General features: G+C 37.2%; 4 protein-coding genes across 9 annotated transcripts in view; 2 read left to right on the forward strand and 2 right to left on the reverse strand.

Moving 5' to 3' along the window:
* Positions 1–6,673: 6,673 nt before the first annotated feature.
* Positions 6,674–34,490, forward strand: LOC135220727 (prolyl 4-hydroxylase subunit alpha-1-like). Its single transcript, XM_064258164.1, has 10 exons — positions 6,674–7,074; positions 19,335–19,465; positions 22,079–22,249; positions 23,690–23,862; positions 24,358–24,534; positions 25,275–25,519; positions 26,518–26,680; positions 29,055–29,111; positions 30,317–30,482; positions 34,123–34,490. Exons 1-10 carry the CDS (start codon positions 6,869–6,871, stop codon positions 34,191–34,193), a joined length of 1,560 nt encoding a protein of 519 aa, XP_064114234.1. The 5' UTR covers positions 6,674–6,868; the 3' UTR covers positions 34,194–34,490.
* Positions 34,491–52,366: 17,876 nt separating this feature from the next.
* Positions 52,367–121,094, reverse strand: LOC135221809 (transcriptional adapter 2-beta-like). Of its 4 annotated transcripts, none has more exons than XM_064259713.1 (13): positions 120,949–121,094; positions 120,649–120,746; positions 118,828–118,887; positions 100,470–100,626; positions 100,138–100,358; positions 99,184–99,276; positions 97,151–97,290; positions 96,414–96,536; positions 91,561–91,657; positions 80,209–80,261; positions 71,937–72,183; positions 63,476–63,538; positions 52,367–53,589 (listed from the first exon to the last, which is right to left on the reverse strand). In XM_064259713.1, exons 3-13 carry the CDS (start codon positions 118,828–118,830, stop codon positions 53,452–53,454), a joined length of 1,335 nt encoding a protein of 444 aa, XP_064115783.1. In that variant the 5' UTR covers positions 118,831–118,887; positions 120,649–120,746; positions 120,949–121,094; the 3' UTR covers positions 52,367–53,451. The 4 variants fall into 4 exon arrangements, 3 of the variants coding, with proteins under 3 accessions (XP_064115783.1, XP_064115774.1, XP_064115766.1); XM_064259704.1 differs by lacking the exon at positions 120,949–121,094 and adding an exon at positions 120,852–120,905 and having other exon boundaries at positions 100,470–100,611; XM_064259696.1 differs by lacking the exon at positions 120,949–121,094 and adding an exon at positions 120,852–120,904.
* A 5,189-nt stretch (positions 121,095–126,283) lies between these two features.
* The window catches only part of LOC135221838 (uncharacterized), a 36,183-nt gene continuing 18,868 nt past the window's right edge, over positions 126,284–143,598 (reverse strand). The window contains exons 1-3 of one of the 2 annotated variants that reach the window (XM_064259748.1): positions 132,549–132,708; positions 129,991–130,184; positions 126,284–127,393 (exon numbers count right to left, since the gene is read on the reverse strand). In XM_064259748.1, the coding sequence (XP_064115818.1) occupies positions 126,485–127,393; positions 129,991–130,167 (1,086 nt within the window). In that variant the 5' untranslated portion in view covers positions 130,168–130,184; positions 132,549–132,708 and the 3' untranslated portion in view covers positions 126,284–126,484. Of the gene's footprint in view, positions 127,394–129,990; positions 130,185–132,548; positions 132,709–143,598 lie in introns of those variants that run through there. The other variant, XM_064259757.1, reaches the window with a different exon arrangement.
* The window catches only part of LOC135221826 (uncharacterized), a 30,205-nt gene continuing 24,360 nt past the window's right edge, over positions 137,754–143,598 (forward strand). Inside the window, exon 1 of one of the 2 annotated variants that reach the window (XM_064259734.1) lies at positions 137,754–138,057. The gene's annotated coding sequence lies outside the window, so the exon portion shown is untranslated. The remainder of the gene's footprint in view (positions 138,058–143,598) is intronic. The other variant, XM_064259729.1, reaches the window with a different exon arrangement.

Below are 143,598 nucleotides of genomic sequence, written 5' to 3' on the forward strand. Positions count from 1 at the left end.
TTGCATGCACATTTGCACTTCTTGGATATCAAGGCCAAAACATCATGTCACCTCCTCCCTTGGATAATATTTCTTAATCTTGTTGCCTTTCGACTACCTCTATACCATCAAAAGTTCACCTTTACATTCCTCTTCCTCCATATTCACTGACGATTAGTTTGCTACCAACTTACACTAGACTGACCTTATTAGCAAGTAGCAATGACACAACACCTCCAAACAGCTGAGACTAGATATCATTAGCATCAGTAATGTTGATGTTGTTGTCGTCGCTTTCTTCTTATTTCTAAAAACAATTTCAATGTTGGAATAATTTTTAGTCTATCACTATAATTTCTATCACCTTGATATTTTGAAACCGAGGAAAGATTGAATGTCTATTTATTGGTTTGTGCGCGGGATACTTATCTCAGTATTTTGGTACAGAATACCTAGGTACTGCAAGACCATGCAATCTATGGCATGAAGCATATAAGGCTTCTACTAAAGACATGAGGACCCATTCACGGCGTTTGTACGAGTGAGCGAGCTGATGTTGATAATTCCTCTGATTTCGAACTTTGCACTTAGTAGCCCAATAAAGAAAACCATCGAGTCCCCTTTATCAAACGTAAACGATATGCACTACCATTCAAGGGAAAAAATACAATTATGGACACGCCCAGCTAGACTTGTTGAGGAAATCATAAGGGACGACTATTAAGCTCTATGTCAGTTTGCCTTCTTCGAAATCAGAGGAAAAATCAAACCAGAACTTTCGAATGCAAAAATAAGGAACCAAAACTGGAGTTTATTCGTTGTTATCTGACATTAGCTCCAAATTTCCAGCCTGTGGTAGGAGTGAGAACACTACCGCCGTAGACCCTACGTGTCGTAAAATGCGAATAAAAGGACAGCTGCTACCTTGCAGACGTACTTTTTTTAGTAAAAGGCTAGGCCTACCGCCAATAGCTATGGAAACTGCCGCCTTGCAATCTTACTTTTTAGTCAAAGGCGAGGCCCACCGCCAATAACTGTGGCTAATGACAGCAAGAGCCAAATATTAAACCATGCCTGATGTAAGGAAAGGCGCAGCAGGCAACCGACCCCTTGGTGTAGGGATAACGGCGGGATGGAAGAAGATTAGCTCAAAATTTCAAAAGTGAGAATAATTTCTATCAAGGTGACTCATCGCGACCGTTTACTCAGGTGTATGTATCACTTGGGAAAACTTAAAATGAAAAGTGGACTCGCACAAGGCTTGAAAACAAACACTTATCAAATAACTCGACTTCATATGAAACCAATTTTGAGAGTATGAATGAATGGTTAAATTCTCACGAAATAAAGAAATCATGCATGAATTACATTTGAAAAATATACAATCATTGTGTGCATATATTCATTACATACAAATTATATATATTATTATATATATATATATATATATATATATATATATATATATATATATATATATATATATATATATATATATATATATATAATTCCAGTCCCACTCTGGTAGGTAGGGTTTCCTTATCTGTTATCCAGCAAGACTCAAGGCTTCTAGAGACGAGCATATTTAGTCGAAAAGTAAAAAAAAAATCGTTTGGCCATTACACCGGTATAGGCTACATGTCTAGTGAAAGTAACTACTAGTAGATTGCATATCTACAGATATATCTATCTCATATATATATACACACACACACATATATATATATATATATATATATATATATATATATATATATATATATATATATATATATATAGGGATATCGGGATACAATCCACAATGAAGTAAAATCCTCTTGTAGTTTAAAATATATATATATCTTGTACAGGATTAAAGCTTTCGACCATCAACTGTGGTCTTGTTCACTAGTGAACAAGACCACAGTTGATGGTCGAAAGCTTTAATCCTGTACAAGATATATATATTTTAAACTACAAGAGGATTTTACTTCATTGTGGATTGTATCCCGATTTACTTAGAGGTACGACATAGTACCTGGCTTCTGCATATATGCATATATATATATATATTATATATATATATATATATATATATATATATATATATATATATATATTATATATGTATATATATATATATATAATATATATATATATATATATATATATGAGATAGATATATCTGTAGATATGCAATCTACTATAGTCGATTCATTTAAGGTAGATTCTTGCGCCTACGAGACGTTTGTTTGGCGGCCTCTGATTGGCTGGTAGCGGGAGGCAGACTGCTCGCTCAGTGGGTCATATTTTCGTTTGTAGCTTAGAAAACTAGCAATATGTTTACATTTCTTCATTTATCTCACGTTTTACAAAAGATAGGAAAGTTTTGGTCATACCTAAGGATTCGGTATTAAATGTACAATTAATGAATCTTTTCCTGAAATCAATAAGTTAAAATACAAAGGAATTACAACGAGTAGAAGTGAAGGGAGAAACATTTCATTCTTTATACCTGTTTTTATTCATCATCGGATTTTGCATAATTCATGAGATCAAGATAAAATAAAATCTTGTGTTATTAAACAATAAAATCACCCTGAATACGCTGGTGCTTTCAGATTTTAGATGCGTGTAATATATAAAGAGAAAATGAAGAATATGTCTTATTATGTTGCATTCGTGCTTGACTCGGTTTGACAATAGTGCCGAGACACATCGTTGGGTCTGGTCCTCTCAGCTAGAGCCGTTGGCGTGTTGGCAGTTGCCAATTGGCGATATGAGAAGTTTGCAGTTTCGAGACTATGTATTCACCGAATTATTATGTCCTTATATTTTCTATAAATAAATGCATAGAATTCCCATTATAACTTTCGAACATTTTTACTCAAATATCATATATGTCCGTATTTCTGGACATATCTGATAAAAAAAGTAAATAATCAGATGGATGCATCTGGTATCGTTGGAGGTGTAGGCTGGCCGCGGGCGGGAAATTCAGTCCAGGAATGAATTTGAAATCTACGGACCTACTTCGCACTCTTCAGCTCATCCTTAGTTTTAATGAGGTTGGTTTCAACATATTGTTTCTAATTTTCTTACATGAATATATTTTCAAACTTAAGAGATATCAGAGACTTAATTGAGTGATATGAAATAATAATCTCAGTGGAGCAATAAACAGCAACGAACTAAGCAAGATTTTTTTTTCTTTTCAAGCAGATGTCTCAAGATGACAGCATCATTCGTCGCACCGTTTCCAGATTTGCAAGTCAAGCTCGCAACATTATAATGAATGTTCATCGTTACTTCAGCTCACAGTGGGGAGCAGACTCAAGAAATGAAGTATTTGAGAAGACCGCCAAAGCTACAGGAGTGCCAACCAACACAGTGAAAAAAATCAAGCGACAGTCATCTGAATGTGGTAACGTCCCCTTCGCTTCACCTGTATATCCCAGGAAGAGGATCCAGATGAAGGACAAGGTGGATAGTTTTGAAAATGAGTGTATTCGGAAGGAGATTTTGTCTTTTTACGAGAGAGGAGAGCTCCCAACGTTAGATGCCCTACTGGAAAAAGTGAAGGAAGATCCGGTGAAGTTTAATGGTGGAAGAACAACGTTATGGAAAATTGTGAGAGGGCTTGGATTCCGGTACAAAAAAGTGACGAGTGGAAGAGCAATTTTAATGGAACGTGATGATATAGTGGCAGCGAGAACTGAATACCTACGGTTAATTGAAAAGAATAGGAATTGTAGTCCAACTGAACGTAAACCTGAAGTATTCCTTGATGAAACTTGGATAAACCAAAATGAATGTGTACGTCAGTGTTGGACAACGGGTGAAGGCGAAATAGGACCCAAACTTAGACTGGAAAGGGGTCAAGATTTATTGTGGTGCACTCGGGGAGTGAGAAGGGGTTTGTCAAAGATGCGCTATTGTTGTTTAGGTCAAAAAATGGTGCCAAAGGGGACTACCATGATTCCATGGACCATGAAAGGTTTTTAAAGTGGTTTAAGGAACAACTATTGCCTAATATAGAAGATAGATCTCTAATCATAATGGACAATGCTCCCTACCATAGCAAAATAGAAAATAAAGTGCCAACAACCAGCAACAGAAAAAATGAAGTCGTACAGTGGCTTTCTTCTAATAACGTCACCCACGACCCATCAGCAACAAAGCCAAAATTGTTGCAGATTGCCAAGTGTCACAAAGAAAAACAGAGGTATGTGATAGATGAGATAGCCTGTGCAAATGGTCATGATGTGCTCAGACACTGCCACCATATTATTGTCAGTTTAACCCCATAGAACTTATATGGGCTCAAATAAAGGGGGATATCAGAAAAAATAACTCTAATGCAAATCAATCTTTGAAAACTGTTGAGCAGCTTACGAGACTGGCGATAGACAAAGTTACAACAGAAGACTGGAAGAAATGTTTTCACCACGTTAAGAAATTAGAAGATGATTATAGGAGGAAAGATGTTGCTAGAGAGCATATGTTTGAAAGTTTTTTTATTGACATTGGGGATGACGAAACTGACAGTGATGATATTGATATTAGGGAGGATGACACTGACAGTGATGATATATATCAATGATTTTCCATTATTTTTTTTTTAAGTTGAAGACCTAACAGTGTTTCTATAGTTTTCCAATTTTTAGATAGGCAATTTCATAACTACAGTATATCCATATGAGTTTCCTTTTTTTTTAATATTTAATGGCATAACAATGTACATATCTGTTTATAAATTCTTTTTACTTGGTTTTAATAGAAAAGGGGATATCAATGTATCTTTATAATTTCCCATTCTTTTTGTTCCAATAGGTAATGACATGATTATGTATATATGCATGATTTTCCTTTATTTATTTTTTAAATAATTGATGACGTAAGAAAAATTTGTAAAATTTTAATTTCTTTTTGTTCATATCGATAGCCTAATGACATACCAATGTAAGCCTACTGTGTATGAGTTTCTTTTGTGTTTATGACATAATATATCTGCATGAATTTCCATTCTTTTTGTATAAAAAGATGATGATATAACAGTCTTCTGATTAGTCTCATTATCCTACATGTACTATATACGTATATATACAATTATGCAGGGCTGTGGGAACGGTTACGGGAGCTATTCTAACTCAGGTATGAATTAAGTGATTCAAGAATAATCAACTACCTCAGGAGAAAACTAAGCAAATTTTTCCTAAACATTGTTGTAGACATGTTGTCAAGTGTAACATGTATATAAAGGAGATAAACATTCTGGCGTAAGAGTAACTCAAGCAATTCTGAAAAAGACAGTATATTATATTCGTTACATCGTCAACAAATTTTATGGTAAGAAATAAACATTTGTACTTTTGTTTATTGAGTGAACATATATGAAAACCATAAGCTTTTGATGTTATTGGCCAGAGAAACAAGTTCTGTTATTTATCAGTGAGCCTCATAAAGCATGTACATTTCTCACTTAGACTAAATTGAAGCCAACACCCAGATGCATCCATCTGATTATTTACTTTTCTTTTATCAGATATGTCCAGAAATACGGACATATATAATATTTTAGTAAAAATGTTCGAAAGTCATAATGGGAATTCTATGCATTTATTTATAGAAAATGTAATTACATAATAATTCGGTAAATACATAGTCTCGAAACTGCAAACTTCTCATATCGCCAATTGGCAACTGCCAACAGCTCTAGCTGAGAGGACTAGCCCCACGATATCTTGCGTCTCTCGGCACTATTTACAAACCGAGTCAAGCACGGATGCAACATAATAAGACATATTCTTCATTTTCTCTTTACATATTACACGTATTTAAAATCTGAAAGCACCAGCGTATTCAGGGTGATTTCATTGTTTTAAAACACAAGATTTCATTTTATCTTGATCTCGTGAATTATGCAAAATCCGATGATGAATAAAAACAGGTATAAAGAATGAAATGTTTCTCCCTTCACTTCTACTCGTTGTAATTCCTTTGTATTTTAACTTATTGATTTCAGGAAAAGATACATTAATTGTACATTTAATACTGAATCCTTTGGTATGACCAAAACTTTCCTATCTTTTGTAAAACGTGAGATAAATGAAGAAATGTAAACATATTGCTAGTTTTCTAAGCTACAAACGAAAATATGACCCGCTGAGCGAGCAGTCTGCCTCCCGCTACCAGCCAATCAGAGGCCGCCAAACAAACGTCTCGTAGGCGCAAGAATCTACCTTAAATGAATCGACTATAGTAGTCACTTTCACTAGACATGTAGCCTATACCGGTGTAATGGCCAAAACGATTTTTTTTTTTACTTTTCGACTAAATATGCTCGTCTCTAGAAGCCTTGAGTCTTGCTGGATAACAGATAAAGAAACCCTACCTACCAGAGTGGGACTGGAATCAACGGATGGAGGGTTAGGTGAGGCTCAATTCACCAAACATGCGTAAATAGAGAAGATAAGCGATGTTTGTCCCAATTATATATATATATATATATATATATATATATATATATATATATATATATATATATATACACTCATTGTAGTATGAATGTTACGTCAGTGAAGAAGCACAACTAATGACACGGCTGCGAATTGGCGGTTCTTCCCATCCCTCTCTCTCTCTCTTCCCTCTCTCTCCGCTTTCCCGTTCTCATCCCGTGAATCGTCTTTTGCCAGTCAGTTCTCGTCCAGCCATCTCTCAGAGCGCCGAGACTCCTGTGAAGTAATTCGTTTGAGCTAAATTCAAAAGTCTGGATAGTTTCCTTCTTCTTTTTTCATAGTTTTATCGTAGCTTCGGTTTTAATAATTTTGCCCTAAACGGGGCTTTTAGTTTTCTGTATCCGGTAGTTATGCAGTCTTGAAGCTGGAGACAAAAATTTTTCCCAGCAACTATGATTTCGGGAATGAGCTGCTATAAAAATCTCTTCTCCTGTGCCTTGCTTTTGCTGCTTCCTGGCGGTTTATCGTGCAGCACTCTCGGTGACGTACATACTTCGGCAGCAACGGTGGCACAACTAGTGGAGAATGAGGCCGCAGTGATCCTCACTCTCAAGAACTACATCAAGAAAGAAGAAGAACGACTCCAGACGATCAAGCAGTAAGTCATTTTCATTTAACAGTATTGTGCGGGTTTGCTGTTTCTTCTTTGCATTCCTTCTCCGACTGCTAATGCTGCAAAGACCTCACTTCGTTATAGTGTAGGCTTCCGCTGAATGGTATTTTAAGAGTATATGTATATATACATATATATACATATATGTGTGAGTCTGCTTGTATTGCCTCAAACGTTTTCTCGTTCATAGATATATGAGTACATTAAATAATGTATGACAATCATTTATATTTTGTTTTTTATAAACAGCCGTTTATGCACACACACAGAAACCAAAAGCAATCATTTCCTTGAAGTGGCCACATTTTTTAATTTTCTGCAGAATCCTTAGGATAAGTACATTTGTATTCACGGCTATGAGCTGCTAATTACACCAGTTCATTATTTACCGAGCAAATCCGCTGACATTCGTAACCTAGAGTCAGGTAATGACATCATATTTTCTATTATTCTGTTCTATTCTACGATGGCACTGGTTCAGGAGGCCTATCAGTTGAACCCAGGCCGTAAGGAAAGATTTCCAGCACTTCGGGGAAGATCGTAGCCGGTCTCTAGTCTTTGAATAATAAATTCAAAAAAGTATTTTTTTTTCATAGTATATAAGTATGAATGCAAATGTATGTATGTAAACATTTGCTCTCTCTCTCTTCTCTCTCTCGTCTCTCTCTCTCTCTCTCTCTCTATATATATATATATATATATATATATATATATATATATATATATATATATATATATATATATATAGTATATATATACTATATATATATATATATATATATATATATATATATATATATATACACATAGATAAATATATAGACTTGTGTAAATATAACTAACTAACTAACTATATATATATATATATATATATATATATATATATATATATAGAGTTGTGTAAATAAACTAACTAGCATATATATATATATATATTATATAATATAATTATATTATATATTATATTATATATTACATATATAACATACATATATTGTACTAATGTAGTATTAGTCACGTTTACCCTAATAGTGATGGCTTCAGAAAGAAAAACAAAAGAGTGTGCACTGCCGCTTCAATTTTTCAACTGCTGAGTCGTGCCTGAACCCCGTAGACAGATTCCTACAACATAAGCCAATCCGTAAACCTTATCAGCAGTAAGTTGAACCTCTCTTCACATACTGCCTTAATCTATAAATTATATATTATATATATATATTATATTCGTATATATATATATGTGTGTGTGTGTGTGAAATATAAACGTACTATGTCGTACTTATAAACGTTAGGTAAAGTCCACAATGAAATTCCTGTTAGAAAACATATATTAAAAATATATATGTATGGACTTATAGCCTTCGTCCAATTGCTGTGGACATGATCACCAAAATCAGCAGTTGGACGAAAGCTATAAGCTCTGTATATATATATATATATATATATATATATATATATATATATATATATATATATATATATACGTAAATATATATATATGTATATATATATATATATATATTTAATATACTATGATTTGTAAAAAGAATTTCATTGTGGACTTTGCTACACTCACACACACACACACACACACACACACACACACACACACACACACACACACATATATATATATATATATATATATATATATATATATATATATATATATATATATATATATGGCACAAGGTACACTTTTGTGTCTGTATGGAAATCTGCTCAGGACAGGCACAGTCTCACAAGGGTTTCATGTCGGATAAGAACATTGAGACCCGTGAGAAACAAATAATAAATAAATAAATAAATGAGCGAAATGATTTAGGAACCAAAAAAGGCAAAACAAACATTTTGGACGAAACTAATTTCTTGATATATATAAATCAGAAGATCACGAACAAACCTACTTTTAAATTGCTTCTAATTTCACCTGAATTAACCTTGAGTGACCAGTCAGTGTTATACCTTTCTCAAAAGATGGTTGGGTGCTGGAGAGATATCGTTTTGATGTGTATTTACAACCAGTCTGACCTTGTTTCGTATCAAGGAATCAATACTATTGAGATAACAGTTGTGTTGTCACTAACCAAAGTGGTTTTTTTTTCTTTTTTGATAAGTGGAGTCTCTTTTTCTGTATTTACGTTTACCTTATCTTACTTCTTCCTAATGAACACTATTCTTTGGAAGCTAGAATTTCCAGTCAATGGCTCCTGTGGGCTTGTTCCATATGAATAGGTTTCATCTTCTGATTAATAATAATAATAATAATAATAATAATAATAATAATAATAATAATAATAATATTATTATTATTATTTAGAATAGTTGATATATGAGCCTCTCAGCATGAAGGTTGATAATTCAATTACATTCTCCCATCATCATGAAAATTTTGGCAAACGTCTCGAGAAGAATAAAAGACCAAATTCTATAGCACCATGACCTTGAATTCGGTCTCTCCCTTGACTGAAGAAGATCAAATAAATGGGTTGCATGAGTTGCCCCGGACTAATCTTAAGAGCGTCCTCATTTTTCATTTGATCATTTTCTTTTCTATCTGTTTCACTACTATTTCGGAATCTTCATGATAAGTGTTTGAGGTATAATTTTGACACGGTTATTATGTAACTCCTACTGAATATTTTCTTATTATCGATTGCCTTTCTTTTATGTATGTCCGATGTTTAAACTTTGTGTCACAGCCTTCTGCTTTTAGGTTGATTTTCTGTTTTGCATCTTTTTTTTTCCTCTTGTATATTATTCATAAGAGTTTTCATCAGCGTCAACTACTCGTCATTGATAAAATACTAGTATACGATAAGTTTTTGGAGACAGAAGAATGACAAATTACTTCCAACACTAACGGGAAGAGAGAGAGAGAGAGAGAGAGAGAGAGAGAGAGAGAGAGAGGTGGGTTGGGAGGGGGGGAAACAATAGCTATTAAAATCTCATTAAATAGTGATAAAGGGGATTGTCACCTGATACGCGCTTGGACTGAAAACGGCTAGGGACATCTCTGGTGGGAAATTTGCCACAATCTTCAACCTATTCCTTTAGTTTTCGCCTATGAATATCTGTAGGACGCAATGTCAACATTCCCATTCTGTGAGTGGAACTGGATTTAAATTTAGCGTGAAGGGGAATCGGTGGCACAGTTGCTTGCTTGAGCGTGAACAAGCTGTAGATCCGTATAACGGTGTGACGTGATTGCTCGTGTTTTGAAGTGTGTCGCCAATTTGATCCTTCCGTTAGTTTTCACGGGTGGCGAATTAAAAAAATTTTTTCCATCATACATACCTTTACTCAATATTTGAATCTATGGCAGTAGCATTTTGACCAAATAAAGGGGTTACCAGTGGGTCAGGAGAATCTTTAGGACAATAGTGCCCTTTCAGATGAGCAAAAACAAAAGAAAAAGTGAATATTTTACCTCGGCTGAACTTTGTACCCAGCAGATAGCAATAAAACGTCAGCCAAGCGAGAACATCGCAAATCTGGATTTGTCTTACAAACGCACAAATGCGTTGCTTCAAGAGTAAATCTTTTGAAGGTGACTGAAATTTCCTATTGTTACTAAGAGAAATCTCACTGAGTCTAGTCCACTGCCACTGCTAATTCTCTTGCAACAGCTTTTGTTGGGCCGTTCCGTAATATGCGGTTACAGCCTCCAACGCGTGGAATATAATTGCGCGCCTTGTTGACAGACCAAGGCGTTTAATTGTGCGAGGGAGGTACATTCACAGTTACAGCAGTTGAGCTGATATTTCGTACGTATACTATATATATATATATATATATATATATATATATTATATATATATATATATATATATATATAGTTCCTCGTTGGACGAGTGGTTTTCGTGCTCGGCTACCAATACGGTGGTGCTAAGTTCGATTCCCGGCCCAGCCAACGCGGACTCAGAAGAATCTATTTCTGGTGATTAGAAATTCATTTCTCGATATAATGTGGTTCGGATCCCACAATAAGCAGTAGGTCCCGTGGCTAGGTGAACAAGTGGTTCCTAGCCACTTAAGAATATCTAATCCTTCGGGTTAGCCCTAGGAGAGCTGTTCATCAGCTCAGTGGTCTGGTAAAAGTAAGACATACTTAACTTACGATATATAATGAATTTTCAAGCCTCTTTAGAGTTCATGATTCATAGTATTTCTATGACTGATCGGAAGTTAGTCATCTCCATCCACCTCTATACGTTAGAGAGTAACTTGAACTGTCAGCATTTTACTCCTTTATTGTAGGTTAAAAGGACACAATAGGTAATTTATGAAGCTTACCCAATTAATATACAACAGACGTGACATAATACGGCATTGTTTATTTTTCACCACAGTACAATGTATGACGAATATTAAACATACCACCATAAATACTAGCGCTTATATATATATATATATATATATATATATATATATAATATATATATATATGTGTGTGTGTGTGTGGTGTGTGTGTGTGTGTGTGTGTTTGTGGTGTGTGTGTGTGTGTGTAGTAGTGTGTGTGTGTGTGTGTCGTGTGTGTGTGTGTGTGCAGTTCATTTATTCCATTCTCAGCATGGAGACATTCCCGAAAGCTTTCCCCTGCACTGAAGATCCCTCCCTTCTAGTTGAGCAGCATTCCACAACCACAATTAACTGCTGCTACATCGTAACCTGCTAACTTGCTCTCAGCACACGAAAAGTTCGCTTGCATTCTGCACTCCTGAAAGCGACCAACAATCCTAGCGGACGGCGAAAGCCGCAAAACCTGAACAGCAGCCTTATAGCCATGAAAAGACGACCTACTCTTCCAAAGAGTAGTGACCGTCGTCACTGGAGTTCCTTCTACCATAATGAGTTCATTGGTAGGTTAGTGAGTCCAATTAGTCTGCCTATATTTTGAATGGAATTTCTTGACTAGGGTTTCAGAAGAATAATCGAATACGAAAGAACGAAATAATTTTCCGTTTGTATACATTTGCATCTGAAAGATATCTGAAACCCCACATCCCAAAGTATAGAAATAGAAATAATTACATTCTGAAACTCAAAATTACAGTCCCTAACTCTTTCCTCTCGTATAGTCACTGAATATCATTAAAATGTTATATTATGTAGTCGATATGTGGATAAAGAGAAAGAATGCAGAGTCAGCATTATGCAGTCCCCATATTCATCCCAGGCTATTCAGCAAATCGCACGACTGACTATCCGTCAATTGCGGAAGCATGCAAATGAGTAATGACAGCTCCTGAGGCCATAAGATGAACGAAGATACTCCGCTGTTAACGGGCCGCCGACATGGCGGCAATCATGGAAATGCAAAAGCAGATGGAGCATCAGGAATGCCGAAAAGACGACCTGGCAACCTGACAGTGGATGGCCAGTCGAAAAGAAGTCGCTTTGAGCGTTTGTCTAGGGTCGTCGGGCCCTTGAATTCTTAATGCAAACAAACACATCTGCTTAATTCCCGAATCTGATATATTGCCGGTATATACAACTGTACTTGCACACGTATTTACTGGATTCTCTGGCGCAGAAAATATTTGTATTATATATTACCAGTGTTGTGGTTAATATCTTGTATTGTCGAGTCCTTTGGAGATGCTGTTTAATACTGTCGAGACAGAAGTAAGTTTTTACTTCCGCATTATTGTTTGCAATTACCCACCAGTGGTTGTGTTGTCGATTAGAGACATTTTTCCTGTTGGTGAGTCATTGAAGGAAGCAACAAAACAGAATCATGTCATCTTCATCTTAACACCGAAAAGCAGCAGTACACGTCCCATTAAAAGAAGATTCTTTAACATTTGATTTAATGTGTTTGACATCTAAAATAAATGAAACGGTTTTATTCTCTCTGCTCTAGCTCCCAGTGCCATGCAGTGCCTTCTTTACACTGCAAATTTGAAAAATGAGCTATGCGTAATATTATTCCAAGAATCCTTTCCCTACAGCCGGCGCTGAGGTATCTTCATCTCAAAGGAAAGAATCCGTAAGAGGCTGTGTCGCGCTTAGAGGCGCAAGACTGGGATCGCATGGAGAACAATGTTGGGAACCAATACTTAAGACGTCTGTCGACTCCCTCCATCTTAGAATGGCGAACCGCCTATTGTCAATCATAGTCTTCATAGACCGTGAAGAGGAAATCGCGTTCGGTCATGCGACGGTTACCGAAGAGACGAACGGAGTCGATAGCGTGTCCTGTAGACGGTGGGAAAACATGCCAAGGATCAGTTCCCCCACTGCAAGCATCATTACCATGTTGCGTTATCTGAGTCACGTCACAGAGCATTTGTTCGGCTTGCTTTCATGCGCGGGGAACGTCTCAGGCACAACGTCTGAATTAGACCGTTTGAACGCAACAGTACGGCTGCGTTTACGTATTTTGTCATTGCCCTTTCTGTGGTTCTAATTGTGTGTATGTTTTTTTTTTCCAGCCACATATTTTTTTTATTAATATATAAAGTACGTAGGGTTCCTCCATATTCATTTTGCACACAGAAAAACAAGAAACGTGTGAAGGAGAGACAGGCAGACAGAAAGAGGGAAAACAGCCAGTTCATACAGACAGGAAACCTCGAAAAAACCGCAACTGAGCAGAGTAATTGGAGCATTAATATGTCGACACACACACATTTAAAGATTATGCGTGTATACCATGTACCTTTTACATGCGAGAAACTCATAGAGAGTTAGATGTTAGAAGAGTGTGATTTTTGCCCATTCATAAGATTTCAATAGCATTTTCAAGTCAAAAAAAAAAAAAAAAAACTATTCATGATCCCAATTTGAGAGAAACATGTTCAGACCAAGTTTTCATATTAAAACAGGCCTATAGATAGAGAAATGAATCTGAAGACGGAGAAAGAAGCTTTCCTGCGAAGCTATTCCATACAATAAGCTCTTCCTGTTTTCAATGCGACTTTCTGGTTTCCTTTTCTCTTATCTGGTAGATATCTCACCCAAGGCGTCGGTATTGTTGAGATCTTAGGCGTGTACTGAGGAAGTAGGATTACGATATTATCTTTTTCTCCAGATATCTACAGAAACTAGGGTCTTGTGGCTATAACGTGTATCTAGATTTACGATATGGATTTCCAGTTGATTGGTTATAGTATATGACTCAATGTGTGGGAGCCAGTCTGAGAAATATAGTTCGTCTTATTATTAACCCAGGAGGATGTATTCATAAAGGTTAAACGCGTCCTTTAGAAGCAATTGTAAGCACTGTGGAAATGCTGTACACATGACAGATATACACCTCAGGCATTTAAGTTTGAGTTGAATTGAATATAGAATTCAGGCCAAAGGCCAAGCACTGGGACCTATAAGGTCATTCTACGCTGCAACGGAAATGGACAGTAAAAGGTCTGAAAGGTGTAACAGAAGGAAAACCTCGCAGTTGCACTATGAATCAAGTGTTAGGAGAGGGTTGAGAGTAAGATAAAGAAAGAGAATATGAAAGGAGGTACAGTAAAAGGAACGAAAGGGGTTGCAGTTAAGGGCCGAAGGCACGCTGCTAAGAACCTTAAGTAATGCCAACAGTACATCGCATGAGGTCCACTGACGGCACTACCCAACTACGGGGCTCAGCCATTTAACTTTCCAGTACCCGCACCGCTTTTGTTGTCAAAACGTTACTGAGTTTGAGACGTGAAAAACTACTGTCTCATTCACATTTTGAACGCTAATGTCAACCTGAGTGAAAAGTTTACGATGGGTTTAGAAAAGCAAAATGCAATGCTATCGCCACGCTTCTTGGCTCTGTTTATTGCACGGACATCTAGGGATTTTGTTCAAAAAAGATACTAGTCAGTCTGTTCGAGCCACTATAGCGTCTTGAGTAAAGAAATATGGAAACGGAGTGATCACCCCATTTTCATGTTTTCTGCTGATTTATGGTTGAAGACCTCCAAGTCTGAGAACCCCTGTAGTTTTCACTTCCGTGTTCCATCTGGCCTGATCACCTTGGCACAGACTTCAGTGAATCAAGAAGATTATTTTAGGTCTTCTTTTACATGGGAGGCATAATTGCGTTTCGACTGGCAATTATGTGTTACGTCTGTAAAAAGCGAATGTACTATCTTTGATCTTAGTATTCTGTCATGTGTTTATATTTACTGGTCAAGAGGCCACTGGTGTTCAACAATTAAAAAAACACGCAGGACTCTAATGTGCCGAACTGATGGTCGACTCTTAAGAAATGTAGCGCAAATGTTACAATTCTATAATGAATATGCAAAAGGTCAAGAAATATCCCAAATTTCCCATTTTGCCGACCCCTGAGACTGCTTTTCTAATTTCAACATATATTTCCTTTAAAATCGTAAGATAAGTACATTATGATGTGCAGCAAAAAGTTAGAATTATTAACGTTTTATATTTCTTACTGTATTATCTTCCATCATTTTATGAATTTTCTGTTCTTGAGGTGATATCAAAGATAAGACTTATAAAAACAACATACAAACACTTCGATCCATTCATCAATTTAATCATTATTATTAATTTATAAATATATATATATATATATATATATATATATATATATATATATATTGGAAAGGATCAATGACAATTACTGCCAAATTATTCTTATCATTATTATTATAATAACAAATAAGGAAAACACACGTTTTCTGCCGCTTGAGCAACACTAATAAGTTGCAATCCGACCTCCAGCTTACTCAAGGCGTCTACGGGTAAATAGAGCCGTGTTTTACCAACAAAAATTGAAATAAATATCCTATACTTTATTAAAAATAATTAATCTGTACTGTTTAACATGCACATTATTTAGTTTTTACACTTTCATTCTAACAAATAAATCGTAAATATCCTATCCTAAAATTCCTGTATCTTCAACTCAACGTAAAACACCTTTTTACACCGTTTTAGGTTTCCCTAGCCCACCGCTCGCCCGCACCCCAACCCCCCCCCCCCCCTTCCCCCAAGAGAACAACAACAACAAAATAGGTTGTACGCTTACTCCCCAAGTAAGCGAAAATAAAATGAGAGCAACGTTCAGTGGCTCTATGCGGATCAAGACTTACTCTTTAAAACATAAGAATTAGGAGTCATAAAAAGTAATAAGGTTTGTGGAAATCCTTGTAATGCCGTCCCCAAAGAACTGGTACGAAAAAAGTATATCGTATTCTGGTAATGCGAAAGAGAACGGTTCTGTCTTCTCGATAATTAGATACTGGGAATAAAGGCACGCCATTCAGTTAATAACTGGTTTTTACAGTCAAATTTTCTTTTTCATCACTTCCACTTGGCATTTACAGCAGTCGCAAAGAACTTGTTTGCCTGCAGGATGCTAAGTTAGACAGATCAAAGCTGTCCAGTGTTAATATAAAGACCGTCTACTCTTTGGAAAAAGACAAATCCTTTGAGAAGAGAAAAATCACACAAGAGGTAAACCATACGAACGAGATTAAAAGGAAGTTAAATTGTAACGTAACAGATTGGCATGTAAACACCCAAAAGTATTACAAAAGTAAAAATAAAAAATAAAAATCATCGAACGACAGCCAAAAATGACAAAAAAACAAACTGTCTGGCAACTTTCTACTAAGCATATGAAGCCAATTCAAAGCTATTGCTGTTGATTTATTTTGCGAATTCCCCGCGTTATTTTATTAAGATGGATTTTCCTTTTTATTATGGTAATATTGCCGTAATATGTTGCTCAATTACAGGATGTTACTGTTATCCTTCCAAGGCTACCAGGATTTGTAACTATTACTATTGTCGTCTGACACTAATAAACATAGGTGTATGGAAGTATACCATTAGTCTGTATTTTTTTTGTATTGCAGTTAAATTCCTTATAGTACTGTTATTTATATTTAGTAGAATCAAGCCATGCTAATTTCATTGTAAAGAACTATTGTAAATATTGTATGTATATTATAAAATAATAAAAATATTTTTTTAAAATTAGCCTTTGTAACATTACAATTGTGATTTGCGTTAAACATAATTTGTATAAGGTATGAATGAAACATTTCGTGAATGGAATTATAGTGAATCTAAATTTATTCTTAACATATACTGTAATGTATTTAACCTTGCGCATCAGGGATATTACGTCAAGCTTCCAGATCAAACCACAGATGATCAATAACAGCGACCTTGACCACCCGGACCGATCGTTGTTTCTATCAGGCAACGATTCGAATCCTGCCGGGGACGGAGCACTTTTCAGTTATCATTCCCCTTGGGTGTGTAAGTTATAGACCTTGATAAGCTACTCCCAAGTTGTAGTGAATTTGATATTAAACGATATTTGTGGCTTGATATTTGTGATCATAAAAACATTCACGTTCGTATAAGAATCTTGAGTGCAGTAGGTAGGTGCCTGAGATGGCTATTTTTTTTTATGATATTTACACAGCGGGTTTATCTACGATGCGGCTTTTATTTAAAGTATAAATGTGGCAGTTATCATCGCCTTTTCTTTTGTGCTGTGATACACCTGTCTGGTTAAAAGACTTTACATTCATAGAAATATATGCATATATTTTAACACATACGTAGGTATGTATGTATGTATGTATGTATGTGTACCTACTGATATTCTCTGCAACACGTCAGTGAGGTTGAATAAACTACCGTGGTATGTGTTGTTGTCCGGTACTATAAAATTAAGCATTTGGAAAGATGACAAAAACTCGGGAGGCAGCTTGCGGAGACTGTCCCGCAAAAGGTAGGTTGTTGCCCCTAAGCCTTTAAGCTGTGCATTATTTTACCTTCGAAGGCTTCTGCTTTCTACTTTGAACAAGACGAAGCGATGACCAAGCTCAGACTCGTGAGATTCCTCGTTAGTATTTTCTAACCTAGAAAAACAAATACAAAAATTTCCTGCTAGAATGTACATTATCTTAACATCCGTATTTCCATTATCTTTACCACTGCCCTCTGACAAGTCAGTGTGTATATGTAAGTGCACGTGTGTAGGTTTGTTCGTGTGTATCCTCCAGATTCCTCAGCCGTATCAAACATTTAGAATTACTGTTTTCATGGACTCGTCGACTATTTTTTTCCCCTTTCCCTAGTTCAATCACTTAGTAAATAATCCAATCGATCGATTATTATTGGCTTTCTTTCACTCTCAGTCTACTGTGAAAGAATACGCCGTCTTTTGCCCGGGATTGGATCCTGGGTTATGCTAATAAAGCAAATTTGTTACTTGGTGGTAGCGCCACGAATTCCGAGTCTCGATATGACGCATGAAACTCTCAAGGTTTGCGGGAGACTAAATGATGGGAAGAGAAGGCATAAGGTTCTTCCATCATTTGCAAAGGTAAATGTAACGAACAATTTCTTTTGCAAAAGAGGAGATTGCAAAATTATATTTTCTCCGCGACACAGAGTCCGGTGATTTTTTAAAAGACAGTTGTGTCTGAGTGTGCGTAACAAACCTGTACTCGGCCTGTGTCAAGCGTCCTTACTATATTTTCTATACACCTATTAGGATAATGCAACTTTCATGGCCAGTATTATCCTAATACAAGCTTTGCATATCAAGGGAAGCTGACATCTGCTTCAAGCGGTCAAAAATTGTTAAAATACCATGAGTAAGCTCCCTTTGAAAGAATAGGTGGTGACTGTGTTTCTTATCAAAATGTTTGGTTTTCTCTCTCTCTCTCTCTCTCTCTCTTGAGATTCGGGTCATGAATCCAAACATTTTCAATACAGACTATATATATATATTATATATATATATATATATATCATATATATATATATATAATGATGTCAATGTAGTATGTATGTAGTAGTAGTATGTATACATGCTTGTATGTCGCTTAATAGTGTGACAATAGCTAAGTCTACAGAGAAATAAACAAAAGTACCAATCGCTTTCGCTGTTATCACCACACACACATATATTATATATTATATACATATATAATGTGTGTATGTATGTAAGTATGTATGTATATGGTATATATATATATATATATATATATATATATATATATATATATATACATTGGAAATCTGATTTAAAGTGTAATATAAGGAAACGCAATGATATAAGGTTATTCATACAATGAATCCACAACACCAAATTACGTTTTCAAGTCCAGCTGCAGCACCATAACTTCCATTTACAGTTTATTCCGATTGCCGGACATCTTAACCGAAGCTAATTTCTTGAACTGAGTTTGGATGACGCCAGGAGGAATCATCATGTGTCACGTCACTGTTTGTTTCATGATTATTCTTTCTTGCAGGTACGTTGAAAGCTGGGGAGGAGAAGACGCCGACTATGTCAACAATCCGATAAACAGTTACCACTTCCTGCGTCGTCTCACCCACGACTACAGCCCAGTTCAAAATGCTCTTCATGACACGACCACCAAAGGTGAGCTTTTCGTCGAGTCTGAACATCTCAATCTGGAAATTATACTGTATATGCTAGAGTGACTTAACTCTCACTCTCTCTCTCTCTTATGCGGGTTCGCTGGTAGCGTCGGGGCATGCCGCTCAGATTTCGCGAGTTCGCACTCCCTCGGGCGACGAAAAATCCCTAGCTATATATCATAAACAATTAAAGCTGCAGTGTGGGGTCAGCGGTGGGAGGGTGAAACCAGCATTCTTTGGAAGCTTGAATTTCAAGTCAATGGCCACGTGGGCTTGTTCCATGAGAATAGGTCTCATATAATAATGATAGTAATAATAATAATAATAATAATAATACACGCCATAAAATCATGAGTGTCCCCCGTGTAGTGTAAAATATTTCAACTGTCGCCGACTTGGAGAGTTAGCCATGACGCTGGAATAACGCTATTGTCCTTACATGTCTTTGTTATGTATAACTCAACGCTCATTATTATTTATCTATTCTTTTTGTAGCTCATTGATTCTGACGGGAAATACTCCAGGTTCTGATTGAGAGATGATTACGCATCCCGTGAGATGACTCGGGTTTTATCATGTTTATTTACCTATCCCTCGTCTTGTCAAAATATGAATGGGTTTCTTCTCTGGGGACAACCTGTGCAGACAGCGGGAGTTTCAATCGTAATTCAGCATCGGTATACCTCCATGTTTGTCAGCCAGTTTAGCTTCTAGCCAGTATACGTATTAAACATATCAAACGATCTTTTTACTGCTCTCTGGTGTGAATTCAAATTGGAAATCGCCGTGATTTTCTAAGATGCGTGACAAGAACACTTTCCTTCACTGATCTATCCCACGCATTTTAAACTAGCAGAATCAACCGTCATGGTTTGTCTACGAATGTGAAAAGCCTTGAAAGGAACGAATTACCCAACTAGATAGAACATTAACGTTTCTTAAAATTAGTTTATTCAAAAAGAAATTTATTTTCGAATCGAACGTCTCAAAAGTCACTGATAGCTGGCACAGATATAAAATGGAAAATGGAATAACAGATTCGGTTGCTTCATCTTATAGGACAAATTGACTAATTTTTAATCACTTCATCTCCTCCATGTTATTATACCTTGTATTTTATGTGTTGCAGAGCCTAATCATCTTTTTGTTTGTGTTTGATTTGTCTAGCCTAAAACCTATCGCGATGAGTCTTGGCTATTTTCTAACGGAGATGGGCAGAGTTGCTCTTCCAGTTAATGTAACTTGCTTATTTTCCTACTAATAAATGGCTTTTGTAATTTTCTTATTAAATGCCCTTTTTACTGGGTAGTATGTATTTGCACATGTTAGCAAAAATACCGGCATATTATCTTACAATACCATCAGTATACGATGAAATTATGCTCCTGTTTTTAAACCATTATTCAAGTTGAACGTAATCTGTGTTTTACTGCATTGGTGGGTTTAACATAATAAGTTTATTAAAAAGGGTCTAGTACTAACTTTTAAAAACCTACAATCCAGATTATGTTTATGGCCATTTATAGTTTTCCCATAATGCTGTGCACAAGCGACAGAAGCCCGTCTTCTACATCCCTTGTCCCAGTCAGTCCTGAATGCGAAGGGCCAAGACGAATTACACGAGGGTGCCTCTCACACAGACTTCAATTGCATCGATCAACACAACCAAATTAATAGAATGTTAGTCTGTCATTTCGGCCAGTGTCTTGTCAAAGCACATGGAGGGAAAAGATCTGAATAGGATAGTTAACGGTGTGTGAAGATTCCGGCATAAAAAACAGACAGTGACTCACAACCTGAAATATCTCCAAATTTCTTAGTCTTAAAAAACCTGCCTTAAATGATAATTGGACACAAAATACAAAATGCTGTTCATGTAGATTCTTATTAAAACCAATCAACTGCTGACGGGTGTAAATGTCATGATAGTGCTGACATTGTTATGCGCTAAGGATGCAAACTCACACTTTGTCGTCATCACCATAGAAGTCATTGTAGAGGACACAACTTTTGAAATAAAAATGTTCTTGTTAAACTAGCTTTCTTCATATCTTCTTGTTGTATTTTACTCCATGGAAAAATGTTTCCTTGTCCTAATAACTAATCGTTTCACATATCTTGTAAAGTTCTGGCCTTTTGGAAATAAATATCTCTGCAAATGCAGACCGAACTTTTGGCAATCATCTACCCCGAAGGATGAAGAGATAATTTTCTTCAGCGACTTATTCCCTATGTGATTCCAGGGTTCTCGGTCTTCCTTCTGTGTTCCTCTCTGTTCCTATGCTATCCCCTATATTATGGTCAAACTCTTGAGGTTCCTGGAAGTTTGATGACCGGCCCCTCATCGTATTTTCCAAGTTTTGAGAGCAGAGGAACTTGCAGGTAAATTGGCTTCTGAGCTACTTAAACTCGTTATAATGCACGTTCCATAGGAGCTTATTTTATCTATATATAAAAAAACTTCCTCCTAGTATCCTTAATACAGATGCATTCTTAAATTCTTTTCATTCTCATTCTCTATATAGAAAATATTACACCAGTTATCAGTTACTTTCTTTTATGAAATTGAGTTGAAACATTGTTGAATGCTACATTGACTGTCAAATTTCAACAGCGGTCCGAGCAAACATCACTCTTCTTCGAGAGAGCGTCGATGTTCCAGTGGAAGCTGATGTTAACGGGGCAGCTTACGCCTTGGTCCGTCTCCAGGATACCTACGGCTTAGCGCTGGACGATATCGTGGAAGGAGACATAAAGGGTACGAAGGCCGTTCAGGAATTAACTGGTGAGTGACTTTTTAACCTAGATTCGATTCCTTAACTCAGCTCCAATCGCCCCCCCACCGCCCCGCGCGCCTATATTAAGGCTAAACGTATGGGATTCCAAACATTTCGCTAATATCTATCTACACAGCGCTCTTACTCGGAGACAGTTTAAGGTAAAGTCAGTTTGGGACAAATGATTACTTTCTAACAGCTCGTTGGAATCACTGATAATAATTTTCTTTATATTATAAATCCACACTCAAGTGAATTTAAACACACACACATAGCATATTCATATGTATATTATATATATATATATATATATATATATATATATATATGAATAATTATCACATCATCGTGATTCATATAAATAATTCGAGCTACAAATGTCCTTTAAAATCTAATTCGCTCTCCCTCGGAATTGATATATTTTCAAATATGTAAACCGAAGGGGAATTTTTTAGTTGATAATAATTTCGTCCCCTCATGGGATCGAAACACCGTCCAGCGGACTCCAATAACAACGAACACCTGAGAGCGACAGGTATCTGTAGTCGAGAGGCGGCATAAACTTATGGCCTATTGCGGTGGCGGTGTGGGTTAAAGCTTCACTGTCGTCTTGGTTTCGATGGTTCTCGCCCGGGAGCCGACAAATCTCTTATCGACTAAAAAATTCCCCTTCGGTTAAACATATATGAAAATGTAATAATTATGAAGTAGAGCGAATTAGATATCAAAGGACATTTGTAGCTCAATGTATATAAATGTATGTATGTATGTATATGTATTTATACATATATATATATATATATATATATATATATATGTATGTATTTGTGTATATATATATATATATATATATATATATATATATATATATATATATATATATATATAATATATATATATATATATATATATATATATATATATATATATATATATATATATATATATATATATATAGTATATATATATATATATATATATATATATATATATATATATATATATATATATATATATATATTCATTCGAACGGGCAAAGGAGTAAAAGCCGTCATAGACCTTAATATCATAATATTTGAAAATTAGCTAATCCTTTTTTTTATCATAGAATATGTATTTAGTCATGTAAATAGCTTGAAATTACAGTAATAAGTGAATATTACCTAACAAAAAAATCCGGTGATTACCGAATTTTCCACTATGTATTGTAAAATACATGCAACAGAAAAATCCGCAAATAACCAAAGTAGCTAATGCTGGACCGCTATAAGTGACTTTCATATAGTTTTAGAAATATGTGTATATGTATATATACGTCATGTATATAATATATATACTGGAATTATGTATGCAGCCAATGTATTAAGCCTATTTGGAATAGATCTTGCTTGTGGGAGAAGGCTTGTATGCGTGTACGCAAATGTTTTGTATTGAATGCTTACTTCCAGCCGACGATTGTTTCCGGCTGGGACAACAGAGCTTCAAGAACCTGGAATTTGATCTCAGTAGCCAGTGGTACGACAAAGGACTGGAGTTGCTGAGGGCTTCCCAGCCCTTGACATACGCCGTGCAGAAGAGGATAGAGAAAATCACCAAGCAGCAAGAACACAGAGTCATGATGGTAGGTTCATGTTTCTCTCAAGAACAACGCGGTCATGCCCTTCTATAGTTGGTAAAGGTTTTTGCTAAATCAGAAAATATAAAAATCTTATTAATTCTAAAGAAAAAAAATTACAAGAATTGATTGGATATCTACTGCTTTGGAAGAGCATAATACCTCTCCAAACGATCGAAGCTCCTAAGATAAAAGTATTTTTACGTTTTATTAAGTTTAATTTGTGGAAAACATTTCCTTTTTATGAGAACTTGTTTCGCAGTGCTATTAACAACATTAATAACATACATTCTACTATGAAACGATTCAGTAGAACCTTTAGGCATTTTCAGACAACAACATCCGAGGTGATCATTTGTAATGGGAACACTTTAGTCATGATGCATGAGCGTTTAATGCACACAAGATAGTTGGTAACTGTTTAAGAAGGATTATATTGATCGGTTTCAAAAAGAAATTGTCACCTCCATATATTTATTATGTATTTCATTCTATTTTCAGCGACAGTTCGTTACTCAAATGGCCCAGAAATCAGACGACCATGTTCTTGACCAGTTTTCTGGCCTAGGAATCCCCACATCCTTCCAAAAACAAATCTATGCAAAACACGACGATTTCGATCAAGTGGATAAATTGGATGACTTGTATCGTCGTCTCTGCAGAGGAGAACAATTGCAGGTCAGCTCAAGGGGGTTATGTGCTTTTTTTTTTTTTTTTGCACGGCAGACATTCTTTATCACATCAATGAATTTACAGTTAGGCATGGCCATAAAACCTTGAGAAGGAATTAGTTATCCATTGTTCATAGGTCTGTCACTGTTTTTTTGATACCTATATTCGCTGGTTCGATCGCTGAAATATATATATATATATATATATCATATATATATATATATAGTTATTATATATATCTATATATATATATATACTTATATATATTGGTTATATAATAGCATATATATATATAATATATAATATATATATATATCTAGCTATAATTACTCAGTATTACTTTATTTCAACTAATGAATGTCTTGTACACCATGGGCAGATAAGTGGAAATAATGCACGCCAACTAAATTCCGGTACCATCTGAGGAAGGAAGCACTTGTTTAATTATTCGTTGTGTTCATGGCAGAGCATTTCAGCCTGGCAAACTCTATGTAGGTACCGTAATCAGATATTGTGACATTTTTATATTTTTCTACTGACGAACTTGGGAGACATTCAAAACTGGCCAGTGACGACGAGTAAACTTTCAGGAAAAGGTGATTAAACCAGACTGTCATCTGAATACACTTAATTTTTCAAAACACCGACCAAGAATTTCCATCTTGGACGGAGCCAAAATGCGACAAACCAGAGCAGGGCCCAATGACTCACTCCTTTACTCATACTCTATCTCTATTCTTTCCCAGCCTCCTGAAGCTTACATCGGCCTGAAATGTGGATACATATTTGGTAATTCCGGACGCTACAAACTCATGCCTTTCAAAGTCGAACTGATGTGGCCAGACCCAGTCATCATCGTGTACCACGATGTCCTTTCGGAACACGAGACACGACTGCTGAAAGAGATCTCCATGCCTCGGCTGGCTACCACCATGGTTCACTCCTTCACCACGCACGAGGCTCGGAAATCCCTCGCACGGATCGGAAAAACGTAATTTCTGTTAAAGTAAAGAGAGAGAGAGAAAGAACTCATGTATAAAGACATTTATACAGAGGTGTATGTATAGGCTATATATACATATTTTATCTATTTATTGATTTATATACAATATATATATATATATATAATATATATATATATATATATATGTGTGTGTGTGTGTGTGTGTGTGTGTATAATCGTAATAGCCACGATGCACTCTTAACTTCTCAAATTTTTCGTCCATTTGTGGATACGCTTGTCACTACCAACCCTAGAGATCCAAGTACAAGAGATATAAAGAAATTATGATGTCTGGTAGCGGGAAACGAACTCACGTCCCATAATCACAACGAGATCACGTTGCCGACCCAGAGTTCAGGTCGGCAACGTGGTGCCGTTGTGATTATGGGGAGTGAGTTCGTTTCCCGCTACCAGACATCATAATTTCTTCATATTTCTTGAACTTAGATCTTAAGGCATTGTGGTGATAAGCGTATCCATAAAAGCACGAAGAATTCCAGAAGTTCAGAGTGCATCGTGGTTATTGCGATTACATATGTATCTGGTAAAACGTGACCAGCAGATTTTATTTATATATATATATATATATATATATATATATATATATATATATATATATATATATAATACATACATATATATATATACACACACACACATATATATATATATATATATATATATATATATATATATGTGTGTGTGTGTGTGTGTGTGAGTGTGTGTGTGCATGTGCTGGTGCATAGAGGCAAACATATATTAGGTAATGTATGCCTATACTTGTTTTCATGACAGAAACAATGTCTATCGCTTATTACATGCGGATCACTGATTCCACAGGTTACTATAGAGAAGTCAAATTACATTACTGGCAATCTTAGCCTTCTCTTCAATGTATTTTATACTGTGTGTCATTTCATTTACTTTTATGCTCTTCAACGAGCAGCAGCCTCTCATCTGAATGAATTCCTCTTTTCGCTCCTCAGAGCTTGGGTGAGACCTGAGGATGACGCAAAAGTTGCAAAGATCTTCGACCGCATAGAGGATATGACTGGACTCTCGACGCAGACTGCCGAACCCTTGCACGTCCTCAACTACGGCATTGGAGGTCACTATGATGCTCACGTAGACTTCTTTGACTTGCGCAATGTAAGTTTGCGCAACAATTTTGGTTGTGCTGATGAAATGAGCACGTCTACTTCTACTTTCTCTTCTTCTTCTTAGTGGCAAATTTCCAAGATCAAATTTTTCCATGAAAATGAATGCATTTAAATAAATTCCAGATGTCTGACCACCAATTCCGGCACAACTCTACTCACTAAATACAAAGTAATGAGCGAAAGCCGCTTCGTTTTTGCATAATTACAATTATACTCGTGATTCCTGATATCTAGCAACTAAGCTAAATCCAAAGGGACACATGATACATTACGGCAGATCCCAAATAAACCCAAAGCAGTCTTTGACCGCAACACCATTGCCCAACTAACTTACACCTTGAATTCCTTGGCTCATTAACAGTGCGTGTAAGTGCAGTACTGAGGTTGTTTGCAATAAGCCCGCATAAGAGACGTGGAATGCATGATAACGGAAGGTCAAAAGCCCTAAATACTAGACAACGTCAAAGGAAAGGGGGCGATAGACTCATGTCCACTTTTTAACAACGGCCCTGCAATATAACTGCATAAGAATTTCTGTTACCTTCTACACTCCTCAGCATACTGAAGGCAATCTTACTGTCTTCATCAAATGTTTGCTATTTTGGAAGGACGCTATCAGTTACTTAAAATGCTTTATTCGTTAACAGTTTCACAAATGAGTTGCAGGTAACGAAAATAGGGAGGGTAGACCAAGATAGAATATTTTGTATATTATTAGGATCCTAGAAATATTAGTTCTTTATTGTTCATAACGTGTTGTATTTTTCCTTCTGGCGTACCTCTACTCATGTCTAATTTGAACATAAAACTATCAGTATTTATTCTTTGGCAACATTACCTCATAGTTAATGAAGACGAATGACTGCTTCTCTTTTGCCTTTTCCTTAATCTTAGACAACGTTAAGCAACATTTGACATCTTCAATTTTTCTAGTAAGAAATGTGTGGTACAAATTCTCGTGCTTCCTGTGTGGCGTGAAGCATTTAAATCATGCAACAAATGTAAAGATGATCTGTTTAATATACTATGTCCGAAAACACTACTTTAAGTGCTGTCTCTGTAATATGAGCTTAGCATTGATATCCCCTTTAAGGGAAAGTAAAACAAGTGATGGCGCTTGAGAAGTATCACCTTCAGAACCTGAACGATAATTTATTCTCATGTCTTTACATCTTCAACGAAGATGACCTCCAGTGTTAAAACTCTTTCACAAAACTATCCCTAAAAAAAACTTCAGCTCAACTGTGCGGTAAGTTTAGGTAACAACGATGAGTCATATTATCAGTACCTCTTAAAAAACAGGGCATATACTAAACAAATTTTTCTCAACAACGTGTAAATTTTAACAACGGAAAGTTCTTATCTTAAACTGGCATGGAAAATATTTAGAACTTTCCATCTGTGATGGCAATCATTGGTCATCTAAGCACGTAGTTGAACATTCAACTAACTACTGAAAAAAAAATAAATAAAAAAAAACTCTTCAAGAGGCATTTATGACGACTAAAATTGTTGAAGCACAGGGTGAAAGATGATCTCCTCTAATGAGAAGACTCAGGAATGCAATTTAGTGGGCACTATTATAGAATGTCTCACCAACTTATGTCATTATGTTCGGTGTTGACAGTGACTCACAATAGATCTAAGACGACGTAACAGATCTATAGAGACCCGGAGTCTCATGCAAACTTAAGTAATAGGGGAATCTTCAGACTTACCATTTTTTCAGAATTACCGAACCCCTAGAAATTACAGACGTTCTAAGGCTTGGGAAGATAACACCGTAGATACATTAATGTTTTACCCAACGAAATGAATACAGGAAGGATCTTAAAGCGACTTCAGGTTTTCAGGACACCAGCAATGCTATCGAAAAGCTTGGCATTAGTCAATGCCAGTCTTTCTACTGTGATCATCTATAATAATAAAATCCGAGTTTATATGAGCTTGTTTGTCGTCCCCCAGGTAACAGTGGGGGAGACATGATATAACCACCCACCTCTTGCAAACTGCTTTGTCCGGTCAGGGTGGGGCGTGGTAGATAGGGGAACAGGAGGGTAGGGGAGACATACACCCTCCTCCCGCAAACCTGTTAGTCTGCCCCAGATGGGGGCGGGGTAGGTAAGTAGGTAGGAGGGGATCGTTAGGGTAGGGAAGACAGCAGCACCGAATTCAAACCCACTTGGCAAACGCCAACAATCTCGTTTGTAATATTATGAATAAACATCTCTAAAAGGTTGGCTCAGAACAGACATTTCATTAGTTACTTGCGATGAAATTTAACTGACTTCCTTATTAGGTGTTCCAGTCGTACACATTGGCTAATGTTGCAACTAGTAACGTTCATTTATGTTATTTTTCAGAAATCTTTGGATGATTCGCCTCACCAAGGTGACCGGATGTCTACGATGTTATTCTACGTAAGTATACCAGCCGAGAACGGTTGGAATGTATATATATATAGATATATATATATATATATATATATATATATATATATATATATATATATATATATATATATATATGAGTCATATCACATTACCGTGATTCATTATATATATACATCGAGCTACAAATGTCCTTTAATATCTAATGCGCTCTACCTCGGAATTAATATATTTTCATATATGTTTAACCGAAGGAGAATTTTTTAGTCAATAAGAGATTTGTCGGCTCACGGGCGCGAGCCATCGACAACTACAAATCCAGGACGCACAGTGAAGCCTAACACACCTCTTGCGGTGGCGGTGTGGTCTAAGGCTTCACTGTGCGTCCTGGGTTTGTAGGTGTCGATGGTTCGCGCCCATGAGCTGACAAATCTCTTATCGACTAAAAAATTCCCCTTCGGTTAAACATATATGAAAATATATTAATTCCGAGGTAGAGCGAATTAGATATTAAAGCTCGATATATATATATATATATAATATATATATATATATATATATATATATATATATATATATATACACCATATGTGTATGAAAATGTTTTTTCTGTGTAGAACAACGATACCCTCTTGATAATTAATTACATGTTTCCGATTGCTATTGTCCGGCCACGGTCCAACTTTTCTCACCGGTGCCTGAACCCCTCTCTGTATAAGTATAGTAGAGCGGAGTTCCTTGGTCCTGGCTTCTGAAAGGTACATAACGTCCCTAGGGGCAAAACTTACCGTCTCGAACTTCCCCTCTATTGCTGTCACTTGAGAAAATGAGTACACTCTGAAATATATATCATTTTTTTACATTTTTATCATTTTCACGGCACGTAAGCGTGAGCGCTGGTCGTGACTCAATAGAAATTCTGTAGTAAACGAACTCTTAACGTTAATATCTAGTTATATTTTGTAAGTATAAGTGAAGAGCAATAGGAATAAAACACATCGAGTGCATTTGGACCTGGATAAGGATCCCCATCAAAACCTACCGCATGATATCCCGAAGAGTCATCGCGAAATTATTTGTCCAAAGTTTTACTTAATCTTACTGCAAGTATTTTAGATGAATAGGTAACCATTCTCAATGAACTTGCACAACAAAATATTTCATTAAAGTGTTCATCATCGATAAGAAAAATCTAAACTGCTCTTGGTTGCTTTAAGTCCTTCTTTTTGTTTCAGCTGAATGATGTGAAAGCAGGTGGATCGACCGTGTTCCCAACCCTTGGCGTTGCGGTTCCGGCAAGAAGAGGCTCTGCTCTGTTTTGGTTCAATCTGAAGAGGAGCGGCGAGGGTGACTACAGAACTGTCCATGCTTCGTGCCCTGTGCTTCTTGGAGAAAAATGGAGTAAGCATTTTGTCCTTGTTGTTTTTTCTTTTTTTTTGTTTTTTTCATAACATCTCACATTCGATGATCGTCATCATTTTTTTAACACCAAACTAAAATGGAATCTTAGGGAACAAGTAGGCTACAACAAAGGTTTGTTATTGCATCCAGGGGACAATTGCAGGATTTTTTATCCAGAATTTAGAGATGCTTAGATCAACATTGTAACCTATCAAGCATGTTATTTTTTTTATGATGGTGTGTGTCTTAAAGTTGTTCAAAAGTTTCCTAACATAATCTGGAACAAATCATTTGTAATAATGACCGTAAAACTATTTTATGTATATTTGTTGGCGTGCTAATTTCTGATGTAAATTTCTGTCAATAATAATAATAATAATAATAATAATATAATAATAATAATAATAATGATAATAATAATAATAATAATAATAATAATAATCATAACAGAGAGGACGGAATGGGTAGAAAAGATTAGACAATGGACCATAACAGAGAGGACGGAATGGGTAGAAAAGATTAGACACCAAGAAATTAAAGGAGAAAACAAGTGAGGTCAATGAAATAATGGGCCTAATACACACCACCAGTATCACAGAAACAAATAACTTGACATATGCAGGAGCAAGATTAGTAGCAGAACTGATGGGGATTCGAACACCAACACCACCGTCACAACCAACCCAACAGAAACCAAAACAGCAACCTCCTTGGAAAAGGCGCCTGGAAAAGCAAATCATGGTGATGAGATCTGACTTGAGTAAACTGAAAGAGATGGCAGAAAAAAGGCTAAGAAGCAAGAAAACAAGGGAGGAACTCAACGAGAAATACAAAGTACAAGAGAGGGGACTAAACAACACAATAGAAGATGTAAAACAGAGGCTTAAGGCCAAAGCACACGAGATCCAACGGTACATGAACAGGAATAAGGGATACCAACAGAACAAACTATTCGGAACCAACCAGAAAAGACTATACAGCCAACTAAGAGGGGAAGACAACCACCCGAGAAATCCCTGAAGCCGAACCAAGTAAGAGACTATGGGAAAACATATGGAGCAATCCGGTATCACACAACAAACATGCAACATGGCTCCAGGAAGTCAAGGAAGAAGAAACAGGGAGAATAAAACAAAGATTCACAGACATCACGACAGACACAGTCAGACACCAACTAAAGAAAATGCCAAACTGGAAAGCCCCAGGTCCCGATGAAGTCCATGGATACTGGCTCAAAAACTTCAAGGCCCTACACCCACGAATAGCAGAACAACTCCAGCATTGTATCTCAAATCACCAAGCACCCAAATGGATGACCACAGGAAGAACATCCTTAGTACAAAAAGACAAGAGTAAGGGAAATATAGCCAGTAACTACAGGCCTATCACCTGCCTACCAATAATGTGGAAGTTACTAACAGGTATCATCAGTGAAAGGCTATACAACTACTAGAGGAGACAAACACCATCCCCACCAACAGAAAGGCTGCAGAAGGAAGTGTAGGGGCACAAAAGACCAGCTCCTGATAGACAAAATGGTAATGAAGAACAGTAGGAGAAGGAAAACCAACCTAAGCATGGCATGGATAGACTATAAGAAAGCCTTCGACATGATACCACACACATGGCTAATAGAATGCCTGAAAATATATGGGGCAGAGGAAAATACCATCAGCTTCCTCAAAAATACAATGCACAACTGGAATACAATACTTACAAGCTCTGGAATAAGACTAGCAGAGGTTAATATCAGGAGAGGGATCTTCCAGGGCGACTCACTGTCCCCACTACTCTTCGTAGTAGCCATGATTCCCATGACAAAAGTACTACAGAAGATGGATGCCGGGTACCAACTCAAGAAAAGAGGCAACAGAATCAACCATCTGATGTTTATGGGCGACATCAAGCTGTATGGTAAGAGCATCAAGGAAATAGATACCCTAATCCAGACTGTAAGGATTGTATCTGGGGACATCAGGATGGAGTTTGGAATAGAAAAATGCGCCTAGTCAACAAACAAAAAGGCAAAGTAACGAGAACTGAAGGGATAAAGCTACCAGATGGGAGCAACATCAAACACATAGATGAGACAGGATACAAATACCTGGGAATAATGGAAGGAGGAGATATAAAACACCAAGAGATGAAGGACACGATCAGGAAAGAATATATGCAGAGACTCAAGGCGATACTCAAGTCAAAACTCAACGCCGAAATATGATAAAAGCCATAAACACATGGGCAGTGCCAGTAATCAGATACAGGCGCAGGAATAGTGGAATGGACGAAGGCAGAACTCCGCAGCATTGATCAGAAAACCAGGAAACAAATGACAATACACAAAGCACTACACCCAAGAGCAAATACGGACAGACTATACATAACACGAAAGGAAGGAGGGAGAGGACTACTAAGTATAGAGGACTGCGTCAACATCGAGAACAGAGCACTGGGGCAATATCTGAAAACCAGTGAAGACGAGTGGTCTAAAGAGTGCATGGAAGAAGGACTAATAAAAGTAGACGAAGACCCAGAAATATACAGAGACAGGAGAAAGACAGAAAGAACAGAGGACTGGCACAACAAACCAATGCACGGACAATACATGAGACAGACTAAAGAACTAGCCAGCGATGACAATTGGCAATGGCTACAGAGGGGAGAGCTCAAGAAGGAAACTGAAGGAATGATAACAGCGGCACAAGATCAGGCCCTAAGAACCAGATATGTTCAAAGTACGATAGACGGAAATAACATCTCTCCCATATGTAGGAAGTGCAATACGAAAAATGAAACCATAAACCACATAGCAAGTGAATGCCCGGCACTTGCACAGAACCAGTACAAAAAGAGGCATGATTCAGTGGCAAAAGCCCTCCACTGGAGCCTGTGCAAGAAACATCAGCTACCTTGCAGTAATAAGTGGTACGAGCACCAACCTGAAGGAGTGATAGAAAACGATCAGGCAAAGATCCTCTGGGACTATGGTATCAGAACGGATAGGGTGATACGTGCAAACAGACCAGACGTGACGTTGATTGACAAAGTCAAGAAGAAAGTATCACTCATTGATGTCGCAATACCATGGGACACCAGAGTTGAAGAGAAAGAGAGGGAAAAAATGGATAAGTATCAAGATCTGAAAATAGAAATAAGAAGGATATGGGATATGCCAGTGGAAATCGTACCATAATCATAGGAGCACTAGGCACGATCCCAAGATCCCTGAAAAGGAATCTAGAAAACTAGAGGCTGAAGTAGCTCCAGGACTCATGCAGAAGAGTGTGATCCTAGAGACGGCACACATAGTAAGAAAAGTGATGGACTCCTAAGGAGGCAGGATGCAACCGGAACCCCACACTATAAATACCACCCAGTCGAATTGGAGGACTGTGATAGAGCAAAAAAAAAAAAAAAAAAAAAAAAAAAAAAAAAAAAAAAAAAAAAAAAAAAAAAAAAATAAAAAAAAAAAAAAAAAAAAAAAAAAAAAAAATAAAAAAAACATAATAATAATAATAATAATAATAATAATAATAATAATAATAATAATAATAATAATAATAATAATAATAATAATAGGTTTTACAGACATTGACATTGAAATATTTTCATTGCCTAAAGAATTTTTTTTCACTTCTAGTTGCCAATTTGTGGATCCACGAATGGGGACAAGAGTTCAGATGGAAATGCACGAATAATCCCCAAGACTGATCATTCATTTCTGAAGAGGACCCTCCAAACTCGCCTAAAAGAGAACAACTGAATTATCTCTACTCTTATCTTGAGATTTTAAGATAAATCATCTTAATGGCCAGTATATTCCCTGTTATGAAGCAGAAAACGTCTTATAGCTGTTGGTAAAACCGATGAACATGTTATTCTACACGTATATAAAGCGAATATAATTATATTCAGTAAAATCAGTTTAGTTTACTCTAAATATGGAAGGTATCAATTTGATTCAAGATTCTGTACCGTCATATTGACCTAAACCACTATTTTACCTACATAGGATTCTTTATATATATATATATATATATATATATATATATATATATAATGTATGTATATGAATATATAATAGTATACTATATATAATATATATATATATATATATATATATATATATATATATATCTGCAGTTTGTATCGTTCTTACCTTCCAAATCTTTAAAAAGACAAAGTAATCATTGAGATTGTCTTGTATATAAATACGCTTGCCTCAGTTACTATACAATAACATGAGAGATTACAAAAAGGTTTTCTGGGCATTATCAAAAGAATTGTTGCTATTATGTATCATGTTAACATTATTTCCTTCGTGAAGTTTTGCTGCCATAGGGGACTGGGGATGAGTTGCTTTCAATGCTGCAGGTATTGTATTCATTAGCTCCTGGCAGAAATGTAAGAAATATCGAGATTTTGAATACTTCATGAAATAAAACAAAAAAACATATAATTATGCAATGAGAATACGTGAATATCTTGGTTTACATTCTGAATGTTTGTCATATTCGTGAGATTTATCACTGTCGCTCTTCATAGGACTATAACTTCAATTTGTAAGAAATTTGAAACGTAGAAACAATGCATAACTCTACTGAAGTCATTCTGTCATGGCAGCCAAAGCACCAATCCTGCTGCTGCAGTGAATTTCATTTGATAGGAAATAGTGGCCAACTAACAGCCTTACAGCATTGCATTTAGCTTTATACTTCATGGTTACATGGTTTTTTGTATATGGGGATCCACTCGCATATTACTTGCATGCGAGACAATATATCATTCAGTGAAAGATTTTTTTCAAGAAGTCTATTGTCGATAAAGTTATTTTTATTTTTCCTTGAAGATATATGTACTTCTGGACACATTAGCCCTTAGAACGGCAAAACTATAGAAAAATTTCGCATTGTACCAATGTTTTCAATGTTCTTGGTCACTAAAATGGTTTTCAATTGATATCTCCAACTATAGGTAGTGCAGACTTCTTTAGATGTTTTTATCGAGATACTTATTGTTACTACAATTGTTATTGCTGATTTTTTTGTCAGCTATCATTATCATTAACAAAAATGAGCTTGTTAGCCCTACTCTCCTGTCTCTTACCTACCCCGCCCCAACCCGGGTCATACTAACCGGTTTGCGGGGGGTGGGTGGCTGTGTCGCGTCTCCTTTACTGTCACCCATGAGGGACAAACAAGATCCATTCGGATTTTATTATTAGAGATTATATTATCAAAAAACTTTCTTATAAAAAACTCTTTGAAACAAAACCATCCAATTGCTACGCTGCTATGCCAAAGAATTGTAACGTTGTTCTTAATAATAATGCATTTGATGTAACACAATAAACGACCAAAACTTAACGAATATATCATTCATCCTCATGGAAGCTGAAAACACGACTTCTCCAAACCAGCGCATATCACTAGAATTCCAATAGGGCCTGAAATCCATTTTTAACTATATGGCTAAGCACACGGAACACTTACTATGGAAGCCAACAAGTTGACTATATTATTATTCCATTCAATGTGTTATCTCTCTTTTCCAGCGCAAACAATACGAAAATCATTCCTATTATAACAGCAGGGTTGTTCCTAGACATTTTGGGGCTGGGGGCGGGGGCAAGGAGCACAGTCCTATTTGGGGCCCCTCTCATGGGGTGGAAGGCGAGCAAATTTCAGACTTAGCTATATATTATTCATAATCCTCTCCCTCTCCCTCTCCCACACATGACACTGACACCTCTTGCCCAAATCCCGTTACCCAGGGCTGGCCCAAGCACCCTTCAATGGGACCACTGGCCCCCTGGGTTAAGCAGAAGGCCAGATTCATTGAATCATTTGAATGTGAATTATCTGGACAAATGGGGCCATTAAGCGGTCCTCAGTGGATGATTAGGACCCCTATAAGCAATAATTAATTGCCTTAGATCGGCCCTGCCCTTCTGCCCTTGCCCCTGTCAACGTTACCCACCCTCCTCCGATCCGTATGAGAAGGTCTATAATGGGCTCTACGATTGGGAGGGCCCCCCTGGAGAGCCCTGTTTCTTTTACATAACATTTTTGTTACATTTTCGTTCACAAAATTGGAAATTGGGGCCCTTTAATGGGTCTCAAACTTTCGGGTCCAAATATAAACGGGGTCCTTGACCATTTTGGGGCCACTGGATTTAGCCTGTCCTGCCATAGCAGCAATGGCCAAATTTCGAATTTTGGGGTCCCCCATCACTTTGTGGCCTAAGGGGCAATTTTAAATAGGCCCCCTTCCTGAGGAACGCCACTGTATAACAGTATATTTTTTTCCATTTACTCGATGTTGCTCTACTTTGGATGATAAGACTCGCATGCTAATGTAAAGTCATTTACTCATAGTTCTTGCTGTAATAACTGGTGAACACAATAATAATCGTACTTTTGCTTAAGTACCACACCATGAATATAAAAGTGAGGAAGATCAGTAGTATTGTGGAGTCTGGGTTAAAGGATGAAAACAGCAGGGCCGAGCATATCTTAGTTTAATAACTAGAAGGTCTTGGCAACCGATTTTCGAGAAATTATCGATTTTTAGTTATTGATGAATTTGAACTCTTTAATGTCTAAATAAACTTGTTATGAAGTATTATTGCAAAAAAGGTTTTTAGATGGGTTATTTTACAAATTTGTTCACTGCATCTACCAGCCTGTGAGTAGCACTGAGCGTATAATTGTCGCAAAATATCCATATGACTTGTTTAGGTGGAAGTGAGAAATATACTTTTCTCTCCTATTAGAATACACATTACCTACGATAAAAATTGGTTCTTTCTCTCAAAAAGTATCATAGCAGAGCAAATATGTATCTATGTATCTCGATATCGCCTCGTGATATCACCCTCTGAGCGACATTGAGCAACAAATTATCACTCAATGTCTTTATGACTGCCAAATTCAGATAGAAGAAAGTTGAGAAATATATTTTAGTGTCCTACTAAAAGTACCCATTTTCTACAATAAGGACTAGTACGTTCTCAACAAAAAATATGAAATCATTGATATGTATGTATCTCGATATTTTGAACTCGTCATCGTCGTATCACATGTGTACGATATTAGCAAGTATATATGTAATAATTTGTATTTTTTACTGTGTATTTTTAGAAATACACAATTATATAAGTTATAGTAACAATACATTACAGCGTCATCTTTACCCATAAACCATCGCGATTTGTGAAATTGTGAGTGTGTTTTGGTCAGGCCAAAATTTTCCGCTGTGTAACGTATTTGCGGTATTTCCCTATCCGGTTTTCATCTATTCTAGTCCATTATTACGTACTATTTACAACATGTCAAGAATCGAGAGAAGTGTCATCCGTCTGAGGGAGAAATGTGAACGATTGGTGCCGGAAGAGAAGGAACCAAACAAAGCACCTCGTCTGGGATAGTAGCTTATCGACAATAAGTGATCCAGTAGGTTTCTTTAGTGATTACAATTCTTCTTAATAATGGTAATACCTAATTATATAAACAGCAAAATAATACCTAATTATATAAGAACAGCAAACTTGATTTTACTGCTGCGAGTTGTCGTCCGACTTAAGATTTGTGTAGGGTAGTAATAGCTACTCTAGAAAAATGGAGTTGGAACTACTGCAAAAATTTTCCGAATTTTCTTCTAACAAAGGTCGTAGGGTTCCGTTTAAATCCGCTGTTTTTGTTTCAGCTTTATGAAAATTAATGACTGAGATGTTAAAGCTTAATATGGGCGTTTAATTTCTACCACCAATAACGCTACTTAGGTACGCCATTGGCTAAAAGGCATACTAGGTAATTCTGGCATATTAGATAATTCTGAAGTCATAACATAATTCGAGTAAATTATGTTATGACGTCAATAAGATGTACTTTGCTTAGATAGGATTCCCACACTACCGACGCTGGGGGACACAAATATAACAAAAAAAAGTCATAAAAAATAATGCAATGATCTTGAATTGTATTAAATATATATATCACTCACATATTGAGAACGGAGACAGTAAAATTTAACAGTAAGCTTCGAGGACTTTTGTTGTCTATTTGCAGAGCAAACTGAAACAAAATATTGCTGAAATCTGACGATAAAAGATAAAAAAGATTAATGTCCGTAAATTATCAGTTATTCAATTAAAGTAACATTAAAATAAAAAGCTACATTTTTGCAGTTTGATACCCAATCTCTTTATGGGGAGTCTCATAAGATTTCCGTATTTAATTTTAGGCTTGTTATCCTCTTCTATGCGTTATAATAATATCTGGCAACTTTTATGTTTACGCTAAGATGCAACCATCAATTCTGCGCAAGATGTACAAAATTATATTAATGCTATGGGTCTCGTGTATTATAGAATAAATGATTATTAGTTTTTTGTAAAAAAAAAAATTATCAGTTTTCTCATCAAATTTATTTAAATAAACCAAATTTAAAAACATCACCTAGCAACTATGTAATTTTTAGGTTTACACAAAAAATAACTATTGTTTATTCTTAAAAAAAATAGTATATATAAATAATTTTATTCGTTTAAAATAGTAAAAATATTATATTTTTTTTAATTTATATAATCATTTAAAATTAATATATATTATCAAGTATATATTTTGCTTAAAAATACGAAATCCTAAAAGTGTTCTGCACAAAATGTTTGGTAAAACAAGCAGACATGCGATTGTCCACAATTGACACGCATGATATAAAGTACAGCACAATAACATTTTCAAAAACTATTCAAACGATCACGCATTAGTGGAAAATGCATTTAAATTTGTCACCAAAAGTAATAAACTCTAAAAAGTTAAAGTCTAACTCAAATTTTAAACATTTCAAAGGCACTTGTTTAAGTCCTGGTGTAAAACAAGATACAGATAAATTTCCAAATGGGAAACGGGTTATAATAAAAGAACAATTACATTAAAATCATAACTTAACATGTCACATCCTACTGAAAGAAAAGTCGTGTTTCTGAATAGATGTTTCGTTATTTCTACGAGCACATAAGTGAGACAGAGTTTGATTATATAAAACCTTTACGAAAACAGTAATTGGTAGCTCATTCCAAAGACTTAACGTTTTGTCTTCGACGTTTTAAGACTGTTGAGTAAAATCTTTTGCCTAGTTAATATTCAAAAGCGATCACGAAAAAATACTGATTTGTTAGCTATAAGGCTATTACTTAAAAGCTACAGAACTTGTTTAGAAAATTATTGCATGAAATGATAACCAGTAATTTTTCAAAATCAAGAATGCGCAGGCTTTCGATATACAATTTTATACGTTCAAAATCCTTAAAACCAAGAAAAATATAAAATCCTTGATTTTATACTAGAAAATATATATTAACGTCATTTAACTATTTCACTTCGTATCGTATTCTTTTTTTTTAGGTTTGTTTCCCTGCAAAAAATTCGTCTACATTTTCGTGTCGGGTACTAGAGCTATTGTTTAACTCAAAATAATCCTATCTATAATTTATAATTTTATTATTTGAGGCTAAAAATATTAGTTATACAAAATTTCTAATAATTTATTATTATTTATATCATATTTTACTGTAAAACAAGTAACCTAAGAGGATTTTAACTAAAAAGGTTTCGGTAACATTAGAAGAGCAGACGATTTCTGAGAGGGAATTTTAAAATTTACACTGTAAAAGACAATGCGTAAGTTTTACTGAATGAAATAGTGAAATGAGCCAAAGCTGAGGTTTGGTTCATATATATACACGTCCATACATAACAAAATTGTATTTTGATAGAGATATATCGAGAAATATGACAGCATCTGTGGTTGTAGGGCGAAGCTTATGACTTCACCCAAAACAGATTAAACCGAAAAATGGAAGGTGTCGTAATAAGGTTTCAAACCATAAGAATTACTGCCCAAGAGCCAATGGTTTGGGGGTATAGATATGAAGTACTGTCCGACATGTTTTTAGTCCCTTGTTTAAGTATTAACCAGACTTAATAATAAAAGGAGCCTAAACCCGATCAGCTGCTTGGGAGGGCAATAATAATAGCAATCATAATCCAGATAAAGTTAACTAAAACATTGCCGAATGGATTTCATAGCTTCTAGCCCCCATACAATGAACGTTATGGTATTTAGCATTAGCTGGTTTATATGTATTACGTATTGAAGGATATTGCTTTCATGTTTTGCACTCTCTCTCTCCTTTACAAGCAAGATGACCTACAATGATAAGTTACTTCATTCTAGGGGTACCCGGCCACAGTAGAGTTCACACGATCATGCCTCTGTCATATTCAAGACACTCAGAGTATGTACTATTCAGTAATCTACGAAGGAAAACGTTTTGTCATAATATAGAAAATTCAAGAAACTCGCTGAGCATACCTATTGAGCATGCAAAATTAGTTGTCATTGTTTTACAAATTCTTCTGTACTGTCATTTTAGTTTCTTTATAATCTGGTTAATGATTTAGAGAACAATTGCTAAAATATTATTGCAGGATGGCTGAAGCTGTGTAATGTATGTTGCCGAGAGGGCGGCGCGATTGGCGCCAAAGTAGCCTGCGTGTCTGCAACTCAATTGCAGTCACGCCTCTGTGTAGACTGGACGTGTGATAAAGCACTCTAGTGACACAGGTTTCCTTCTGTTTCCTACATGGCGCAGTGAGTAGGGTACATAAAGAATAATCATGTCAACACCAGGGAGACTATCTTTCACGGCAAGGAGGGCACGACAATCCTCCAGGGGTGCCCACAGTACTCCCGTCGGAGTGACTTCAAGATCACCAGCTCTGCAACATGTGGTTGCCGAGGGTCGAGATGCATTGCAAGCCCTTAACGACCGTTTGGCTACAATGGCGATTGGTTTGCATCTACAGAGCGGCCCCAGGGCCCCGGCCCTACCGCTACCAGAGAAGTGTGCTTTGGAAATGTCATCAGCCTCCTACAGGACTTGGAAACGGTCCATGACAAATTGGCTTAGGCTACATAAGCTTCAACCAGCGGATGCAGTTCAACACATCAAGCTTCATTGCACCCCAGAGTTGTAACTACGGTGGATGCCAGGTATAGTGATTTACAGTGGGCTAACTTGTCTCCAGAAGGGGCTTTGGATGCTATAGGGGCCATGGTTCTGCATGCATCGAACCAGGCTATGCATTGGGCTGAGTTTTGTGTGTGCATGCAAGGGCGTGAGGAGTCCATTAGTAAATATTTTGCAAAGTGCTCTCAAAAGGCCATGGACTGTGGCTTCCAGTGCTCTAGGCGTCATTGTGATTTGTCTGAATATATGCTCATTGGAAAGCTTATGGTAGGTCTAAGGGATGAGATATTGAAAAGAGACCTTTACAGGTCATGTGATTCTGTTAGTAGTGTAGATGCCCTAAGGGCAGTGTGTGCAACATACGAAGCAGTCCGCAAAGATGCATCCATGCCCCAGCACGACACATGGCATCAAGAGCCACATACAGCCGATGTGGAGACAGACCCCCCCCCGAGTGTGCAGCAATGAAGAGTAATGAGAGGGCCTCGGTTCCCATCAGTGCTTGTGTGTGTGGAACGGCGGAGTGCAGCACGAGCCCAGAAAGGCGTTGTGCCCAGCGAGAAATAGTGTTTGTCATGGCTGCAAAAAAATTGGCCACCTGAAACGGTTTTTAAGAAGCAAGAAGATAGTGAATGATGCCCCTGCTTCATCAGTAACACTGGGGACAGTCACTGCTGGGGTACAATCCAGTATGCAGCCTACTATAAAAGTGGTAGTGTCTTCATCAGTGCATAGCCCTAGGCCTAAGGGTCACACCCCTGTACAGGCTGTGGTAGACACGGGCCCAAGTGTGTGTTGCAGGCCTGTGACAGACTCTGAGATCTCAGAGACAATGTTATGGTGTCGAAATATCTTGGAAGGGGTCGACACAATGTTACGGCCTCTGAGAGAGGTCCGCTTCAGGTTCGATATGAAATAATAAAAAAAAAAAATATTTCAACACCAACAGTTGAAACTGGGGATACGAATATAGAAAGAAACACTAACACAACAAAGGTTCATTTACAAGCTTACTAACAAAGGTAAATGCAGAATGGTATCTCCTATTTACATAAAAAGATAGAATCTTACACTGCATGAACTGGGGGAACAGTGAGGCAATTCAAATACTTGCTAGTCAATTGGGCAATTCGACACGCTGGCTTCATAAATGTAGAGTGGCAATTGCAGTCGTCCTCTTGACTCCGTATTGCAGAAACTAGTCTACTTGAAAGGCAGGAACTCCCCAAAACCTGTAGCAGGACCTTTTCTTCTCTGAAGTCTGCTCGACGTCGAGAAAACACGGCCGTCCACTCCTGAAGACGACTAGACCAATATCCAACCTACTCTCGAACAACTCTTCTTTTGATTGATACTTCGTCGGTTCCTTCGTCTCTAGTCTCTCTCTGACGATCACTGCTGCTGATCTCTCACTGATAATCTGATCTGTGGCTCTTACTAACTGGTGATCTCTCTCTTTTACGATCTCTTCCTCTTACATCACTGCTCTCCAAAGTTCGTTCGTCGTATTTATACGGCACTCTGGGGGCGGAGCCTACGGCGAGCGTCACAGACTCCTGAGTTTACTAGGACTCCCTAGATGAATCTAGACGAGGTATTGCATCAGAAAACGCGGCATTTCTCCCGCCACTTAGGCGTGTGTTTGCGCTCCACAACACGCCCGATGATTCCAGAACAGCCTCGAGAAACAGCGCATCCAACACGGGCGCGAAAGCCTCCTTACTGCCGAACTTCTCGAAAATGCGTTCTCCTTTCCTTTATCTTCCTTTGCTATGAAGCAATTACCATCACTAGGCCCCACCCTGCTGTCAACCCTCGTTGAAAGGCCTACCCTTTCACAACGCTGCAGGGCCCTACGTGACGTTGCCAACATTAGATTGGAGTGTATGGGAACTGCCCCCCTTTGCGTTCAATATGGAAACAGGACAACCGTCCAAGAAGTGTACTTCATCAAGTCTGCGAGGTCATTCTTTCTTTCACTGGCTGCTTGTAAAGACCTTGGCCTCGTGCCCCAGTCCTTTCCCCACACTTACCGGTGTCAGCAAGCCTCGCGCTGGAGCATGAGGTACTCACCCCCATTGAGCAGTCCTTGCCTAAGCCCTCATCCATAACCTTCCCACCAGGTGGAGGAGAACATCTCGAAGTTGGAGCAGTGGCTCTTGTGCCATTTTTCGTCATCAACATTTAATACAGAAAGGGAGCCCCTCCCTGTCATGGAGGGTAAGCCGCACCATATTCATCTACTGCCAGGGGCAACCCCCTATGCATGCCATACCCCAGCATCTGTGCCAAAGCATTGGGAATCAGAAGTGAAGATGCAGTTGGACCAGGATATCAAGAAAGGCATCATCGAGGAAGTACCGACTGGTGAAACAACAGAATGGTGTGTGAGGATGGTCATTGTTGCCAAGAAGTCAGATCAGTCCTGCCGCACCGTGGACTTTCAACGCCTCAATGCCTCCTGTAGTAGAGAGACGCATCACACCCCTGCTCCTTTCAACATGACCTCAGGGGTACCCTTACATTCCTTCAAGACGGTGGCAGATGCGCATTGGGGTTTCCACCAGGTAGAGTTAGATGAAGAGAGCCGCAAACTCACAACCTTTATCACTCCCTGGGGGCGTTATCTGTACAGAAGAACACCCATGGGACATTGTTCAGCTTCAGATGCCTACACCAAGAGGTTTGATGACGCCATCAAGGACATTCCCCGAAAACTCAAGTGTGTGGATGATACTCTTCTATATGACAACAGCGTCGAAGAGGCCTTCTGGCACACATAATTTCTTGGACACATGTGCCAAAACGGGAATAACCCTCAAGCCAGAGAAATTCAGCTTCTGCCGAAGAGAAGTGAGCTTCGTCGGATTCCAGCTGGGATGGGATTCCTATAGGCCCACAGAGGAGAGTCTAGCTTCCATACAGAGATTCCCTATGCCTGACAACCCCTCGGTCACTGACATCAGGTCATGGTTTGGCTTTGTCAACCAGTTGGCACCCTTCCTTGCCACTGCCCCGCTGATGGAACCCTTCAGAGACCACCTGAAGAAGTCTGCAAGCAAGAATGTCTACTGGGATAACAACCTACAAGAGAGATTCCACCAAGCACAGGAGGCCATATGCAAGCTGGCCAAGGATGGGCTGGTATACTATGACAAGACCTGACCTACGGCAGCCCTAACAGATTGGAGCAGAGATGAGATCGGGTTTGTTATTCTGCAGCAGTACTGTGCTTGTACCTCAGCTGATGTCCCATTCTGCTGCAAGGGTGGTTGGCGTATTGCCCTATGTGGGAGCTGTCACTTGTCACAAGCTGAAGCTGGGTATGCTGCTGTTGAGAGAGAGGCCTTAGCTGTCACATGGTGTCTCAAGATTCCAGGCTACTCCTGTTGGGCTGCCCCAACTTATTGATCGTGACTGACCACCGCCCGATGGTCAAGCTCCTGGGTGATAGAGAGCTGAAGGATATACTGAACCCAAGACTCTTCCGTCTCAAGGAGAAAACCCTGCAATACAGGTTCCAGGTAAGATACCTACCAGGGAAGAGGAACTGCGCTGCTGACTTCTTATTGCGTTTCCGTGCTCTCTGTTGTAAACCAGACGACAAGGATTCTGAACTTGAAGAGGATATGACTGCTTCCCTTGACGCTGCTTCAGCCACTGCCCTTGAGCAAGAATGCCTCATACTTGACGAGGAGAGGGTCAAAGTAGCAGCCTCTAAAGACCCTGTATACCAGTTGTTGGTAGCTAAAGTGGCAGCAAATGACTAGCGCCCACAGAAGGCACAGGAGTTGGCCTGCCTACGTCAGTTCTACGCAGTTAGGGACAGGTTATCTATGGTAGAAGACCTGATAGTCTACACTTATGAGCAAGGATGCCCACGTCTGCTCATCCCAGAGGAACTTTGCCTTCAAGTCATCACAGGCCTTCATGCAGGACATCAGGGGGTGGACTCCATGCTCCACAGGGCTAGGCAATCAGTTTACTGGCCAGGCATGGAAGTTGACCTGCAGAGCCACAGGGATGGCTGTGCCTCTTGTGATATACATGTTCCATCACAACCTGCTGAACCATTAGTACTCACAGCACCCCCAGAATACTCATTCCAGTCAATGGTGGTGGACATGCTACAGTTGGAGGGCCATATGTACATGGCCAATGCAGACAGGCTCACTGGGTGGCTGGAAGTTGCACACTTTCCACATGGTACAACGTCATCAAGAATCATATCAGTGTTGAGGACGTACTTCACAAGATGGGGAGCACCAGAGCTAATCTCGACAGATGGGGGAACAAACCTCATTAGCAAAGAGACCACATCATTCTTCAGAAAATGGGGGGTTACTGTACGCCTTTCGTCAGCCCATTACCCCCAGTCCAATGGAAGGGCTGAAGCAGCAGTCAAGACCGCCAAGAGGATCATCAAGGCAAATATAGGCAAAGGAGGCAGCCTCGATTGCAGCAAGGCATCTCTGGCAATTCTTCAGTACCTCTACACCCCTCCTAAGGGGTTCGACAAGTCACCAGCACAGCTTGCTCAGAGATGGAGTGCCAACGCCCAGACAGCATTACAAGGTGGAGAGACACTAGGACGAGATCATCCAGAAGAGGAAACTACAAATGGCAGAGTCCCACAAGGAGACCCAACCATTTGCTGGGACCAGGGAGCTTCTACCCCTTGTTGTAGGCTGCAGGGTAAGAGTGCAGGATCCTGTAACCAAAACCTGGGACCGATCAGGGTTGGTAGTGGAGTCCAAGGGCCACAGACAGTATCTCATTAGGCTGGATGGAAGAGGTCGAGTCACTCAGAAACAGGAAGCACCTGAAAGTGATAAAACGTCAGCCCCCAACGTCGTCAGCCACTTTCCCATGCCCGGACCCTGCTCCACCTCGTCCAAAAAGGCGGGCAGTACAACCCATGATGGAAAAACATAAGGTGAGATCGTCGGTCGCTTGGTTCCCCCACTGTGACGTCACAGGTGCGCGTCGTCTGGGCAGTGCACTTAATGATTATGTTTTGATAGTAATTTGATGCTATGCTGGTGTTCACAATTTCCATACAGGAAAATACACACACACACACACACACACACACACACTCTCTCTCTCACTCTCTCTATCACTTAAAACACAGTTATATCAAGATATCTAAGACTTTACCTTACAGAATATAATCTTGTTGGAATACAAATAACGAAAGTAACGAGGGTGAATGAATATACAAAAAAAAAAAAAAAAACTTGCCAGACTTTTATTGAATTAGCGTATTGTTCTTTTATTTACCAAAATTTACTGAAGAATTTTTTTTCATTTTGTTTACACCTTTTTTTAAGAAAACTGACTTCCTTTCAGCATTTAATATCTTCACCCTAAAATGTATTTTGCACCTAATAAAGAACTTCATTACTTCCTCTGGAGCATCAATGTTTAATTTCCTGAAAATATTAAGTAATTTCGTAATCCCATCAACGCCTGGTTTCAACTGTTCCCCGTGAAAAGATTTAAAGTTATATTCCATCTCCTTTCAATTACTGAAAATTGAGGACTGGGCCTAAACAACACTTTCCTCCTCACTTTGGAGATCCAGTCGTTGTTTAGGCCTTCAATTTCTGGGAATCCTAAGGAAGGATATTTATTTTTGTACTTATGAGCTATATACCCTCCCAGATAATTCAAGGCTTCAATTTCTATACCATTTTCACTCTACTCCAAGATCTACAAAATCCTCTTCCTCCAGCTCATTACGTAGACCTACCTGAGGAATTCTCATCAAGAGATGAGCAAAGATACATATAATTCAGTCTAAGTCAACATGACCGGAGTTACTTTCTTCAGGGGTTTTGGAAACCCAAGACTCTCCTGGTTCCATAACACTAGTATTACTCATACATGGCATGTTATCATCATTGGAAGCGACATTATGACCGTGATTGGTTAAAATGTTGTTCTTACCTAACAAGAAATTCCTCAGTCTACACTCGAAGTCAGTCTATACTCAGACCCCACGATATCCCTTAGTGGGGTTCTTAAGAAATAAAAGATGTAGGCCTAATTCTTGTCTGCACAGGAAGACGTACTCAGAAGTACGTCAATACACATAGGCCTAATCACCTGTTGGAGCAACTTTACATTCATAAAATGAAAGTATAAAAGAAAACAAATTGGATAGCCTTAATCCGATAATTTCTTCATTCATTAGATATGCTAGGCCTATTCTAATTTTGCACTTCATTTCAAGAATTTAGTCCAGGCTACTTATCAACCGAGGATATGTCACTAATTATTGCACTAATAAGATTGTTAACAAATTGTTAAACCATACCTAACTTGACGTCCTTAACAGGTAAATTTAATGAGGGAACTGCGGTTTTCTTTAATCTGTGATAACTTCTCTGGTAAAGTTGAAGCAGCAGTTCATGTTGAAGATTTCTTTCGTAATCTTCTGTCCGGAAATGGACAGAACAAATCCTGGCACCCTTAACATTAATGTTATCACTTCTTTTACATGCATTATTCCATACTTTGGATACCTTGGGGTCTTTAGGGAACCTGTGAAAGCAAATCCCTTTCTGTCTGGAACTATTAGTGCACCCAAATATGGAATACACACCCATAATCGTGAACTGCAACAATGCAACTGATGGAGTGACAAGTTGACAACTGACAACCTGACAAGTGCATCGCCCACTCGATGTGCTCCAGTGACGTCACTGAGAGAGGGAAATTAGCGATCGGAATCGGATCCCTCGGTGAACACACCTTATGTTATTCCATCTTGGTACAACCCTCATGGATGGGCAGTATGTCATGGGTGATGTTGAGTGTTAACCCATGTTCATGCTCATGCCACTGTAAAATTGTCTTATATTGTCCCCCGTGCTTTTCTTGTCTTCTATTTTTGATAAGTCGAACTGGCTGCAATTAATTTTTGCAGACATATTTTTATGCATATTCATGTTGCTGCCATGCATGTCAATTTATGCTGTGATACCTGTACATTAACCATTGCATTTTTCCTATTAGATTTTTTTTCTTGCATATTTTCTTTGTGTGTATAGTATATATGTATTTAATACATATTTGCTTATTGCCATCACTGATTATTTACATTTAATATTATGCCATTATCTTCGGGGGGTGGGGGGGGGATGTAGGATGGTTGAACTTGTATAATGTCTGTTGCCGAGACGGCGGCGCGATTGGCACCAATGTAGCCCGCATGTCTGCAACTCACTTGCATTCACGTCCGAGTGAGATGTATTCACTCGACGTGGTTCGTTAGTCACGTAAAGCCGTTGGTCCCGTTGCTGAATAACCACTTGTTCCATGCAACGTAGAAACACCATACAAACAAACATAAAGCATCTGTACTCACCATTACCGCATAACGTCAAGTTGAAGGGACGTAGGCTGCATCTATTTTGTTTGTTCGACTGAAAACCTGAAGGACTTCGACATCAGCCACTTTTTTTTTTTAAATGATCTGACAACAAGGTGTAGTACTAACTAACCAACTGAATGAAAGTGGGTATCCGAGGAGGACCTGGTGGACGGACAATTCGGAAACCTACCACAAACAGGAACAGCTTATCACTGACTACTACACTAAAGTGACTAAACTAACAGCGGAAGCTGCGGAACCTTTTACTTAGCGTTGTAAGAATGGGGATCCATTTGCTTTAGGTATAGGCTAGAATACTTAATAAAGAAAACCAAAGTCTTAGTTTCATGGGTAACCTTATAATTATAATTATGTTTCTTTGGTACATATTGCCATTCTATAGGCTATTATTTATCAATGGGGAATGCTAAAAATATTATGATTATTTTAATAAATAAACAGAATCTCTCTCTCTCAACGTACCAAATTATTTAACTTATTTGGATCTAGAGAACCAACAACCCACCAACAAAAGTATGAGAAAAAAAAAAAAAAAAAAGACTATAGGTAACGCAAATTCTGATGAAAAGAAGACGATTCTTTGCGAAACTAAGAGAGAAATCGAGTCATGAATGATAAACATGAAATGAGGTATTATTATCTGAGGCCAATAAAAGTTTACTCTCCTCTAACACTGCACTCAATATAATTGTTATATATATATATATATATATATATATATATATATATATATATATATATATATATATACAATTATATTGAGTGCAGTGTTAGAGGAGAGTAAACTTTTATTGGCCTCAGATAATAATACCTCATTTCATGTTTATCATTCATGACTCGAAATAGAAAGTTCTAAAATTCGACTAATTGATTATGGTAGCTGAAGTATGAAATACATAGGGAAGCGGATTCTTATATATATATATATATATATATATATATATATATATATATATATATATATATATATATATATATAAAAGAATCCGCTTCCCTATGTATTTCATACTTCAGCTACCATAATCAATTAGTCGAATTTTAGAACTTTCTATTTCTGCGTCTTTACATGTCTACCTTTGTCTAAGAGATGACCACTACACAAGTCACTCTACAGCCAAACTAAACTTAAATTGGCATGAAGGGAGGGAGTCTTCATCGGCTGGAGGGAGATTATCACACCTTTAATTTCCCCCGCCAGCACTGAAGGTAACGCCTAAGCACCCTGAACTTTTTCGATAGTATGAGGTTGTATACATTGTCAATGTAGACATATGTAGTTACTTTACATTTTTGTAAAAAAAAAAAAAAAAAGTAGTTTCATTTAAGCAGATTTTTCTTAGGTGTAAATTGGACAGATGAAAGTAGGGTGAAAGAAGCTATTCACGTAAGCAAGCAATTTTCTGCAAAAATTGGGAATGGAAATTAAGTATGAAAGCAGAATACAAATGCATGGAAGAAAGTAGGCACTTGAATTAGTAAAAGAAGTAAAGCCTTTAAAGCAGGAGGATGAGAATATCCTTTGAAGCAGGAGGATGAGAATATTCTTTGAAGCAGGTAGGATGAGAATATCCTTGGAAGCAGGAGGATGAGAATATCCTTTGAAGCAGGAGGATGAGAATATCCTTTTGAAGCAGGAGGATGGGAATATCCTTTGAAGCAGGAGGATGAGAATATCCTTTGAACAGCCAGAGGCTGGGAATAATCCTTTGAAGATCAGGAGGATGAAAAATTGCCTTTGAAGCAGGAGGATGAGAATATCCTTTTGAAGCAGGAGGATGGGAATATCCTTTGAAGCAGGAGGATGAGAATATCCTTTGAAGCAGGAGGATGAGAATATCCTTTTTGAAAGCAGGGGAGGATGGGAATATCCTTTGAAGTCAGTGGGAGGAAAATGAAATCCTTCCCTTTGAACATGGTAGGATGGAGAGAATATCCTTTGAAGCAGGTAGGATGAGATTCCTTTTGAAGCCAGAGGTTTTGAAGAATCCTTTGAAGCAGGATGGATGAAATATCCTTTTGAAGCATGGAGGATGGGATATCCTTTTGAAGCAAGGAGATGAAAATATCCTTTTGAAGCGGAGGATGGGAATATCCGCCTTTGAAGCCTGAAGGGGATGAAAATATCCTTTAGCGGAAGGCGAGGAATATCCTTTGGAAACAAAAGCAGGTTAGGATGAAATATCCGCAGTAAAAAGATACCATGAAAAACCTGAATAGGAAAAAAGATAGGCCAAGAGTTTTTGGGGTATTATTCCACAAGGACACCAAGGAAGATGGTATGTTATTGAAGTATATAGCTACTACTTGAATAATCTGGAAGGCAGGAGACAAGGAAGACAGAATTACTGTTTGTTGAATAACGTGGAAGAAAGGTTTGAAATCAACTGACATTATATTAAGGAATTGCAAGGTTACCTGGAAAATAATAGCATAGTGTTTTGTGAGGTCTGTATGCTGCTGGTAAGGTTGTTACAGTCTATGAAGTATAAGTTTTATGCACATGGTGTTCAGCTTTGATTCTGTAGTTGACAGGTAGATATGTCAGGCAACTTTCTATTGGGAATGTTGACAGACTCACAAATTTAGCTGAAAGGCCAAGCACTGAAGCACTTTCATCTATTCAGTGCTTACAATGAGAAGAGGGAGTAAGAGTAGTTGGAAAAAGATAGAAGAAAGGAAGTGGAAATAGAAGTAAGGTAAAAGGTTTAAGTATGGGTAAAGCTAAGGGCCCAAGGGATGCTGCAAACAATCTTTAGCAATGCCTACAGTGAACCATGAAGTGCTGTGACAGCACTAACCCCTTACAAGGTCTACAGGAACAGAATGTAGAATTTAGGTCAAAGGACAACCGCTGAGACCTATGAGGTCATCCACTGCTGAAATGAATAATAACAGCAAAAAGATTTGAAAGGTGGAACAGATCTTAGGACAAGAGCCAGCATAAAACAGAAGACTGGATGAAATTTACGTCTAACCCAGTTAACACTAAATTATGAGATAAGACCCAATGATGTTCAGGAATAGAATACAGTTTCGGGCAAAGGCCAAGCACTGGGACCTACAAGATTATTCAACGTTGAAAAAGAAAATGGATAGGAAGGTTTGAAAGGTGTTACAGCAGGAAAACCTTAGTTGCACCACGAAATAATTTAGAAGGGGGATAGAGATGGAAGGTACCATAAAAGGAATAAAAGAGGTTGCAGATAGGGGCCAACCACTGTTGCAGCCATTGTGGGGCCAACTGTCTTTGCATGAGCAGTAATCTATAAATGCAACACCATTAAATTTAAAACTACACCTCTTTTGGTAGTGAGGCCTGAGCAGTCAAGGTCATTCTTATCACCCTTTTGCATGCCCATAAAGTTTTGGTTTTCAAGAACAATCAAAATGTTAATTTGAAATTTGGTTATTACAAATATAGGTGAATTTTGTAAATGAAAATACCGGTAGCCAAGGATTTTTAATTAAAAAAATGATAAATATCCAGGTACATAAATTTGTATAAAAAATTCTCCTTATTACTAAAATAATAATTTTCTTATAGATGTGCACCTTCAAAAAAACAATGAAAGTAGACAAAATATGAAAATTTCCACATAAAAAAATTATATATCTTAAATACTGATATCTAATGATAAGTAGTACAAACACCTGTCAGCCACTCAACTAGTGAAATTGACTATTAATACAAGTACAGTATTTGGTGTTCATGTAGACTACAGTCTTGTGGATGGTTCTGTATCTTTCTAGGCCTGTAGAACTTATCAGCATTTTGGTTCTCATGTATTTGGCTATATTTACCACAGAGGCTCCAAAAAAAGAGATTCATTAAGATTAAAATAATCTCCACTTTTGGAACCTAGTCAAAGTGACGCTATTAAAATGGGCTTGTCTAACCAAGATTTGAATATTACTGTCATAATAGCTTATATAATAACTACAGCATTACAATTTTTGGTGCAAATAGACAGTTAGTCAAAATGAAAGGTGTTAATACAACTTACCAACAGAATATCAAGAGTATATAAACTGCTTTTCATGATCAACCAATAAAAACGAAATTTAATTTTGAGCAGAGTATACATAAAGTAATCTGACTAGAATCGAGTCATATGTATTTGGAGCTCTTTGACTTTGTTATACCTCTCAGAGACTCAAAAATCATTTGTAAAATAATCAAATACAATGCAACCTTAAAAAATACAACCATCACCACAGTACACAGACTTGATAAACTAAAAGAATGCAAGTATGTCTTCAGGTCTTGGCTAAGAAGTAATCTAAGCAGACTTACCCAGCAACTCATAAATGCCCAATAAAAATTTGAAGAGATGGTTTCTTTTAAGAATTTAAGTATCTAATTTTATCACTAACAGAAAAAATGCCCAATCATCATGGCTTACTCTTATAATATTCATCACAATAAAAGCTACTACTAATGTAATAAAAAATTACCAAATAAGAATTTACAGTTTTCATAAAAATCCAGTAAAAATGTTTGGCTGGGGTTAAACCCATAAACTTAAAGATGGTCAAGTAAAAGAAATCCATCCTGCTTGGGTCATGAAAGTAGTGATCAGCCTCTGTGTATGGGAGTCTAGTCCTTGGGGACAGCATACACCACCTCGCGTTGCTGGGCTCACTCCTGCCTGCTGTTTGTCACCTTCATCCTAAGACAGATATAACAAAAATTCTAATTAATATACGTATAAGCATTTTGTTAAATGATGAAGTTGTAGAATTCAGCTAATATAATGCAACCTTCAGACATCATATCTCTTCTATGCTTTTATTAATTTCAGAAAATGGACTTTAACCCTTTAACGCCGATTGGACGTATTAAACATCGATATAAATTGTCTGTTGGGGTGCCGGTTGGACATATGATACGTCGATATAAAAAAAGTTTTTTTAAAAATTCGCGGAAAAATAGTTATAGGCCTACTAGGCGAAAACTTTTGAATCACGCGCCTTGGGGGATGCTGGGAGCTCACGGATCAAGGCGTTGTTTTGTATACAATCGTTACCCAGGCGCGCAAGCGCGAATTTCTTTCTTATCGCACTAAAAAGCATCAGCGACACATCTCAGAAATTATTTTGTCACATTGACATAATTTTTGCACCATTTTATATTAGCCATTACATGGAGTATTATATATGAAAATTAGCGCAATTTTATGTAGAATACAACTAAAAACAACTCATGGTTGTAGCTTTTATCAGTTTTGAAATAATTTCATATAAATAACGATAAGTGCCAAAATTGCAACCTTCGGTCAACTTTGACTCTACCAAAATGGTCAAAAAACGCAATTGTAAGCTAAAACTCTTGTATTCTAGTAATATTCAATCATTTACCTTCATTTTGCAACAAATTGGAAGTCTCTAGCACAATATTTCGATTTATGGTGAATTTATGAAAAAAAAAAAAATTTCCTTACATCCGCGCGATAACTCCCGAAAAAATCATCAATTTTTTCGTCCAATTGTCGTAATGTTTCCACCATTTTAAATTAGCCATTACATAAAGTTTTATATATGGAAATGTGCACAATTTCATGTAGAATACAACTAAAAACACCCCATGGTTGTAGCTTTATCAGTTTTAAAATATTTTCATATAAATAACGATGTGCTAAAATTTCAACCTTCGGTCAACTTTGACTCGACCGAAATGGTAAAAATAATGCAATTGTAAGCTAAAACTCTTACATTCTAGTAATATTCAATCATTTACCTTCATTTTGCATCAAATTGGAAGTCTTTAGCACAATATTTTGATTTATGGTGAATTTATGGAGAGAGAGAGAGAGAGAGAGAGAGAGAGAGAGAGAGAGAGAGAGAGAGAGAGAGAGAGAAAAAAAAAAAGTTTCCTCACGTCCGCGTGGTAACTCTTCCGAAAAAAATCATAAATTTTTTCGTCCGATATTCGTAATGTTTTCACCATTTTAAATTAGCTGTTACATAGAATTTTATATATGGAAAAGTGTGCAATTTCATGTAGAATACAACTAAAAACAACCCATGGTTGTAGCTTTTATCAGTTTTGAAATATTTTCATATAAATAACGATAAATAGAAAAAAATTTGTGCATCGGTCAACTTTAACGCAACCGAAATGGTCGAAAACTGCAATTGTAAGCTACAACACTTACAGTCTAGTAATATTCAATCAATTACCTTCACTTTGCCACAAACGGGAAGTCTCTAGCACAATATTTTGATTTATGGTGAATTTATGGAAAAAAAAAAAAAAAAAAAAAAAATTTCCTTACGTCCGCGCGGTAACTTCCGAAAAAAATCATAAATTTTTTCGTCCGATTGTCATAATGTTTGCACAATTTTAAATTAGCCGTTACATAAAGTTTTGTATATGGAAATGTGCACAATTTCATGTAGAATACAACAAACAACAACCTATGGTTGTAACTTTAATCAGTTTTGAAATATTTTCATATAAATAACAATAAATAGAAAAAATTCGTCCCTCAGTCAACTTTAACTCGACCGAAATGGTCGAAAACTGCAATTGTAAGCTACAACACTTACAGTCTAGTAATATTCAATCAATTACCTTCATTTTGCAACAAACGGGAAGTCTCTAGCACAATATTTCGATTTATGGTGAATTTTTGAAAACAGCTTTTTCTTACGTCCACGAGTTACGAATTCATGCATCATTTTGTGATAATATTTTCTCTGTGTTGCCTTGATCGTTTTACAATGTATTATATACCAAAATGATTGCACTTTAGTGTACAATACAACGAAAAAAATTAACTCGATATCTTTAACCATTTTGCTCACAGCGCGATTTGTATACAATTATATATGACAAATTTTTTTCGTGCTGTCATATATCCCAATAGTTATATATGATAATGATTTTTTTTTTTTCATTTCTGATGGTTGCCTACTAAATTTCAGGCAATGACAAAAAAAGGAGCCAAAAATGAACTCTTAATCTTGAAAACTAAGCGTGCTGTGATTTTTTGAAAAAAACATTTTTTCCACTTCGGCGTTTAACGGTTAATTTAGTTATATCTGCTATATAACCTTATGGTCCTTTAGTCTTGTGTGCAGATTACAAATATTTAGTTAAATTGTCACATAAGAATATGCATGCACATAATTCAAATTAAATAACTAATTTGTATTTTTCATAACTTACAAACCTGAGGTCTTAACATTAGGATAAATACTCAGTGCCAGCTGGAAACCAGTAGTTTAAAATAATTGTGTACGCAAGGGACTATTGGCATCTGTGCTTGGTCATGAGACATGTGGGGCCACCCACATACCCCTATTAACTCGTGACCCCGTTAGTTATTTTCTTACCTCCAATAAGTAAGGACGTGCTTAAAATCTTACAGTACTACATGAAAATTTTATGCAGTACAGTACAAGCTGTCTTGACTTTATACCATCTGAAATATTTTTTCCCCATCAGCATAAGCAATGTGGACTACACATTAGTTCTCATTTTTACTGTTTTTAGTAAAAGAAAATAACACTTATTAATGATGGGAAAGAATTTTTTTTTTTTACTGTTTTTAATAAAAGAAATTAACACTTATTAATGATGGGAAAGAATTTTTTTTTTACTGTTTTTAATAAAAGAAATTAACACTTATTAATGATGGGAAAGAAATTTTTATTTACTGTTTTTAGTAAAAGGAAATAACACTTATTAATGATGGGAAAGAAATTTTTATTTACTGTTTTTAGTAAAAGAAAATAACACTTATTAATGATGGGAAAGAACATTTTTTTCTCGACTAACCTAGCCCAGAATTGTACCCGTCACTTCACCCTACCTCTCTCTTGAAGAATGGGAAACTCCCCACTTTCCCCTTCCAGATATGATGAGGTACTAATGCCTTGCTCTAGCCAACTGATACTCGAACCCTCTATGTTAGGTTCATGACTTCAATATAGAAACTAGACCAGTATGGAAGAGACCCATTTGCAGATTCCAGGTTAACTTAGCCAACAACAACTTGGACTAGTCTAATAGTCAATTAACCCTTTAACGCCGATTGGATGTATTAAACGTCAATATAAATTGTCTGTTCGGTGCCGATTGGACATATGGTATGTCGAAATAAAAATTTTTAAAAATTCGCGGAAAAATACTTATAGGCCTACCAGGCAAAAACTTTTGAATCACGCGCCTTGGGGGATGCTAGGAGCTCACGGATCAAGGCGTTGTTTTGTTTACAATCGTTACCCAGGCGCACAAGCGCGAATTTCTTTCTTCTTGCACTAAAAAACATCAGTGACTCATCTCAGAAATTATTTCGTCACTTTGACATAATTTTTGCACCATTTTATATTAGCCGTTACATGGAGTATTATCTATGAAAATGTGTGCAATTTCATGTAGAATACAACTAAAAACAACTCATGGTTGTAGCTTTTATCAGTTTTAAAATATTTTCATATAAATAACGATAAGTGCTAAAATTTCAACCTTCGGTCAACTTTGACTCGACCGAAATGGTCGAAAAACGCAATTGTAAGCTAAAACTCTTATATCCTAGTAATATTCAATCATTTACCTTTATTTTGCAACAAATTGGAAGTCTCTAGCACAATATTTCTATTTATGGTGAATTTATGAAAAAAAAACCTTTCCTTACGTCCGCGCGGTAACTCTTCTGAAAAAATCATAACTTTTTTCGTCCGATTGTCGTAATGTTTGCACCATTTTAAATTAGCCGTTATATAAAGTTTTATATATGGAAATGTGTGCAATTTCATGTAGATTACAACAAAAAACAATCCATGGTTGTAGCTTTTATCAGTTTTTAAATATTTTCATATACATAAAGATAAGTGCCAAAATATCAATCTTCGGTCAACTTTGACTCGACCGAAATGATCGAAAAATGGAATTGTAAGCTAAAACTCTTATATTCTAGTAATATTCAAACATTTACCTTTATTTTGCAACAAATTGGAAGTCTCTAACACAATATACTATCTATTTATGGTGAATTTATGAAAAAAAAAAATTTTCCTTACGTCCACACGGTAACTTCCGAAAAAAATAATAAATTTTTTCGTCTGATTGTCGTAATGTTTGCACCATTTTAAATTAGCCGTTACATAAAGTTTTATATATGAAAATGTGTGCAATTTCATGTAGAATACTACAGCAAAAAACAACCCATGGTTGTAGCTTTTATAAGTTTTGAAATATTTTCATATATAAATAACCTAAGTGGCAAAATTTCAACATTTGGTCAACTTTGACTCGACCAAAATGGTAAAAAAACGCAATTGTAAGCTAAAACTATTACATTATAGTAATATTCAATTATTTACCTTTATTTTGCAACAAAGTGGAAGTCTCTAGCACAATATTTCGATTTATGGTGAATTTATGAAATAAACTTTTTCCTTACGTCCGCGCGGTAACTCTTCCGAAAAAATCATAAATTTTTTCATCCAATTGTCGTAATGTTTGCACCATATTAAATTAGCCGTTACATAAAGTTTTATATATGAAAATATGCGCAATTTCATGTATAATACAACAAAAAAAGAACCCATGGTTGTAGCTTTTATCAGTTTTGAAATATTTTCATATAAATAACGATAAATAGATAAACTTCTTCCTTCAGTCAACTTTACCTCGACCGAAATGGTTGAAAACTGCAATTGTAAGCTACAACACTTACAGTCTAGTAATATTCAATCAATTACCTTCATTTTGCACAAACGGGAAGTTTAGCACAATATTTCGATTTATGGTGAATTTTTGAAAAGCTTTTTTTTACGTCTGCACGTTACGAATTCATGCATCATTTTGTGATAATATTTTCTCTATGTTGCCTTGATCGTTTTACAATGTGTTATATACCAAAATGATCGCAATTTAGTGTACAATACAACAAAAAAAATTAACTTTTTATCTTTAACCGTTTTGCTCACAGCGTGATTTATATACAATTACAGGCAGTCCCCAGGTTACGACGGTGTCGGCTTACGACGTTCCGAGGTTACGACGCTTGTCTATAGATGTTATTTCAAGGGTTACGACGCCTACAACGCTCATCTGGGAGATGAAATATGACACCAAAAATGCAAAATAATCAATATTTGAAGGTTTTTTGGATGATAAATGCCATAAGAATGCAGTTTACATAGTTATCAATGCACCCAAAACATTAAAAGTAAGGTTTTCTAAGGATTTTTGACGATGTTCCGGCTTACGGCGATTTTCGGCTTACGACGCGTCTCAAGAACGGAACCCCAGTCGTAACCCGGGGACCGCCTGAATATATGAAATTGTTTTTTCGCGCTGTCATATATCCCAATATTTATAAATGATAATGATTCTTTTTTTCATTGCTGATGGTTGCATGCTAAACTTCAGGCAATGACAAAAAAAGGAGCCAAAAATGAACTCCTAATCTTGAAAACTAAGCGTGCTGTGATATTTTGAAAAAAAAAAACATTTTTCTGCTTCGGCGCTCACTAGCGAACGCCGCCGTCATACGGGAGACGATTCTTAAAATACCGCTTTGGCGTTTAAGGGTTAAGAATTGACTAACTTATTTTAAGTTGGCAAGACCAGGTTGACCCTGGCTTGGTTAGGTTAGGCTATGTTAACCCTTCCAATTAGGCTAGGACCCTGGTTTGGTTAGGTTAGGCTATGTTAACTCTTCCAATTAGGCTAGGACCCTGGTTTGGTTAGGTTAGGCTATGTTAACACTTCCAATTAGGCTAGGCTAACTCCTCCATCACTTAGGGTAGGTTAAGTCCATCCAAGATGTACACTTAACTAGGCTATGCTAGTATAGACTAGCTTAATCTAGAAACTAAATGACTTAGGTTAGGGTAAAGCCGTTCAAGAAAGTTTGGGCTATCCATGCTAGGCTACAACCACAACCTTCTAGGCTGAGGTGGTAAAAGTGTTTCGAATGGGTAGCTAAGCACTACTCTATGCTTGGCTATACTTATAACCTTTCTAATTCGCCCAACCTAAGATAGTAAGGGCATGTTCAAGCAACCAGATCATGTTAAGTCATCAACCCACTGTTAGGCTAAGTTGACATGTATGTTTGAAACCACCTAACCTATGAGTTAGGCTAAGCGGACCTGGCTAAGCTAAGAATTGTACCACTCAGATAATCTAAGATAGTAAATGCAGGTTCGAAAGCCAAACCGCAACCATTAGTTGGTCCAATCCAGCACATGCATACCCAAACCAGTTAGTTCGGACAGGTTAAGCTAAGAACTACTACTCAGATTGACTAAGATAGTAGCAGTAGACTCGGATTGGCTGAAATAGGCTATGAATATAACCACTTGTTAGGCTAAAAGGTATGACCCAATTATCCTGGCTATAGCATCTTAGGTTACAAGTGCCCTACTTAGGCTTGGCTACCTTAGGTGGCGAAAGAAAGACATTCACCTCTTCCTTTCGACTTAGGTTCCCATTCGATTTCATTAAGAAGAATGGTTCTACAATACTTTCGAAGAAACAAAGCTTTCGATTAACTTTAACTATTTGTGTAAGAGTCAAAGCGTTTGGTCAACATTCTTATAGGAAGAAACCAGCTTATACTAACAAGTATATAAAACAGGAATTCTTCTTACCTGTAAAGGTCTGAAGTCTTCTGGAGTCAATCCAAAGTATGCTAATTCCCACCATTCAGGCTGCATACGATTACTAAGAGGTATCCATATCCTTTCATCAATCCGTGCATTTTACGTGTTGTAAAATGGACTCTACATGACTAGAACAAGGTAATTCATACACTTTCGTATCCTTTTTCAAACCAAACACCATGTCAATCCCCAGGGGAAGCATGCTGGTAGATGTCTCCGTGCTCCCCAAGAGGTTATTGAATTGACTAATCAAATCAATCACCTCCTCATACAAAACCAGAAACTCTTGGTTTCCCCTTCCCTCTGGTTCTAACGCACTATGTTCAGCCACAGGAGACATTAACTCACTCCTACCCTCTGACAAACGTCCGGGTGCGTCATGGCCACCCGACCATACGGCCGCGGCATCTTTGATCTTTAATAGCCACTGATGGCTCGATCTTGAATAGTCAGTAGGATCTGAGAAGGTAGCTATTTGCATACGTCATGGCCTTCCGACCATAAGGCCTCGGCACCTTTGATCTTTAATGGCCGCTGATGGCTCGATCTTGAAAATATTATAGTCAGTAGGATTTGAGAAGGTATCTGTTTGCAATCCTATATACACAAATATGAGAGCAATTTTATCATATTTCATTACTCTGACATCTAGAGTCCGTGGATAACGTTTGTAAAAGCATCGGCGTATGTATAAAGTTCAGCAACGGCATTGTAGTCTCTCTTAGACTCTTTGTAGTCACCACTGACAACTCCACGTCGGCCGCTAGCCCAGCGACTGCCGACGCTTTCGCTCGTTCGGACTCTTGTAAACGGCTTCGTCCTATTGCTTTGAGCTTACCAGCCACTGACTTCTTGATTTTCTTGCTGATTGGGCTGTGACAGTCCTGGTTCGAAGAAGAAGAAGAATTTACTCTTCTCCTCTTGTCCAGAGGATCAGTCATGAAATCCCGTATCCTCCAACGCTTGACTGGTACACTCAGTGATGCCATCAAACTTAGCTATGACACCATCTAGAGAAGAAGAAGACGACGAATCACGCCTTTTCTTTTTGTCTTACTTAGCCAATTTCACCTCTAGATCCTGTTTATTCTTCATTACTGTGTGTACCAACGAGTCAGAAAGTGTATTAGGTTCTGGAGGCAGCGAAGTATATTGAAAATCAGTAGGCTGTGACGTCATGACTACCGCCATTTGCAAGCAGCTTTGCCTATGACGTCAACACGCTTGATGGAAGCGTGAGGCTGTTTATGTTAATCTTGCAGCCAAGATCAAGAGACCCAACCTTTTGTGGCATTTCTACTTTACAAGGATGTGACAGTCCTGGCTCGAAGATGAAGAAGAAATTATTCTTCTCCTCTTGGCACGAGAATCAGACACGAAGTTCTTGATTCTAGCCTTTTTCAACTCTTCACAGCAGCCACACTAGACTAACTTTCCAACATTCACTTGTTCGACAATTACAACTACTTCTTGTGCTTTCATATAATAGGGATGTAACAATCCTGGCTTGAAGATGGAGAAGAAACTTCTCCACTTGGCTCTAAGTCACCTAAGCTTCATGACGCCTAAGCGGAAGGATACAGAGGAAAGACTTGTGTCTTTTCCATTATGTGACTTATATCTCCTAACGCTTGTAATTCTCAAAAACAATGTGCATTAAAAACCTCCTATCCAAAAGCATAGTTGTAAAGTACTCTTGTACCTCGAAATGAAAATGGAAGCATGGCTTCGTGTAGGCCGCAGCTGTGAAGTGACATCATGGCGGTCGCCATGTTTATGACGTCACTGAGTATCTCGAATGCGAAGCCAGCACCCTACCAGAAGTGCAAGGCTGTTGATGTTATTCTTGTAGGCATAGCAACCTGACATTAAAGGCTGCCATGTTGCACTATCTGCTTCTTTACAGATGGCGACGCATCCGACCGCCATTCAGTGCATTTCAGGATAAAAGGGACATCCATCACGTGGGATCCTGGGTGGCAACACGACATTATACATCAAACCAACTGTCCTTCTTGGGTTGGTTCTCCTGATAAGCCTAACGCCGACCGCACACCTGCATCCTCTCTACCCACGTAACTGGAACGAAAACAAGATGGCGATGCACCCCTCTCCCAGCAGGGAAAGGAGCACAATTAGTCATAATTACTTCCCATGCACATCTAGATACATCAAAGCTTTGGATTAAAGGCAATCCATATTAATATGCGATATTCCAAAGCACAGGTAACGAATTAACCGTACCTTAAGAGTTTCTTCACCTACGACTTACTACACAATGAATACTTCGACGTCGAAACTGTCGAAGAAAATAACAGGGCGTTTATCTGCTTCTCGTGATATCCAGGAAGTCTCACAGCATGAGGCTTCATGTTCACATACCCGGGAATTCCAAACAACAACTAGAAAACAACAGGGGGCAAACTAAACCGGCTTTAAAAGGACGGAGCAAAGCACATCCTCACTTAAAGGCGGTAAGGAAATAACTAATGGGGTCACGAGTTAATGAGGGGTATGTGGGTGGCTCCACATGTCTCGTGACCAAGCACAGATGCCAATAGTCCCTTGTGTACACAATTATTTTAAACTTTACCAGTTTCCAGCTGGCGCCGAGTATTTATCCTAATGTTAAGACCGAAGGTTTGTTTCGTATATGAAAAAAATTTTTTTTTACTGTTTTTAGTAAAAGAAAATAACACTTATTAATGATGGGAAAGAAAAAATAAGTTGTTTCTGTGTTTAACTGCACACTCAATAAGCTGAAGTATTTTAAAAGCTGACAAATATAAAATACTAGAGCTTGGCATAAATGGCTACATCTCTAGCCAAGAAATGCATATTTCATAAATATATAAACTGAAACTACTGCAAAAGAAACCAATCCTTGTAATTTTTCATAAAAATGAACTTTCAGACAGCAAGGCATATACTTACCTTTAGCAAAACGGCCTTGTAAGCAATGTACTGGGATGGTTTGATATTTGATGAGGCACACAACTGTTGGGAAAAATTCTTCTATAGCAACACATAAAAATTAAAAATAAGTAACAATAAACCTAGAAAATGTTATTTTCATGATAAAATAAATTTTTGAACATACTCACCTGGTTGTTATATATACTATAGCTATACGTCCCTGACGTCACGGCAGAATTTCAAAACTCGTGGCAATCGCCAATTGGGTAGTCAGGTGTAACACCTGTGCGCCCTCTACCCAGGTACGTGGAACCCTTCCAACTATTCCTCAGATCTTCCATGCCCATAGTCTCTAGAGGGGAGGAGGGTGGGAATTAAATTATATATAACTACCAGGTGAGTATGTTCAAAAATTTATTTTATCATGAAAATAACATTTTCAAACATCTAACGCACCTGGTAGTTATATATATAGCTGATTGACACCTTTGGTGGCGGGTCAGAGACAGCTATCGTTGGAATTGACATAAGTGTTAATAAAAACCAACTTACGGTTCGTACCGGTTAAGGAAGCTGACTTCAATGATATCCTGCCTCATTATGTCTGCTTTCCTTATGAGATCCAGCGATCCACCCAGGGGGCTGAAGACCTCTCAGACTGTCAACCTGTGTCAAACCTCTGTGACTAGACTCCCTACAATACCTTGTTCCGGGCGCTACCAAGGAACAAACTGACCACCTGACTAAGGATCAATGATTGCGGAAGACTGCGTCCAGTCTCCACAAACAACCATAAAAATTCAAGTTCCAAGGTAAGATAAAGGATATTGGGTTATGGGATTTCAGGGGTAGTCCCTTCTCCCACTACTGAATGAGCTGCTACGAACGGCCCCAGCGTGTAGCAGTCTTCATACATAGTTTGCACTTGCTTCAGGTAATGCGAGGCAAACACTGATTTGCTTCTCCAGAAGGTTGCATCCAGAATATTTTGAAGGGATCTATTCTGTTTAAAGGCTACAGAGGTTGCTACGGCCCTAACCTCATGTGTTTTGACTTTCAGTAGCCTGAGATCCGCCTCATTACATTCCGAATGTGCTTCCCTTATTAAATGCCTTATAAAAAAAAGGATAGCGCATTCTTTGACATTTGCAGAGAGGGCTTTTTGACTGAACACCAAAGCGCCTCTGAATTGCCACGTAAATGTTTCGTTCTTTCCAGGTAATGCCTCAGAGCTCTTACCGGACACAGAACTCTCTCTACTTCCTCACCTGTGATATCCGACATGTTCGGAATCTCGAACGCTTTGGGTCAGGGCTGAGAAGGGCGTTCGTTCTTGGCTAGAAATCCCAGCTGTAGAGAGCAGATAGCCTTGCCCTGTCTGAAACCTACAGCTTTGCTGAAGGCATGAATTTCACTGACTCTTTTCGCTGTAGCTAGACTAACTAGGAAAAGAGTTTTCATGGTGAGGTCCTTAAATGATGTCTCCTGTAAAGGCTCGAACCTATCACTCAAGAGAAACTTCAAGACTATGTCCAGATTCCAAGTTGGCGAGGACTGTAGTCTCTCCTTAGTAGTCTCGAAGGATTTGAGGTCTTGGAGATCCTTATTATCAGACAGGTCTAAGTTCCTGTGTCTGAAGACAGCTGCCAACATGCTTCTGTATCCCTTAATGGTCGAGGTCGAAAAGTTACGACTCCTTTAAAGGTACAGAAGAAAGTCAGCTATCTGAGTCACAGAGGTACTGGAAGAGGAAATGGAGTTGTCCCTGCACCATCCTCTAAATGTCTCCCACTTGGATTGGTATACTTTAATGGTGGAAGACCTCCTTGCTCTTGCGATGGCTCTAGCTGCCTCCTTCGAAAACCCTCTAGCTCTTGTGAGCTTTTCGATAGTCTGAAGGCAGTTAGTTGAAGAGCTTGGAGGTTTTGGTGATACCTTTCCAAGTGGGGCTGTTTGAGTAGATCTACTCTTAAAGGAAGGCTTCTGGGGGTGTCCACCATCCATTCCAGTACCTCTGTGAACCATTCTCTTGTCGGCCAGAACGGTACCACTAGAGTCATTCTGGTGCCTTCGTGAGACACGAACTTTTGTAGCACTTTGTGTACTATTTTGAATGGAGGGAAAGCGTACACGTCTAGATGCGACCAGTTCATGAGGAACGCATCTATGTAAGTCACTTCGGGATCTGGAACGGGAGAACAGTAAGTCTCCAGCCTTTTTGTTTCAGCTATGGCGAAGAGGTCTATGCATGGACGACCCCAAGTCCGCCACAGGTTCTTGCAGACCTCCTGATTCAGAGTCCATTCCGTCGCCAAGACTTGATCTTTCCTGCTCAGGATGTCTGCCCTGACATTCCTTTCCCCTTGAATGAAGCGTGTTACTAGGGTCACGCTTTTCTCTTTTGCCCAGAGAAGGAGTTCTCTTGACGTCTCGTACAGGGACTTGGAGTGGGTTCCGCCTTGCTTGTTGATGTAGGCCAACACCGTCGTGTTGTCGGAGTTGACCTGCACAACTTTGTTCTGTACTGAGCTTTCGAACTCCTTGCTAGCCAGAAAGACTGCAGTCAGTTCCTTTTGGTTGATATGGAACCTCTCCTGTCCTCTGGTCCAGGAGCCCGAGACCTCTAACTTTCCCAGTATTGCTCACCACCCAGAGTCCGAGGCGTCGGAAAACAACGCTAGGTCTGGGTTCCTCTGCTTTAGGGAAAGGCCTTCCTGAAGCTTGACGGGGTCGTTCCACCACTGCAGACAGCGTTTCATGGTGTCCGACACGGGAATACACTTTGTCTCCAGTGTCTTCCCCTTGTCCCAGTGCTGATTGAGGTGGAATTGAAGTGGGCGAAGGTTTAGTCTTCCTAAGGAGACAAACTGCTCTAGCGAGGAAAGGGTCCCCAGCAGACTCATCCATTCCCTTGCAGAGCACGTCTGTTTCCTTAGGAAGTTCTGCAGCTTTACCAAGGCTTGTTCCGTCCTCGACACAGACGGAAAAACCCGACTCTGAATCCTCATGCCCAGGCACAAGATCTCTTGGGATGGGGTCAGTTGTGATTTCTGATGGTTTATCAGAAGGCCTACATCTTCTGATAACCGAATCGTCGTCTGAAGGTTCTCCAGACAGCGGATGTAGGAAGGGGCTCTGCGGAGCCAGTCGTCCAGATACAGTGAGGCCCTGATACCTCTCTTGTGTAGCATTCCCGCTACGTTGCTTATCAGCCTCGTGAATATTTGAGGAGCGGTGTTAGGCCGAAGCAGAGCTCGAAATTGGGACATTTCTGCTTTGTAAACAAACCTCAGGTACTTCTTGGAGTTCGGGTGGATAGGGACGTGAAAGTACGCATCCTGAAGATCCAACGAAACCATCCAGTCGTCTTGTCTGACCGCAGCTAGGACTGATCTCGTTGTTTCCATCGTGAACTTCGTTTTTTGCACGAAAACGTTCACAGCACTCACGTCCAGTACTGGTCTCCATCCCCCCGAGCTCTTGGGAACCAGGAATAAACTCTTGTAAAAACCTGGTGACTCCAGATTTCGAACTCTTTCTATTGCTCCCTTCTGCAACAGAAGTTGGTAAGTCTGGCTCCTACCACTGTCTGAAGAAGAGTGCCGTCAGACCTTGCTTCGCCCTTGTCTGAAGCCTCTTTTCTTTGCATTCCTTGCCATAGGTCTTGTGTTCCCTCTACTGAGGGCCCTACCTCAAAAGGGCCGAGAAACTCGAGACACAGGAGCAGTTTCTTTGACCTTTTGAGTTACAAAACTCGTTGGCAGGACTTTCCTTGCTGCCTTTGTCATCAAGTCCTGTGTAGCCTTTTGGGCTAAGGCAGAGGAGACTTCCTTCACTAATTCTTGCGGGAAAAGGTGTGCGGAAAGGGGTGCAAACAGCAGTTCCGCTTTCTGAATGGTTGTGACCCCATTCACAAGGAAAGAACACATTTGGGCCCTTTTCTTAAGGATTCCCGTCGAGAAAAGTGCCGCTAACTCGTTAGATCCATCTCGCAGAGCTTTGTCAATACATGACATAAGATGTACAAGCTCTTCTGTGTCAGCGGACTTGAAGGATTCTATCTTTTTCCCCAAAGCTCCCAGAGTCCAGTCTAGGAAATTAAAAACTTTGAAGGCTCTGAAAATTCCTTTGAGGAGGTGGTCCATCTCAGAGGTAGACCAAGAAACCTATGTTTTTCCCATGGCCATCCAACGAGAGGCGTCCACTAGACTCGAGAAGTCCCCCTGGGCAGAGGTGGGAACTCCCAGGCCGAGAGTTTCTCCAGTCTCATACCAGATACTTGATCTGGACGCTAATCTGGCTGGAGGAAATGAGAAAACTGTCTTTCCTTGGTCTCTCTTAGTGTCCATCCAATCCCTCATTATCTTCAACGCTCTCTTGGATGAGCGTGACAAAACCATCTTCATAAAGTTGGTCTTCCTAGATGCCTTCCCTAGCGTGAACTCTGAAGGCAGGGAACGAGGGGCAGCCGGAATAAAGTTTTCCGGAAACGTTTCCATGAAAACCCTCATGAGCCTTTTTAAGTCCAACGAAGGGTGCTGTTCTTTCCGATCCTCTTTGTCAGAAATGTCTTCCATAGGATCAAAAGGAGAAGGGGGGAAGTCATCGTTTCCTTCTTCCGATTGTCCCATAACGGAAGTAGCGACGTCATGTTTCTTCGTCGTCGCTTCCATAATATCTTCTTGACGCCTGGCGTCCTGCCGTCGAAAATCTTGACACTCTGCATCCTGGCGTCCAAAACCTTGACGCTCGACGTTTTGGCGTACAGCCTTTTGAGTCATGATGTCCTGGCGTCCAGCTACTCGGACGTCCTGGCGTCCAATCTTTTGACGTTTGCTGTTCTGCCGAACCTTGACGTCACTTGCTGAACGCTCGCCGCATGTGCGACACACGTCAAACGCATCCTCAGGTCGACTCACAGCGCCTGGAACGTCCTGAGCTGGACAATTACATACGTCTTTCTTTGCTGAAGGTTGATAGACCTGCATCAAGGAGGAGAGTTTCTGCTGCATATCTTGCAGTAAAACTATTTGCGGAGCTTCTTGCTGCTGGGGACTGACTGGGGAAGTCGCAACATCATTTACTTCTCTCTCCACGTCATGTACGGGTTGAGACTATCGTCCCGGAGACAAGTGCCAATCCGAAGGAGGAGCGGGAGCATGCACTGAAGGCATCCAAGTGTCTGACATTTCTTTGTCTCCTACCAAAGACGAAGGCTGCCTTTGTAACAACTTGCGTCTGAGTTTGGTAGGAGAGCTACCATCGGAGCTGAAAGGGAAGCACTCCGGGCTGCTCCAATGGCTACATCCTGGGGCTTGAGGTGTTGTCTCCTGACGCTGCTCTACCGGATATCGTCTTTTGAGGGGTCTTGATTTCGACGTAAGACACCAGCCCCGTCTGGGAACTGCGTCGTCCGACGACGAAGATAACACTTTTACCTCGCCTTTCCAATGGCAAGGGTGAGCGTCCTGGGAAACGTCAACAGGTACGCTCGAGGGGACGACCGCTCGGGAGCTAAAACCTCTCGCCTCCCTTCGCCTGTCGACTTTCTTTCTCCACTGCATTTGCACTGATTTTACTGTCACTTGTAATTTTTAGATATCTTACATTCGACCATAATTTCTCCCTGTCTTCTGCCAGGGATTCTATCCGTTCACCAAGGGCTTGAATGGCCGCCATCATGTCCTTTAATGTTGGACCATTACCTGTATCAGTAGGAGGATCTGGGACTACCACTATGGAAGATGGATCAATAGGTTCATTAGCAAGGGAAAGAGAACTGTCAATTCCCTGACTATCTTTAGAAGAGCGAGACATACTACTCTTCACTCTCCTGATCCTATCCTTCTCAAGTTTCCACACATAGCGGTAATACTCTATCCACTCAGTCTCAGGTAAATTCACACATTCTTCACATGTATCTCCCAACTCACAACTCTTGCCTCTACATTTAATGCAAATTGAATGAGGATCTATCGAGGCTTTAGCAAGCCAAGTCTTACAATCTCTCACACACATTCTTACACTCGAAGCAGTCAGTCATGTTAGAAAATTCAAAAGAGAGATAAAAACAAGCAAGAGTCAAACCAACAATATCCAAAAAGGGTCCAGAGAAATCCAAATCAAGTCCAAATACAAGCGAAAGCCAAAGCCAAAGTATACTTCACCAAATAACTGCGAAAAAACACGGGCCAAGCGAGCGAAGTTCCAACGATTTCACCGATGCGGCGGCAGGGAAGATCTTAGGAATAGTTGGAAGGGTTCCATGTACCTGGGTAGAGGGCGCACAGGTGTTACACCTGACTACCCAATCGGCGATTGCCACGATTTTTGAAATTCTGCAGTGACGTCAGGGACGTATAGCTATATATATAACTTCCAGGTGAGTTAGATGTTTAAAAATATTCTTTCCATGTCTATTCTTATTACTTGACAATACTACTACCAAAATTATGGAAGCAAATGAAAACACCCTTAGTAATACCATAACTTTGAAAAAAATTAAATTTACATTACAAAATGTTTACAATGAATAGGATATAATTTACTAACAATATCTAACCTGAGTATATACCTTACAAACAACAACTAAACTATAACGATGAATTGACTGCAATGCTCTCAATATGCAGTAAAATTTAGGATAGTATTTATAAAATCCTAAACTTAGGGTTCTTAGAACTTAATTAATTTTTGTAGTGGAAATTTGAAAGATGGCTACTATTAGGTTTATTTATCCTAAAAAAAAAAAAAAAAAAAAAAAAAAAAAAAAAAAAACTATGTATTTGGAATTCTAATATGGTCTATAATCACCAGCATCATCATGAACATTTTTACATGAAATATCTCTGTGTTCAACATTTAGGTTAACTATCTCTCTCCATTTTATCTACGCTGTAACTACTCTTTTATAATGCTTTCTGAACTCCTGTTTCAGTGTAATGAGTCCCAAGGCAATAGAAATGCTCGAACTACGATACCTTTCACAAAATGTTCCTAAACTCTTCCTCATTTGTTCTTGCAATGCAGTTTGCACATTAAAAACTCTGATTCCATGTATATTTTGTAATCTTCAACACTACTTGTGACATCATCTCTAACCTCTAATATTCAGTACAAAGTACAGAATTCACATCTGCACCCTTCCCAAAACTACGCGGTCTGAAGAGGAATCAGGTAACTTTCTCTGAAAGACACAACACTGGCCTTTGGTTGGTTAAGTCAATATGTAATTTTTGTTATAAGAATTCAAACAATAAGCAGTCAAGGCATTTTACCCACTATTTTTTCTACTCAACTCTGACTAAAAGGAAAGGCAGGACCATATGACTGGGTCAGTGTGGGGTTCTCAACACAACTCAGATCAGCAGATCTTTAGTCTACCATTGTATAAACAATGGATGAAATGGCTCTTGAGAATGGTCTCAGCTAACAAGAAGAGGTATGATAGGAAACCTGTGTTACCTGTTGAAATTTGTCAATAAAAAATGTGGCATACCTAACATTACCTTGGGAGGAAGACATGGAAACACTGGCTCTTGTCATATCCTCTCTCCCAATAATTGCTTTGTCATAGTTATTCAGATCTTCTCATCCTTATGTCTCAGTTGCAATGTCTACCCATTATCTTTTCTGACTATTCTAAGTGTGGATGCTTTACTATACTTCTTGTTTTTTTAGCTCCTTGAGTCAAGTCCCTAAACTGCAATTCAGGCTTAATATGATTAATGGGTTGTTAATGAATATATAAATTTTTATAACATAAAACAGGCTTTTATTCAACTCAATCATTTATATTCACAGCACCTGCCTACCATTCCTACAGCTGTATGCTAAGGTGCCCACAATGTACCAGGTTGTTAGATGGATGGCTGAGGGTCTAAGTGGTACTACTGTAAGTATGTGATGCGGGCTTAATAATGTGAAATCCTTCTTTTACATCACCATAAAAGAACTTGGTTTTTTAATCATAAATGAAGGGGAAAGGGGAAGAGATGGGGCTTGAAGCAAGAAATAGCTGGAAGCTCGATAACCAAGTGGAAAGGTAGCAATGAGCACAGATGAAAATTGTGACAAAAAGCAGTATGAACAGGGTGTTTACCACAGTGGGGAATACTTTTAACTGTTTAACAAATGAAGAAAAAAAAATTGAATTCTGGGATCTACTTCTACCTTATCCATCTTAATGAGCAAAGGAAACTTAATATGTACTACAGTATATTAAGAGTCCTCATCTTCTGTCACAAAGATTTAAAATTAATTCAATCTAATAGGTCCACAGTACGTATTTTTTAGGCTTAAACTAATTTCACACATACTTATTCTTCTGCATTATACCTGTACTGTAACCCTTAGAATACCATTTTGGATAGATTTACACTAAAGCAACATAATGTGTTGTTGCAAGGCTTATTTTTCATGAAAAACAGTACAGGAAACAAAACTTTCACACTCTATGAACTGTACTATATCAACCTACCTTCCTCTCTCTCTGAGACAACAGATGGTACCCTGGTAAAGATGAAATGGGAACTGGGTCATCATTCCCCCCTGCTGCTGCCCCCTGTTGTGTTTGTTGTATGCTGTTCCCGGTCTCCCAATTCAGCATGGAGTCGCTCCTGTTCATGCCGCTGCCGTTCAAGTTCCCGCTGAGCCATCTTCCACCGCCAGTATCGAGAGGCGTGAATTTTTTTTCGACTAAACATTTCGGACTTCTTGCGTCGTTTCTGTGGAATAACAAGAGAAGTCTGATCAGGCCCCAACATTATTGAATGAAGAACCCTTTAAAGAAATGATAACACTTCTACATTAGACATACACAGTATACACATCTGTAAAAACTGAATTTATGAAAAATGTCAATCTTGTATTGCTGTGCGACCAATGAGATCTATAGGTATTGTATAATTGTTTTCTGAGCATGAAATGTACACACACATCAACAATGAGTATAACAAGATGAGAAAACAAAAATACAATTTGCATAAGTCACCTCTGTATATATTTATTTTACTGAAAAACTTTCAGGCTGGATAGTAACAAATATATTTCAAAATATTGGTACCTGGTATATAAAGTACAGTAGTATATTGAAACATTACCATTGTTTACCTAATAAATCATTGAGTGCATGACCCACTGCTATAATCAGACACAAAACAAAATATGATTCATTTTTTCAACTTCATACGGATGCTAAAAGACATAAGGGGCTATAACTGCTCATTATGATTAACTTAGGACTGTATTCTCTTGTATTTATATAAGTTTTCTTAAGTATGGCAACACAAATATGATACTGGTGTGAATCAGAGTTCAGGATCATAAGCAAATGATTACTCCAACTGATTAGTACCAGTAGAATTTGTTTGACTTTTTTGAAATAACAAAAGAATGGGTCCTGTTTACTCTTTTCACCCTACTGAGGTCAAACTAAATCTTATTACCAGTATTAAGAGGCATACCTCATGGTAAAATAAAGTATTCCTAAATACATGAACATAATATACAGTACATAATGTACAAGGATATCCATATGTTGTCCATCTAATTATCTAGTACTTTAATAATACTACATGTTAGATATTTGTCTTGCAAAAGTGCAAAACTAGGAATAAAAACCTTAAATATGCACAGGTTTATTTTACCCAACATCTGGTAAACCAGAAGTAGGAAATTTGAATACTACATATCTGCACATCTCCCAATATTTCCATAACAAATTAAACTATCAAACATTTATTATGGCAATAACTTTGTGTACAATTCACCAGTTGTCTAAACTTCAAGTGTGTTCAAATTCATTACTTTGTTTTGTTACTAAATTCATGTCAACTATCCTTTTTATAAAACATTAAAAACATGGTTTGTATTAAAAAATAATTGATACATTTGACACTGATAAATGGGCTGATATTACTAAACAATTTGCCCTAATACTCCAAATTTTTCCCAATGAATATTGAACATTACCTTATTATCTATCCCCCCCCAAAAAAAAAATATAGTATATATGCAATTTGTTCTTATCAATAACAATCAACTTACTGTGATATGGGTACTCACCAAAAATAATACTGGATATAAGCACAGAGGGATAGATGAACAGACGTAGCTAGCATACGTGATTACATCGAATGATCAGCTGATGAGGAAGAGGTGGAAGGCCAGGGCCATATATATTTGTATTATATTTTGACCCTCTTTTTTTTCCTCAAAAATCATGAGTTTATCATATACACAGTATTAAGTTAAGAGCCCAGATTGTCTAAGCACTCCAAAGTTAGGCTAGGCTATATTATGAGAACATTAGGCTACACTTAACATATCAAAGTTTGTGGCTACATGAATAAATTTTTTACACATTTAATACTGCATTTGTGGCATAAAATATTCACTGGGATCTGATATGTGAGCTGAGGTATCTGGTAGGCTGACATTTTCCAAGATGCCATACAATACCAGTTCTTGTATCTGGTATTTACTTAAATATCATTATCATTATTATTGTTATTGCTATTACAATAATCCCTCATAACTGTCACTTTGGATCAAAGGGTTGTAGTGCTTAAATCCCTAAACTGATACAGCAAGTGACACACACACACACACATGCAGTAGATAGCAAGCACATACTGAAACTACTCACAGCAACAAACTTCCTGTATGGATGTGCGCTCTCTCTCTCTCTCTCTCTCTCCTGCATTTTTAAACACAAAGAATTTTCGTAGACTGCCTTAATATGATGCATATGTGTACAAGTATGTACTGAATAGATATGGAACAATACACTGCTGCATTAATTACAATATATTGTTCTAAATCAAATGAATGTTAATAAAAATGGTGTGTAGAGAGAGAGAGAGAGAGAGAGAGAGAGAGAGAGAGAGAGAGAGAGAGAGAGAGAGAGAGGGTGGGGATACGCATTAATGTGTAGTATGACACATACTTGTATATACACACTTGCTAATTACTTGAGTTGAATAACGAATTTAAGCCAAAGGCCAAGCACTGGGACTTATGAGGTCAGTCAGCGCTGAAATGGAAATCGACAGTAAAAGGTTTGAAAGGCGTAACAAGGAAAACCTCGCAGTTCCACTATGAATCAAGTGTTAAGAAAGGGTGGAAAGTAAGATGACGAAAGAGAATATGAAAGGAGGTACAGTAAAAGGAACAAAAGTGGTTGCAGCTATGGGCCGAAGGCAAACTGCAAAGAACCTTAAGTAATGCCAACAGTGCACCTCATGAGGTCCACTGATGGCACTATCCCCCTACAGGGACTTGCTAGCTAGGCTATACATTGACTTTTAGACAAAATGCTTTTGTGTACTTGGCTTATATAAATGAACTTACGGAAAATATTATTCATCTTATACACAAACTGTTAAATAATGTTGTATGTCTAATCTACCATTTAGAATTTTGTTTTTTAAATTCATTATCACCATCAGAGTCATTCATCAGAGGCAAAGGACATGGAGGGGAATGCTATAATGTTTTCTGCTTTCCTAAGCTGCTTTTGTTGTCTCTTGTAAATTACAGAAGAATTACTGCTAACAAGATACGTATTTTGTCTTCTGTCCTAGTTGCATACTTCGTTCAAGTTTTTTTCTGAGAAGTTGTATCAATATATTTCAATAAAAAAAAAAAGACCTTCATAATAGTACTCCATCCTAAAGGGGGTATTTTATGTTGGGCTATATCTTAAAATACAGATGCAACCTGAAAAAACCTACTTTAATGATGAACTAAAAATTTTATTATGTAATATACATACATCATAACATGGGGTCTCACTTATTAGTGATAGTTAATATAAATATTTATCGTACCTTCAAATATACTATAACAGGGTACAGCGTAATATATATGTACTTGAATATGATAAAAAAGTAGTGTAAAAAGCAATTAATATGGAACAAACATCCATTCCATTGCAAATACACAAAATGACTGCAATTCCCTTTAAAATAAGATTCAAAATCAATAACAAAAAATAAATTGACAAGTAATAATGAACAATAAATAAGTACAAGCCGTCAATTTTTCTATGAAAATCTTCCACTCACCTTACATTAGGGTCCATTCCCTAATGTTAAGTGTCAAACTTGTCAAATTAGAGAGAGAAAAAAAAGCATAGAGGTCCTCTGTGAGCCCTCAGCAGCTAGCAGAGGAGTCTTATGTACTACTTGGCCTCTGTTGATGACACATAATAATTTGACTTTCTGTAAATAGGCAGTTTTTTTGTTGCTGATTTTTAGTTTTTTCTTAATATTTACTGAAGCCTTACATATCTCAGAATTGACATAAGTCATGTCTTGCATACACAGAGGAGTCACTGAGCAGAATAAAAATTAACAGAAATTTTAATTCATTCTCTCTCTCACAACAGTTTCATTTACAAAAACGCGAGTTAATTGGATTCTTAATAGAGATGAAGCCTTACATTCATTCTTACATAAGGTATTGTAACTATAAATATCTCTGGTAATGAGCTGCCTACAACATGGTTGTTGTTTAAAGCTATGGTTGCAATAAATGTGTTGCATGATGGTAATTATGACAAAAGCACTAAGGCTTTGATGGTAATTATGACAAAAGCACTAAGGCTTTTAAGTATCAAGCTATGTTTTTTCATGTGTTATTTGCATTCCTAGTGCCCTAAGTGTACAGGAAAAAATTAAACATTTTGGAATTTCCTGGTATTTTCAATCAAATATTTTCCAACCATGTTTACCAATTCATGTATGTCAAGGATCAACTATACTGATATTCTACCTATGGAAAAACATATATACTAGTCAATTTTACTTATACTGTATAGTATAAACATAATCCATAAGAAATGAACAGCAATAACAGAATATAATTTTATGTATTAAAAGATGAGGCAAATGAAAAAGACTCAATCAATCAGTCTGTTATCTGAAATCCCTGGAGAGTGGATGTGAGACCAAGATGAGAGACAGCCAAGGTTATCTGTTATCTTTATCAACCTCAGCAATTTTTACTTAAATTAAAATACTTGGGGACTGAAGAAATCCCCTAATGTTGAATATTCCCTTTGACCACATCAGGCCTGGAAGAGAGAGAGAGAGAGAGAGAGAGAGAGAGAGAGAGAGAGAGAGAGAGAGAGAGAGAGAGAGAGAGAGAGAGAGAGAGAGAGAGAGAGAGAGAGAGAGAGAGAGAGAGAGAGAGAGAGATAACTCTAACATTAATGACATTAAATAGCTGAAATCATGCATTTTAAGCTTTGCAAACATAAATGTATATATATAAACCTGTAATAAAAGCTGGATATTTAAACAAATATACTACTATAAGCAGAGAGTCAGACAAATTACAAACATGCTGAAAGAAGAAAAGGGTGAAAAGATCAACATAGAAGACCTAGAAACAAATAATTACAACACAAAATGGATTAACATAAAAATACAACACATAAATATGCTACAGTATAAACTATCAAACTTTCTCATTGTGACTTTACTACTATGACTTTCATTTCAGATGGTCCACTCAAAGAGAACTGAATAAAAGTAAAATAAGCTTAAAAGCTTAGTGCTTGTCATAGTGCAATCAATCACTGGTTGTGCATCACTCTTTATCTTATCGCTGCACACAATAAAAAGCTTACAGTCCTATGTTCATCATCATCACAAACATTTTTATGTCTGAGTTTCCCTTCATGAGACTGGAAGTAATATGATTGATTTCTACTGTCTTTTTTATCAAAGAACTTTAATGAAATGTTAAGTTAGTGAATACAAAATTATATAATGATGAACAGCAAGGTGAGAAGAGACCAGAAGGTATGGATGACAAAAGTAAAAAAAGCAATGCAGTGGTGGGCAAAATGGATGCTGCAAAGAAACTTTAGTGCCAACCACTTGCATTAGAGTGTACATTAGTGCAAAGGAAAAGAAATAAAGTTGAATGGTAAGGTGGGAAGAGATCAAAGAAACACAATTTTCTGTAGACTATCAATGGCTAATATTAGGAAAAGACCTGACAATAAATGGTTTTAAACAGATCAATTTTTCTTCCATAGCTTTTTTACCTAACCAGCCCGAGAAGAGCCGTTGTTAGGCTTGGAGGTCTAGATAAACTAATCCTTTATAATAATAATTACCTAGATACAGTATATATATGCTATTTAATTGAGGAAATCATTACTAATATCTGTAGACTCACTCAAGCACAGACTAATTTAGATACAGAAATTATAACCAAACTATGAAGCCATAAAATGTCAATGCCACTCATTACTTAGCCCTTACTTGGTTTTTATGGCTGAAATCACATGCCATGTGCCAAATAACTTGTTATAATTAATAAACTTATAACCAATCACTACAACAAATATTGAATACATCATAAACCTGCACCATACAGTTAAGTTTTCTATGTTTACCAATAACTCATTGGATAGCCCAGAGAGTTGTTCTCTGTATGAAAAATTAAACAGGTCTGAAGGAGAGAAAGCTACAAGAAAACCTGTGAGTAATTTTAGAAAGGTACTAGGCAAGGCACACTACAGGTAGTACCCTTACTTTTACAAAATATTTGAAAAAAAAATATTACAGTACATCAAAATATAATCTAAATATTGAAAATAAAAGTCCAATTACAGTATATTAATAACTAAATGTATGGCTAATCAGTGCATGTGCCTGGAATATTTTAAGTTGATTACAATTTAGTGCTAGCCTAGGCCCAGTTACCTTGATTTGAATGATAACTTCAAATGAGTGGCTTAGTGCAGTAACTGACCTTTCAAATGTATATTATTGAATCTGCTTTTAGATTTTCAAGCACATTCCCTTAGACCACTTTCTACCAAGATGACCAACTCTGATTATGTCTTGCGTCAACTTTCACTTATGTTTATAATTGAGCAAAAGGAAAAATAATCTAAATAATGCTCTCATCCTTCATGCACACACTCATACAAAAGCCAACAAACCCATTTACTTGCTAAGAAATTTTGCAAAGAATACCCATTTAAAAATATATACATACAGTGAAGTTAAAAAAGCAAATGAGAGATAGAGATAATAAAGATAAATAAATATATAAGCAGCTGTTAAGGAATAATAATAAGTCACAGGTTGAAAGCACTGAAAAGTTGCAACCAAGCCTCTCCTGTGCATAAAAGCATCAACATTCACAACACTGACAGGAACAGTCTTTCAGCTGGCCAAATAAAAGCCCATCAGTAGAACATAACTGTAGCATTTAAAATGAATAGGGATGTTGATGCTCAGAGCAACAAGTAGCGTACACACCAATACAAAGTGCACTCAACGCAACGGAAAAAGAAGTTCCCTTCTGACATCGTCTTCAAACAATGGTCTAAATCACAATGACCACAGTAGGTAATAAAGAAAACCAAAATAAGCAATGTTTTTTAGTGGAGAAAGCATGAAATTTTCTAAAATTTGACAATGCACACCACATATCTTAGTTGATCAATGCATCAATTAGTAACAAAGCTAATCCCAGCACACCTCTTTCACTTGCGCACTTTTTGAAAGAACAGACTATTCATGGAATCTTTGAAAAGCTTTCATTGAAAAACCAACATCCAGAGTTATACAAAAATCATAACCACATGGATGACAAGACACTTGCAAGGCTACTATGGATACATATAAAGAAAAACCTATCATTTCCCAAGGTTGCTTCCACGCGACTAATATTCTCAGATATTAATACATGACGTACCTGTCAAGGAAAATAACCAAAACTTCAAAGGGTCTTGTAATGAGTGATGAAACCTGTCATCATAATTATCATTACTCTAATTTATTACCAAGTTGCTTAATAATACTAGAACCATATAACTTGCTAATTGGCTGTTGGCACTGTCATTTGCCATACAGCTGAATTTCCTATAATGAATATGGGTGCTGGGCCATGCAAAAAGAATCAAACTAAGGATATTCTTGAACGATAATCAAGATGCATGAAAAAAAAAAAAAAAAAAAAAAAAAAAAAAAAAAAAAACAAAAAAAAAAAAAAAAAAAAAAAAAAAAAAAAAAAAAAAAACTGTTGACTTGTTGCATCAAAATTTCAGCAGACACAGTGTGTGTTTTGTGGCATAATGCAGATGTTACTAAATGGGCTTTGCAGCATCCATTAATTTCGATGTTGAAATTCTTCAACTTTATCTAATTCCATTTTAATTTCTCACTTGAAAACAAACCTTTAGGGCATACCCTACAAGAAAGTAGTAATGCAACTCTGCTGTCTCATTGCACTACTTCATAACATGAAAAAATGATCTTGCTTTCAATAAAATGAGAGATGAGTCCCCCTTAAATGTAAGTGGTGACCAGAATATCAACAATGTATACATGTATCCTGTCAAAAATGATATGATATTTAGAAATAAGTCTTATTTCAACATTCAAAACTCATAAACAGTATCTAGCGCATGTTCTCTAATAACTAGGCTCAAAACGTATACAAAATAATGAAAAAAAATTCTTAGTTACCACATAATACTACACACACATCATGCAGTCTACGTAATTCCCAACAAGCGCTAACTCAAGCACAAATAGCCAAAACTAAAAGCTCCTTGCTCCCCAAAATCTAGACTTCTGAAGTAATAGTTAACAATGTAAATTAATCTTTTGATGTAACAGCTCAAGTGTGTAAACTTAGGTACCCTTATCAAAAAGCAAAAGAATATCAAAATGAACAAACTAAAGTTACAAAACAAGAAAAAGGAGTAATGTACTCACTCTTTTGACTTTGCGGACAGGTCCATTTGAGTCGGAATCTGAGGCAGGCTGGCCTGCATGAAAGGCAAAGTTGTGAATACTCGGCTGCGGAAGTAACACAAGGGCCAACGTTAGCTTATTCCACACTTGCCCCGGCAGGTGGATAAACAAGAGGGGTATCTCAAGTCTACACGTTGGTGGTTAATGTAATCTTAAACTCATCACCTCAGAGTACGGGGCACAGTATTTACATTCAGTTTCTCAGACTTCAAAAGACATATCAGCTAAGCTGATAAGACTCATAAAATAACTAAAACAAGCATTAAAACTAAAAAGTATAAACTAGGGCAGCAAATGAACATCAAAGAAAATCACAATCTTCTATGCAATTTGAATAAAATGGAACAAACAAAAAATTACATAAGGTTGTACACAATTCTCATGTTTTTGCCAAGCCCAACACATAGGTCACCTTCCTGCAGTAAAACACTCAATTACTTAAAGGGAGGAAAAGAACCTACAGTAAGCTCAACTACATAGCAAAATCTTTGCCTCAAATAGTCAGAGAAAACGAAATAACATACTGCGGTACTCTTATGTTGGGGGAGCATCCTACCAAGTTAGGCAATATTTCAAATGGCCCTCAGAATTTCCAATTGTTACAAGTATCTATCAATGAATGAGGGCATATAAGTAAATATAATTTCACAGCAACAATTCAGGAAATTCAATGGTGTTACACTCTTTCACCACATTTGCAAATGAACTTCATAAAAGGATTTTAACAGACAGCATCAATAAATGGCCTATATCAACTGAGGTGAGGCATTGTAACCTTGAAACTACTGCTCCTGACTAAATTTTGCAAAAATAACACTAAGAGTTAATCCATTACGTTTGATAGTCTGTGTTGGAATCTAGGCAAGTATTTAAATCATACAAGGGCATTTGACACCTACAATTCCTTATCCCCATCTACTTTTTTGAGTTCCAGAGCACAAAGTGGCCATGATTAAAACTGTAGCATATAAACAAGAGTATACATTCTTGAGGCCTAGTCATGCAAAACATAAAGTGGTGAAAGAACTAACACACATCCAGCAGGGAAAATGTTGAGCATTTTAAGCCCAAGTTAAGCCATTTTTCAAATTGCAAGAACACATTAATAATCACTGAAAGTTTTTGACAGTGAATGTAATAAAACACATGAAAAAGAATAGCACAACTCACAATCAACCCATTACTGAAATGTGCATGTATAGGCTACAGTGGGAATATATGGGACAAATTACAAAAACAAGGGACACTACGAGAACTCTGGGATCTCAAAAATATAAGGGAAAACTAAAAGGGTGAACATGAAATGGACTTATGATAAATATACAATTCACTATAAAGGTGCTGGCTTTTCAGTAAAAGCTCATTTATTAGACAGATCTCACAAAAAAAAAAACATTAAAAATTGATAAGATTCTAAGACACCCTCTTGGAAAAGTGATCACTTAGTACATATATGGATATTATTTTCTCAGTATCAAAATAGAATTTTATGAAAGTAGTCGTAATGACAATTATGAAACCAACTCCATTCAAGCAAAATCAGCTTTAGCAATAACATCTGATATTCATGTAGGATGGAGCAACAAAATCTGATATAAATGATACCAAAACACCCAGAAACATAAAATAAATCCTAGATCTTCAACAAATATTTATAAGATCTCCAAATAACTTTCCCTAACAATGCCAAAATAAATATATTTCCCTGTCACCTCAGAGAAATTCTTTGGTTTTTTCTAAATATATCATTAACAAAACACCAATAATTATGAGGTTTAGAGTCATTATGAATAGCTCTATTCAAGCAGTATGGCCTTTGGATCAATCAATAGTTTCAAAAGCAAAAATAAAATCCCTTGCAAGCTTAACAGTAATAAATCTATATAAATTACAAAACAATGAACATTACATATGCTTGAATGTAAATGACTTTACACACCTTTGGAAAGTAATGTCAACTGGTATAATACAACCGAAATATTACCAAGAATACAAGACTGAATACCTTACAGACTTTAAATTCTAAGTATCATTAGATGTGGTTGCTGACATGGCTAGTAAAAAAAATTCTTGTTTCACAGATTCAAACCTATTACTTTAACTAGTACAACTACACCTGGTCATAGAGGAAGCAGACTCTTGGCATAACTGACAATTACAACAACTACCTCACTGCAGAGAGAGGTAGTTTAAAGGTAGGTGACGCTGCCAAGGAGTATTCACCACCTGTAGATGCATACTGTACTACACAGACTAATGTCCAGGGGTTTGTACAAATTGGGCATTGTTAAAAGAATTCTTAAATGGAAATTGTTTATGTATTTGAAATTTTTATAAATATTACTGACCTATTATGTTTACTAGGTACAGATTTTTTAACTTATTGGTCTGGCTAAACTACTGCGTGAGTTTCCATGGATACATTAGATAAAATTTCTTGGAATGATTATGGCCTGAAGTGGAACATTCCTTTCCTATACATGTATACATGTTCTGCAAAAACTTCAAAAGTGTCATTGCATTACAAGAAACGCTCCTCTGGCCTCATAACCTTGGCATCTGCGATTCAGTGCATGAAGACCTCAGAGCTTTCTCGACCTCATCGATGCAAGTTACAGATAACATTGTAGCCATTCGCCCAAAAGGGGGGTTTTCTTTCCTGTGGCACAAATCGTTTGACAATATGGTGAATGTGATGACCTATAGGAGTGATGGATTGCTTGGGCTTCAAGTGACAGTAGGGGACTCTAAGATCCAATAATTAATGTTTAAATGCCCTGGGAAAATAGCAAAATTTTCACCAATATGTACTGCATGATCCTAGGCGAGTTACACAGCCTTATTAACTGCATGATCCTAAATGAACTACACAACATTATTAACAATTCTCCTGCTGATCATATTGGTATAATTGGGTACTTAAATTCTCACCCCACAAAATAATTTTATAATGAACTTGACCACTTCTGTCAAAGTCACACTCTACAAATTAGCGATGTAATGCTCCTCCCTCCCTCCTCCTGTACCTATGTACAAAACAGAATGTACATAATTACAATCTCCTGGCTGGACCACTGCATCACATCCCCTCAACTTCATGATTCTATTGAGACCTGCAACAATCGCTACGATCTTGCTATGGGCTACCTTCACATCCCTTGGATAGTTTTCCTTCAGTACCCCACCCCTCCCTACTGTGAACCCCCTAACTGATCACCCACCTGCTGTTACCCAAGATTTTAAAAACCAGCAGAAAACCAGGTCCTTTAGGGAAACCACAGAAACCAGTTTGTGATCAATAGTTCAACCGGTAGACAGCTTAGTGTGCACTAACTCAAAATGCAAATATGACCACCACAGGAGAGATCTGAAAGAATTCCATTAAAATATAATTTCCACTTTGATTGCCTCCAGCAGGAATACCTTTAGACCTTGTCAAGGCAACTTTCGTAATATACCTGGCTGGAATGACTTGGTTAAAGATCTGTATACACATTCGTGAGAAATGTTTTTACTGTAGAGGCAAAATGGTAGCCTGAGGGAAGGTCACTTCGTACTGTTAATGAGAAAGGCAAGAGTGCAGTTCAAACTTGCCCTTAAGCACTGCAGACTGAATGAAAAGCAATCAAGAGCTGATGCAATGTTTCTAAAATTAGAATCTGGCGATTACCCTTGTCTTTGGAAAGACATTCAATCACTAAATCCCAAAACTAAAACGCTACCACAGAGTAGGAGAAGCCGTCGGTGACAAAGCTATCACAAGAATGTGGGGTGATCACTTCAGTACTATCCTAAATTGTATAAATGATCAAGACTCCCAAAGAGAAGTAGATAATCTCCTTACTGATAACATTCAATTTCATTTCACCAATTGTATTATGCCAGGTAACATCAGCAATGCCATAAACAACCAACCTAATAATGGGCTATCTGCTAAAGCTTTCAAATTCTGCGGTCTGATAATTCACATTCTGCTAGCTGCTCTGTTTAATGCCTGGATAATTCACCAATTTCTTCCAGACTCCCAACTCTTCAGTTTGCTTAATAACATTAATCAAAAACAAGCTAAAGGATGCAGTCGGCCCTGGCAATCATCGCACATCTGCAATTACTACAATTGTGTCAAAGATACTCCCGTTGGTTCTACTAGTGCGACATCTCCCCTTTCTACACACTACTGACAACCAGTTCGGTTCTAAAGCAAACCACTGAACGATATCTGCATCTGCGTCCTGAAAGAATTGCTGAACTGGGAGTTTAAAAACCAACAAAAAACCAGATACTTTAGGGCGACCACGGAAACCAGGTTGCGGTCAATAATTCAACCGGCTGACGCCTTACTGTGTACCAACACAAAATGCAGAAATGATCACCACAAGAGGGATCTGAATGAATTCTATTCGAACATAATCTCCGCTATGCTTGCTTCGGGCAGGACTGCCTTTAGATTTCGTCAAGGTAATTCTCGTAATATACCTGGTTGGAATGACTTGGTTAAGGATCTGTATACATACTCACGGGAAATGTATATATCATATATTATATATATATATATATATATATATATATATATTATATATATAATATATATACATATATATATATTATATATATACTATATATATATATATATATATATATATATATATATGTATATGTGTGTGTATGTGTATATATATGTATATATATGCATTCAATTTATGTATTTAGCCCTCTGGACCAGACTACTGTAACCACCTAAGGTCTCTAGTGAAATTTAAGCTATATAATTTGTGCACTAACTGCTATAACTCTCAATGCATTTTTTTTCTCACCAACATTATTACTATTACCAGTATTATGATTACTATCTTTTATGCTACCTCAGCTATTTTGTGGATAAGTGCCGATTACTAATTTTTCCTATCATGTTGACTCATATATCTAGATTGTGTATGTTACTGTGTATTTTGTATGTTCATTGTATATGGTCTTGAACCGAAATAAAGGATATTATTATTACTTGTCATCAGCCTCTACTGTTTGCCTATGCTTTATACATGTGAGAAAAGCATTTGACAAGTAAACTAAATATAGCTCTTCCTGAAGCTGCACAAATGAGGCACACCCCTCTATTTAATTGGTATTTCATGTTGCTGGTTCTTATCACACCAATTCTGTGCCAAATGGGGTAACATTGTTGTACACCTTCGGCTCCCTAAACGGGGTCCAGCAAAGGGGCATACTCTCTCCATGTCTATTCAATATGTACACTAATGCCCAGAATGCCAAACCAAACTGAATTCACCCCAAATTGGATGCACTGACGACAAAACAACAATAAACCACCTCTGTTACGACGATATGGTTCAGATTTCCCTATCAGTGCAAGGTCTCCAGCGACTCATCGACACTAGCTGCCATTATGCAGAGAAATTTGATATCCTATACAATGAAACAAGAGCCAGTGTATGTCGCTACTCCTGATATCGGTTAAGCGTATTGCAGAACCGCAAATTTTCCTCGGAAATATTGGCTGGAATTTGTACATGAATTTTCGTAATTGGATCACATTATCACAGAAAGCCTAAAAGATACGGCAGACAAAGAACAGAGGTGTCGTAAACTATGTGCAACTGGCACATGATTGCAAGGAGGTTTGCCTTTTGTCACTGAGACATGAAACTGCTCCTCTTCCGTTCATACTGCTACAGTATATATGGGTATTCCCTTTGGAGAACTATACCATAGAGACCATGAGGTGTATTACAGTTGTTCACAATGACATTCTGAGATGCCTCACAAACACCCCTCACTACCAATCTGCCACTCAAAACGTTCACAGAAAACCACCTGGATAATTTAAAACTCACTTTTAGACAAACAAAGTCCATTCTGATCACCAGACTGAAAAACGGCAGCAATTGGCTCATACAAAGCATCCTAGCAAGTGAGGCAAGACTAAATTGTGGGAGACATGAGGCATCTGTTCCTTAAATGACTTATTCTGTATTTCTGCAATTAGGAAGTGACAACTGCAGAATCTGTCATTATTATTATTATATATTTCTATGGTTATTGTTATATTATTGGTATTTTCTTTTTATTATTGCAGTGATTAATATCACTGTGGAGTTTTGCTATTTCCAATTTTCATATTTAGCCTTCTGGACCCGACTTCACTACTATTCTCAATATTATTACTGTCATTATCATTATTATGAATACTTTTTTCTTTACTTCATCAAAGGTGTGTATATGTATTGACAATTTATTATTTTTTATCATGTTACCTCACATATCTAGTTGTGTGTTATCGTCTCTACTTTGTATATTCTATGTACGTATATGGCTTTGAGCTGAAATAAAATATGTTATTATTATTATTAATACAGTGGTACCTTGAGATACAAAATTAATCCGTTCCGAGGCGGCCTTCGTATCATGAGTTTTTCGTATCTTGAACTGCATTTTACATGTAGAATGCCTAATCCGTTCGAAGCCCTACAAAAACACTCCAGTAAATTATATTTCCAGGCCTACAACACATGTTCTAGGGTTACGACGCCGATCCGACGGAAGAAATATGACTCCAAAAGGCAAAATACTGTACATACTTGAGTAATATTCAACTGCATGTAATTTTCAACCCCATTTTTACTGCATATATTAGGACTTTAGCATATGTCCCTTAGCAACAAGCCTAGCCTATGTTAGCGGTTGCTACTGTAGCCTAGTCTATGATTCTGACATCTAAACCTAAGAAGCTAAAAGCTTAGAATATGCCAATAAAATGTATAAATAATCAGAATGTACTCATTTCACATAATTATTAATTAATCATTAACTATAATACATAAACAAACCAAAAAATAACTTCCAATCGTTTGTTTACATTCAGCTCTTACGAGTAGTACTGATGAAATGCCAAGCAATCCCTTTTCCTAGCACACAGTAAGCCATAAATTTTCATTAGTATCTCTCTTCAACTAATGAAATTACCAAACAGTATAATAACCATTCATTTCTATTCTTTATTCTATCTTTACCTAATGGAGATACCGAGTTACTGACAGCTATAATGAAACATATACATAACATAATATTAAAACAGAAGAAGAATTCAAAAAAATACGTATTTGTTGGCTTCGATGATAGCAGTCTGATTTATTTTGTATTTTATGATATCTAATTCACAATCTTTTTTATTAAATGTATTGCATGTACTCATTTCAAATAATTATTAAGGAACCATTAACTATAATAAACAAAAACAAAAACAAAAAGTTTCCAAACTTCTGTTTACATCCAGCACTTACGAGTACCGAACAATCGCCAAGCTACTTTTCCTAGTACACACTAAGCCATAAATTTTCATTATCTCTCTTCAACTACTGAAACTACCAAACAGTATAATAACCATTCATTTCTATTCTTTATTCTATCTTTACCTAATTTTTCTTTTATTAAATGTATTGCATGAATAAGTTTTTCAATTTACAGCATCCTTTTACCAATAGAATACATAAAGCACAAGGGGTAGATGCTGACCAATAGGAGACCAGGATCTTATGGGGTGACTAGCATCAGGAACCAATGGGAGAGCAGGAGGATGGTGGCGAGTTTACTCAGTTGGCGGGGCATTAGTTTTAAAATTCTTCTCGGTGGTCCAGGCAAATCTCGGGACTTTACAGCTACAACCTTTCGTAACTTGAGGAATTTTCCTATGTAGAGCCATAAAATTTTTCATATTTGCTTTCGTATCTCGAGTTTTTCGTAAGTTGAGCCTTTAGTATGGCGAGGTACCACTGTAACTGACCATGGTGTGCAGAAACCTTACACCATCTAACAGACCTCTTCTAACCTTTCCTCAAACCTCAAACTCTGCCAACAACACAGTCCTTTGAGCCCAAGTTATTTTATGTGACTCACTTCCCATTCATTTCCTATGGTCTCTTTCTACTTGGCTTTCAAATTTAATTTCCTCCTTCTCCAATTTCTACCAATATTCTAGGGAAGAAATAAGAGTGGGAAAGCTGACAATGAGGTTTAGATAATTTTTCTTGGAATACTACAGTCCAACCTCTTAAATCTGGAAACCATGGGACCAGGCCACTGCCGGACCACAGAAAATCCCAGAATATAGAATACATCCATAAAAAATCAAGCCCTTAGGTAATGCCACTTACAAATAGCCTAGTTTCCGACTTAGCCTACTACGAGCTACGTTCTGATACTGTTTTTTATCATTTTATTACTCATATATTTTAACTTCTTTATTTTATAACTTTATACTGTATAACTTTCTTTAAAATAGTGTACTTTAACACATGTAGCCTATATTCCCGAATTAGCCTACCCAATCGTAAGTCTAACTACAGTACTAAACTTCTCAGAACCTGCACATTATTATCGGTGACTTTCATATCCAAAATTTCGTAGCTTCATAATTATTGGTAATAGTTTATTTTTTAATTGTAGAGGATAGAGAGATAAAAAAAATGAATGAATTTCGGCGATAACTGGGCATTTGAATGTGGCTGTTGCCGTCAAAACGTAAACAAAGCACACCAGTGACATCTATTGAGGAAAAAGAACAATAAACTATTCGCTAATGAAATAAAGATTTTCTAGTATGGATAAAGATTTCTGCTTGCACTTCTTGCCTCTAGCATCATAATTATAATCTCATGGTTGACATATCGAATAGGTAAATACACAATTACATAAAAGAAATGATCAAAACTGTATCTTAAGCACATACAGAGTAAGAAATTTATGCTTGACAATGTTTCATTGTTTTGATTAAAAGTTAAAAGGTTTGGCTTGGTTGAGCCTTCTCAAGTGGAATAATTTAAAAAAATATATATATATTTATTCTTCCAAGGTTAATATCAAAAGCATATTTGACCTTGCATATTTACATTACTAACAACTATTTTCATATAAACAAAGGATATATGGCATAATTTTTGCTGCCTGAAGTTATAAACAATACATGGTGCGTCCCTGGCGGTGGCGGAACGAACTAATGGCGGCCGATTCAAAATCAAGCCAAACCACAGGAGTTTCTGGACCATAGAATGCCGGTTTTAAGAGGTTCAACTGTACTAGTAATGGTAGTTTGGTAACCTGTACATAAATGTGAAGATCTGTTCTCTAAGAAAATGCCAAATCCATATGAGTAGAGCGGTTGGAAACGAAAATCACCTTCCACAGTACTCTTGCAGTAGAAGGCTCGCTCACCCAAGTCAAGTCAACTCTAATCTCTGATGTCTGCACTTTTCAATTTGAAGATATCTACAACACTTTTTATGTATCATATGTACCTTCCATGTATGGGGGTATAAAGCCTGGAGAAGAGATAAAATAACTTTAGGTTCCAATATTACTATGAATCATTCCTACTTGGTATATATACTTGTGCTACTGAACATTATTCAGGCTTTGAAAGCAAATAGATCGTGATGTGAGGATTGTACTGCCAGACAATGAAAACTTGACTCTATTAACTTTCTAAGGTGGGTTTGGGAAAGAGCACAAAAACTTGGAATTTCATTAAACATCAAATCCAAGAGTGTTTCTCTCTTCCATATTCGCACTCCACTCAGGAACCATTTTCTCTTAAAAAAAAAAAAAAAAAAAAAAAAAAAAAAAAAAAAAAAAAAAAAAAAAAAAAAAAAAAAGTCACATAGTGAAGCATCAGTGTATGGAACCTTAGGATTGGTGATATTTTGATTGAATGTCCTGACATTTTTTCGAGTCCTTTATGACATTTTTAAAAGACTAATGGTGACATAGTAAATCTGAATGTACATATTTATTAATTCTTTTATATGGGCATTGTCTAATTCATTTCATTTGCAAATGCTACCTGTATAATATTACTCAAGAATTCTGTTAACAGTACATGTGGATGAATAAAATTCAAATTCTGGTAAGACAACTGTCCAGATGGTAGATGGGCAAAAATTTTGTGCTTCAAGTGTAGTTCCTGGGACTTGCATTTTTCCTCCAAGTCATTCCATCTAATTGCTAGTTACCTTTACACTGCTGTTGATACATTATCTATTTATTAATTTCTTTTTTAATAAGTGGGATCTCTTCCTGTTGTCTTTCCCTTAACCTTCTTCCTAAGGAACGCCATATTCTTTGGAAGCTTGAATTTCCATCAATGGCCCCTATGGGCTTCTTCCATATGAAGGAGTTTCATCTTCTGAATAATAATATTGCAGCTCTCAAAATCTCCTTGGCTTTGGGGGATTAGTAAGGGACAACTGATTGCAGTGCATAATTATAAACAGCAACACATTCTTTATTAACAAACACCAAAGCTATCAAAGGAATGAGTATAATAATAAAAGAAACTTCACTACAAAATACTGATTCAAGATGGAAGATTATCCAAGCCAAAAAATGAACAAGCATAAATCCTCAATATAAGATGAACTGTCCTTCTACACATTTAATCTGACTTAGCTGTTAGGTGAAATGGATTTTGGCAAGTAAGGTAAATGCTCCGTGCCACAGTTTTATGGTCTTTCTGTAAACTACTGATTTCCTTATAAAATTTGAAATTCTTTGTTTATATTTCATGATAATTCAGCTCTCAGTCTACTGACTTTGACCAGGAGTAATAGCATTAGCAAAAGTAATAGGTTGGTAATTTGCATGAACATTGTGTTTCATTACGGTATCTCCAATCTTTAATTCACTTTTTCTGTCATCACTACAAAAAACTCTCCCCCTAGCTATTACAGTAAACAATTAATTACTATTTTATGGCAATTCTTATGGGGCCATTGCTTTTGTGCAAATTATTTATATGTATTGCAGAGCACCAATTTGTTTGTTCTACAGTAGTTAGACAGTACAAAAAAGATTTTGGTTTAAAATAACTTTCCTTTAATGCTAAGAACTGCCTCAATAGATTAACTTTCACACAAGCAATGCAGTACAATAAGCAGAAACGTGAATTATTACTTGCTTCCTAGATCTTAAAATAAAAAAGCTTTTCAACTTAAGGAGACAAACATTACCACACATCTGTTTCTAGAAAAATATTAACTCATAAAATACCTATAAGCTTGATGCTACCACAGACGAAATGTATGATCTTGACTCATAGACTGCATTTCTAAGCTGAAAAATTTACCCCATATGTATATAACCTATTCAGATATCAGTATAAATAATGTTTGAAACACAAACCTAACCATAGAACTTTTATGAAACTTACAAATAAGTGAAATTTACAAATAATCTTATAATCGATTCCTTGGTAATAAGAGATAAACTGAGAAGAAACAAGCAAATCTGGTATAAAATACTTACTCCTTTTTTTCTATTTTCTTTTTTCTTATCTCTCCTAGATCTTGCTACTTCAAATTCGTGACACTCTTCAACATGTCTTATACCATTACGACGATATCTGTAAAAAAAAAAAAAATCTTGGTGTATATAATGAAAATGCATTACACATACAAAACTATTTCTGACAAGCAAAGTACTACACATTACATAATTTCATTATTACTATATAATTTCTACTGTTCCTGTTCAGTCTCTCCAATACCACCAGAATAAGAACGAAACTGTAAAATCGCCATCTTGTATACAATAACCTCATTGTATACAAGATGCTCACTGCCAGCCTTTAATATTAACAGTAATTACTCTTGACAAGATAAAATACTTCCTCATAATCAGACAACATATATTTCTGATACAGTCAACCCTCGTTAAGACGGACTAATGGGGGGGCTAAGGTGTCTGCTAAGACAGACAGTTCGGTTTAACCAGTGATACCTACAATATACACCTAAGATATACTATTTCATTATTTTAATGAAGAGTATGAATAATAAACCAATATAGAAATGTCCGAATTAAACCTCATGGTAAAGGATGAAAAGTGAAGAATAAAACATGATAAAAATGATAGAGTTCATTCGCATATGTAGATGCCTCGCACGAGACATGAATGCATAATTGTGTAATCAAAATTCACTACTGTAACAAAAAAAAATTTTCTATTTCATGTTTTTTTTAGTTCAGTTATTCATTCATTATAGTTTATTATAAAATACTGTTTAAGACTACAAAATACATTTCATCACATCGATCTTGGAGAGGATTTTTCTTTATTGTTACTAACGTTTGCAGTCATATTTTGTGATCGAAATGTCTATAAATAGAACAGAAGTAGAGGGCTGTCATTGGCTAACAGATCAACATGGCAACCAGACAGCCAATCAGGTTTTAGCTCTATTCTGTCTGTCAGGGAATGTGTTTTGAATCCAATATTTAGCTTGTAATAGTGTATGCATTTTACTGATTATAGGAAGAATAGAATGAGTTTCTTCCTTCAAAACTTGAAAAATAAAAGATGATAAAAATGATGATAGAATTAAGCTGCATAGAGAAACTGGCAATTTCTCTCTCTCATGTCATATGCCACATAAACACAAGTATTGTTCAGTAACTCAGCTTTTGTCTTTGTAAAGTTTACCTTTTGTCATATATATGTTTCTTTTTAAAAAACATACAAAGCATTGTACTGTAGCTTTGTACAATATGTATAAATACAGAACTGTAAAAAGAAAAACGGCACGATCGGCTGACCCTTTTTGGTGTCTGTCTGATCCAATATCCGGATTAAAGGGGTCCGTTTTAACAAGGGTCGACAGTACTACTGCCAAATTTTTGCAAATGAATGGTATAATGTTCAATATACTATAACAACAATGAACCAGTCCTAACAGAGAAGCTAAAGCTTTGATTCCTTCCCAATCTTTACTTCACTAACTCTACAAAAAACTATCTTGAAAATTTCAAGTTAAAAGAAAATCCCAACCTGAACATAATGAAACTCACTTAAAATATTTTACTACTATATTATTCAGATTTTAAACAAATTAGACAACTAATTACTAGTATTGATGAATCAGGAATTGACTTAAAAGGATTCTTCAACTGGGAAAATCCTGCTCATCCTATGCCAGCAAAGCAGACCACGTACCACAGAGATTTTCACTGAAAATTCGACTTTCATATGAAATCACCACAGAAAAGTCCTATCACAGGTCAACAATGCTAAATAGCAATAAATGTAAAATAGAACATTTTACAGCTACAGCAAAATAACATTACTGGATGAAAGCAATGTTTTTATGAAACTCATTTGTTCTTAAGAACGCATTACTCATTAATAGCTGTACTATCCGTACTATGTGCTCAGTTACATCAGCTTAATCTCAAATCCACTAGCACATTAGGCAATGCTTTATTTATCCATGAAACTTCAATGAAGCTGGTGATGCTACTGCGTTTCCCAAGGAATGGATGTGTGTGAGATTCTGCAAGGTAAGTTTGGTACTGTTGAACCTGGAACACAAGAGGCAACCTGCTCCTTGATGTAGGGCCCAGAAAATAGCATTTAATGAACAATGATCAGTGAAGGGTTGCATAATGACATGAAGAAGGGTAAGCAAATAACTAAAATATTTATACACTCACCTACAAGTAGAAGAACTATGAGTCCAGAGTTCACCTCATACACACTGGAAATGTGGGTACTTTGTCCATGGATGAAATAAATGTACTATGAGATCTACCATATTTGCCCACACAAGTATGCATGGCATGATTAGGGTAAAATCCTAAACCACTTTACAACCGAGAAGTATACAAACCACAGTTAAATATAGCAAATATCTTAACAATATACAAGTAAAAATAATATGCTGTTACGACTAGTTAAGAGACATGGATAACCAAAGGTAACTATTACTTCGAACCGGTAAAAACAATATGTATAGTTACTGAGTAAAAAATGGGTAGACAAAAAGATAGAAGAAAGAGAATTATGAATAGAGGTACAGAAGAAGGAATGAAAGGGGTTGCAGTTAGGGGCCAATGGGACACTCCAAAGAACCCTAAGTAAATGACTACAGTGCACTCACTAACCCCACTATGGAGGACTTTCAAGGAATCACATGAATGAAGAAATGACTGAAAAACTGAAAGGAAACAAGTACTCAACAGTAACAATGGTGATGAGACTGACCAAAATATGAAGAGATGCTAAATTATTGATAAATGCCCTAAACATGTACAGAAAAAATTCGTGAAACAGAATCAATGAACAAATGTGCGAATGAAAAGTATGTAATGTATGGCACATCCTTAAACTGGCGGAATAATCCTGGGAAGCGAAGCAGCACAACTGGCTTCAGAGTGATCAAGTGGAGAAATAATGCCTTCTCCTCCTGGCCACCAAAGTATGAGCTTGGCATGAGCATTGAAATTTTTCCCCTTACATAATATTTTAAGTATGTGTGACTGAGTCTGCTCTGAAAAGCAGAGACATTTTATGAATAAAGGGATTGTACATTGTGCAACAAAAAGGACATTCAGCTGGAAAAAACCCTCCCCTGCCAACAGTAACAGGATTAATTAATCACATTAAAATGCCCAGCTGACTAGCCATGCAGCATACAAGTAGTAAATGGTATGGTTAGCATAAATAAAAGCATCTCCTGGTCACTACCAGTCAGGCTCTCATAAAAACTGTCATAATTAATTCTATTTTCATTCATTAAAGAGATCAAGTACCTAAAGGAACTGGTATCCCTTATAGCATATATTCTCAGCACAAAGATGCATTCATTGCCCTCAGCGCAACTGTTCAGACAATCAAATAAGCCAACAAAAAATAATCTTCTGAACAGCATCTTGAAGAACCCTCTACAATACTTGTTAAGTTTAAAGGTAAATGTCCTTAGTTACTGCGGGGAAATAGAAAAAGAACTGTGTATGGTATGCTCTTTCAATAGCTCTTAAAAATGGCAAGCTGAAGCACAGCTAGAAAAATAACTGCATTCAATGTAAGGAAAAACAAGCCCAAACTTAACATGACAACAAGCAAACGTTCCCAAATATTTACAGTGTATGTACAAGTTTATTAAAAAACCATCCCCTATACACATCCCAATAATGGGAAACCATAATTACCAAAGGTAAGATTTTATGACATTTATTTTCCATTACTAATCAATGACTCCAGAATTCATACAATGCACAGTAGAATCAAATTTCTCACCAATATGCCCATTTCCCTACAAAAGGGTGTTATAAGAAAAATGTGCACCATTTTCTGCGTTGGAGTCTTCATCTGGTCTTTGCTAAATTAGCTGGCTTCCTTAACTTTGCCTTGTACAATTCTCTTGTGAAAAATGGCCTATGGACATCTAGCAACGTGACTCAGTGGTCTCCCTTAAACTTCATCATGATGTAGTAATTCTAATGCCATTATCCTTATTATAGAGCAGATTAGTTTAATGAGATCACGAAGTCACATCCATAATTTGGAGAAAGTTAAAGGCAGACATAATGCAGCTGGTCCTGAAGAAACTTGTCTATTACTGCATTAAAACAACTAATCAAGAATTAATTCTAAAATTGTATTATCTCTAGAATAAGAAAATGTATACATTAAAAGGTTAGGTAAAATGGTTACCATTTCATAATTAACAGAAGTATTAACAGTTTTTCTCTTATTTTACTTGAACAGATGGTGTTAAGTTTAAGCATCCAGAATTCCCTAAAAAAAGTTCAGTTCTTATTAAATTTTCCTCTGCTGGTACAATATACATCTATATTTTTTCTAACTGCATAATTAAAGATATCTTCTATACTGTATAGAATAACAGTAGCCTGTGATGCTTCCAGAATACGCAGACTTGTGCACACAAAATCCAGTTACAAACTTCCAAAAAGATCAGCTAAAAACTTCCAATGATATTTTTGATGGTAAGAACCAGAGTAAAACATAGGAAGTGAAGCCCTCATTATTGTTCATGTGCTTGACTAAATATCATATTCACATTAAATTCTTTCTCCCTCCAATACATTGAAATATGAACATACATGCTAAAGAATTAACTATTTTAATTACTGAACCATATGTCACTGTACAAAATGACATTAAAGATTCTAACAAAATTCATTTCAAAGATTTTTACTGAACCTTGATATATGTTGTGAAAAATTACTTGAAAGTAAACACACGCATCAGTAAAAATGAAAAAAATTGTACATCAATTCTTACTAAAAAGATTTTCCTATACAAAGAAAATGTAACCACTCAAACCTCTAAATAATAAAAGTTTAAATTAATGACTCACCTTAAAAGCTCTCTTATTCGCGTTCTGAGCTCTCTTTCACGAACCATGGAATTAATTAAGTTTGCATGTTCACTTGCAGTTTGAAATTGACTGATTGTACGTAGTTTTTCAGCTATAACCTCTCTGTAAATTAAATAACAGACAATTATATACTGAGCATCAAATACTGCATGAAGTTAACCACCTAATTTTATATTCCAAGATTTTTTAATGTGGACAAATACCGTTCAGCAATCATTGGCCCCCTAATCTAGAAACTACTGTGTCAGCTTCAAAAATATAGACCATGAGAAACACACTTCTATAATAAACCTACACAAAACCTTTGGGTAGATACTAGACTTCCATACATGCATACAATTGCAATTTTAGCCACAATCAAAAATAATTTTGTTGTCTTTTCTCAATTTCAATCAATTTACTACTTTCTTTGTCTCACCTTTCACAAACCCAAGATACAATTCTCTCTACATAACCAACATCCTAATCATAATTTTACCACTATGCAATTCACATTTTGGAGGTACGTAGTTACTTCGATATTTTTTTATTTCATGTTCATTTTCCTCTCACATGTAACCATAGGCTTCTACTATTACTTCTATTTAGAAACTCAGATTTATTCAATGGATACCATATTATCTTTATTCTACTATCAGAGTTACATATTCCAAAGGACTTCTGTGAAGTCTATTTGAACACTGAAAATACAACTGTTTCAATTTCAATAAACTTACTTATCTTCTTTATTTTTTTTCTTTAAAGGTATTTGTGTTTTTTCTCTCTCCTTCTTGAAGAATTGCGGCACTAACTGAAAATCTCGTACAACACGTTTTCTTCTAGACCGTTCTCTTAGTCTTCTCATATACATATCTACCTGCAAGAAGTATATACCAAATGAATTTATGTAGACTTAAACTTTTACATGTAGCACATAAAAAAGCAACACCTGTCATGAATATAAGGATACTTAACCATCCACTTTTTACATCAAGTTTAACCAAACTACAACACTGTTTAACATACGTCTGTACTTGTATAAATTATCTAAGCCATGTAATCTGCTGCAACATCCACAAGTTTGCTTATGGATCACAAAAAAAGGTATCAAAATTGAGACACGGGTTAAAAGTGAGTTGTGACCTAACAAAGACAGCCATAACTTGGCTGCAGTTCTCAAGATGCTAATGAGCTTTCAGATCACTGGAAGCAGTCTCAAAATCCTGTCTGTTGAGAGAGAAACCAATGCTGCCAAAGTGGCCATCTTCATCTCTACACAAGCAGACTAACTGAAGGGACCTCGTTCAACTTTCTCCAGTTGAATAGCAGGCCCAGCTGCCAGTACAAGAGTCACAGGGGAGTAAGTTCTCCTAAGTTAGAGCTAAACATCTGTGAAGGTAGGTCTTATGCCAGACTACTGGACCTAGAGTGTCACTGGCAGCAGTATCTGAGTTAAGACCTGCAGAGCGATCACTAGGTCAACACACAGGAATAGAATTGAGAAATTTTACCCATTCAAAGAAAAAGTAGATAAGTTCCTGTTGTCAGATGTATTAGGACAGTATACATCCTGCACCTCCATGCAAATTCATTCAGCAGGCTGAGATTATCAAGACCAAAACAGACGACTATACCTGGCAATCCGTCTGTCACCTCCTCAATCAACTGTTAACCCATAATCAACTCCACCTGTTTTTTCACAATCCTGATTATATTTCGTAGTCCATAGGATGCAAATGGCAAGGGGATTGTATCTATAAAGGGAAGCCAATATCCTGTATGAATTATATCCATCATCCACAGCTTTGCCCCTTATATCTTGCCACTACCTTCAGATTCTCTGGAAGAACCGACAACACAACCATAAATGAGGAGGATAACTTAGCAGCTACATCCAATATGTCTGAATGGTGGCTATCCTAATGATCAGAAGACTTAGATAAAGAACAGTGATAGCTAGAAGAATGTCTCTGAAGTGGATGGAATAAACATCCCTCTAACTCACAACTCTTCTAGAACAATTTTTTAAGAATGCCCCTATTTGAGGGAGCAGCTGGAGGTGTTTGAACTTCTTGCACAGCAGTAGTCCCAGCAGAAGTGAGAAAAGGACTGCTGAAATTCTGAAGCAAAAGGTCAAGTGTGGGCAGGTGCAAAAGTATGGCTGTTAAGGCTGTGTGAGAGAGACAGACAGAAACAGCATTGCTGGAATGCCAAGAGCAGCAGAACAGGTGACATGAACCAACAAATTGGTGGCAACAGGAGGAACACTGGTTGAAGCATCAACAGAAGCTGCAGATAACAATTTTGGCAAAAATGGTGCAGCAAGGAGTCAAAGGACATACTGAAAACACTAGTGAAGAATATGTAAGCTAAGCACAAGTAGCCAAGTATCAGGTAAAGTAGGAACAATAAACACAAGTATAACAGATATAAAAGATGTAGCAACATCTGTAGTCATCACAGGAAGTAGTGGTTGAAGTGGTGCAATAGAAACTGAAATGGTTGTAAAATTTAAAATACAGTTCCAGATCAAATCACAAATGTTATTCTAAAAAAAATACACTGTATAAGTACCCTCCTTCCTCTTTCAAACATTTTTTTAATTAACTTAACAAATGAATATAAAAATAATTTTCCTAAGTCTTTCATAATACAAAGATATCAAATGTAATATAAGGTTAAAGGTATACAGCTTGTTTTATAATCAAAACAAGAATAAGCAACTGAAAACTAAAGTAAAACTACTCCCATATAATGTACAAAAACTTACCTGAGTTAATTTAAGTGCTATATCTATATCTTCATCATCAACAGGATGAATAAAAAGAGGAGCTATCATTGCTTCGGCATCATTATCCCATTCCTGAAATAAAATGCTGTTGTCAAAATACTTAGGTAAATATTCAAACATGGCAACACAAAACATAAATGCACAATATAAAAAAACTTGTGATGGACAGCCAAGTCCATTTAATAAATGCTGAATTGACGGGAAAAATAAAATTAGATGGAAATGGAAGAACAAGCAGTGTTAATCTTGATAAATAATGTTGACTAGACCTCTGTAAAATAAAAGGGCATTGGAAAGAATTATCTATTTTATAATGAGCAGAGAAGCAAAGGAAAAAGTAGTCAAGAAAACAGTTGTGTAGATGTTGAAGAAGAGGTGAATTCAATACTATATATTCAGTATGAGAGATGGTGCCACAAGAAATACTCACACTACAAAATATAAATGGAGGAAGGTATTCTAAATGTCCATAGTCATAGTAGCATGAGTATTGAAATGGAAAAACAAATTCACAGTTATGCATAGGTAAATATATACATATTTAAAAATAAATCCCAACATAGTTTCAGGGAACTGAACAGACTCCCGAAAGCTCTCTGTAGAGATTTACTTTTAATATACAGTGTGTGCACATACATAACAGTGGATTTGTTTCCCCAATGTCCATATAATTCATAAAGAGCAATAAAGGGAGCAGAGGAGAATCATGTTTTGGTGGAAACAAAGGCCTTAGAAGAGGTAGCCTGTAGTTGATGGGATGACCAAATTGCACATTTTTTCTTATAATATATTTAATATTTTCTTAACTTTTAGTTTACCTTACTTTTATATTTAACCGCATATTATAAATATTTAATTGACAAACCCCAATACTTTTATGACAACTATCCAATACCAACAAATATCAGGATAAATATAAAGTATTTTACTTACTCTTTCAAAATCATCTCTGTGTGGCATATACCCAAGGATTGTATTTTCTTCTGAGGAAAGAGGTTGTGAAGGAAGAGAGGAGCCCAAAGTTGGGGACAGGGGACCTGTCTCTGAGGCGTTGGCATGTTCAACAGGAAGCTGCAATCTTTCAAGTGCAGGTTTCCACGATGCACGGCCAATGTTGCCATCTATGTAACTGCTGATGTATTTATTCCTAGCCTCTGCAAAAAAAAAAATAACAAGCATTTCAGACACTCAACACAAAACTTAAAAATTAATATATCAAATATATCAAACAAAAATAATCCTTGCTAGATCAATGAGTCACATACCATCTGGGGATCTTGTTTCAATGTGGCGAGCAATATCTTCCCAGTTGCCATACCCGTATTGTTCTATTGCATCTAGTAATCTTACTTCCTCACGGGCTGTCCAGTGTCCTTGACCGGGGAAAATGCTAAAGTTTCCTGTATCCTGGAAAACACCGGCCTGTGAGAGAGTGGGCCCGAAAAGAGATTTGAACCCATTAGTGGAGGGGGGCGCAGGTAGGCAGAGTGCAGTGGTGGGGGCAGCTGCACTGACGGCACCAAGCCATCACAGTCATGTCATTTTGTCCATTTTCAGCGAAACTACCAACTGAACCTTGTTACAGTTAATAATAATATCTTCAGATTTCCCTTAAACTTTCAATTTCATGAAGCATATCTAAAGACCCAAATTTCACACGCTCATAATGATCAAGAATTAATGTATCCTACCATCAACAGGCCACCTAACTTCTTCCAGAACATATCCTAAAATGTGAGGCAAACCTTTAAAAACTGATGGCTATTGCTACATAAGTCGGCTACCAGGTATACCTACAAAAGTGCTGATTGTCTTCTCATCTAATAAACATTTATCCATATAATGTTCGTCCAATGAGAATATCCTTTTATAAACCTTATCTTCTAAAAAAATCTAAATAAATCACATGAACCTAACTGTATTAAATACTGCTGTTCCAAGCTTACAACTGTCTGCAGTCATGAGAACAAAAGCTCCACTGCTTCAAAATGACCTATAGTTTCTGACTCTTCAAAGCTTATAAAACAAATAACATTCAAAACTCACCTTCTTATATTAATGTAACTTGGTTACAATCCAAACTTGAAACTGCACTTACTGGTTTGCAAAACATATCTTCCTCAAAAACTCCTCAAATACTTCTGGGGTTCCTTCTATACATTACAAATGCACTACAAATCTCAGCATTTTTGTTCATAATGTGGATATGTTTACAGTATCTATTTTCAACAGCTAATGGAAAACATCTGCTACCAAAGTTATAAGCCTGACTAAATTGCTCCTTCAAGAATATCCATGAACTACTGATTTCAAATATATGCTAAGATCATTTTCAAGCAAAATTTACACTATTATTGCACCATATCTAATGCACAGCGGTATTACACAAAATATTTTGCTGGACAATCAAAGGAGTACAATTTTTTCTGTAATTCTCAAATAATATTGAACTGGCCAAACAAAATGATAAATACTGTACTGTACTAATCACTGCATTAACTTTCTGAAACCTGATTGAAAAGAAATTCATTATTAAAAGTATATGTAATACAAGCTACTAGATTAATTAACCACATTCCTGGACTAATGCTAAATATATTATTGATATCTGGCAACTTCTTTGTAAGGCTTCATTAATGTGGAAATAAAAAAAATACTTGTGGACAACAAAAAATACTAAACACTCTTCTACAAGAATAAAATCAAAGCTTATTGCTACTGAAAATACTTTTCTTTTCCTTTTTACAATTAAACCTAGCAAAAGTTATTTACTTTTAAAAAAAGTCTTAAGCCATTCTCTCAGCTAGTATACAGCCACAAACATTCACGGCCTCAAAACGGTAACAGTATGAATGAACCCACCTATGAGGTACAATGGACCCTAGCCTCAAAGTATGAAGTTTGAATTTGTGGATCATAAAAATGACTTGAAACTGTCCATAAATAACCTCTTATTTGAATGATGACAAATCACTAGCAAGATGGGATGCATGAGTTCTAAGTTTTCTACATGAAGGGGTGGAACTATTATCTAGCGTGCTGTGAAGATGCACAGTATGTAGTAATATAGGTTCCATACAGTGCTCTAACACCCTCAGCTACATTGCTCTCGATCTTCTCACTTTCATCCATAGTAAAGTCTCTTCTCATCAGCTGTCCAACAACTGTCTTCCTCCAATTTTTACCTTTTATTGAAAAGCAAATAATCTGGTCAAGGCTGTCACACATAAGATCTGGATAAACTACTTCATAATTTGTTTCAGATAGAAAATTAATGAAGACAGTATTTATTTAGTACCGATAACCTTTATGGATCCATGCATTTCCAGCATATCTGGACCTTCTAAACGAGGCTCAGCAGCTGCTTCAAAAGGATGCCATAAAACAGCTCCTTAAAATCCTTATACAAGAGCGACAGGAACCTGGAGATGTGCCTGTTATCCCCAGAAGGGTTTGATGCACCAAAGGAAAAAGATGGGTTGATACAATTCCAGTTCCTCTGTTTGGGATCTCGGTGTCTACCTCCAAGATTCAGTTACTGAAAAGTATGTTGTTGTCAACCTGATGTTCAGGAGAGCAATAAAGCCTTAAGGGGGCCGGCCGGCTAATGCCCTTTTTTAAGGACAGGACTTTGATATTCATACTACTTAATAAGGTGACTTGGGACATCTCCAAACCGCATATGATTTTCGCCTCTGACCTTCGGTTTTGTGACGCCACGGCAATTTATCCCGAAAATAACCATTTTTCAAATTCTATCTTCTCCCTTGATATTTAATATTAAGACCTGGGATTACTACCATATATAGACCTGATGTAGACCTCCAATCGAATGAAGAGTTTTTTTTCTAAAAGTCATTTTTTTGCTAGATATGAATTTTTCAATATGGTAAAAAAATAAACCCTATAAATCAGGAGAAAAAAAATTTATAAAAAAGACGAAACAAAAATTGGAAAAAAGGGCTCTATTTGATTGTTCTATAATGTCTTTCTGAGTTATATACCAAATTCCAATGTTATAGCTTTAAAACTAAGTGAGAAGATAGATTTTGAAGGTCAATAAGTAGTTTTGAGATACGGGCATTCAAAGTTTTCCTTCGTATTTCTATAAAGACAATGTTAATAAATAATGATTATTATGAATGTATATTTCTTTTTTGTGTATTAATAAACCAAAACTATTTTATTTATCATAATTTAATCATAAATGATGATCCCTTTGCTCATATATCGCAGCCTGGGGCACTGCTTGAGGCAAGATGGGGCACTCCTTCCTACGCAATTCTCTCTCTCCCCTTCACTAACTCGGCTTATTACACCGAATTTTCTTCTTCTGTATGTTAGCGAGATGTTTTCCTTGTATTTTCCTTTTTGGCATGATGAAATTCATGCCCGAAACAAAGATAAACAAACGTAAAATGGAAGAGAATGTCAAGAGGTGAAACTCGAAGGCGTACTCTTTTTTTACAAGACAATTTAATAAATCATGATTATTATGAATTTCATATTCCATTTTGGGTATTGAAAAACCAAAACTTTGTTATTTATCATAAATGAAGATCTCTTATCTCTTTGCTCAAAGATCGTAGCCTTGGGCATAGTGTGACGTGTGCTGTCAAGCAAGACGGGGGCGTTACTAAGCAACCCTCCCCTCTCTCTTCACTAACTACGCATATATTATGATATTCTGTAATAATACTCGAGCGATTTTTTTTCGTCTGTATGTTAGCGAGATGTTTTCCTTGTCTTTTCCTCATTGGCATGATGAAATTCTTGCCGAAACATACATAAACATACGTAAAAGCGGGCAAATGGCAGAGGTGAAATGGAACGTGTAGACTACTTGAAGTCTGTGATCGCACTAAATCAGGACTGGACTTGGTAGCTGAGCCTGAAGTCTCCTTCTCGACTCGGGGAATGTCTACAGATGCCATTTCTCCCAATTTCTTTGACAATAATTATCAAAATTTACGATAATAGAAGAAATATTGCATTTTCTTGTACGGATCAATGTTTTTGGCTTACTGAGTTACGATAACTAATTACCCTGTAACTACGAAAGTAAGAGGAATTTTGATGAAATATTTCGTATACGTATTCTCAATTGCCATATGAAGCTCCATGAATTTTTTCATGACTTTGCATTTTTCGCCCTATACCACCATATATAGGGGTTCCGGCCGGCCCCCTTAAAAATGGTGTGCAACACTTCTACAGCTGTAGTTACCCTCTGATGTAATAAAATCTCATAAAGAGTGACAGTAACTCAGATGAACCTGCAAATAAGCTTCTAACTAGGCAAAGTAGCAGATCGCAACCATACAGCATAGGAAACATCATTGTTCTATATGGAAGAATATGGTGACTGGTAAAATGAGAATACATAACTTGGATGTGCCATATTAAGTGTCTGATGACAGGATCTATAAGCAAGCCTCTCTCTTCCTCACCAGCAAGGTCAAATTCTCCAACAATGCTGAAGCATACTTTCTGTATCAGGTGTATTACTATTTTTCAACCACTTAGCTGGATCTGTTCCCATCTACCTGTTGATCATTTTACATTGCTCCAATTTTCAGCTTATTAAAAGTACAAATCCTTCCAGCAAGCCCTATGAGAATGGTCTCATTACACCATTTTATAAGAACTATAATGATCTATGGTTATGGGTTGTCCCTTTTAGAAATACTGGCTTCAGTGTCTGTCTTGGGAAGGTTGAGACATCACATTATCTTCTATCCCGGAATTGTCAACCCTTATTTGTTTAGACAACTACCGAGTGAGGCCACACCAGATAAAAATATTAATTGGGTACAGCACCAATGAAACCATATGTGAGTCAAATACTGGTATCTGCAAGGTGGCGAAGAACACAACATCAGAAACTATGTAAGTACATTATTAGTGGACACCTTTGTTAGGACAGAAGCAATCATATTAACATAGTATTAAGGTTCATTTCTGGAAGGGACAATGTAGCAGTGGACAGTCTCAATTGGCGTAAAGTAAGTCCTATTACCAGAATCATTACTTGTGTGTCACTAGCAAATCCCAGACACACCATGACATTAGTAAAAGAAAAAAATAAAAGTGCTCAGGTAGAGTGGCACTAGCAAATGTTCCTTTAGGTCATATGCAGTTAACTAAATCACTCACAGTGGGAAGAAACATGAAATTTTTTTAAATCAATTTGTATTTTTCATAACTAACAAACCTTCTACATTAACATTAGGATAATACTAGCGCCAAGCTGAAAACCGGTAGAATTAATAAAAAAAAACTTGTGTGGTCCAGGGACTATTGGCATCTGTACCAGGTCACGGGGTATTGTGGTTCCCAGAATGCAGTAATGAATCTGCACAAAAAAATTCTTAATTTTTTTAATTTTGTTCCATTGAAAACCATTACATACTTAGCCTGAATAGCAATTCAGATGGGATGGAGCTAAACTGCTACTGTTTAGGAGAAAACAAGGTCCAGAAAGGAGTGGAACCCTGTCTTGAGAAAGTATATAAATTTTCATAGTAAAATCAATTATTTGGATCTTATCTACTATTTAAAATAGCTTATTTCTCCTCGCCTATTGACAAAGAGATATAAGCTATTCTTAACAAAGGGAAGATTGATGTCCAATAAAAACTTTTCAAATACAAATTTTTATTTTAAGACTAAAAGAGCACCTGCCATTCTAATCAAGAAGCAGCAATAGTTGACCTTGGAAAAACTACAACAGAAGGACACTTTTGTAAGAAGTAATAAGCTGCAATGAATGAGTCCTCCAGCCCAAATCTTTAACCCTTGCTGGCAAAGCTTGACAGTGTTGTTTCTCTGATAGATGTAAGGTGGGAGGTGCGCTCTGAACCGCTGACACTAGCCCCCCTCCCCCCCCACAAAAAAATAATAATAAAAAAAAATAAGAAAAAATAAATAAATAAAAAACACTGCAGCACAGTTAAAAACAACTCTAAAAATTTTACAGAACCCAGTGCTTGTGAATTGAAGTAAAAACAATAATTTTTACAGAAACTTCTAAAAAATTTTACAGAAACTTCTAAAATTACCTCCAGTATGATGATGAGAAAGGTGTTACTCCAGTTCAGTAACCTCATTAGTGTACACTATATTTAGCATATACGTACAATGTTACACGTATAACAAAGGAATGAACAGAAAAAATGAAATTGGAAATAACAGAAAGTAATGCTGAATAGTTCCAAATGTCGAAGGAGTGATCACATTAACTACCAAGAGCCTAATGGAACATATGCGTATTGCATCAACCTGCCTGAGAGACCTTATCATCATCTCTCTTCTTTTGTAAATGGAATGGTGTGTCTGAGATCTTTGTGCATTGCAAATTTAACTATGTTTAAAGCAATGGGTTTGCAATGAGACAGATAGAGTAAATAATAATGAGCATTAGGTTTAAAAATGATATTGTTATGATACAATAAAGTTTGTTCATACTTACCTGGCAGATATATATATAGCTGTATTTTCTGAAGTCCGACAGAAATTCAAAAACTTCCGGCACACACAGTGGTCGGCCAGGTGGTTAGTACCCATTCCCGCCGCTGGGAGGCGGGTATCAGGAACCAGTCCCATTTTCTATTCATAATTTTTATTTCCACTGTCCCCTGAGGGGAGGTGGGTGGGTACTTAATTATATATATCTGCCAGGTAAGTATGAACAAACTTTATTGTATCATGACAATATCATTTTGTTCATGAAACTTACCTGTCAGATATATATATAGCTGAATCCCACCGTTGGAGGTGGGAAGGGACAGAATAGAAGGATTTTGGGAAACAAATGCATGCAGATGATTTACATCTTGGTTCCACCTGTTAGCATTGCTGGCTTCGTGGTTATTGCCACGTAAGTCTGCTTGTGCTACTAGAGTTGCCAGCGAGGTAGAGACCTATATAGCTGGTGCACTCCAGATGATCTGTCAACAGGGGCGAGACCACGACGTGACTAGACCATATTGACCATACCATGAGGGCTAAGAAGTAAAATAAATATATATATAAAAATATATATCACCACCTGACCAACCTAGCCAAAGTTAAGGTGTGTTAACTAAGGCTTAAGAGTTAAGAAGTCACCGTTGTCGGCGACTCAACTACTAAATTAAGAGCTCTTCCTAACCATTTTCTACAGGATAGGATGAGTGGTACTACTTGCCCCCAAGATTGTGTCTGCAGACACGTATGGCCCTAGCGAGCAGCAGATCTCATATGCCATCTTCACATCTCGCAGGGAGTGTGAATTGAACACAGAGTTGCTTCGCTAAAACATGGTACTCAGGATGTTTGCTGAGTGCCATGCTCTGTTGAAATGCTTCCGAGGCCGCGCCCTCACCTCGTGAGCATTCAAATCAAAAGATTTCAAATCTTTGTGCCAACACAATGAAGGAGCTTTTTGAAAGAACTCCTTAACAATAAAGCCAGGGTGTTCTTCGATATGGGCAAGTCTGGTCTTTTCGGAACACTGCAGATTGTCCGTACGACTTCGACTTTCTTGAGTTTTATGTAGATAAAACTTGAGAGACCTGACAGGGCACAGGACTCTCTCTGGCTCCTGCCCAATAACTTGTGCCATCCTTGATTCCAAGCTCCTGGCCCAAGAACAAGACGGGTTTCCATTCTTAGGCCACAACGGAAGGCTTAGAGAACGCACCGCCTTGTGTTCTCTAATGTCCAAAACTTCTGACGATGGCTGAAACCTCACTAACCCTCTTTGTCGTATCTAGGGTGGTTAGAAAAGGGCCTTCCTGATCACGTGCAAGAAGTTAACAGGTAGGAGATGTTCGAATGCTTTGACATCAAGAACTTCAGACTATGTCTAAGTTCCATATTGAAAGCTTCGATCTGGACATGCACAGTCAGTCAGTCTGTACTAAAGTCAGGTGACCGACCAGTTGACCAGTCAGACGCATCAAGGACAGCAAGGCTGTACCCTGAAGACATAAGGCAACCTTAATTCTTCGCTGAAGGATGAGTGTCTGGACTGCCTGGGCGATTCAAGCTAAGCAAACCTTGGGGTATGAACGCAACCCAACGTCGTTAGCGAATCAACTCCTGAGCCACTCCTGACTCGAGCTTCTGGTGCCAGGAGAAAGGAGCGAGGAGCAAAAAGGCGATTCAGTCCCGAAGGACGAATGCCTGACAGTCCAACCTGGTCTCATGTTAAAACGATCATCGGGGGTGTGTAAACGCAACCGACTTCGTCAACAAGAAACTCAGGGCTACTATGTGTCTCCTGATCTCGCACGAGTGTCTGACTCCGAGAAAACAGGTGAGACAAAAAGTAGATGGTGAGCGAGTTTCGAGATTCCACAGAACTCAAAGATCGTGAAGGGCTTTGTTGTTTGACAGAAGCAAATCTCTGAGCCCAAAGGCCGTCAACAACATATTTGCGTATTCTTTAATAGTTGTGACTGCCAGCTTATCCCATTCTTCAAACGGAAAGGGAAGACGGCAATCTTATGCTGTCAACATCTCGATAGTCTGAACGTAGTCAGACTCAGAGCGGAGAGGTTATAGGTACCTTTCGTGTTAAAGTAGACCGACTCTCTCGGAAAAGGTCCTTGGAAGGACGTGACCTCTGTGAATCTAGGATCTTGAAGGCCAACATGGGGCGATTAGCGTCATTGTCGCTCCCTGTGATGGTATAATCATCTTATTACATTTCCTAAGCGTTTGAAAAAGGGGAAAAGAGACTAAACATCCATCCCTGTTCAATATCATAGCGAAGAGATGTATGAAAGGACGTCCCTGAAAACGTCTCCATAACTTCTCAACATACTTCTAAAGAAAGATTCCACTCGGAAGTCAGTAGTTGCTGCCGTCGATCGAGACGATTCGTACGGACTTTTGCAATCCTGTAACGAACCTCTAGAGGATCGTTACATTCTACGTCTGTTGTTATAATAGGCTCTTTCTCGTAAACCCGAACAGGGACCGAGAGAAGATACTTCCTAAGATATGAGAGAGCTGTGGAAGATCAGAGTTGATATGGACCACTGGTTCCAAAAACTCGTTTCCAGGACTGGAGGGACGACAGAATTGCTTCCACTTCTTTCAGATTATGATCCAGGACATCTGAAACCCTCTCCAGATGTCCGGCACCTTCTTTCTATCACCTCAAGTGATACTTAACGCACCGAGAGATGTTCAGAATCATTCCTAGATCTTTAATAAAATTTCAGTTTCCAGGTAGGAAAAAACTGTAGAGGTCTGAATTGCAGTCTATTCAGGGAAACAAACTTCTTTAGGAAGGAAATGGTCCCCAGCAAGCTCATCCATCCCTCACACAGTATGTTTACTTCCCTAAAAAGGCTGCGCTTTGCCTAAGCAGGAGAGCATATAATAGTGAAATGTTGCGGTAGACTCGTAGTCCTATACCGTGCGGTAACGAGCACCGAAAGGAGTAAGAGATATCTCTGAGAACATAGTAAGGCAAAACGAATGCAATGTTTATTCATTCATGTAAGAAATCCCCTCAATCTTAGGCTAAAGTCCGTGATTGTAGGGCAGAGATACAGTTAGTCAGTCAATCCCGCAGGAGAGAGAGAGACGTAACTGCCAGCACAGAGATACGGTTAGTCAGTCAATCCCGCAGGAGAGAGAGACGTAACCTACCGCGCATGACAGCGAACGAGCTGGTACTGCCTCGTTTGGACTGGCGGAGAGGACAGTGACAGCAGCAGCTTACGATCGTCGTCTCTTAACTTTATGCCTGGGTTGCCAGCTACCCTATTCTACGAAGAAATAGGTCCGTAATTTTTAGCATAAAGAGACTCTCAAGCTGGTATATTTAAGCGAAACAGAAAACGCTAAATATATAGATGCGTTTGTGTCGTCATAACACTTACCATACAACGGTAAAAGATGAATCGGAAACTCCTGGAAGGCTGCAGGGAGTAATGATTAAATGTCCTTAAATTAATAGACAATAGACCTCTCGGTTGCCATCCGAAGAGGTAACTACAGCAAGCGTATATGACTTGAACCAACCAGTAGTAAAATAACGCAAGGCAAAATATGATATTATATTGCCATAAAGATTTTTCATACTTACCTGGCAGACATATATACTATAGCTGAATTCGGAAATACAGCTACATACATATCTGACAGGCAAGTTTCATAAACAAAACTCAAGAGAATTGAAGCGGACAGCTCAAGCTTCTTATGTTATTGGACATAAGCGTTCATTGACGTAGTCTACAAGTCTATTTCTTGTACGAGTCTGTGAATGATGAATGAGAGCTCTTCCGAATCTTGTCAATAAGAGCTTATCCGCTTACGCAATATAAAGTTAATGAGAAGTTTGTCAATGAGAACTAACCCATTTACGGGACAAAGAGATAATTTGTCAATGAGGGGATACCCACTTACTTGACAAAACGATAGTATATTGTCAATGGGGGAAATTCACTGAATTGACAAAACGTAATCCAGGAAGTCGAGCATTTTATTTTCGATTCCCGTCTCAAACGAGGAAGGGGCAAGAATCCTGTTAAGAGACGGCTTACGACAGGTAGAACGACGATGTTCAATTCGGCAGCGTAAGTCCCGACTAGGAACTAACAAAATCTATCATCTGAAAAGCCCTTTCAGATGGGCTAAAAAGCTTGCAAAATTATCCTGGGAAGAGGAAGAAACTCTCCAACCAGCTTCCTCTCCCGTATCAAAATTTATTGGCAGTATGGCAAAGGAAGTCCTGTCTTGCGCTTTCCTCCTTTTGATGAGTGCCTTTGCAAGAATCCTACTGAACGTTGCCGAGAGTCCTGACGTGCAGGACGTCGAGCTTTTACATAACCCATAGCTGCCTTACCGCAAAGTCTTGACTGCGGTAGAGCAAAAGAGATCTTTCCTTGAGCTTTCCATAACTCCATCCAATCCTGGACTTTACGAAAAGCAATATTACTGACAAAGACCTCTATAATTCACGAAACCCGTGGTCTTGCTGGGTTTCGAAAACGAAGTTGCCTTTTCACTTTAAGCTTCCTCCGAAGCACTGCTTACTTCACATTCTTCGCAGGCGATGTAGAAGGGATCACCGAAGTTAGGTAAAAAATCTTTAGGCCCAAATCAGCTTGAAGACTTCAACAGAAACGTTCAGCCAGGCGACACACCTGGCGTGCGCGCTCGGCGTCCACTGACTAGCAGCGAGCACGCTGCTGGCGTCCCACTGGCGAGCAGCGAGCACTCTCGGCGCGCCCGCCCTCGGCGTCCACTGGCGAGCAGCGAGCACTCTCGGAGCGCCGCTCGCGCTCGTATCCACTGGCGTGCGCTCGGCCTCGGCGTCTACTGGTGCGCGCTTGGCGTGCACCCGCGCGCGCGCCTGGCGTCCATCCGAACGTCCCGTCCAAGCCGAGCGTCAAAAAAAAAAGCGTGCAGAAAAGCGTCACGCTCCTGACAGGCGTCAATGCAAGCGAAACTGCCTTCAGGGAAGAGCATTAGACATCTCGGAGAGAAAACCGACTGCACGAAGCAGTCTCAGGTGAAGGGTTGATCGTGTGAGAATACGCGGGGCGAGGGAACGCCTTCTTATTCTCACAGCAACAAAGCTAGGACGTCCGCGCTCAAAAGCGTCCTGCTAATATGACTTGCTTTCCCTTTTCTCGGTGGAAAGACGTACATGACTTCAGGCGACGTTCGCCTTCTTACTTCTCACTGCAACGCATGACGAGAGAGAGAGAGAGGACGTGAAACGTCCTCTTCTATAAAGCTTCTATTTAGAGGGCGCGAGTCCTTCCGAAAGCTCCAAACCCTGCGCAGGGAGGACGCTTCGGAGGACGAGAAGCAATCCTTCAGGATTCGTGCACGCACTTTGGCAGCCTGGGAGTAACTTCAGGTCTGCCGAAGGCACGTCAGATCGGTGGGAGTTCCTCGTAACCCTCCTTCGGCTTTCGACATGCTCTCTCCCTGTTCCTGGGAGTCAAGCAGAGGTCCCGGCCTAGAGAGGCGAAATAAGGCCGATCTGACGCACCCTCCACTACACAAGGGGCACTGTCCCTGCACTTAGCCACTTCACTTTTGCTCTCCAAAGCCAGCACTTTCGATTCTAAGTTACGAATCGATAGAGTATCAGAGAAAGGTCAATACCCTCTACAGAAACTGTTTAGGGCCCGAAGGCAACATTACAGGGTTAGGAGTAACAACTACAGAAGTAGCACTTTTCACCACAATGATAGGAGAGCGAGCACCTTAGATTCCAAGATACAGATGGAATCTATAACGTAAAGGGCATTACCTCACGAGACATATTTATAGCCCGTAGGCCATACTACAGGGTTAGGCAAAATAGTCTACAGGTAGGTTAGCCTACCCTGACTTTGTTTACTGATTAATTGCGTACATATGAATCATACGTCTTCCTTATGGAATTCGACAAAGTCTCACACTCCTTACATGACAAATCTCAACAAAGAAGCAAGACACCTAGCCCTCGTGCATATCGAGTGCGGAACTACCGAAGCTTTCGGAAGCCACACCCTATCTTAGCAGACAACACCCTCTGAAACTAGCCTAACTAGATTCAGATATACAAAAATGAATCATATTCAAAACAATTTAAGATAGCGTATGCCTAGCCACAAATCCAAGTCAATAAATCAAAAGACAATTAGGATATTTAGCGGCCATGAAGTTTCCAAAATCCTAAGACGGAGGTACTGAAAACAGGTGTTTCCAGCACCGGCGACAGAAAAATTATGAATAGAAAATGGGACTGGTTCCTGATACCCGCCTCCCAGCGGCGGGAATGGGTACTAACCACCTGGCCGACCACTGTGTGTGCCGGAAGTTTTTGAATTTCTGTCGGACTTCAGAAAATACAGCTATATATATATCTGACAGGTAAGTTTCATGAACAAAAAGGGGGACACAACAACTTGAACTATACGTATTCACACAATATCAAGAGCATTTTGTCAAGAAAGACAACTTAAGTTATCTTAATAGGGTTTAAATTACCTTTAAAAGACAAATTCCAAAACATCAGTGAAGCCTTACTTAAATTAGAAGTTGCATATATCATATTCTATAACTAAATAAATGAGCATATGATAAGAAGAAATCAGTGTTCAAGAACTATCCATTACTGCCTCAGAATTAATAAGGTTTTTCTTTCTATACAATAAGTTAGCTGGCTCCCAAGGTATCTATAATCAGTCTTGAAGTGAATATTTGTATGCAATTCATAACATCAATGTCCAGTATTTTAACATCATATTAGCAATTTCTTGACTTAGGAATTAGTTGAAAAATATTCAAAACTGACCAAAAATAACCAAGCATGCACTCTGCCACCATAACACAGCATGGGGAAATACATACAGAACAAGTGCACAGTGCAAAATGAGAAATAGTCTACAGTACTCAGAAACAACTCCAGAAACTATAAGAAATAAAAAAAAAAAGTTCAATGATCAGGATGTAAGAAACCTTGTTAAAAAGGTGTTCCACAGGAATCACTATCACGGAAAAAAGTAAATAAAAGGAATCATAACTGCTATCAAATAAATATCTTAAATATTCAAGTCAAAACATCCTGGTCACACATGGCCGTGCCAATTATATCTAGCGAAGCAATTCTTGTTTTGTTTTGCCACTGGAAAGCAAGTAAAAAAAAAATAAAGAATAAAAAAAAATCACAGCTAGCAGGCATAAGAGGCTAGTTTACAAGTCCTGTATACAGGATATGTTTGAAGCATCCTGCCACAACCTAAGGGGTGGTAATCTATTTCCTAAGGAGATGGCTGTATAACAGATGCAATTTTATGGGTGGAGCTGGATACCCTGTGATGTTCCAAAAAGACACCTTACAACAGCAAATCATATCTCTCCCTAGGAAGCTGATAAACCCATACTTAAACTAATGAAGATGTAAAAAAAGCTTTTACACTTACAGTATACAGTATTACAATAAATTTACACTTACTCTATATTAAAAATATATTGCTTAACACTGAATAAGGTACCTCCAATCTCATATCTTAGCAAAATATTTTGAAGGGTTACTTCCCTCTGGTACTGTAGTAATAATCTAGTAATCAATTATAATTTACATCTAACAAAATATGATGGTACAGCAAAGAACATCAATATCATGAACTTCAAAATATAGCAAAGTAACACAATCTTACTCTAAGTTTGGATTTAAGTTAACTATATTATAAATGCAAAGTCATCAATAGTATCAGAATCATACATACATACTCCGCATACTGCAGAAAATATAATGCCACCAATGGTTCTTTACTAATTCATTAAGATCCTACATACTTATTAAAAATGCTAAGATTTATAGCTCAAGAGACATGACAGATATTCTGTAAATGCCAAAACATACCCTAGGAATTACTCTGCAAATAAAACCATCATTACAGCAACCTAACAAGACTTCCCAAAATATCTAAAATGTGGAAAAGGACGAACTTGAATATTTATCTGAGGTGCATCTTGTTATTCAGTAATCTAAATAGGATATAATTATGCCATTCCTCAGATCAGTGAGCTGTTCATATCCATCACACCAGACTGCATAACAATGGCCATTACATAGTCATTTACTACTGCTGAGATATATAACCTGACATGAATACTCTTCATTCATTCAAAACTGCATTCATTCCACTTCAATCTATAATTGATTCTACAGCTGAATTTTGTAGAATAAAAAATTCCAGAAATAATGCTGAAGATAAACATTTTCATACTCTAGTTGCAAATAAATGTCTGCACTAAAAAATTCATACAGTAATACAATAACCTTAAACCTAACAAACCTACTCTTTAGCTTGGAATTATGTAGTAAATGATATGTTTAAATAACTAAAGTTATGATAAAAATTATAAGGATATGTAACAAGAAATCTGTGCTGTGTTATAGTGCTTGTGAAAGACCAAGTACATATTCTTTCATTTCAACAAAGTCTTCTACCACTGCAAACATTCGACATCTTCCAAATTCTATGCAATGAGCACAAACGTGCCAGAGACTCTTGCTCAATGTCATGTAATTTAATGTAATGTCATAACGTGTATACATTCAAAAAGTGCATTAGTTACGTTTCTAAGATGCTTCTACGGATGCTTAATTTTTCTTCCTCTACCCACCAGCAGTTCTTTAGTAATTCTCTGCAAGTTCTAGTTTCTTCATTGTTACATTAGCAATATTCTGAAGATTTACATTCCAAAAACAAATAAGTCTTAGGATATGCAAAACCAACTATTCCATTCTTTTCTAAAAATAATTTCATACTGAAAACTTTCAAGATAACTTTGGCATTCTGAAGAATAAAATCCAGTTTTTGTATGAACCATTGCTGTCTCTCAGTTCAAAGCTAACTCTACTATTAGCAGAATAATTAATTGCTAAATAAAAAGTTTTACATAGCAAGTATATCAAGCAATACAATAGCTGTTTTGCATTTCGTAACAATAACCTAAGAAGGAAATGTCTCAATGCTGATGAAAGACGATTGACATGGCTGACTAAAAGCTAGTCAACTTAAAACTGAATGTAACTGGATGCTAGTACAAGACCTCATCTCCAGTGGACCTGTGCAGAGATTACTCTTAATTCAGGATACAGAATTAAACTTTTTCAAATTGTTGCGACTGGCACTCAGGTAATGTATCAATCTAAGCACAGATAAAAAAAAAAAGCTTGCGAACTCGTTCTTAAGTTTAGGCAGTAACCCCCCCGGGGTTTTATAATTGTTACTACTACGCTCTAATTAGGCTGACAGAAGTGAAGGGCTCAACAAAGTTCCCTCCAATAAACAAAAAAGAATTGAATGGAATGAAACAAAGAAATGTGTAATGTGTGTTAAGGGTAGAGAACTTGACAAAATTGAAAGATCCCCATTCAAATAAGCTCAAATGAAGACTTGACATATGAAGACAGAGCAATGTACAGCATAGCTAGCAATAAATGAGCCCTTCAAGGTGAAGAGAACGAAATAATGGGAAACCTCAAATCATCCACAAAAGCATTAATGAGAGAAGTGGACTAGAAAAAATGTGCCTTGAACCCTAACTGAGTTATGCTCTCTAAGGTCACATAAAAAGTAATGTAAAGTTAAAGGACTGCATCATCAGCATGATGATGAACACAAGTACACCGGAGGAGGCCACATAATTTTCAAAGTATTTATTTAAACAACAATTCTTCTGTGACATAGAAAAGATGTTGGATAAAAAATATGCTTTAATTACTCAAAGAGGAGTAAGCAAAGCAATGTCCACTTACAAATTAACCTAAAGAATATGAGGAAGGGGGTGAAATTATATTTCGTATATTCTACTTGGTTCACAATAAAAGAGGAGACACAGTGAATTCATGATAAGCCTGGGCTCTGGTTTAGAGATGAATCTAAAGAAAGTTTTCTGTATAACTTTGACAATATTCATGTAAGAGAATGTTGGATAGCAACTAAATCTCCATAAGTGAAGTTTGCATCACACTTTGAGGCAGTGGAGCAGGATAACTGCTGACATGATAACACTAAGTTATAAAAACATGCACCAACTCTCCAAAAACTCTAGAGCCTTGCAGATTGTCAACTCAAATATACAGATGTCTATCAATCCCACAAGGTGGATGACAGGTATCACTTTCTGCAACAATTGAAGCTCTACTAACTAATAATTCCAATCTTCAGTCTCTTAACTGGAGAAACCTAAATGTCCTTCACTGAGCCAGGAATGAATACTGGCAGCATAAGCAGGCAGTGGCAGATAATACAAGAGGTTTGTGCAAACAAAAACAGAACAAAACATCTGAAACAGTGACCATAGCAAAACAGCAGTAACTGATACAAAACAATCATAAATTTAAAAATGAAGCCAAAGTGCAATACAATACCATTCTCAGTACCATTTAGTATTTTACTTTCAGTTTATCATAAACCTAACGCAGGTTAATTTCTACTAAGGTTTCATATTTTCTTCCATCTATGTTTCCTAATATTCTTCAAGAATTAAGCCTGTTGCTTACTGTGTAATTAAGCTTTGCCCTTCATCCTTCCATCTTTTCCCTTTCAAATCAAGAGCTCAGGCTCATCTAGCTAGTGTCTGCATAAAAACTATAAAGAAAGTTAGAGTAAAGGAAATGTAAAAGAAGGATTCGTGTCAAAACATCATGTGCAAGTTATAGAAAATATTATAAATGAATAAAAAATAATATACACTGTACTACAGTAATCAAAACATCAAACCACGCGCTTACAGTAAAATTAACTACGGCTATGTTATGCAGTCTGTCAACATCAACATACAGTATGGATACATTATGGAGACAAAACTCCAGCATAAAACCCATGCAAGCATAGGGTGAGCCCAAGACAGCAGATGAACATAGCAAGCACCGGACCAGTCACGCTTGAGATTCTGCAAATAACCTCTTTTATTAGTTTAAACCAGGGTATCATCAATCAACTAGTTTCTCACAAAACCCCTGTGGCAACACACCTCATAGGTGTTGCACATTCTGAAACACTAAACTGACAGAAAGACTTCCTCTAATATTGTACTTGAATGAGTTTGAATTAATATAAAAGAAGGTAATTCTAAATACAACATAAATGACTAAAATATTCTAAATGTTACTTTGGTAACAGAGCTAAAATGGCTGCATAACTGTCTTAAAATTCTGTCACACCAATGACAAAAAGGTAGTAATATTATGTCACCAGAAAATAATGCAACAGGAGTACAAAGTATCATAGTACCTTCTTAATGAAAATAGAAAACGGAACCCTGGGTAACATTAACTTAAAAGGATTAAAGAGACAGTATTCACACCTTACCATATATAGCTTTCATAGAGTAAAAATCCCTCTCAATGTGTCCCAACTGCAGACTTCACAATATTCAGACTCTTTAGAATACGTCTAAATTAAAGTCTGTTTGTAAGTGCAACACAAAATGAAGTCTAAATGCTATATTTAATTAAATTCACTAACAACAAAACAGAAAACACCTTCTTACAATTATAGAAAGTGGATGGTGAAGTGTAAATAAGCTTTTACTCATAATACGCTATTGTTGTCTTGCCATTAAATTGGCCAAAATAAATTCCTTAACATTAAGAACTGTACTCAAAATCTACATAAACAGCCCTGGGACCAAATTAACATGTCCAATTACTATTCTTTTATACTTTTCCAAAAATTACAATAACTAACTTTTAAAAACCATACTTAAATATACAATACCCATGACAAAATTACTTTGCTCTAAATGCAAACCTCCCAAGAAACGTCTTACTTATATACTTGAGGAAAAAACATTATGAGACTGCTAGACATTGTAATTCTCAAAGTTCAATATTTCTCATGATAAAATCAATATACAAATAACACACCTCTGGTATATACTAATCAAGGAGATGAGTTATGGAAGATCTACAAACTTTTAGTATAGAGTTTTCTAACTATGCAAACTACAGTACATATTCCAACAGTCTTTGTTGCACTGTTAATGACTTTATTAAGAACTATTCAAACTGAAATCTGAAAGGAGAAAGGCTGAGAAAAGCAAGGGAACTTAGTTATAAATATCCTAAGCCACACAGGAAAAACCAAAGTATGTAAACCTTACCATAAATTGGTAACCGTGTTCACGTTTGTGTTTACCAATCTCAGCACCACAAGCAAAGCACTGGAAAGGAAAAAAAGGTATTAAATAACCCCCCCGGCCACCTTCTCTCAAGAAAACAACAACGTACAAAGATGTAACATTCAGACACCTTCTCTCAAGGAAACAACAACGTACAAAGATGTAACATTCAGACACCTTCTCTCAAGAAAACAACAACGTACAAAGATGTAACATTCACACTAATGCACAGAGGTTAAAGCTCCCTTGCCCTAATCTATTTTCATGATTCTGTAGCTTCATTTGCATTTCGATGTAATCACTCCAAAGGATTTAGTATTATGTGCTGCCATCTCATTTTCTTCACAGTTACAATACCTTTAACCAATGACAAATGTTAGTGATTTTAGCAGTTTTTCTTCATTAAATATGAAATGATATTTTTATAATAAAATAATGTTTAGTTTATATTTACCAAGTAATTACAGAATGGGAGCAATGTAATTACTTGGTCATTTACGTAAACAAAAATGATATTTTTATGATAAAATAACATTTTGTTTATAGTACTTAAAAAGTAATTACATAGGTAGCTCCCATTCTGTAATGACTTGGTAAGTTACTTGAACAAAAATGCTCTGCATCAACAATAATGGTTAAACATGCAAAACTATGGAAGGTGAAGTTTGGAAAATAGGTACTACCTATATGGCTCATGTAGCTATTTAGTGAGAAATTAAGTAATTACCAAAAGTGCTGCTAATCTAGCCTGCGTACTATCCATTTTGGTGGTGAATTTTTACTTTAATACAAGGTCCATAGGCAAGAATGTTGAAATGTACACAAAAGATGGCAAATACCTTGGTAACAGTAAATCTGCAATAGATTTTAGTGTGGTTGTGTATAAAGAAAAAAAAAAAAGTATTTCTACCCTATATAAGCATTCCGCATCGTTCATACCGCGAATACGAAAGCCACCAGGAATTGGGGCGTTAAATGTATTTCGCCGTGTTTAGCTAGTACGAGCCCCTGGGGTTAATTACAATTGTCCGAATAAAAAGGCTATTACTTAAAATTCTTGTTCAGGAGGTAAAATCGCAAAAAAACACAAGTTGCCGACCAAAATATTTACGTACTGACTTTATGTTTATACTAGGCTAAATCCATCCACATGAGGCTGGTAGTAAGCATGGTCCCCCACTTTGCATTAAAGATACCAAGTTTTTTCTTTGTATGGTGTTTTTACGTTGCATGGAACCAGTGATATCTAGACTAGCCTAGTAGTTACGGTATTCGACTGGTTCACATATGGTGGTCTGCAGTTTTACCAAATATAGGATAGTACGTCCATTTCAACCGAATAGAGATCAGGCTAGTCTGAGAATGATGCTAGGGGTAGGGGCAGCAATGTCGAAAAAAACATGGGGTAACTGGGGATTCCTGAGTAAAGTAGGTTAGCTACCTAGGTACCTAATCATCATTCGCTAAGGTTTAAGCTAGTACCGTAGCCTAGCCTGGCCTATTGAACCTAAGCTTGCCTAGGCATCCATACTCACTGACCTAATTTACTCCAGGATAGCTACCTAGGTACCTCCTACTAGGATATCCCAGCTTTCGCTATTCGAGAGGGTGTTTTTGGGGAGGGGAGGGTAATCCCGGTCCTTTCAATATCGTTCTCAATAACTCAAGACCACCTCCTTTGCTTGCCCCACGTCTTACAGGTATTCGCAACTTTGACAGTTGACCGCACATCATCGATGAAGTCACTGTCATCCTTAATTTAAAAGAGCCGCCATAATGATCACGTGACCTATGACCTCTCACCTGTAAACAAAGATCGAAGTCTTCACACTCTAAACACCGTACTCTCAGCCCGTTGACATCTTCCTCACAGTAGTTGCAGTGATACTTGGCAAACGTATCTGCAGGATATAAAGCAACGTTAGAACACACCTCAGTTCGAAATACCCCAGAAAACCAGCGATATTCGCTTTCAAACAGCACAGAGTTTCAGAGCGATAGCTCACCCGCCATTTTGCTTCCTAGTACACTGATGACGTCACAGAATGTGCTAAATGACTAATATGCAGCTTATTTTAGCAATTTATATGGTCACCTGATTACCTATTTACTCCACTGTATTTTAGGTACGTTTGACCCTGAACATCGTGGGCTATATAAAACTGGAACACATGATTTTTACGTAAAATTCGAAGAAAACCCTTACTGTACGAAAGCACAGGCTGGATGCTACTGACGCACCGTTGCCAGACGGCTGATTTTGACGCATGCTACAATGGCACCAAATATCTGCAATTTTGCTTCAAGTTTTGCATTCCTTTGGGAAAAGCTTATACCAGCATAAAAATTAGCTTTCTGGTGTCTTTCTAAGATGAAATGTGCTGTACAGTGTGTTGCAGAAGAGGAAAAGGAACCTTAGATTTTTTCAAGAAACATTGATTGTAGGCTTACACTCGCCGAGATATATAGTGGCCCTTTTAAATTATAAATAACCATTCTTTTAACAAAATACCAACTTGTAATGTGATAAAATGATGCATAAAGACTTTAACAACGTAAGGCCTTATATCTGAATGATAATGAGAACAAGACTTGCCGTGAATGTTAAATTCGGAGACGCTTATCACGCAGTTTCTCTTTTGGCACTGATGAAAAATGCCTACAGATGTAAGATAATCTACGAGAATAAGACAATATTTTATTATCAGTCTGATATTTCTCACATTCACAAATGATTCAGAATTAAATGAAACAGAAATTTTGGGAGAGAGAGCTTGAAATTCAACCATCATTGATAATATCGTACTAATGACAAAGCCTTTGTTGTATGATATAATAACGCGATCCATCTGTACCTACAATAACAATAACGTAAGAAATATTCCAAGGTCACATTTACTACGATGCTCGAACGCTGAAGGCCGCTGAAATGATTACTCGTCAAACCTGAAACGTTAACTCATAAATATTACTCATTATCTGATACCCAGTTATTGAATTCTTCCATTTTTAACAGCCCCTTTAACAGTGTGTATTGCAATGATACATGTAAGGAACACTAGACACTAGAACTACGTTTTCACATACAGGTTTAAAACTGTGTAAATAGTATGTGCATAATTTTTTATTTATTTTACCATTAAACATTTTTCCTAGTAAGTGGTGGCTCCAGAAATTATCAAGACATTGCTCAATGTCACACTTGCATCCTTATAATATGAATCATTTTCAATATTAGGCGCTCTGTGTACTACCTAAGAAGAAGTCTCATTAGCGGTATGATAACAAGCCCTTCCCCCCTCCCCACCCCTCACGTTTTAACGATGCGCCACGTACTGGCCTCAACCTGCCCAGTTCCTGGATGTTCAGGTTCCACAAATCTCGCACCTTCAGCCCATCTAAATATTATTTTCCCCCTTCTTTCCAAGACTACTGTACTAGACGCACTTTTCACTTCAGAATATGAAACAAATATGTAGTAGCCATTAGTAAAGGCGATGCATTCCACTAGGTGTTAGAGACCTGCCTAACTGTAGCTGGCAGACTATGATATCGATTAAACACATATAACATATATATTTCTGTAAATGTCCATTTTCAGTATCAGTAATAGAATCTGAAATGATCTTTGCATACGTAAATACATACTTTTAATTGATACAGTTACTGAGATTCCTGTGTCAGGGTTGCAAGTCAATACACTCTAATCTATGAAACCCAGGGAATAGTTGAAATTCTCATAACACAAAATAAGTCTCGTAAGGAAAAGTTCACGACATTATTCAATGAAGCAGTAGTTGAAAATAACGATATTAACCCAACTAAAACATCTGAGTCTAATTGCCTCTACGTCATCTAAAAATGCATATGCTCTGTACTTCGAAAAAAACACTAATAATCTAAAAATCTCCAGTATTTCAGGAGCAGAAATCAACAGAAGAATTTCCTGAAATTGAATAATTCATCGAGAAAAGAGATTTAAGAAAACTAATCCCTTGGTAAGTTGGAGAGCGAGAGAGAGAGTTTAGCACCTCACCTGGCTAAGTCATTGTAATTAACCGTAATGAGGCCTCTTTCTCACCTGTCTTGTCCTCTTATTGGTAAGTGCCAACATCTGGCAGTATTTGGCAATAATTAAACCCCGTCACGAAGGAGAAAGCACATCTTTTCGTACAGTTGCCTCCAGGTATAATTTTTGTCATAGCAAGTATATACATTTTCTTTAAGCGTAAAATATTTTTGCACCATAGGTTTCCTACACTCCTTTAAAACACAGTAATTAAACTTACAAATTGCATTTGTTTGCAAGGTACACGAACTTGTGCTTTAAAAAAAAAAGGCAAATGTTCTCTCCCTCTCTCTACACTGTATTCATGTCAATATACACAAACGTCCAGCGAAATTTTAAAATGATAAATGTTTATTTTTTAAAGAATAAAACGAGAAAACATTAATGAAATATGCATTGTCTTTACCAGTACTGTAAAACACTTTCTTTTTTTAGCTGTGATAGTAGCTACCATGTGCTATAAAAAGCAAAATAATGATATCTACCCACACATAGTCTCTTGTTAAGAAGAACCATTTTGCAGGATATTATATGCGCTGCTTTGAGAACATTCTCAATTAGAATACGTATATGTAGCTAATACTGAAGGCCGTTCTCAGAGCGCATATACCTACGGTTCTTCTGTGATGTCCCAGTCATTTGTCAAAAAATTGACGACGAATATGTTCTTAAGAGCGGGAAGAACTCAGGATGGAGAAATTGCATGCGAAACGACATTGTTAGATGGTTGTTGATTTTTGTACAAGGTACCTACAAATCTTTCCTAAAATGCTTGCGAAGTGTTGAAAGAGATTTCATGCAGAACAAATGCAACACATTTCTGTTACCAATAAGGAGTATCGAATGACGAAAGAAGTTTTATCATCTGTATGCATGTCACAAGCATTAATTGGCTTCGAGCCCAGCAGTGCTTTACCTTAAAAACACACTGGGACTAGCTTTGAAAGATCTTTGATAAAATTAAGCTATAGTATTCGATGAAATGCACTCGTAGTTAGGCAATACTACGATCACGCTCGATCGAATGAGTCTAGTACGTTAGGTGTCAGACTGCGATCACTACATATCAAAGTAATCTCAAAATTATAGCCTTTGGTGATGCATAGGCCTATATCTATGAATGTTGAATTCTAGGAAACAGAAGGTTGTTTGTAAGTTAATAAAGAGAAAAAATATTTTCTGTTTCACCTCATAAACATCCCTCTTTCGTGGTGCGTTACTTAGATGACCCACATGCAAATGCAGTCTTGGTTATCCAGGTCAAGAGACTGACGTTAAAATAAAATATAGGGCAGATCCATAAATTTCCGGTTTCGCTAGTTTTAGTGGTGTCTCTCTCTCTCTCTTTCTTTGGTGACACTAGCTGTTTTGTGACAACTGAATTTCTCCTGTTATGACACGAAAGCATGACGTTGTTATTATGTTACTAATAGATCAAAGTATTATGTAGATGATTAAAGTATTCGGGTTCCATTAATTAAGAGAAAGGTACATTCCGTATGGTTTATATTTTAAAGAGCGTCTTAGTATGAACTACACTTTTCATTGACATCAACATTATTATTTCTCTATTACTTGGATGACATCCATACGTAAAGCATTCATTGTAAACGTACACCTAAAGTTCGATGAAATGGTTCTCATTATGCGTAGGTTTCAGAGATGCACTAAAATCTATCGTAACAATTACCCGAAGCATTGTTCTCCTGCTTCAATTCTTATTTGAACTACATTTCCCGTGGTAGGGGTTAAGTTTATTGTTAAATAAAGCCCTCCGTACGCCAGAACGAGCCCTTGCTCTTTTGAGCAAACCCCATTAGAAGCGACTTAATTAGTACGTACAGTGCGTTGTGCGTAGAGATAGTTTCGAGTACCACAAACTATGTAGCATTCGAGGACAAATTAAATAGTTTACTATTGCGAGAGGATTTTGCTCTAAAACAAAAGAACCTTGGCAGCACCAGGAGTGGAAACTATCGATCGAAATTTCCGTTGGACCCAGAGTCCACGGTGTAGACCGTGCCAAAGTCCTACTTCTGCCTCCCGTATTGTGCGTCCTATACGCATCACGGCTAGACGACTTCCATCTGTTTCATCCATTACAATTCCTGGGGATTGCGGGCTTTGCGACAATAAAGCTTTCTACGACAATAAAATATAAAATAAAACTTCTCTGAAGCTATTATGAGGGTAAAAGCTACGTGAAGATGTGGTTGCGATGCGTAGCTAGTTGATGGCAGAGGAATCGGACAGTGGCTTGGTGAACGCCCATGATCCCCTGATCCCTCCCGGCTTTCCTCTTCCCCGTTGAGCTAGGAGGAGGAGAGAGATGCCTTCAGCTGCAAGAAGGGGAAGCTGGCGAGATATTATGTAGGGCGCCTTTTCTTCTGCTTATCTCTCTATTTCAAAGCTGTCACTATCATAAATTTCATTATAGTACTACCGTATAACCAATGTCACTGGTGTAACTTTTCGAACTAAGATGATACGAACAAAACTATTTCTGCAAGAATGTTTGTTCTTCTAATCTGTTATTATAATAGATCAAATAATGAAGATGAGTATATTTGTTTATATAAACAAGCAAATGATGAAGAATACATGTAGTTATTCGTTGTTAACACACACCACACAGAAAAGAGAGAGAGAGAGAGAGAGAGCGCACTCTTTCTTTGTTGACCAGAAAAAATGTTGTACATCTCATGTTATTAGGCCACAAGGACATTCGCTTTGATGTCAAGGCGAACGAAGTGTTAGTATTAAATACCAAATGTAAGACGCATCTAACACAAATTTTAATTACAAATTTTTCTTTCATTCAGACATTTATAGTCGCATCAGCAATTGTATATCTTAGAGAATTGGTTTCCTTTGCTTACCGGGTAATTCTTCTGACTGGTATGAATGAAATAGAAAAAAAAATAGACCTAAGGCCAAGCATTGGGACCTATAGGGTCATTCAGCAACTGGTAGGAGAGGGTAGAACGCAAGATGGAAGGAAGATGGTATGAACGGGGGTGCAGTAAAAGAAACGAAAGTGGTTGCAGCTAGGGACAGAAAGGACGCTGCAAAGATCCTTGATGAATGCCTACAGTGCACCGCGTGGGGTGCTGTGACGCCCAAACTGAGTTTCTTTTCTGGCTGGTATGATTATGCTATACGTAATGTTCGAGACTATCAATGGGAATTTAAAGTAAAATTATTTAATTTTTATTATTGTCTAACATAATTAGCAATGAATTTGGTCAGTCAGGTACCTCTGGGCTTAGGTATTTGTCAAAAATAAATAAATAAATAAAAATAAAATAAAAAGTAAATAATAAGAGCCATAACCTCGTAAAAATAAACCAAGGGAATAAAAAGCAAAAAACCAGATGAAAATGATTTAGTTCCAACACAGAACCAGTTTTTGTTCGTTTTCTTTACAAAAGGAAAAAAAGTTTTATTGCACCTAAAGTCACACTTTTAGAAAAAAAACTTAGGCATTACTGTAAGCACACTTTTCAGAAATATCAGCCTCAAATGAGAGCAACCCTAAATTAAGATATGTAGTGACAGAATGCTTGAAAATCAGGATTCCATGCCAGCCCTCCTCTTATTTATCGAGCCGTAATCGCCAGTGGCGTAGTACACGGAGTCCGGCATCATGCCATACTCCGACCCCGAGAGCCCTTGGCTCGACGACGATCTTCGATGTCGTCTGCTCTTGAGCGCGGGAAACCAGTTCGTGCAGTTAATCATGATAATCATGGCCTCCACTACCGCCAAGACAGTTGGGATGATCCAAATCAACGGAGAAGAAGAGTCCCTTGGAGGTCGAGGCTTCATATTGGGAGGGGGCACTCCAGGGACGCGAAGTTCCTCTTTCTTGGGAGGTAGCCCTGCGGGGCCTGAGAAGGTGATAGTACCAACATTCTCCTTCATAGTCAGTAAGCCCTTCTCTTCCAGTTTGATCGCCTTTTCCTCGGCAGATTTGATGTAGCAGTTGCTGATGGTAACTTGCGCATCTGCTATTTGCAAGCTGTTCGACTTGAATTTGTTGATGGTTGTGTTGAGCAAAATAAGGTTGGCTTTATTTTCGAGTTTCAGCTCCTCGAAGACGTCGATAGTGACTCCCTCGAACTTGACAGTGATGGGCTCGTCGACGGCCTTGTCGATGTTCAGCGTTTTGATACGGGAGTTGACCACAGACAGAGCTTTGAATCCTTTGTCTCCGGTGAGCCAATCCGCGGTGGAAGATTCCATGTGTAGGTGGGTGACATATTTCGGCACAATGTTAACCTTGGAGTTGGCTACTGTCATAGAAACGTCGCCTTTGTTTTGACAAGTGTGGGCGAGGATGAATGTGGCCTCCGTGATGCCATCCAAGTGCAGGTTGACGCAAGGGGTGCCCGACACTGACAGCTGCTCGATGTTTTTGAGATAGACCGTCTTGATCTTCCTTCCAACTTCGCTGTCCAGTTTGTCGAACTGCACGTGCTGGAAAGAAAAAAAATGGAAATGCAATTAAATCAAACAGTGCACATAGAAATACAGTCTACTTGTAAGACACAGAATTTAGCATACTTTTATATAAAATTACATCGTAATTGAATATTATGGTGAAGTAAGAATGATAAAATATACAGACAGCTTTTTATAGTGTGTAATCCAAATCTGAAAATGAGAGAGAGAGAGAGAGGGAGAGAGAGAGAGACGAGAGAGAGAGAGAGAGAGAGAGAGAGAGAGAGAGAGAGTGGGTTGGGAAGCAATCACGATGGTTAATCTGATAAAGAATTGGAACCGGTGAGGGATTCATTTCATTGTTATTCCAAGTAGATTACATGCAAGAAGGTCACTTTAACCACAGATTCAGACTTCCAAAATAAAGCATAAAAATTTCCAAAATATATTGACAAACTCTGAATAAAAAAGGCATAGTACTGACGTAAAATAAAAACCCTATCCATTAATTAGAAAAAATATTGCTTCTATTCATATCAATTTTAGGTTTAGTGTTTGAAAATTCCAAAGAATCTTCTACTGAGAAAAGAAGTCTGCTTTTTCTCATTGTCAATTCACTTCTCTCTTTTGTTTCCTGATGTACATGTATTTGAATTACGAAAATGGTGACTATTCACTGGTGAATCAAAGCCAAAATTAGGACGAAGAGAGAAGGTAGATTGTATGATAGTGGTGACAATGAGGAAGGACAAAGTATGTTTACTAAAAATACATAAATAAATAAATAAATAAATAAATACCCCATCAAACACCAGACCAGATGTAGTCTGATAAAAAGTAAAAACTTAATTTACTAAAAGGAGAGACAAAGCCATAAGGACTTTTTTTTAACTATTAAATGTTCCGGTGGTTTAGAAAACAGTAACCAAAGATGTTGCTGAGTTTTAAACGTGGAAAGGAGAATTTTTTGCTTTGTTTTGTTTTTTTACTTTACTGAATCAAAAAGTATAGCTTTTTATTCATTTGTTTGTTTGTTTTTTTAAAGATAAACCCATAAATTCACCATGAAATAAGACGGAATAAATACTGCAAAGGTGCATTCGGTTGGAATAAACCGAATTCTTTTCTTGTTCTGAAAATGCACTTTCTGGATACCAGCTTTCCTCCTGAGAAAATGAAATGTTTTTGCTTCTAAGATAAGAGACACAATAAATTTTGTCTGTTTCAACATAGAAGTGATTGATAACAGAAGGCAGAGCATGGAATAACTGCTGTACTGGATTCTTGAAGTAATCGGTACTACAAGGGAAACTGAAATATTAAAATGAATGAAGGTGCATAGAATGATCCTTGGTCAGGGATATCGGTCAGCTCTCCTGAGCAGCTTAAGTTCCAACAATTCCCGTAATAAGTATAACTGGGTACGCCAGATTGTTCTTAAAAACGCCTTATGGTTCAAGTTAGTCTAAATACCGCTCACTATACTCGGTTTTTTTCCATCTGTCCACCCGCCTGTGGTGTTTGCGTATGGTAACACTGCGTCCCGGGCTTTAGATAGTTACATTCAGCTTACATTCAACAATAATAACAATACCCTATTTCGAATATTAACGGTGTAATTCGCATGCAGTAAATTATTAAAACACTTTTCAGTTGCAAATGTACACCGAGATATCCTTTTATTTACCTAAAACTTATAAAATAGAGAAACTATCTAAAGCCCGGGACGCAGTGTTACCATACGGAAACACCACAGGAGGGTGGACAAATGGAAAAAAACAGTATAACGTCTCACAAACATCGCCATCGTTAGACTGCATGATCTTTCTTAAAGACCTTGGTAACATCGACTTCAGTTGGGTAAATCAGCCTATCATTATTATTGTCACGTATTCCTCTAACAGTACATTTGTAGTTGTGTTCATATCTGACAAGTTAAATGAACCAGAGTACTATGCAACCGCAGGACGCTAAGCGATTGCTGTTAATCTCATGATAAGAGCGGGGACGCAGCCGACTTTGTGTATATTTTATCTCGTTTAACTGTGCTTTTGATCATGTATTCCGTTACAGTTACTAACACACACACACACACACACACACACAATTATATATATATATAGACTGGTAAAAATGTTCCGTTACAACAGAATTCCATCTACTAAAAGGAGCCCATAAAAAACGCCAAAATAGAGAAAGTAAGAACTATATTTCAGACACTGCTGTCTCTGTCTCTGTCTCTCTCCCTCTCTCTTCAAGTAAGTTGAAATACCGCCCTTTCTGTAACTTTTCTCATCCATTACCTGCCTGAAGAGAGAGAGACAGCAGTCTCTGAAATACAGTACTACTTACTTTCTATATTTTGGCGTTTTTATAGGCTCCTTTTATCTTTATATATATATATATATATATGTATATATATATATACTATATATATATATATATATATATATATATATATATATATATATATATATGTGTGTGTGTGTGTGTGTGTGTGTGTGTTTATATATAAATACTATGGATGACACCAATTCATTTGAACCTACAAAGTACAAGAAGTCCACAAGCGAAAAGAAAGCTTCGAAAGTGACTACAACTCTTCAATTTCGACATCATTTTGAACATTTTACCTCCTCTATTTGCTCGAAGTCGCACGACAGAGTCTCCTCGGAGAGCAGAGAGCAGAAAGGCGACGCCTGGTGGACAGACTTCCTTGCACTCGATAGGACTGGAGCCAAGGCCAGCACCACCACCAGAATCCCGAGCAGGAGTTGATGGCGTACTGTAGTGCGCTCGGCTTTCTTCATATTGCACTTTCCCCTCCCTGTGAAAGTGATTGATTATTCATATGTATCTATATATAAACACACGCATATATATATATATTATATATATTTATATTAAATTTTACATAGTGGTAATAAATATGCGCTATGCTATTATAGTTACTGTATTTATTTGTATACAAGCCTGAGAGTAAAGAGTTTAGGCACATATTTGTAATTTGTATTTGGACATCAGACTCTACTAGAGAGAGTGAGAGAATGTAAGGATAAATAAACGATATATATATATATATATATATATATATATATATATATATATATATATATATAGCAATAGAAGAGTTCCGTGGAAATCGGAGACGAATAATAAATATTAAAACCAGGGCTTGAATTGTAAATAATATTTCATTATAGATTGCCCGATGACGGAGGAAAGTAAATCTCCGAAACTAGTCGCAAATAAAGATGCTCTTCATTCAAGCCCTGGTTTTTAATATTTATTATATATATAATACACACACACACACACACACACACACACACATATATATATATATATATATATATATATATATATATATATATATATATATATATATTAACAGGACCTCCTTCACAACCAGGATGGTATCTAACGGATATTTTTATTAAAGAAAAAAAAAAAGTTACAAGCTTTCAAGGACTTTCTGCTTTCATCGTCTGGTAGCCGTAAAAATGAGGTCCTATTATTCATAATATTTCTGTTATTCATTATATTAAAGCACAGACCAATTGTGTGCAAGTGATCAAGAGCGAGACTATATATATATATATATATTATATATATATATATATATATATATATATATATATATATATATATATATATATATGTGTGTGTGTGTGTGTGTGTGGATAATCTGTGCTTGGCGGTGTCACTTCTATGTGAAATTTAAACTTATTCTAACTTCAAAATAGCTTGTACTAGTAGTATATTATACTAAAAATTAGATTTGCTACCATAATGGCATTGCTTGGAGGGGAGATATTAATGAAAATCTTTTAAATTACTTTGTAAACTCCAACGAAAAGAATGATCGGCTTCGTCACTAAATGAGCAGCCTTTGTTTATACAGCAATTTACGTTGGTTCTCACATTCTGTTGAGTTCTTGTTAAAAACCCGTAGTACCTATATGTGTGTGACAGCTGACAGTTCATATGCGAGAACGTTATTACTTTCAGACACCTTTCTGTCCAGTTTGTTTGTTTGGTGTTTTTCGTTGCATGAAACCAGTGGTTGAATATTCAGCAACGGGACCAACTGCTTTACGTGACCTCCGAACCACGCCGAGAGTGAACTTTTATTACCAGAAATACACATCTCTCACTCCTCAATGGAATGCCCGAGAGTCGAACTCAAGGCCACCGAGGTAGGCACGCCAACACCATACCGACCACGCCACAGAGGCGCTTTTTCTGTCCAGTGTAGTTACAACAATTATTCATTATCTCTTAAACTTTGTTCTGAGGGCAGTTTAGGTCAGTCAGACCTTGTGTTTGCTCACTGTATCTTTATGTAAGGTTCGTTCAAATTTATCTGTGATGATACTAATATCCAAAAATAACAAAGTTTATCGGAAGTGAACGAATTCGTTCGCATCCAAGCAATTACGTTACGCAGTTCCTTTGAGCAACTCCTTCAGACATGAGTGGGACTTGTCCATCCATCTTTCGATATTCTTCTTAGCCGAATTAAATCTAAGCTCCCAGCCTTATCAATCGCCCGGTTCTCACTATCAGCTTTGGCTCACTTAGCCATAGGCAGTAACTCAAATATTATATTTCCTATAGTTGCTGCTTTGGACATCGCCTTCGAGAGGTTTTCGACAATGTTCTACCGCGTGTTACGCATTAGCTATGAACCTTTACATCTTTCTGTACTTAATGCGGAAGCTGTGGACTCAAACAAGGCTTATCAATTATTAATCATCACATTCACTTCACTCTTAAAGTATTTATATTCGTTAGTGAGCTATAAAATCTCTCTTTATTTTTCCCTTTTTTCCCGTCCGGCAGTGGTAGTAAAGTTAGAAGTCTGCCGTTAAACCGGTCCATCTTTTTAGCTTTAGCAGAAGAAGAAGAAAAAAGCAGATTCGAGTCTCGTGCGTGGGGTACACTGTTCTTAGGCCCAAGTTAATGGGCGGGCAAAGAAAGGAGAAAAAGAAAACTCTACATGCAGGTATGAGCGAAAGTGGAAGCCTTAGGAACGAAGAAGAAAGCAGACTGGTTCTTTTCGCCATACCTGGATCGGAAGAGAGAGAGAGAGAGAGAGAGAGAGAGAGAGAGAGAGAGAGAGAGAGAGAGAGAGAGAGAGAGAGAGAGAGACGGTTGCATGTCGAATGATAACGAAAGTGATCTTTACCTGGTATCGGGCGCAATGGATATTAAATGATGACGTTTGGGATTCTGGTGGATTCCCTGGATGAGCTGCAAAGAATTTTTGAGTATATCTCACCGTAGGAGAAAGTATACTGCAGTTCAAGGTAGGTTATCTGTCCAGTGCGGTTTGTTATCAAATGTTATCGCGTAGACCGATCGAGTGGTTATGGTATGTAATTCGTCTGTTGCCTTGCTTTCGAATTTTCGGTTTCTACAATTCGGCCGTCACGTCTTCCAATTCGTGACATATTTGTACTTAGAGAGAAGGTAACTGAAGTGAATTTCTCATCAGAGAGCCAGCCTCATTTTCCCCGAGAAAAGCACTGATAGAATTCCTAACTGGCAACTCGACAGTGATGAGGACTACGTGTATATATCTATGTACCGGCAAGATTTGAGAGAGAGAGAGAGAGAGAGAGAGAGAGAGATATGATCCTTACTCCATATTTTATCATAAATCAGTCACAAAGGAATGTTGACATACACATGGGTCTAGCTCATGACGAGTCGTGTAGGTATGTACTATATGGGTGCATGGCGGGTAGCTGCCGAGCGTAGTACTGACTGAGGTATGCGATTTTGTTATTCATGAATCGTGTAGTTTTGTCACATCTCTCTAACTCTTCTCGAATATTCTTGAGGCTCAGCTGATAGCCGAGCCTCTTTGTCATGATAAACAGCACTAAATTTAGAGCATTTAATGTGGTTTTTTTCTTGATTTGTTGAGTTCTTCATTTTAAGTCAAGGGCACATGTCTGCTGTAGCGAGCCACGAGCCTAATTGAGCTTCGACAGAATACTGAAAGAATGAGTATTTAATTTGTCCTAGTTTGCTATTAATATATCATAACTTTTGCTACAAATACACTGCTTAAATATATTAAATGTTTTACTCTTCTTTTACTCAATTCAAATTCAAAATCAAAAAGTTTATTGGTATACATCAAAGGAGTGTAGTAGCATGCTGCTATATCCACCTACAAAATTAAAAAATTCCAGGCAAAAAATAAATAAATAAATAAATAAATAAATAAATAAATAAATACATAAAAAAACAGTAATGAAAAGCAAATGTTTTACACGAGAGGAATTTTAACCCAATTTATACAAAAACAAATGCCAAGCTATAATGCAACTTTTTATACAAATAAAATGCTGACAATATAGTATAGCAAAAATACAATAGGCTAAGGTCATATAAAACAAATAGAGAAAAAGTAAACGTTATATTAAAAGTAGGCTAAGGTCATATAAAACAAATAGAGAAAAAGTAAACATTATATTGAAAGAAAAGGTAAAAAAATCACGTTATACAAAATCATACTAAAGGATAGGCAAATGGCTAACAATTATTTATTCCAAAATAAATTAGGAAATTTATTTACATTTGGAACATACGTCATTTTTTCAGAAAATAACATACTATTCTTTTATTGGCTATGAGCGGTTTACGTCTAAAGGACAATTAATGTAGTCTCAGTATACACGATGTTGCTACTTGGGTGTATGTTCTAGACTTAGTTTATCTTTTTTGTCTTTTTTTTGAGATTAAAAAGAACGAGGCGTCTGGGGGGTTTTATTTGATAATAAGTCGAGATGGTGAGCAATGATGAAGATTTCGTTATCTGTTATCTTGAGAGAGAGAGAGAGAGAGAGAGAGAGAGAGAGAGAGAGAGAGAGAGATGCAGTAACGTGATCGTACCCGACGTATTGAAGAAACCGGACCGACGTCTCTCTCTCTCTCTCTCTCTCTCTCTCTTTTGCAATATGGATTTTTCTGAGGCGAGTTAAAGAAAAGAAACTCACAGTATAACGCATACTATTACTTAATCACCATCGTAAGATATGTCTCGTAAGGATAAAGAAATATTATTAAAAAAAATGTCATAACTAGACCGAGTCGATTAAAAGTTCACAAAATCATGTTGCATCAGCTTATAGTCTAGTAATACTTCACACTGTCACCCCGTATTATTTAATAACTAAAATCATTTGTAACTCAACAGTAGCACTGTTTGTCCGATAAATATTAGAAAGGGGAAGGTGAGAGTATCACAATAACAGCAATGATGTGTTGTGCACTATAAACGGCTTTCACTTGAAAACATACCGTGTAGGGGTTAGAAGTTTATTTAGGTTGAACCTTGTAAGCTTTCCTAGTAGCATATTCTCTTTCCTAAAAAAGAAATCTACAAATCATGCTAAGAATACGACGCTTGAAGGCAACAGTTAAAAGACGAGATCTAATTTCTCAGTTCAAGAAGTTGAAGTTCTATCAAAGGCAAGCATATAAAGCAATTCAGCTATAGGTGAAACCTCTTCCCTAGAGGTATTGACGTAATAACCATTGACGAAATTCATACTAATATGGAGAAAGGATGTTCAGTTTAATCTAGCTTTAAAAAAACGGCAGAAGCATATAAATTCCAGACGCCGATTGATTTTAAAAGATAGGCTAAATAAGGATAAATATATAATTCTGATCAGCTAGCATTATCTAATGATTTTTCATTACTCTCGTGTCCGTCATCATTTTTACCTACAAGAAAATATGTTCATAATAATTTGTTTATTTTATTGTTACTTATTCGTGTACTTTAAAAGCTGATTTATATTAGGCCTATATTGTTTATCTAACCGATAGGCCTATTGCAAAGTCAACGCTAGGTCTTTGCCATAAAAAAAGAAAGTTTAAGAAAATCTCTTCTGTAATGGAACTGGCTACTGAAGAGATGAGTAAAAGGCCCAAACCTAATTACCATATACATGGCCCTGCGGCCTCTCTCTCTCTCTCTCTCTCTCTCTCTCTCTCTCTCGCGTTGTCGCAACAGGTAGCCCATAATGATATGGAATAAAAAAAAATGATTGCTTAGATGAGCCCTTTGGCACTGTTTTTGTCATTCTCCATTCCACAGACTAGAGAGAGAGAGAAAGCGTTCTCTTTCTCCTCGGGTAACAGAATTACTGTATTCGTATGTTTCCATCTTTTGTTTGTTTTGATGCTGAAAATGTCCATTTTTTGTGGAAATCTCGTGGGGATATGTTCTGCATCTAGGTCTACAATTAAGTTTTGGAATTACTGCTGCTTTCAGCTCAGAACCACTCACGAGCGTGCAGGCATCAAGACCAAGTTCTCACTTAAAAGGAAGATGAAATAAAGCATATATACAATTACGCCATGCACCTTTGACACCTTTCAGGGAAGGTGGCGCCAAAAGAGTAAATAAAGCCTTTCGGTTTCTAAAGAAATCTTCATGGATGAGGACGTGCTTTTCACATTCCCAAAAAGGCTGAATTTCTTTACATTTATCTCAATGTTAATTTCAAGCAGATTCCATATCGCATTCCCCCGGGTGTTAGCTGGAGCTAGCCATTTGTACGTCTGTTAAAGTGTGGTGGCCCAAAATCTGTTCCAGTGTGGTGGCCTAAAATGGCACTCTTAAAATCAATGGTGTGTTCAGAGGAAGCACCATAGAGGGGTATTTAACTTACTTTAGAGTCTATCCTCAGATAAATAAGAAAAAAGACGTTGCTTGAGTGAACGTCACATTAACTATTAACTTCGAATCTTCCTATCAATCATATGGGAAGGGCTGTTTTGTCATGTTTACACTGCAACTCTAGAGGCCATTCCTATTTCGTCTGTAAATCAGTGTAAATTATTTCAAAGCATCTTATCAGGAGTTGGGTAACAACTGAATCGAGTAATTAATTGCCAATACCCTGGCATATTGCTATCTCATTATATGAAAATAATTAACGGTAGGATTCTTAGATGCTTAATTGTAAATTATTTTTCCAAGACTAAATTATTTCCACCTCAAGTGCATGTACTCGTGCGCGCGCGTGTCTGTATATAATCTAATGTACAACTTCACTCTAAATTACAATGACAGTGCACAAAACCGTTATGGCTTGACAATAGGAAAACTAAACGCTGCAGTCGGTTGTTTTACTTCTCATGACTTTTTTTTTTTTTTTTTTTTTGTATTATAGGAAAACCTCCTAGTGTGACGGTCTACCACCAGTCTAGCAGAAAGGGCCTGGTGTTGTTCATAGGTCATTCAAACCGCGTTTCGCAACCACTCCGGTACTTTTACGTCAACTGGTTCCGTGGGAATTTTCCCGGTTCCCGGTGCTGGAAGGTGAGACTCTGTCCTCACGCCGAATCTGTTACTTTTCATTAGTCTCATTATTACAACGACTTGCATTCTTCTTGCGTTGTTGTTGCTGTTGCTGTCTGCTAATGTGATCATTCTCATCTCAACTGTTTAAATACAGGTTTATCAACTTCTAATGTCCGAGAACTGAGGTTTACGTAATAGTATGATATACAGAGAATATTAAACTTGACCATAACAGTAGACGTGGGATCATTAGCAACGAGTCCTGCTTTTAATTAGACATTCTGATTTGACGCTGAGGGACAAATATTTTAGTTTGATTCAGAAATGAGTCAATTTTAGCCCAATAACGACAGTTCACGAGGAATTAACCTCACTTTTAGACTTTCTGACTCACAGCACCTTAGCCATCCTATCCCAAAATTGGCCTCTCCGGAAGTGTGTAGAATGAACTTATCTTGGTTTGTAAAGTCCCTAGGGTTAGGGCCTGGGATTTCGACCAACTCTTACATTACCATCATTTTAATGGGTGCATTAGTGTACGTCCAGATGCAAATGTCCATACGTGTTTGCCAGTTCATAGCAAACATGCACCTTGGAAGTGGTTGCGAGGTCTACTCTTTCATGTACGATGATTGTATCCCACCACAGTCGAATAACATTCAGGTTCGTAATGCTCTGTCCGGAAATTGAACACGGGTCCTATTCGCTAGTACCTTTGCTTTTAATCAAAGCTGCAATAAATAACGATATGAATAACAAGATATAACGTATATTTTTACCTAATAAAAAAATTATTTCGCTAATAATTCTATATTGAATCACATAAACACGAATGATTTATGCATACCATTTGCTGGCGTCACAGTGGGAAAGCTACGTTACCCGTTCAAAAGCTTTCCCCCATTCATACGTATTGAAGAATTTCCCACTTGGGTCATTGCAGTAGGTAAAATACCCTTGCTCAACCTAGGTCACCAGTTGTTAAGTGACGTCAGTCGGCGACCGCAGTTAGCAATAGACTCTCCCTCTCACTCTGGATGTACATATATAAAAGTGCTGCTGCCCGTCGCTAGCGACACAGGTTGTAGACTTACGTACTAGGTCCTGGAGCGGCGTCCCAGAGATCGAGTCAGATCGAGTGGGATTTACACAGGAACTTTCTCCAGCCACTCCGCGGGCCAGGCAGCAGGACTTTGTCGCATTTTCAGTCAGTCTCCCGTTGTTGATCAGTGTGGTGGTTATAGGAGAGAGAGAGATAGAGCTTCCTTCTTTCTCTCTCACTCTCGGGAAACCCGTTTCGCGAGTTGGAATTTTTTCTGGAGTCTTGGGAACTTTCGCTTTTGCTGGAATCTTCTTATAAAGGAAGGTGAGTTTTTTTTTTTAAATTGTTTATGATTGTGTTTGGTTTTAATTTAGTTTATTTTCTGGGATTTGACGAACTTTGTTTCTACTTCAACTAGAGGTTTCTTTTGTGAGCGCATTGTTATGTTTAAGTCTTTATATATATATATATATATATATATATATATATATATATATATATATATATTATATATAATAACTTAATCATAACAATGCGTCCATAAAATAAATCTCGAATCAGAGTAAAAACAAGGGTATATATATATATATTATATATATATATATATTATATAATATCTATATATATATTAATATTATATATTATATATACTATATATATAATATTATAATAAATGGTTTATGATGCCATTTTAATATCTGTATATATCTGTTTGGGAAATACTAACATTCGGAAACTTTATAAAGCAACATCACGGTAACAACTGATAAACTGTAGCTGAAGACTTTACAGAGAGAATGTTTTGGATCTTGAACTCCCTGTGATCATTCATTCTTTTGCCTTTATCCTAAGTAGCCTACTGCACGCGTGAAATTTTCTCACAAGAATGTGATTTGATAATTAGGTGAATGTTATGTTTACTTAATTACTGAGAGACTAAAGTTAACTTGCATGAAACTCGATATAAAAACTTAATTTTACACCCCGATAGATTTTTACACTGTTGGTAGGGTACCAACGAGACATCAACTGTACGAATCATAAGCAGTGTACTCTATTCCAAGGAATATTTAAAGATATTACGCTTGATAAGTGTATATAAATGAAAAATAATACAGTTTTTAACTCTAAACAGTTTGAATTTAGCTGGTCGAGTTGACGCTTGCATAATGGGAGAGTTCCTTTCCAACTGACGCTGCTCGACGACAAATCATCAGTGAAATATCTTAGCACACAAATCTCGAGGACTGAACAGCTTAGTTGGTAGTTCGGAGTATTTAAGAAAATGACTGAATACAACTTTGGATTTGAATGAAAAGAAATCAAGTCATATACGTGAGTATATATCGTATGAGTCTAGACAAACTCCCGTACGTTTTTCGTTGCAGATCTGCGTTACTGTGAAAACCTTTTGATTTATCAGATATTTGTTCAATTCATTTATCGCTTACTATCTGCACTTTTTGTTCGTCAGATACTATTAGCTGTCACAAGCAACAATGCACTTTAAGAACAATATGTGAATAAAAAAAAATCCTAGAGAACAGCAGCAACAGGAGAAAGATTAAGCCAACCTTATGCTGGCACGGGTTAACTTACAGAACGAACCCACCCACAGTTTAAACGTGATCGATGACTGATGAGCAAGTCACGCCGTTTCAGTTTCTATGCTATTTCCTTTCTCTGAGTAATTATGGGTTGATTGCGAGTGACAATTGCTCAGACATTACTGACGCTTTATCAGGCAGAATTCCGCCACTCTTGTGTGGAAAATTAATAATCAAGAATAATAATCAAGAAACTTAACGAGAGCTTTTATTCTTCACTATCATACTTATGGAGGTGAATAATTAACTCATGATCTTTGTAATGAATGAATTCTGTCACGAAACGTTATTCGTAAGAAAAGAGTTTCTCGTATTTTATTAGATTTTTTTTGCAATTTTAGTGTTTAATATTTTAATTTACCTCTTATTAATTTCTACAATTAAGTGATATTGTCTTTACAGCTCAAAATAATTAATGATATCTGTAAGTTTTAATTAAATACTTTTCCCAACCCTTTTACACACATATATATGTATTTATGTATGCGTGTGTGTGTGTGTGTGTGTCTTTACTTGTGCCTCCCAATTGACCAAAGCGCTTGACACGCCTGCCCGGAGAAAGCAGACAGAATGTCACGCATGCGCAACAAATGTTGACGGAAATCTCAAACCACCGCTTACGGTTGATCTTCACCATCACTTTGCCGCGTCAGTGACTTCGTACTCGTTGCTATAGTTACTGTGATTACGGGCGTGAAGTGCCACGCGGGTTACCTGCAGGGGGAGGGTTCCTAATTTCGGAAGGGCGGCAACCTCTGATGACTGATTTCTGTGCTTTCCAGGTACTGTGCTTGTGACGGCAGAGTAGCGTCTTTTGCTGTAATTCTAAGTCGTAACGGATTGCTTTTTTCTGCTTTCTCCTGCAAGCAGTGAATAAAAGGCATTGCCGGGTTGCTGTTGTCAAATACTATTTCCGGAGAGAGTTACAAGGAGTTACAAGGAGCAGGATGTCTCAAAGACTTGTTAGTCCATCCTAAGAGGAGACATCGTGTGGCTCACTTATCTCTAGGAGCAGGTTTTATTGTTCATTCTGTAGAGTGTCCTAATGATGTTGTCTAGCCTTCTTTTAAACTCTTCCACACTGTTGCTGTTTACAACTTCTGATGGCAGTTTATTCCATGTGTCACATATCTTGTATGTAAAGAAGTTCTCACAATGGGATGTGTTGTATCTTTTCAATTTAAGTTTCTATTCATTATTTCTTGTCTGGTTTTCGAGAGAGAGAGAGAGAGAGAGAGAGAGAGAGAGAGAGAGAGAGAGAGAGAGAGAGAGAGAGAGAGAGAGAGATTTATATTACTCTAATAATAAGAGGAGAATAGGTTTAATTTGATTTACCGCACAGGTAAAGGGAAAGTCTCCGACATAAATGAAATTGTGATTAGGGTCACAGGAAATACAGCAAATATGGCGAGGCTAAGACTTTAGAAGTGACCATGGACATTCTAATGTTTAGAACTGCAAGTTTAAGTAGAAAGTATCTTGGTATAAAAAGCCATTGTTGTGATACAAACTCTGGCGATCAGGAAGCATTATTATTTTACAGAAGTTGTAACACTGACTGGTCCTGTTCATATGTCCAGTTATGTCCATATTTACATCTTAAAATCTTAACTCTTACGTCCAAGAGGTTTTCCTTGATTCCATCCAAACGCTTTTACGTACCTATTTCCAAACATTTTTTATTTATACATTTTTTGGAACATCACTGAGCGAGTTCTCAGTTTTGATGAACTGTCATCCCGTGCACAGTGCTTTAAAGAAACATCATGAAGTTAAGTGCACGTTTAGCATCTGCTAAAGCTGTCAGTATTCTTGGTCGTGAGACAGATTATGCTCTTTGGTAAAGCAAGGTCCTGTCAGAATGTAGAGGAATGGTTCTTCAAAAACAAAGATTATTTCAGCACGCTTTCTGCCAGCGAGCTAGATTCGGATCACAGCCAAATTGCTACCAAATTAAATGGCCAGCCTTCTGAGAATATCTCTTGAAAATCCTTATATTTGATTAAAAGAATCTCGCAGTGTTATCCATCTTGCTTTATATGACATAGGCCAACACGTACACAGGCCAAAGGGAATAAGGCCATGTAGCCCAACTCCTACACAGGTCAAAGGAAATATGACCATGTAGGCCAACTCCTACAGGTCAAAAGGAATTAGACCATGCAGGCCAACTCCTACAGGTCAAAGGAATAAAATTATGTAGGCTAACTCCTACACAGGTCAAAGGGAATTAGACCATGTATGCCAACTCCTTCACAGGTCAAAGGGAATAAGACCATGTATGCAAACTCCTTCACAGGTCAAAGGGAATAAGACCATGTAGGCCAACTCTTACAGGTCAAAGAGAATATGACCATGTAAGCCAACTCCTACAGGTTAAAAGGAATTAGACCATGTAGGCCAGCTCCTACAGGCCAAAGGGAATAAGACCATGTAGGCCAAATCTTACACAGGTCAAAGGGAAAAAGACCATGTAGGCCAACTCCTACAGGTCAAAGGAATGATCATGTAGGCTAACCCCTACACAGGTCAACTGACCAACTAAGGGCAGCTGGCCAACCTATCGATAAAGCATTCTGGAAATCCTTGTGCTTGATTTGAGAATCATAGACACAAACGCTTAGTGGATGTCAGGATGTAACCAAGGTCTATATAACCTCCTTTCCCCAGCAGGTATATATAGAGGTCACACGTTCCAGCGGGAGTGACAGAGGGCGTATATAGGACACTATATAAGATTAAGGGCGTGAAATAAATGGGGAGACATTATTGTTGTAGCAGATGATAGATGACAAATACGCTTCGTTTTCGGAGATTAAATGATTGGCGGATTTAGACTATGACGGTTTGAGTGGGAGATCTTGCTTGGTATGGCGAGTAATTGGCATCGTTTGCTCAGTCTTAATTAACCTAATGGTCGTGTTTTTTTTTTAAGTTTTTTTCCCGAAAACCAGGAACATTTGCGCCTGCATTATTCGGTGCAATTACTAAAAAAAATGGTTATAATATAAAAAAAATAGGAATGCCATGGAATTCATTATTGTTATCATTATTACTGTCGTTGCTTTTGCTAAAGTTTTCATAAAATTGTTTATCAAACCTGCTGAATGTGGTGCAATAAGGAAGGAAATTATACACAGCTGTAAATAATTTACATTCTTCATTATGCTGTGCTAGATTTCTTTTAGCGGATAATGAATGTCAAGAATGAGGTATTAGGCCTTAATAATATATCACACACATACATAGACACATACTCACACAAACACATATACATAAATATACATACATATATATATATATATATATATATATATATATATATATATATATATATAAGTCATATCACATTTCCGTGATTCATATACATATATCGAGCTACAATGTCCTTTAATATCTAATTCGCTCTACCTCGGAATTAATATATTTTCATACATGCTTAACCGAAGGGGAATTTTTTTCCCGATAATAGACTTGCCTGGACCGGGGAGCGAACCCATGGAGCCTTTCAAATCAAGGAACGTCAGTGAAGCTTTTACCTACTACACCACCGCAAGAGGTGGTGTAGTAGGTAATAGCTTCACTGACGTTCCTGGATTTGAAAGGCTCCATGGGTTCGTGCCCCGGTCCAGGCAAGTCTATTGTCGAGAAAGAAATCCCCCTTCGGTTAAGCATATATGAAAATATATTAATTCCGAGGTAGAGCGAATTAGATATTAAAGGACATTGTAGCTCGATATATATATATTATATATGCAAAGGAAACAGTAGGCCAACGAGCACCGGTACAAACCTATACTGAAAATCCATTAAAGAAAGAGGAAAGTGACATAAATTAGGGTCTAGTATTTTTTTTAAACACCCCCTCGGCAAAGACCACAAATTACATCCCCTGGGACATGGAAAAAAAGAAAAAAAAAAGAAAAAAAAAAAACGAGTCAAACTTTCATCTCCATCTCGATAGCCAAGGCGAGGCGAAAGTGATTATACGTACAGTTATTTTCAGGCGAATATGCGCATGTGGTTTTTCTTCCTCTTCCTCGCTTTCACGGAAACATGGCTTAACGGTATCCGTTACCCTCTCTCTCTCTCTCTCTCTCTCTCTCTCTCTCGCTCTCTGTCTCTCTCTCTCTCAAGTCAGTCTTCCTCGTCGTAAAGGCACTAAAAACTTGAGAGAGTGTTTTAAAGGGAGGAAATCTTTTCTAATCTTTTTATCCCTCTTCCTGAAATAAAGGAGGAAGTGAGAGACGACGAAGAG

The sequence above is a fragment of the Macrobrachium nipponense genome, chromosome 20 (genome assembly GCF_015104395.2).
Source record: "Macrobrachium nipponense isolate FS-2020 chromosome 20, ASM1510439v2, whole genome shotgun sequence".
NCBI classification, from domain to species: domain Eukaryota; kingdom Metazoa; phylum Arthropoda; class Malacostraca; order Decapoda; family Palaemonidae; genus Macrobrachium; species Macrobrachium nipponense.

What these genes read in the sequence shown, in the direction of transcription:
- LOC135220727 (XM_064258164.1), top strand. Translation starts at nt 6,869, where the DNA reads ATGATTTCGGGAATGAGCTGCTATAAAAATCTCTTCTCCTGTGCCTTG. An exon ending in GGCCGTTCAGGAATTAACTG is followed by an intron (nt 22,250 to 23,689) that starts GTGAGTGACTTT and finishes GCTTACTTCCAG; the next exon opens with CCGACGATTGTTTCCGGCTG. An exon ending in GCAGAGGAGAACAATTGCAG is followed by an intron (nt 24,535 to 25,274) that starts GTCAGCTCAAGG and finishes ATTCTTTCCCAG; the next exon opens with CCTCCTGAAGCTTACATCGG.
- LOC135221809 (XM_064259696.1), bottom strand. An exon ending in AAAAAAAATAAAGAAGATAA is followed by an intron (nt 96,537 to 97,150) that starts GTAAGTTTATTG and finishes TTTAATTTACAG; the next exon opens with AGAGGTTATAGCTGAAAAAC. An exon ending in AAGAAAATAGAAAAAAAGGA is followed by an intron (nt 80,262 to 91,560) that starts GTAAGTATTTTA and finishes CCTTTCATGCAG; the next exon opens with GCCAGCCTGCCTCAGATTCC.